Genomic DNA, 111,500 nt, shown 5'->3' on the forward strand with positions numbered 1-111,500 from the left:
ATAGGAGACTTGGGCAATTTCCATTCCCTGATGGCATCAGCAATCACATACATTGGTGAAGTGTGCCAGATTGTATCTATGGATACAAGAGGGGAAAACTACCTTTAAACTAACAGCTATGGATGACTCTAAGCTGCCTCAGATGTGGGCTGAGGATGAATCAAAGTAAAGTCATGCAGACATGGCAGAAAAAAGCAGTGACTAGGGCACATTAGAGGAAGAGTTCTAAGAGGGGAGATGATAGGGCGTAAGAGCAGAAGGTTAAGCAGAAGGAGGAAGGGATATTTTATGGTGGCTGAAGAAATGAGGGAAGACACTTTTGGGGTTCAGGCCCATTTTTGCAATTGCATTAAAGAACCAGTTATGTGACTCACCTATTTCCTTTTTCCTTGCCATCCTCACCTGCTGCAGCCAGGGGTGGGACTCAGTGTTTGCACCCTCTCACCACTGGAGGGCTCCATCTGAGAGGTTTATCTTTGGGCCCAGAAAGCTCTATTGATACCCCTATGCACAAGTTGCTAACAGCAATTAAAATAAGGTTCTGGGAGCTGGAATTGAATATTTCAAGTATTTTCCCACCTTTCCAGAACTTTTACATCTGTAGTGCTAATTTCATATAAGAGCTGACCATGACAAGCTCCCCAAACTTCACTCCTTTTTATTTTTTCTATTCTTTAAATATGACCTAAGCAAAAGAAAGCGAGATGAGATGCACAATAGCCAGCTTCTTTATTATTAGTGGAAAGAATCTCTATTTGGATTGTTAATTAAACTTTCCCTGTTACCAGCTCTTTATCAAATAAGTTTTAAATACTATATATGGGTGTGTTAATGTAATTTATTTAATGGGGAAAAACATAGAGATTTTAAATTAAATTTTGTCAGAATTAGGATAAATAGCAGTGAGAGTGCCACTTGAAATCAATAGGCAGATGGAATATTTACATTCCTGTATCCACCTCTAAAGCATTACACTGGAAGAAAACAAGCTTGAAGGATACCATAAAGTTACATCACTCTCCTTAAGATTTAACTCATTTTTTTTCAATCACTTTTTTCCAAGTAATACTGGTGGCAAGGAGCAATAAAGTCATAGTGTGGTAGTTTTCACAAACTGACAATATATTTTGATCTCTTTTTCCATAATCTGACCTTCCCCATCTTCTAGACTTTGACTGCACCTGCTCCATTTGCAGGTGAAACAAGCTGTCAGTGCAAAGCTCCTCATGAGAAGCTAACTATTGCTCAGGCCCGTCATGGAACACCAGGTGAGTCTGGGGTTATGCATTATAAATTAATTTCAGAATGAAATTCAACTACCTTAGTCTAGTGTCTCTAGAATTCCCAGCCAGACTAGCCTTTATAGTCTCAACATATCTAAAGAGCACCAATTTGGGAAGCTGAAATAAAACATTCATACTTGCTATTGAAGTTAGAGGAAGGGTTTTTATAAGAAAGACTTATTATATAAATAGTGCAATTAGAACAGATCAGATAAATTTTTTTCTAAAAGTGTCCAACTTCTTGATTGATAGTTTTGATTTTATTGATTTATAGTAAAGTATTGAATACCTGAATTTTGATATCTCATATGGAAATGCTGGTACTCCCAAACATGATTTACAAATGTTAGGCTTCACCCAAACCAGTGTTGGAAGTAGAAGTCTTGCAGACACATTCAACAACAAAACTTTTTGATATAGTAGTTTATTATAGATATTAGAAAAGCCATAGTACAAAAAAACCCAGTAATTTCAATTGTAAGACTCAGTGCATAGGAACATCAGATCCAAAGTTCAAATCTTATTTTTCTTTCTCTCACTCATGTGTCATACCAAGCTGAGAGCCACACATTTTTTCACAGAAAGAGCAATTGCCAGATACAGTATTTATGAAGGGAGACAGAGGGTGGCCCATTCTCAAAGAACACTGTCTTGGTGTGTTATTCCTGATTCTACATTCCACCCTCCTGTGCTCAGCCCCAGTGCTCAGTCATTGGACTTCAGTAGCTGGGCTGCTGCTACTGAATGTCAGATTGGCATGTTATAAGGCCTCCCTTAACCATGATTTGATGGTGGATGAGAGGGCCAAGCTGGTATGTGTTGCTAAAATCTGGTGGGGCACGTGTGTATGTTCCCTTCTCAGAAATGTCCCAAGTTTTGAGTGTGGCACCATCCATGACCCTTGAAAGGAGCAATGGAGTGGCTATTGCCATCAAAGAGACCCTAGTGACATTCAGAGATACTACCCCATTAGATAACTGGATATGAGATCCTGTTGATAAGGCTGGGCTCTGGGGATCAGTTGGGATTGATGCTACTGGACTAGGCCCATTCCCTGCCTGATCTGCTTGACTTTGTGGACAAGTTGGCAGTGCAGTATCCCAGACTTATGATATCGAGGGACTTCAATCTACCTTCCTGGATACAGCATCAGATGCACCACAGGAATTCATGGCCACCATGGCAACCATGGACATTGAAGGCCTAACTCACAGCAGTGGTCACATATTAGACCTGTTTTTTCTTTGGGGCCAGTGATGAAGGAGTTGGGGGAAAGTTACTATCACTCCCTTGCTGTGGTCAGATCACTATCTAATAGACTTGGAGTTCTCTGAAGTTGCTCCTTGCCACAGAGAGGATCAGTCTGCTCCCAGTATCAGATGGATTCTGTCAGTTCCAGAAGAAACAGGAGCTATTCCTGGCTTCTGATGCATGGTTTGACTGAGGCTTTAGTCACTGCCTGGAATAAGGGAATAGTGATGGCCTTAGATTGGATCACACCTCTGTGAACTCTCTCTGTTCATGGAGCCCAAAAAGCCACCCAATTATGTAAATATCACTCATAAACATTCTTCCATCTGGTAGTTTATTTCTTTATTAGGGAAAATCTCTTCGAGCTAAGCTCACCTTCTAGTCCATGTAACAGGGCAGTGGATTGCCACTGCTTTCTTTTGGGATGCAGATCAACTTCGCAGTTTAGCCCAGGGCCCTGGAATTTCCTGGAGATCTCCCACCCAAGTAGCAACCCAGGCCTGACTCTTCTTAGCTTCTGAGCCCAGACAAGGCCAGCCAGTCACTGCTTTCTTTCATCCATGGTGAACTATTTTTCTAATATGGACTTTTACTTATTTGGACAAATGGCTTAACACTGCCTGAATTTCTGCCTTGTATTTCTGTATACATGTAGCAAATATATCATTACAATCTGACTAGATTTGAGGTAAACTTCTGGTCTGACATAGAAATTGTTTCTTATGTTCATAGTGGACAGACCTGTCAGAGTCTATGCAGATGGAATATTTGATCTCTTCCATTCTGGTCATGCAAGAGCTCTCATGCAAGCCAAAACTCTGTTTCCTAATAGCTACTTATTAGTAGGAGGTAAGCCTGACATTTGAACAAATATTACTATTAGACTGATATTCTCTTTTACACAGTCTGCAAAAGAAGCACAGATTCCAGGAGTCTGTGAGTATGCTAATTTGAATTCATTGAAAAGCAAGATTTTAATTTTAACCTGTTCCTAAGAAATGTCAGGAAAGAACTAAATCCCAAATCTTGCAAATATCACATAAGCATCTGGCTGATCAATAAGGTGGGGGTTTTTTCCTCATCCAGTAGAACATCTTTTTTTCTATTTATAAAATTGACCTGTTACCTAAAGACTTGTAGGGCCTATGAAATTGGGCGAAGAAAAGAAAGTAATATTAGATATGAACATGATCAGTTTTGGATTCTTCTTTCTCAGATATTAAAACAGAAATGTAAAATGGAGCATATTGAATGTCATTTCATCCAAGTTTATACACTGGAAAATCATTGCCTCTTTCCACATGTCTGTATTAAGGAAGGCAATTGAAGAACATGTCCCTGTGACTAATATTGTGACCTATTCCATAAGAAATCGGGACAATAGCTATATCCAGAAAAAGAAATGCCATGGAGAAAGTTGCAAAGCTGAAATAAAACAATGACCAGGCTAGCTTCCCCCAATTTTAGTGCTATTTCTATGCCTTGAGACAAATCCCAGAATTTCTAGCTAGCACAGCAAAGAAAATTGCAAGAGAAGATCCACCATTCCACAGTTTAAAAGCCTTTCTAGCTGTCACACAAAGCTGTGGGACTTTGGGTTTTTTTAGATTTTTTATCCCACCTTTATTATTTTTTACAAGTAACTCAAGGTAGCAAACATATCTAATACCTCTTCCTCCTCCTATTTTCCCCACAACAACAACCCTGTGAGGTGAGTTGGGCTGAAAGAGAGTGACTGACCCAAAGTCACCCAGCCGGCTTTCATGCCTAAGGAGGGACTAGAATTCAGTGTCTCCTGCTTTCTAGCCTGGTGCCTTAATCACTAGATCAAACTGGCTTGCTTCTGAAGGAAATTCAGCTGGCAATTTCTCTCACCAACAAATCAGAGAAATTTGTCTTCAACTTACAGCTTTCCTACATAGGATAGCTTTTAATGTAATGGCCGTCCAATATAAGCAAGTTTTCATTTGTCTAAATGTGATCAAGGGACTGAAAATTGTTTTCCGATTTTAGATTGCTATTTTTATGATTTGGTTTTACAACTACTGATTTAAACTCTGAAAATAGATTTGAATAATTTCTAGCCAAAGAGATACACTATATTTTACAGGGCCACAGTTACTCTTTTTGAATTCTTCTTGCATGTATGTCAGTTTGCAGTGATGATCTAACACATAAGTTTAAAGGTTTCACTGTAATGAATGAAGAGGAACGATATGAGGCCCTCAGACACTGCCGCTATGTAGATGAAGTAATCAGAGATGCTCCATGGACACTCACAGCAGAGTTTTTGGAAAAGCATAAGGTATTTTTCTTTTTTTTTACCCCTCCCCCTATAAACTAATTTCATACTACAGGTAGTCCTCAACTTATGACCATTTGTTCAGCGACTGTTCAAAATTATGGTGGCGCTGAATGAAGGGACTTACAGCCAATACTGGAAGTTATGGCCGTTGCAGTGCCCCTGCAGTCATGTGATAAAAATTTGGGCACTTAGCAGCCCGCCCACACTTATGACCACAGTCACTTTAACTCTCCCCATCCACCTATCTTCCCCTTCCCATCTATGCCCTTTTGGCCACCCTGCACAGTGGCATTCCTTGGCGGCAGCAGCGCTGGGGCTGAATTAGAGGCCCGGCACCTTCAGCAGTCTCAGCCAGCCACCACCGCCCCCAGACCTCTACTTCAGTCCCAGTGCAGCCGACACCACTGGTGAGGAGTGCTGCCTCAAGCCCCATGCCACAGCCAGCCATCCCAGTGCCACAGCACAAAGCCTCAGCCGCCCTGCCACCCTGAGCTCCATAGACCCTGCTACACCCTGCTGATCTTCACCATCTTTTTGTTCCTGCTGCTGACAAGGCATGCCTTGCCTGGCCCTTTGCGCCAAGAAACCCCTTTGCACTGTGCTGCTGGGCTGGGATAGGTCTAGGCTTCATGCTGTGTTGTGGCTCAGGGGCTGCTTCTTGAAGAAGCCCAAGCCACGTGGTTCTGGGGCTGCTTGCTGCCCTACAAGGCAGGGTGCAGGGTAGCCAAAAGGACAGAGATGAGGGGGAGATAGGTGGGTGGGGGGAGTTGGAAGTAGTCCCTTACCTTACTGAAGCTTGGGATTGAGAGGGATCAAGCCCAGAATGGCTGGGATTGGGGTGGGTCCTAGGCTAACATCCGGTGAAATTCGCTTAATGATGGCAATGGGGATTGCCAGGATTGCCATTGCTAAGCAATGCAGTCACATGACATCTCGCTTTACAACCACATCGCTTAGCAATGGAAATTCCAGTCCTGATTGTGGTCATAAGTCAAGAACTACCTGTAGTGATGGTGCTAAATACTGCATGTTACTTTGTCATGTTTATAATGCATAGTAGCATTCCAGACTGAGAGGTCCTTTGCCACCACCCAAGCTTACTATTTTTGTAGTTCAAGTTATAATTCAAGAGTGGCAATAATTTTAATTCTTCCTTCTTTTTGCTTATAGCTGTGACGGTGGCAACAGTATGAAAATCTTCCTTCCTTTTCTTGTTTCTGTTTAGATGCTATGCTGCCAGAATTTTAGAAAATGTAATTAGGACTTGAGGTAGGGGAAAAGAAGAACAGGGATCTCCTTTCATGCTACCATAATAAAAAGGAGAAAATACCCAAAGAGGGTATCAAGCCTCAACCCAGTTCCAGTAATAACAATGATAGTGCAAGTAGATTAAAATCCTGTATGAAATCTTCCTTCCATTCAGTTTGGTGTGGCTTTAATAAGCCTTTCTTGTAGCGTTCCCGGCCCTCAAATGTCCAAAATAACCAAATTAACAATACAATTGCAGAAAACTGGATTTTCTTCAAAAAGCTTATAAGCAATTATAAGAGCTATATGTACAGGTTATTAACATATTTTGGGATGAAATGATTAATAGTGTTATCCCTGTATAAGCATATATCTAAGAAAAATCATGCTGCTTCATTGAATGATAAGATTAGCTACTCTTCACTTCCTACTACATGTTTATGTCATCCATAGTCCATTTCTCAATAATAAACAGAGATCAAATAAATAATTAGCTGTGGCTGGTCATTCCACTTATTTGGAATAATTTGCAGCATGTTAAGAAGCAAGGTATAGTAAGAGGCAAGTGATAAAAATACTGTGAGAGAAGTTTTTTCTTTAGCAATATCACTAGTTTTAGCACAGTGACTGTTTCGTTTTACTGATGTGGTACATTAAAATAAGAGAGTCAGTTTGGTGTAGTGCTTAAGGCATCAAGCTAGAAATGGGGAGACTGTGAGTTCTAGTCCCGCCTAGGCACAAAGCCAGCTGGGTGACCTTGGGTCAGTCACTTTCTCTCAGCCCTAGGAAGGAGGCCATGGCAAACCACTTCTGAAAAACGTGCCAAGAAAACTGCAGGGACTTGTTCAGGCAGTCTCTGAGAACTGGACACGATTTAATGGATTAAAAAAAATTAAAATAATTGTAACCAGCTTTAGATCCTCCAACTGATATCATATATATAACTAAAAAGGTTTTGTACTCTCATGCACTGTTCACTGATATAAATAATCTATTACAATAGTTTAAAATATCTTTGTTTAAAACTTGTTTAGCAGGTAAGGAAGTTAGGCTTCCAAAGTAAGTAAGGGCCAACTTAATTTCCTTTCTTCTGTGTTTTCAGATTGATTTTGTAGCCCATGATGATATTCCATATTCTTCTGCTGGTTCAGACGATGTTTACAAGCATATAAAGGAGGCAGGTAGGTATGCCTCCTGTTAACCTCATTATTGCTTCACATTGCCTTTAATTAGCTAAACTCATTATTGCCTCACATAACCATCAGATTGAAGAAATGCTTACTTCAGTGGACTTTTTAAAATCTTAAGTTTTAAGACCACAATAAAGTTTAAAGTTAAAGCATCCTGACAGATGGCAATATAGCCTTCCTATGGACGCTGCCTGTGAAGGGGCAGTGGGTAATTGTTCCACTGCTGAGCAGCTCTTTATGTTAGGATATATTTGTAACATTCAGTTGGAACCTGGCTTTCTGTAACTTAGATCTATTATTCTGTATCCTGCACTCTGGAATAAAAGAGAATAATCTTGACTTTCTTCTGTGTGACATCCTTTTAAGTATTTGAAGAATGTTGTTATATCCTCCCTCATTCTCCTCAAAGCTAAACATGCCCAACTTTTTCAGAAGTCTTCATTTCCATTGCCCTGATCATGCTCATTGATCTTCTTTGAATTAGCTCTAGTTTCTCTGAATCCTTCTTGGTGTGTGATTCCCAGAACAGAATGCAACACTCATAGTGGGATCTGATCAAAGTAGAAAAAGTGGGATGATTACTTCCTGTGATTTGGAAATGGTAGTCTTATTGATGCAGACTTAATTATACTTGCTTGTTTGGCAGCCACATTACACCACTGACTCATAATCAGTTCACCTAAATATCATACTATCCAGTCTATGCTTAACTAGCTTACTAATCAGAATGTCATGGGGTACTTCAGCAAATGTTTTGCTAATGTCAAAATATGTTGGATCTATCACATTTCTACAATTTATTAAAGTTTGTGTGTGTGTGTGCCTTCAATCCAACCTTGACTCCTGGCAATTGCCTGTATGAGTCCATGCAGTTTTCTTGGCAGTATTTTCAGAAGTAGTTTGCCCTGGCCTTCTTCCTAGGGCTGAGGGAGAAGACTGAACTAAAACATTAATTGGATAGCTCTGCCTTTTCTCTGTTACCTGTTAGCATTTAGTCATCTTCACTGGGCAGCTGAAATACTGATTCATTTCTTTTCCTGTTATTCTGAAGATATTTAAAGAAGACTTAAGCATCCTTTGCTATCTTCAGCTTTTTGTGAGATTTTGTTTTTCTAACACTACCTCTGCAATGTTGGGCTTCCTGCATGTACTTTTCCCTGGTAATCTGGGCACTTTTTCAGTCACTTATATGTACCCTTTTTTGTTTTTAGAACTTCACTAAGCTTTTTGTGTAGCCACATTTGCTTCTTCTACTGTCCTAATTTCTCTCTCTCCCCCCCCTCCTCCTTTTTCCCTCTTCCGATGCTTTTAGTATCTTCTTTTTTTAAGGAATGCTGAGTTATTTTGAGGTCCTTTTCCTATTAATTTCTCCTGCCATGGAACCCCAATTATTGTTCTCCAGTTATTAAAATCTATTTTTAAAGTCCTAGATATATGTTGGATTATACTCAGCTTTAGTTTTTCTTAAAATGAAGAACTCCAGAGTTACACATTCACAACCTCCTAATGTTCTAAGTACTTCAACTTCACAACTAAGTCTTACTTATGGGATAGTATCAAATCAAGCACAATTGATCCTTTGCTGGGCAGGCAATAGTAGACACCAACAACCATATTGTTTTAATCCAGGCACTCTCTATAATAGTACCAAATGCATTCAGACCATGTTACAGTGTTTTCTTTCAGCCTGTTAGTCAACAAAAAAGTAGGCTGGCATAAATTGTGCTTCTCTCTGCCAATTTGCATTCTACCTCAATAACAAGGCCAGCAAATGGTGCTGCCTTTATTATTTAATGTGGGACAAGTTAAAGAAAGGGATTAATGGATTCCCTGGCTTTGCTTCCTCACCCACAGGAAAACCCTGTAATATCATTGGTGACAGAACCAGCACCACACAGCTCATAGAACCCAGCTATCTTTCCCAGTTTAAATTGACTTTCTATGCAGCACAAAATTAAAACCCTCTCAAGAGAATGACAGTTTGGATTTTTAAACAAAGGTTTAGGACTCTCCAAAAGAATGCTAAACCCTATATATATAAGGAGCCCATGTTAGACCTGATAAGTCCTTTGGAAAGCACTGGTCGAGGATTACATGGGCATCTACCTCATCAGAAGCCAGATACCTGTGTCTCCTGAAGTCCAAGCCAAATAGCCATGGGTATGCCCATGGCACTTTAAAGTGGCCAAAAGGAGCTTGGCAGATACTATTTTCAATAGGATCATCAACCACATTCATGCCATGGTTCATACCATGGTTACTGGGATGTGAGAATGAGCCCTCATTTGGATTTTTAGGAGTGGATAATTGCAACATACAGTGCAACTTCTCCATTTCTATTACTTCTGTTCCTTTGGAACAAATGATATCCATCATCTGCTATATTGCAATAATAGGACTCATCCATTATGTGTGTGGGGGTGTGGGGGTGTGTGTGCACATCTTCAAATCAGTGTTGACCCCTGGCAACTGTCTAGACAAGTCCCTGCTGTTTTCTTGGCAAGATTTCAGAAGTGGTTTGCCATTGCCTGGGTTCATAGGGCTGAGAGAGAGTGACTGGCTCAAGGTCACCCAGCTGGATTCATGCCTAAGGTGGGACTAGAACTCACAGTCTCCCAATTTCTAGCCTGGTGCCTTAACCACACCAAATTGGGTCTCTATCCATTATATATATTCCATACATCATTTCTACACTAAAATACTTCCTTTTTCTGTTCTTAATTAGAGGAACATTCTTGAATTTAAGATAGGGAGAGACAAAACTATCCATGAACAACAAACTGTTAGGTACTGTCAGTCCTTTGAGGTAGACCAGGTCAGGAAAAAGACACCACAAGAAACACTAGAATTCTCTTAATATAGGTTATAATAACAGAATCGGGGAAGCCTAATAAGAGTTTCTCTTTCCTTCTCTCTTATTCTAAAGAGAGTCAAGGTAGGGCAGTCCTGAGTTTCTTTCTCACACTTTTCTGTTTTTCCAGATTAAGTTGATGTTTTATCAATAGTTTCCACATATTTTCTGGAACAAAAAAAGGCCACTCTCTTTGGGACTGTGTATGCAATTACCCACAGTATTGTTTCCAGTGGCTCTGGAAAGTTCTGTCCCTTTTGATATATAGAGATATAGGTTATAAAGGAACTTACAGCTGACCATGGGGAAGGTATAAATGACCTGTTAAGGAGGGTCCTGGATAAGAGATTACACAATCCAGAGATAGAAGGAAGCATGAGAAAAAAATAATAACCTTGCCTTGATTTTGCTTAATATAAGATAGGACAGAAGAAATTTGGACAGGCTTTCAAGATTCTGATATTATATCGTATAACAGTAAAGTAGCATTGTTCAAGTCCCTGAGATGTCTGTTTCTTGACCTGACCTACCTTGAAGAGTTGATATACAGATATATACATAATGTAAATTCTTGTCTGTTCATGTCTCTCTTCCTGCTTTTGCCTGCTTCATCCCATTTTGTCAGTTAACCATTTTTTTTATGTTTGCTGATGTTTACTAAATAAACATCAAGCTGTATTTTTATTGGGGAAATGAGTTGGACTCTGTGTGCTTGCTTTGATCTGGAGACAGGGATAGACAGGAAGTGTGTTGGGTGCAAACTAAGCTGGAAATTACCTATGACAATTTTCCAACACAAACTTCCTCTATCACATCTTAAGTAAAAATCCACAAACCTTATAGCCTTTTGTGATAAAAGAGGGTCTTTCTGCCTACACATTTCTGATTGTCAAAGAATCTTTCAGGATCTGAATCTAATAGCAATCCTAAGAAGAGTATTTCTGTTTCTTAATCAGCCAATGTTATACACCCTGGTAGAATACGAAGTTGTCAGTTTTTTAAAAGTCTATTTTCAGAATTGCATTTCTCTATGCATTCATTTTAATTTAATCTGTTGTTTCTGAATCTTTCTCCACCAGTTGTTTGCTTTTAGGATGCCTTTGTATACGGTAAACTTTCAGTATATGGTCAAATCCATTTTAAGATCCATTATTTCCACTTCATGATAATGAGGCTGTTAACTTCCAGTCTAAATCAATTTTTGAAATTTGATATATTTTTAAGTTTCATTCTTTGTAAGAAAGTATGCAAATTCAGGAACCCAGATTATAGAAAAGCATGATTCTTCCAATAGTACATCTGGATATTATTAGAAGTTGTTGTCAGCTTTCCCTTTTCTTTCCTGTTCTGAGTGTGATACAATTTCAGATATTTCCCTATCCCCATTGGTGGCAGACATTAGTTACAAGCAGAATAATGCACAATGTAATTATATCACATTCTTCTTGCTTTGATGCTGGGAGAAGGGGACAAAATGATACAGAGTTTGCCAGCTTTATTTCTTGTAACGTCTAGCCATGCCTTGAAACCTGATATTTTCAGTTAATCCATACAATTATCTATTCATCTTAACTTTGATATCAGTTACTGGTATTTCCTAGGCCATTATTTCTTTCTAACAATATATTTTTTAAAAGATAAGTAGCTTCATTTTGCTTGCATTGTAGTCTCAACAATTCTCTAAATTTTGAGGTAGTGAAGATGCTCCATACTTTTTTAAAGAGAACAAAAGTTCTTTTAAAATTTATTTTATTGAATTCAAAACTGAGCCCAGGAGAAAAAACCAAATTGATGTGTAAATTTAGAAATCTTTAATATAGGTTGTTCTCAACACAATTAACAGTGTTAAAGAATGAAGTAACTTAACTTTTCTCCTGGAATTTCATAGGGAATGCCACTTTAGATTGTTTGCCCATCCTTTGCCTCATTCTACAATTCCAGAGTAGAGATAATCAGAATATCATTTGTCTGTCTGAATTCTTCTTAGGTTTTTAAGGAAAATATTTTTCCTAAAGGTTCATTTGCTCCCCACTATTGTTTTCTTCTAGTGATCCATGTCCAGATAGTCTCTGACCATTCTTGGTTACTTTATCAATTGTGGGGACAACTGAATGGTAAATGTTTGCAATGTGTCACATAATGATTTTATAATGAATCTGTTCATGGATTACTGTAAATCTGCTGAATACATATTTGCATATATGGTATAGAAAACAAGAACGGTATTCCTATTAGGCTGTACAAAATGTGAAATGACAACTACAGTCTTATGTATCCTTACTTCCAAGTATGCTTCCAGGGGATGATACAGGCCTATGCTAATATAAATGAAATGTTGAGCTGCAAAATGATTTAGGCTATCTGTAGCTATTAATGTGCTGGATGTAAATTATATTTATAGCTATATCAATTTGCTAAATAAATAAATAAATAAATAAATAAATACAATTAACTTGTAAATTATTTTCAAAAATCCCCTTGGATGTTTGGTTAACTGTTTTAGTTAAATCATTTAACCGTTACAATACATACTTAACAGCTTTTGAAGTACATCAAATTTTCTTTGACTTTAATCTCTTAAATGCACAGTATCTTCAAGTCATTCCAAAGCCAAAAGCATCTTTCTCTCTTTTTAGTAAAATGCAATTCTGTCTACATTTAAGACACTAAGAATTATACATGGCATAGCATTTACACAATCAAGTAACTGACAAATTTCTGTATCAAATCTTGTAAATAATTATGTATCAGGTTTATTTAATCATATGTACAGTAAGTAAAAAGAAACTCAGGTGTCCATCTTAGGTAGCTGAAGTGGCTTCAGTAGGAGTTTCCACTTATGGTCTTCTTAATCTGTTTACTTAATTGTTCAAATCTCATCTTTGACAGATTTTTATAAATAGATTTCCTGAGATAATATTCCTATCATAAAATATTCTTAGTGTGAAACATACATATCCCTGCATTTTTTTCGTATTTAAAGAGATAAAATTATACTCCCAATATCTAGAATATGTATGCAATTTTTCTGTCATTTTCTGAAAGTCTGCCTATGTAACAATCAAACACTGAATTTATGATACTAAGATTCCTCACTTTATGGCCCTTCCTAGCTCTGAGTTCCAATGATATGGTGTCACCAAACACCAGGGTCAGAGTTAAGTAAGACATGCAGGTTGCTTTCAATCACATTAGCTATTCATTTATTCTTCCCAGAATAATTTTCATTCCATTGGCCTCTTGCCCAAGTGCTTTTTCTTGGAGAGTAACCATATTTGATTAACTAATATTCTCATCCAAATTAAATTGTGCAAGAAGTCCTTTCTCTGTCAAAAGTCACTTCCTTAGATCCCACTAAAATCAATATGAAAATTTATTAATTATTTATTGATTTGAGCTGGAACGATGCGCAACTGATATAGTGAATTCAGCCCACTTTTTAAAATACTTGTGTCAGTATGAATTGTACAGGAAACAATTAAGAATAATCAATATGATAATGATCATTATAGACAACACTCTTTGCTGTATAGGCAATGTGCATAATTAATTGCATAATAAGCCAATTACCCATAAATGTTTACCATTAGAAATTGATTATTCTATACTATGAAATAAATTCTCCAGGGCACTGTTATCAAGAATTAAACAAAATTATTATTTTATCTTTACTTTGCAGGGCTTCTAGGATGCGTCAGTCGGAATCAACTCTGAGCAATGTACAATTCCCACTTCTACAACTCAGGTTAAAGAAGGGAAAAAAATAGAAAATCAAAGTAACTCCATAAAATCACACATAGATATATCACACAGAAATACGTATATCACACTCAATTCTAACCTAAAATTAAAACACTTTCCATTTGTAGTGGGACAAATCATACCACTTCAGCCCCAGGCCCTACCAGTATAGACTTTCTAAAGGTCAAAAGGGAAGAGTGAATGTTCTTTAAGGGCAGCGCCATGTAGAGTGTTCTTCAGTAGCCCAAGTGAGAAGGGACAAAGGCATCAAGCACTGTGAAATAGTTGATCCTTATATGAAAGCTGGAGATTTTATCACAGTTCTTTTCTTTTTCCCCTTTCAAAAGGTATGTTTGTACCAACTCAGAGAACTGAAGGCATCTCAACTTCAGATATTATCACTAGAATAGTACGTGACTATGATGTCTATGCCCGTCGTAACCTTCAAAGAGGATATACTGCTAAAGAGCTGAATGTCAGCTTTATAAATGTAAGTGCATCTGTCTTTCAAGTTACACTGTATTTGGAAAAAATGTGGCATGATTGTGGCATGATTGTGGCATGGTTAGGAAAACTGAAATTTGTTTTGCTGTATTTTTCTAAGCACATTTTAAAAGTTAAATTCTCATAATCTCTTTACCATAATTAATGTTCAAGATTTTAAAATTAAAACAAAATTCTCTGCTTTCTGTTATACTTCTAAAATCCTTCAGGTTATGATTATTTCATGATTATTGTTTGGAAGAGCATATACATATAAGCTATATGATTCTTAAGATTATATGGATGACAAAAAAAACAACACTCTAATAATTTTACATGTAAGACACACATGCAGTCTTTACTGCCGAATGTTGTTGGATAGATTTGCACATGTTTTTTTTCTTAATTTACCTTCTTTGAAGCTTTATTTAGCTGCCATTTCAGACTCACACCGCAGGACTGATGGTTTCTTAGTTTTTCCCCATTCCTTAGTGTGCAGATTTTGGGCTGGGAATATTATCTTACCACCTCTCCCCTAAACCCAAATAATTCCTTCCATAGATCCTTTCTGTGCTAATGACTTATCTGACTGCCAAGCTTTCTGAACTCTAGTCTATATCTCACTTTGTATTTTGGCCACAAAACTGGACTTTTTGACACTTTGTTGCCTCCATGAGGTGTTCTAGTGAACTTTGTGTCCTTGAAATTAATTTTTTTAATATTTAGTAGCATAAGGACAAGTCATACTAATCAAATCTACCTTTATTCCAAAAATAATGTATAGTTTTCATTTAGTCAGGATTTAGTATTTCCTGTTTGTTTGTTTGTTTTAATCCTGAGCAATGACCACATAAAATCAGGGGTATTTTCCTTCTTGATGTAAATCTGTTTATGGTAAACTCCATCCATATTTGTGAAATATTACCATCTAGATATTTATTGGCTGGTGACTTTAGCCACATTATTTTATCCATTTTTATATAATAGTATCCAACCCATACCTCCTTAAGGTAAGCTAACATCTCCCAAATGTGTGTTGCATAAAGGCTGCAAAGAATAACAGTAGGTAACTTAAAAATCAGAAGGAGTCTGGTAGCACCTTTTATGACTAATACAATTTATTAAAAGGCATAATCTTATGCCTTTTAATAAAATTTGTTAGTCAGGAACGGTGCTACCAGACGCTTTCTGATTTTTTGCCACCATAGACTAACATGGCTCTTCTCCTACAATGTCTACAAGCAGGTAACTTATTTTTTCAAATGGTCATCTGTGCATTCTCATGACCTCTTACCTTCTTTGCTACATATGCCCTCTTACCAGTGGCACTGAGAACCAAGGGATTCGGTGTGACTGGTTTTTCCAGAAAATAGGCTTCCTGCCAAAAAGCTCAACTTGAGAAGTTCTAAAACAACGGTCACACAGACCAATTAAAGAACCACAATTACTTATGTAACTTGCTGTTTCTGTTGCATGTACATTACATCTCCTTTTACATTAAATCCCAAAGTAGCAAATCTCATATTATTTTCCTATTTTGCAATCAGTTTGATCAAATCCACAAGATGAGAAAAAAGAAAAGAAATATATGCACATATATCCTTTAGTCTGCAGAAAGCACTGCATTTCTCAGACTCCTGAAAGAAGCAGGTTATGTCATGATGAAAATATCTTGGATGTCAGTATTCTTTTCAGCAATTTATTAGTACAATGCAGCCATCATTCTGTATGAGTTAATGAGCTCTCTGTCTATCATCCCAAGTTATCACATGCTATGTTAGTTTCATCTATTCAATGCTTTTCTCATGGAAACTACATTTTATTTCTATTTCTTAAGTGTGACTCTTTGCTATCTTTTATACTCGAAGATGTGTATGTGAATATTTCATATAATGTTACTCAAATGAACTTCAACATACAGTAAATCAAAATTTCTTCATGCCTCATGTTACTTTTATTTTTTATTAGGAGAAGAAATACCGTTTTCAAAACCAGGTAGACAAGATGAAAGAAAAAGTGAAGAATGTGGAAGAAAGGTCTAAAGAGTTTGTGAATCGAGTTGAAGAAAAAAGTCATGATCTCATTCAAAAATGGGAAGAAAAGTCTAGAGAGTTTATTGGCAACTTCTTAGAACTATTTGGGCCAGATGGAGCTTGGGTATGTATTTGTTTATTCATGCATACATATAATTTATGAGTTATTGATGGGTCATTTTTTTTGCCCCCAAATATCTTGAAAATAGTAGACAAATTAAAGCATGTTACAGTGGTACCTCGGTTCACAAACTTAATTTGTTCAACGATTCTGGTCGCAAACCAAATTGGTCACGAACCGAATCAAATTTCCCCCATAAGGTTCAATGTAAATAAGGTTAATCCGTTCTGAACCATATGTATTTTTTTTTTAACCACAAAAATATGAAACAAAGTACAGTACAGTACAGTATGAAGAGAGAGAACACTAACCTTGCTTGAGGTGACACCAAAAAGCTTCACAGCAAGTGTCTGTCTGCGACCGCGATCTCACCTAGAGGAAGCCAGGACTACGTGTCAGAGCAGGGAAGATGGCCGCGGGTCATGTTCATCACCTGATGCGGAGTTCACGAACAGAAGCAAAATTTTGCGAACGCTGCTGTTCACGAACCGAATTGTTCATGAACAGAAGCGTTTGTGAACCAAGGTATTACTGTATATCCACTCAAAACATTTATTATAACAAAAATATAAAAACAAAATCCTATCCTGAGCTGGATTATATTTAAAATCATTCAATCATTCAAAATCAGGCAGAACAAAGCATCTTAAAATGCCAGGGATTAAATCTGAGACCATTCAGATTTGCAAGGTACGTTATTAAGTAATAATGTAGCATTTCTTATCACAGTTTGTAATGAAAAACTTGGTGAGTGCTAAAAAAGCACTCTGCTATAAAAAGTAGTAATACTCAACTGGTTTTAAGAGATAGAGTTGCATCTCATGGATCTGATTTCACAATTTCTGTATTGGTAAACCATTTTCAATGAAAAGATCTTTTGTTTCTTCTATGATTGAGCATGGAAGTAACTACTAAGCAATAAACTAATATTACATGAAAGGCTTTGTAGTTCCCAGCCACGTAAAATAATCAATTGAAGAGTACAACTTGAGATAGCATTGTTCTAGAAAATATAAATGATATAATGCAGGGAGGGGCAATTAAGTCTATCAACGTTGTTAGTAACATTAATTTTTCTTTTCAAACATTGCTTTCAGTGCTGACATTAAATATAAAAGATTGACTCATCTCTCGGTTCATACATGCACATGTATTAATATGCTACTATGATAACTATATATGAAATAATATATTTGAATTCTCATACACTTTCAAGAAGATAGGGCTAGGAGTATATAGTCCATTTTAAAAAATGGAGAAATCAATCCATTACAGTTTAATCTTTTCCCTTTTAGGGGAAAAGTAGTAGGAATTTCAAATTGGTCTGCACAGCAGTAATTCTCAGACTTGGTGCTGGCATGAAAAGCTTTATAAAATATGTTTTTTGCTAACAAAATAGGCAATGCTCTATGTTGCATTTTATTGGCTGGGTTTATACTTTTTTATTCCTTTTTTAAAAAGTGCATCTTTTGCATGTAAACATCCAAGAAGGATGCATAAAGCAAACTTTGTGTTTATTCACAATTCAGATTCATACCTGTTTGATTAGATTTTTTTAAATTATTTTTTTTATTAAAAAGCCACTGATTTCCTGCCCACAGATCCTCCTGCCTCCTCCAAGAATTCAGGAGGTAGACTGCTAGAAATAATATAAGAATTAACCATTTGTTGAGCCTAATCACACTGTGATGAAGGGAACTCTTTGCTTTATGTTTTATTTTGTCCCTTCTCAGAATCCCTCTGTGGCACTCAAATAAGGTACCATGCTCCAGGCTCACTTGCAAGCCTTTCCTTCTCCCTGTCACTTTGCTGCCCTTTGAAATCCCTCCTACCAGTAAGACTTATAAACAACTTTGGCTACATCAATTGTTTGGGGGGAGACATTGCACTCACCTAAAGGGCCATCATAGAAACAGTCAGAAAGATCAAAAGGGTATTGAGCAAAAACAGCACTAGCAGCATGAGCTGATGATATAGCTATTACTGTATCCATACATGTCCACATTTCTTTGCTTCCAGAAGCAGATGTTTCAAGAAAGGAGTGGGCGCATGCTGCAAGCCTTATCTCCAAGGCAAAGCCCCACAAGCAGTCCAACACGGGGACGTTCCCCATCACGCTCCCCATCTCCTCCTTCCCCTTGGCTCTTCAGAAAGGCTTCACCCACTTCCTCTCCAAAAGCTGCCTCAGCATCCATTAGCAGCATGAGTGAAGGAGATGAGGATGAGAAGTAAACAAGGGGAAATTTGTAGTAGAAGAAGGAAGAAATATACCAGTGGCTCACCAGTTCAAAATAGAAAAAGGAAATGATGCATGAGATGATTCTGAAAAGGAAAGAACACCACTGAAATAACTGGAGCACTGACGGTCTCAGCTATAAAGTAGTACTTGCCAAAGGACAGCCTGTCAGAAAAGCTGCATATGATGACAGGATATATAACAACTTGCCATTATTTCCCAACATTTATGAATACTTTCTTGGGCTGTTGCAGTTTTTGCTGCTTAAGCTATTGGATTGTTGTGACGATTGTTCACCGAAAGGAAACTTCCATCTTTTCAGAAAGGCTAATTTGGCAAACAGTTTTAAGAAGGATTCCCTTTGGTTAGAGAGGAGACATCTAAATTTGAATTGCACTCTACTGAAAAGTTGGATCTCACAAGAATGAAATGAAGTACTGCCTAGAAGCAGCAGAAGCTCCTACGGTGCCCGGAAAAAAACCAAACAAATAAAATCATGCCATTAGAATTAAGCTCTATCTTTCACAATGGACACACCATACTTCTACTGAATTTGCTTAATACTGCTTATTGAGCAGGCTTTTGTACATGCCAGAGAAAGTTATTTAATGTGAACAAAATTTGGTGGGTTCAGTTTTATTATTATTTGTCCTCCAAAGCTACTTTTTTTTTCTTTTTAGAATGATTGCCCGGGCTTTCCTAAATAAGCTGTTCATTCAATATGATTTTATATCCAGTAAATTTGGTAATTTAACCCACAGAGCAAGGTCCAAGTCATTCTCTATGTAATGTTTTATATATCACACACTATATCCTTTAAAACAATTTTTGCATGTAACATATTTTTACAAAGAGAAGAGCCCAAGTGGTTAATTCATACCATTTGTTGTGAGCCACCCAGAGTCACCCGTTGGGGGAGATGGGCATCATACAAGTCTGAAAATAAATAAAAAATAAATAAATTTGTTCAGACAACAAATTTGGAAGCAATCATGGGGTTGCATGAGTGCTGACCCATTTTGGTAAAATGTTTGGTGATGTGCATGTAATTCCATGAGAATCCATGTGTAATTCTATAGAAGCAAAGCATTATATTACAACTGGCTTTTTATTGCCAAAACAATATATTGGATTTTAGTTGATTTCTCAGCAATTACATGTGCAGTCATCTTTTCTGCGTATGGATCTAATAAAACTTTTCTTTTTTGTTACTATATGCTATATAATATGCTCTAGAACAGCCTTTCCCAACTTGGTGCCTTTCAGATGTGTTGGACAAATTCCCATAACCCTTAACATATCTGAGGGAAGCTTGGGGAAAACTTGTCTAGAAACACATCACTAAACATTGTAAGTAATCTTAGATCCTTTTTTAGTAGCATCTGTCACTGGCATCACATCTACTGTTAATATTCAAAAGCAGACATGAGAAATCTATCTTGCAAAATAATATGTAGAAAATGATTGGAACTTGAATATTTCCTATTCAGATTATTATTATTATTATTATTATTATTATTATTATTATTATTATTTATTAATATATTATCAAAAAGGCTAAGGTATCCCAGGAAAGTGGATCTCTTTGATTGCCCTGTTGTATTTTACAATATCTTCTTTAAACACTGGTCACTACTCATCAACTAATAGCTGAAATGTCCCCCATCAGCCTTTCCATTTTTTTTCATGACAGTTGAGTTTACCAAGTGAATGAAATAATTTGTGGTTTTATAGTAGGCCTGCCTAATTTATACTGATGAAGCTTAATAACCCCCACTACTTGTAAGTATTAAAGTGCCCTTCAAATCAAGCTGATTCCCATGCCTGCATGGACACATCCATTTACTTTTCCTTTTGGCAACAGTACAAAGGTGGATTGTCCTCACCTCCTTCTAGAATGTTTCTTTGAGTTCCCAGTCTAGTCTAGAGCTCTATATTCCCTGGAGGGCTCTCACTGAAATATTAACCTTCCAAGCTAAGATTGGTTAAGTGCTGTCACTTGGTGAGATAGTCATGCATAGTGCCATCATAATCTCTACAAAAGTCTTTATTCTTTATCCCTTGAAACCATGGACACATCTGGCACTGTCAGATGTCAAGCCACTGTATAAGGCTGGCACACTATATTTTTGCCTCTTAATTTATAAATTGGCAGGCCTGCCCTGCAGATTGATCTGTCTCTCAGTAGGTGGCAGCTTCTACCTGATCTTGGAAGAACTTAAAAATGCTAAGTAGGGTCAGATCTGGGTGCTACTTGAATGGAGGGCCACCAGGAAATATGGGGCTGTAGGCTATTTTTGAAGGTTAAAAGAACATCCTAAAAGAAACCAGTGGCAAACTTTTTCTGTATTGCTGCCAAAAGCAAAGTAACATGGGTGTTTCCAAGTAGTTACCAGGAGGTGAGTCCAACTTAAGACAGACTTTAATTTTATACTTCTTGCAGATAGTCTTACATATAATTAGATCCTTTTATCATCTGTCCAATGCTCTGGTTATTTTTGTGTAGAGAGCCTTCTGTTAAAAAATCATAGAAGTCAATTGGAAAATTCAACTTTAAATCAAGAATATATTTTATCTCAGATTGGTCTACCGAACTATTCTAAAGAGCCAGGAAAATTTTTTAAATATTCCAACAGAAAGAAGAGACAATCATATAGCTGGTTACATGAGGTTTGTATTTTAGGAAAATACAAATCAGTTGTGATGACTGAAAATCACTGAGTAACTGTATAGTTTATATCTCTGGACACAGGCAGCAGTATCTTTCCTTTTGGATTTCTCAGCTGCCCTCTGCATAAAAAAGTGGGCCATAAATATTAGCAGCAGAAGAACAATAGCAGCAGCAGCAGCAGCAGCAGCAATTCTCTTTACCTGAGGTATAAGATGTGCCTTTCCTGTACAATATATAATATTATGCAAATCTATTTTGATCAACAGAAGTTTGGCATGCATGACATATAGTTGCAGTTTTATCAGGCTGTAAGCAACTATCCATGCTGGTCTATGTACTGTATAGGGAGCAATCCCAACAGTTTCCCCAGCATTGGAACTAAGATGACAGTTGTTTGAGAAGTTCCTCAAACTTCCAGCCAGCAGGCCAAAGAGAATTGATGGATGCCAGGTTGAAGAGGACTGCTTCAGTAATCTTTTTTTTTTCATTTATTAGCTTACAGTGCCTTATGACTTGTCAGGACTTGCATGTCTGAAGCTGAAGGAGACAAGCTTTTTACAGACAAAGTTTAGTTAACACTTGGGGAAGGCAGGTCTTCAGAACTGGAGATCTAAATTCAGGCTTAGGCAATCAAATGTTGATTTAGTCAGAGCCAGCATGGAATACATGGAACAGTTAACTCCTTGAGAAATATTGAAAAGCTATGGAATTTGATGAAATTAGGATCACAAGGAAAAAAAAATACCATAGGTTAGTTTCATGAGATATTTAAAGCCTCCAAATAGCTATTTAAGGTAGCCATACTTCTCTCTCTTGTCCCAGAAACATAAGGCTGTTTTTTCTTGACCTGTATCTTCTTTAAACAAAGTCAAATTACTTATACAGGTGGTCCTCAACTTACGGCCACAATTGGGCCTGGAACTGTCACTAAGTGAAGTGGTTGTTTAAGTGAGTCATGCCCGATTTTGCAACCTTTTTTGCCACAGTCATTAAGCAAATCATTGCAGTCATTAAGCAAATCACATGGTCATTAAATGAATCTGGCTTCTCCATTGACTTTGCTTGTTGGAAGCCCCCTGGAAAGGTTGCAAATGGTGATCATGTGACCCCGGGATGCTGCAACCGTCATAAAAACATGCTGGTTTCCAAGCACCTGAATTTTAATCACAAGACAGTGGGGATGCTGAACAGTTGTAAGTGCAAAAACCAGTCGTAAGTCTTTTTTCAGCACCATCGTAACTTCAGTCATTAAATGAATGGTCGTAAGTCAAGGACTACCTGTAATAACAAACTTAACTACATAGACATATATTCTACAGTCTCTGTGGAAAATATCTGTACTTGATGAAAAGGTTCGATTAAATCTTTCTTAGCGCTCAGGCAGTGAAAGATGCACTAATCTCACGCTATGAAGCATTATTGTTTGCATATTTCATAATTGTGTATTTTAACATGATCTTCCAGAATCCTAACTAGACTACTTCATGAGCAATCTGCTTTGATGGGTGAAGAAGGCTTGGCATTTCAGGATAGTTATTTTAGTAGTGATTTTAAGTGAAGCAGTTGGATGAAATGTGAAAATGTGTCTCTATGATACCTACATTTCAGAGATTTTTGGTGCAATTGATCAATTTAATATGATTTGCTCAGCTGGTAGACCAGATTTTCTGTTTCCAAGACAGACTAATCATAAAGAATACATTCTTATGCTGGGTTGCATAGGAAGTGTTTTTAACTTTGTTTTGCTGTTGTTGCATTTTTATATTTTTTAAAATCTGTACTGTGTGTCAAGTTCCAGTGTGCTCATACTCCATGTAAAGTAAATCCAGTACAGTGGGAGGTACATTGAGTTTATTCTTTTTATTTCTTTGTGGCTTTGGTCAGTCCTTGCATTCACATACACAAGAATTAGCTTATGATGTCCAGGGTTGAATACTTTAAAAAAGTACTTTAAAAAATATTTAATGCAAAGTGATTAAGGTAAGAGCAGCATATTTGGTACTTGGTTATGTAACTTTGACTTTTTACTAAATATCAGGACTGCTATTAGATATTACTGGTTAATCAAAATCAATTTATCCAGCCAGTCTTCCTGGTCTTTGTCCACTCTACTTTCTAGGTGACATGGATATTTGGATGAATTTCTCTGAATTAGTACAAGGCTTACTGCACTTCTGCCATTTTTCTTTTTTCTTGTGGTGGAAAAACAGATTGGGCAGAGATTATAGGAAGCTATAATTTGCCAACAGTCATATGGAAGCCAAATCCTCATTTTATCTTCCCATGAATGGATGTTTTAAATTTGGAAAACTGTGTAGCATGCATAGAATACCAAACTAAAGTGTGTGGAATTCATTCTAGTCATGCATTTGAAGTATAAACAAAAGTCAACCTGTGCTTATTTTCAGGAAATAGTAATTCCATGTAACTCCATTGGCCCCTGCACTGATTATTTAATGACAATATAGAGTAACCTCACCCTTTGATTCTGCTCTCTTCTGCCACAAATTACCTTAACCCTTTCCCTTTATCTTTCTACAGTTTGTAACTCTATTTGTAATTCAGCTCAACATCAACATATCAGAATTAAATCAGGAACAAACGTCCAGACCAAATCTTGTGTTCTCTATGGCTATGCTGTGTAAACACAGTCTATAGTTTCCCCTCTAAAACATCCAGAATGGATGCAATCCAAATTTTAATCAAATACAATTTTGTTTTGACTGAACATATGGTAAGCAATGGGGCTTCCAGCATCATTTTTATATGATGTACCACACTGATAGTAACAAAAAGGCATGGAAATACCTGTATTTTCCCATCATCTCCAATTTCTAGTAATAGTTAGGAATATTTCTAAGTATTTGAAGAGTCTTAATTTGTATCTTGGATTGCCCAGTACCATTGGCTATTTTATTCAGCATCACGCATTTTGTCCCAAAGCCATCTTTGCCTTTAAATTATAGGTACTGTTTTCAACCAGGGAGCCTCCAGTAGAATGGAAGAATTTGCTGTTTTTGCTGTCAGCATGTTTTATAAGACCATCAAGGACTATCACAGACATTATTTCTTGCATGCCCAATTTCCAATCAGGTAATGGGCTACAATGGGTGAATTACAGCACATTTTAAAAATTCTTTGTCGTACAGCTGTATGTACTTCAAAACAATTTCTGTATTGGAATTATCCTTCAAATTAACACTTCAGTGAAACAATACATACTGTGATTTGATAGTTTTAAAACAATGTTTATTGCTTATAATTTCCAGAAAGGGGGAAAAAAAATTAAACATGCTCAGCAGTGAAGAGTGAACACATTTCATCAGTCCAATATTTAAAATCAGGTGTGACAGAGTCCTTGCATCAACATGAAACAATATTTATTTAGCATGCATGATAAATCCAATCCTAAATTGTGAAGTTCCATTTTTTGGGTAAATACTTAAACATTACATAAGAATCTTTGAACCTTATTTCTCTTCCCAATACCACAGTAACATGGATATTAAATCAAAACAGGATAATAGAGCAGGCCCACACATGCATGCCATCGTCTCTCCCATTTTTCACTTCCATCATATTGACATCTACTCTTAAATCCTCTGAGGTGTCCAATATGCAGAAATGACTTTTTTTTAATTAAATGCATCAAGATCAAAGGATACATATTTAATATTTTTTTAAAACCCAAACCAAGTGATTTGTTAAAATAGGGTATTCCAATTGTTCAGCAAGCCACTAACTCCATAAAATTCATCAATATTCTATTTTAAAAAATGTGAGTTTACAATCCTTCAAAACTTTGTTGTTCTAGCTACTGCTATTGCATCCAAATTATATGGACTGATAATGCATCCAAACTGTATAGACAAAAGTGTTTTAACTGCATATACTACCATTCATCACTTTGAGATTTACTTATTTATAAAACATGCTTCTAACGCCATCTGACTCCGTAACAACTATAGGCAGCTTACCCATTTAAAAAGGCGAGAAACATCACAATATCAGAAAAGAATTTTACATCTAACCTAAAGGAGCCCAATGACCAGGCTTTGGGGAAGAGCCAGGTTTCCAAGGCTCTTTTAAAAGCATGCAGGACAGGGGCAGTTTTAATCTCTGGGGGGACGCTGTTCCATAAGGCGGGCGCTATGACAGAGAAGGCACACTTTCTGGGTCATACTAGATGACCCTGTTTATTATTCTAATTGTGCAAATGAGGATTTTTGAGAAGAATCATCTGTTTTATCAATTTCTAGGAGAAAACACGTTAACATAGGGATTCCCCCCCCCCCCCATATTCATCTTTACATCTGGAACTTTGGGAGCACATAACTGGCACTCTCACAAAATAGATATAATAGTCAATCACAAAACATCAATTTCTCAGAAAGCAAACTGATGGGGGTTGTTCTCCATGTGTTCTCCTGATTTTTTTTTTCTTGATAGGTAGCCATTCTTCCAACAAAGCACTGGACTTCAGCCATTCATCTTTTTTCATTTGTCTTCTAGAATGTCTTTGGAGTATATGTGGAAACCAGTGTACAGTATTCCTGGAAATACCAGATTATGTCTGAAGTTTGATCTTTGGAGCATGTTAGTTTTCCATTTTTTTAATTAAGAGAATTGAAACAAAATAAAATCAAATCAGGTGAAACATGAAACCTGGTGGGCACAAAGATGTTGGTGGATGTATTGGTATCACCATATACAGTATACCATTTGGGGGATTTAGATCTTAAAGGAGATGTACATGATGATGATACATTCAGATTCTTATGTTATTTGTGACAAAAACCAGCTCACTTAATAACAGCTGTTGAATTACTATTTCTTACCTAATATGGCACAATGACTCTTTCCATAATACTTCTGTAGGAGTCTTGGAAACCACATTTCCTAATTTCTTTCATTAAAAATCAATGCAACAAATTAAACTTGAGCAATGAAAGCTATCAACCACTTATGAAAAGTACATTCATTACCACATCCTTCTTACAACTAAAAGACAGTTGGTTTGGAATGCTAACATGATAATTAAGTTTAATAACCTATACCGAGTTCTTATTCACCATGTATTTGACTGAGTTTTCCTTCTACTTTAATATACAAGTTAATATAAGACCTTTTTTACAAGCATTCTGTGTTTTTAAGAATGTTTATTGTCCTTAAACTTGTAAGTCAAGGAGTTTCAGATTTTAGAGACATTTCAGCAATTAGAAATTGCAATTTATGATTGTTAGTCAAGTGCCCACAAATCCTATTTATGTAAATTGTCTACAAATGCAATTTGATACTTATTCTAAAATGAAAACCTATTCATCGTTACTTAGGTGATTTATGCTGAGTTGACTTTCCTGATTTGACTTACTGAAGGGCCTCAGGTGTGCATAATAATATTGGTAGTAAAACCAACAAAAAGTGTATTTTTAAAATATTCATACTGTATATGTAGATAAAGAATGCAAAAAATTGCACAAAGATGATGATTAGACTAATCAGGCATTTTGAAAGGCAAATAGATGCAAATCACTATAAATTTTGCCCCCAAAAGTTCACGCACAGAAATAATAGCAAGGATTTTAAAAAGACTTTTTATAGCAGAAAAACTGGCAAAATAAGATACAATAAGATCACCTACCTTAGTATTCTTTCAATGCTGTTCAGGATTACTGAACAAGTTCAGACATCATAAAAACAAATAGGAAATTGATTCCAAGTGATTTACATATACTTTTACCTAGCTGAATTGTCTAAAATAGGAAGTACAGGCTTATATTTAAAATGGATATTAACTAGATTAATACCCATTTTAATACAAATCCTACACAAGGCAATATAGAAAGTTCAAATTGCAACATCCTGCTTATGAATGCAGAGAGGCTCCATTCAGTTCTGAAACTCTTTTTCTGAGACAGAAATCAATGGTGTGCCTCTCAGAAGCAGATACCCTTTCTAGCTACACTAACAGAAAGGTACTGAAGCAAAGGAATCAGTATGATGCAGTCCAAATGGTGGCATACAAAGGCAGGAATGCCTGGGTTTGTTGTGTATCACTATCACAGTCCTGTCATGATTGTGCTGAAATCTCATTTCTCCAAGCAGTCACAACAGTAACAGGGGCATAAGCTTTGGGCCGGGAAAAGCCAGCCTTTCTGCTTTTGCAATCTGAATGTCATGCCAAGGAGAAACTGCCTTGGGGAAAGTTATCTTGATACACTGGCACATAAGTATAGGTTATCCTTAACATTTTTATTGGTCAGAAACTAAAGAATTTGAGAGGTTGAACTCATTATCTCTATTACGTCTTGCCAGAAGCACTTAAGCATCCCAGAATGTATTATCCTCCGTGTAGTTTAAGTCTTATCTGCAGTGTCTTACAAAAGGTTATGTCCAATTAAGCTTTCTTAGCCACCTGGATAATGAGTTCTATAAAAAAAAGAAGCATTTTCCGTTTTAATCTTTCCTCTACAAACCTTTAACCATTATTAGCTAGAAACTATTTAAAAAGCTAAGTTAATTTTATTAATTCTGAAGTTTTAATTTTTAGGACACAAATGTAAAAAGGCAGATACTGCTGCAAATGGTTTGAACCTGAAAAGAGTCTCTGCCCGGTCCACTGCATCATAACATAAACAAACCCATTCATCTAGGTTCAATAGGCCACCTGTGTTACATTTCATGTATATAATATAGGATGTGAGATTTACAAGCTCAGAAACGTGTTCTGGTTGAGAAGTGCAAAATCAGACATGCATTTTTTTTTTATAAGAATTGAAATTTTCTCTCCCACACACGCTCCCACACACACCTGCTCACACATAAGGCTCTATCCAGAGCATAAGTGTGTGATATTCTAACTACTGGCAAACTATTTACATTCGATACATAATCCCTTTCTATAGTATGTCCAGGAACTGGTTTGCAAGAAAGGATAATTGTACTCAAATAGGAGTGGAAGAAAAAAGAAAAACCCTTCCCATTTTGCTTTGCTTTTTCTAAAATAAAAATAAAATAAAATAAATAAATAAAATAAATAAATAAAATAAAATAAATAAAATAAAATAAAAAATAAAAATAAAAATAAAAAAAAAATAAAAAAAAATATAGTGCTAAGGATTCTTGTGCCAGAATGGAGCATATAGTGCATTTTAAAATTTGGTTCCAACCCAAGAGAATGTTGGAAAGACATTATTTAAAGGGGATCAGAACTCTCAGAAAAACAACCGGTATAAGGCCAAATGTGGTTAAGAACGGGGAGAAGCCCCCAGGGGGAAAGGCAGCCAGGCAGTGAATGAGATGAGGGACTGCTCCCTTCTAAAACTCTCCTTCGATCTCTCTCCCAGCTATATGACCCAGAATGGAGGGTATGCAGCCTGCCCTGGGCTTCCCAGGGCAGGCATACAGTAACACAGAGATGCAACACACAAAGGAGATTCCAGAAATACACACACAGGCACGACATAGTACACAGGAAAAAAATTACAGAGAAATAAAAGTGTTTAGTTCAATAGCTTAGCCAGAAAGTCCATCTAATGAACAATAGCTTCTGCCACAATTGTCCTGAAACACTGGCAATTGCTTTTCCTTCTATTTGAGAAGGCTTAAAATAATCCAGATTAGAGAATGGCTAAATGTATGGTCCACCACATGCTCTCATAAAATCGAAGTCACATCTGGGGCAGGCTCTTAGAAAGTTGTCTCAAAGAAACAGATATTCAGGGAGAGATTATAATTTGTCCATTTAAGGATATTGTTCACTTTCACCCAGGATTATCACACTGGGTTCCTGCCCAATCAATTCTCTCCATTTCATATGCTGTTACTTTTCTTTTGTAGATGGTAGCCTCCTTGTTCTTGTCTAATAAAATGGATTACAAAAACTAAACCAGCAGAATATTCACAGTACCAGCAACTGTTTATGTGGGTGTAGAGATGCATCTAAATTAAATGCTGGTGCACCAGCCTCTTTTATATTTTCTTCCAAATGTTACCATTATCTATCTGAAAGAGATTACAGGTACATTTTCCATAATGTGGAGGGGTGGGGGGCAGATGGCCTTCCATTAAGAGTGCACCAGATTTCTTTGCAGACTGATTCTGAAAAAGTTTATCCTATCCCTATGCTCAGATGCAGGATGAAGCAGAAATCACGGGTACACTGGATAATTTGGGACACTTACATTTACTAAAGCATGTAAATGGCTCTAAGCTACTCTGTCTAGACTCAGAAATCTCAGTATAATTTTGGCTCTGATTTGTTGTTCCAGAGTATCATCCTGCTGAAAATAGAAGCACTACAGCTGTCCCCCCGACACACACACACAAAAGGGAGGGGGAAACGTACATATTTGTGCTTGCTTGCTTAAAATACCTTCTGAAAAGAGAGAAATAGTCATTCACAAATCTGTCCTAAATTCAGAATGACCCCTGCAATCAAGCCACCATCAGTGACACCAACTGCAGCCTTTTGGATGGGTGCTAAGATAAGAGCTAGGACCTTTCAGATACAGTATACTGAGGACCAACAGGAGAAATCAAGAACAGGCAGGGTAGGCGTGAACCTCATCCAAATTGGGCTCTAAGGATTATGGGAGTTTTGTAAACACTGCAGAAGCAGTCTAGGCAACAGGATTCTCTACAATTAAAAGAGAACAAAAATATACCATATGTATGGTGATGGATTCAGACTAAAGGATGCAATCCAATTTGGGAAGTAAATTTAACTGACCAAACCCTAGCTACTTTAAGAATATATGGCTAAAATATAGCTCAAAAAAGTATCAATGATAAATGATCATTTTAATATTTTTATTGCACATTAAAAAGGAAAAAGGGAGAGATACAGCATTTACAGTGAAAGAACTTTATTTGTGGCAACGCCGGAATTCTAGCACAAGTTACAGGGTATTATGAAAAAGTCCACATGCTTGGATCTCCATGAGAAGGAGTTAGTATATTTTATTTAGTATATTTCTTTAGTATATTTTACCCTGTCACATTCATGTGAGCTTCTCTTACATATAACACAGAACCATCTAGCCAAGCATTCCCAACTTGGTTCACAATGGTTTTCTAAGGTCAGAGTGCAGGTCTTTTCCACCCTTATGAACCTATAAGCAGACATGCTGAATGTTGCAAGGGTGATCCTACCATGGAGTGCATTCCTACGACAAGCTAAATCTCCTCAAATATCTTTGGCCAAATAGAGGTTATGTTTTAATCCCAAATCACGTGAGAATTTGACATAGCCCAAATGGGAAAATAGCAGGTAAAGTATTTTAATGGAACACTTAAGCCAAATAAAAGATCAATACTTTGAATCGGTTGATTTCTAAAGCTGGTTTCAAAAACTTTTTAGAGATTGAATTTTGAACATGACTTGCCTACAACATTCACATGGCAATACATATAATTGAAAGATGTACTAAGCATGGTCCAAATATATTAGCAGATTCAGAATTATCTGTAATTTTAGGATCCTCAATAGATGCAGCACTCAAAAGGAAACCATTAAGCCAATTTTAGAAGGAATTATAAAGTAAAATTAAAGTTTATATCAGTTCTTTATTTGAATTGTGGAATGAAGAACTGAAATATTCAATTTTGGAGAATCACTGGATCCTGGTGTTAAGAAATATAAAATATACTTCCTATGATTTAAAAACAAAATTAATTCATCAGAAAATATTTTATATTTTTCTACCACTCAAAGAATGTTTAAAAAAGGTTAGGCATCAGATTTTCTGTGCTAGTGCTATAAAAAATTTGAAGAAACTTTAACTCATATGATCTGATCTGGTTCAGCTATAAAATCACTTTGTTTTCAAATTACTATATATGTCAATACAATTCTGAGAAAAAAACCTTTATAGTTAAGGACTCAATGTGATGTTGAACTATATTCATAAAACATGAAATCTGTCATCTCATGAAGAGCTTTGGCTCTATCAAGCCTGGGCATGGCTAAGACGATCATTTTACATAAATGGAAAGAAACTTGTCCTTCTGCTTTTAGGGACTGGATTCAGGATACGATTTTATGTATTTTTTAGAAATTTATGTGTTCTGAAAATGAAAAGGTGAAGCAGAATATTTCTATATGATAATAAGCTTATGGATTGGATTAATTTTGTATTGATACCTATGGGTATTATATGGATCTTTTTACATTTTTTTTGTTAAGTAGCCTTTTTTTCCTCTTTTTTGTTATGTTTATTTTAATCATCACAATATAGTTTGGTATTTTGTTTTGTTTTCTTCACTGTATAACCATGATTTTTTTCCTGTTGGCATTGTAATTATTTGTATTTCACTATTAAAAATAATTTTAAAAAAACATGGAGTGCATATGAAAGGAGCTATGTCCTCTTTCATATTAAACCAATGACTTAACACTGGATTATATACAATAAATGTGCATTAAAAGGTTTTTCCTTCTTTAAGCTTAGTTCTAATCAAATAAAAATACCACTATATATCATTGACATATAGGTGTTGTACAAAACAACACAAACTGCCATTTAGGTTAACAGGATTAAAGAGGTTATAAATAGAGTGATTTCTGTGGAATGAGTGAAATACCAATCAAGCACTTAGAGAACAGTTTCAGGGGAGATGGCCATGATGAAAAGAACTTTTAAGGTGCTGTTAAATCCTAGGCTTTCAAATTATTTTGGGAGAGGGAGTACAGCACGCTCTACGGGTGCAGGCATGACGTTCTCACAGCAGGAGGATCCCAAGATAGCTGAAACTTTCCCTTTGCATCAGCCAAGAATTGGCACTGCCATTATTGCTACCTGTATGAAAGAAATAAAACAACTTAGTGGCTTCCACACATTGTGCTACACTAGTGGAAGGTTTGCTTGGTTTTGCTTAGTGTGATATGTGAACTATCAATGGTTAAGCAAACTATGCCTTAGCATATACTGTACATGAACCAGGCACCTTCTTCCTAGTGTCTCTGCAAGTTAGTACCAAAACCACTGCCATCTCTTGTTTTTCCCCAAATGAAGCTTTTATTGTACAATCCTCCTTCAACACACTTAGACATTTTAAAGCAACTGAAATTTTTAATATTCCATTTGTAACCTGTGTTTTCCCACAATTTTTTCTGAGTTTTTTTTAAACACTCAGAAAAAGGAAGAGGGAAAAACTGCACAATGCTTTTTAACTGAAAGCACTTTATCTATTAGGGAGCAGCCTACATTTTTGGTGGTTTCTATTCTACATCACAAGGTATTGATTCCACTGGACATATTTCTTGCCGCCACTCTCTCCCCAGCGTGTCCTTGCTAAGACCTTAATGTATTCCAGATTTCTTTTAAAAAAAATAACTGCCTGAATTCAGACACATAACCAGTATGGGGCATCTACATCCACCAGAACATTTCCCAGAAAGATATGAGACTTTCAAATTTTTGAGAAAGTGCATTGCAGAGAAATCATATATCACATACTATACTTTCCTTCCTTTGGTAAAATCAGACAGACCCAACCAAGATGTATTTGAGAATTCAACATTTCTCTCTCTCTGATGGAATTACATTAAATCCTTGATTTAGTGGACTTTGGATGTAATTGGCTAAATTTCTGCCTTTCACCTCCTCTTCCCCCAAAATAACAGACAAGTCCATTGCATCCAAAGTACTCCAGATGAGACAGTTAAAAATTAAATTTACATTCATTTTGTATCATTTGTGTAATGACATCCTTACTCAAAGATGCAAATTGCATCATTTGCCTCAATTTGTCATTTGCACAAATGATGCAGATCACCACAAATTATTTAATTTGCATTTTGATGGATATACAAAATTAATGGGCATTCCCTCTCAACTGGTCTGTTAAACTGAGGTTTCACTGTAATTTATTTATTTTTAAAAACCCACAGAAATCTTGGAAATCCTAAGAAGAAGAAGAAAAAGAAGAAGAAGGGGAAGAAGAAGAAGAAGAAGAAATAATAATAATAATAATAATAATAATAATAATAATAATTATTATTATTATTATTATTATTATTATTAAAAAGCAGCAGCAGGAGAATCCTTATCCTATTTGCTAAAACCCAGCATCTCCAAGTATGGGAAATGATGTAGATAGAAAAGCATTTGAGGGCAATTTTAGTAGAGAAACAAGTCTAGGGTACATTTTAGGAAGCCTTTTCTCCTGATGCTATTTTACTCCAAGTCTCTGCCTTCCAATACTACTTTTCATATATAATAAAAGAGACACAGAACTGAATGTAATTTCTAATTTGGTCCCAAATTATTCTATAGATAATATTACAATTCTTCCAAACATTAAAATGCTGCATTTACACTGAAATTGCACTTCTGAACACAAAACCAGCGTGATGAAACTTTAGCACAACCACAAAATTAAGGTTGTATATATTTTAGACTACAGCTTATACATCAAAGCACAACAGTGTAACTGAAGATAAAGAGGGACACTGAATCACCTACATATAATTTGCTCTTACCTAGGCCTCATTTTCTACTTAGTGACCAATACCAAATACAACGAGTTGAGAGTTTTTAGCCAACCTTAGCTGACCCTGAAAAGCTAAGTAGGGCCACAGCTAGTTAGTACCTGGATGGGGAAATATTTCAGGAAATCCAGGGCTGCAGACTAGACTGAGAAATTAAAAAAAAAAATCCAGAAGACAGCAGTATATCTTTAAAAATAACTCTACATCAAAATGGCACAATCACATCTAAGACAGAGATACAAGATTTAATCCAATAGTTTGGGGGGAGGGGTGAATGCCTGAACTAGTCCCTGCAGTTTTCTTGGCAAGATTTTCAGAAGTGGTTTGCCCTGGCTTCCTCCCAGGGCTGAGAGTGACTGGCCCAAGGCTTCATGCCTAAGGTGGGACTAAAACTTGACATTTCTCACTTTCTAGCCTGATGCCTTAACCACTACACCAACTGGCTTTCAATTGAATAGTATTCATCCCCAAATCTTCTGGAAGAAGATCTGAATGTACCTTACAGTGACTAACCCATTTTTTTTTCATTCTTATTCTTTCCAGCAAAAGAAAAGCAAAGAATTTACTACTTCTGTCTGTATGTCTGTCTCTTTTCAGGTGCACTGAGATACTTTATCCCAGTAAGATTAGCAGTTTTACACACAAGATAGATTAGGAGTTCTAAAAGTTGATATATGATATTATTCTGTTAGTTTGTTCATCACTCTATATATTATTTTCCCTTTAAATAAATTGTGAGCCACTGGAAATATACATAGAACTAATTCTTTTTTTTTTTTTTTCCAGAGTGCAAAGGATTTCTGTTGTTCAGAAAGAAGGCAACAGCATAAAATTAATAAACATGATTAAAATGCACATATAATTAGTGACAGAAATATGTAATCCAAGTAAGTTTTAAAACAAAGTTACAGATGCCTCATTGCAACTGGGGTACTCTGTTTTAATTAGTATTAAGATTCTTGCTACATTTAAATATAGATTGGCATAGTAGTTTGAATCATCTAGGCAAAAAATCAACGTAATAACTTTCTCCTTATTTCCGTATCAGAACAAACTGTATTAAAAATTTGTTCATAGTCTCTTATTATCAAAACAACATAAACATAATACAATCTACAGATAATGAAGAATTTTTGTGTGTTCTGGAGCTCTCCTCGCTTTAGCATTGCTTCTGTGAAAAAATATTACCAGAATTCTTACTTGACTGCTTCAAAAATCAAACTCTATTTCTAGTCATAACATCAGAGGCAGTATCATTCAAATGTGTCCTCTGTTTTACCTTTATTCTTTGTTTCCATTTAAAAAAAAACTTCCTTAAACAATTTTTAGACATTTATCTCAGTGTGCTGCTGAATATTTAATCTAACAATATTTGTCCTTCCTTTTAGCATCCTTCTGTTAATTTTTTCATTTTAATATAAATGGGTCTCAAATAACTAACATATTAACATTAATACTATAAATTAATTATCTGATGTGATGAAGCCAACATTTGAAATTAATCTCTTTATGATCAGTAGAAAATACTTCAATTATAAAGCATCATTGTCTTATTTTTCAATAAGTTTGGGCCTAGTAGAAGAAGCAGTTTACACATTACAATATTGAAGTTATTGACTAAAAAAGGAAAACTTTATCAGGATAATGACTGCAAAGTGAAAGTCTCACTATTTTCCAAGAAAATTAGATCAATATTAAATAAACTGGCTTTTGAAACTGTGGAATTAGAAACATAACATTTAAAGCCCTAAGGATTTTTGATCAACTAATCATATACTGATATAGGATCTGACAATCCCCCATAATGGTGGGGATTTTTTTAGATAATGGATTACATAGTGCCATATAAAAATGCAGCAATGTGAGTTTTCTATGCACACATTCAAGTACACAAGAATTTGTCTGTTGCATTATATTGCTGTGCAAGACACTACTGTCAAATAACAAGTCAAAACCTTTTTTTCAATTCTTACACAGGACTAGAAAGTGATCTTAAAAAATAGTATCCTTTTACTATATAAGTATATAATCTAACTGCAGTCACAGTGCAATCCTCTCTGTAATTTGTGACTTACTAATCAAGCATGTTTTGGCAAAGTAATTACAACAACTCACACCAAAAATGCATAATGCCAGTCCTTCAAAGTCCTCTGTTCTTGCTATTTCAAATCATGTAACAGATCTTTCTAAAGAAATAATTGGCTGCTATAGATTTAGAGGATTTTGGAAACTGAAACAAAGCAGAGACTCATTTCTGAATGCAAGTATGTATCACTATCAAGGTGAAAATGTTGATGAATTATCTGTTAGCTTTATACTTGGAGGCATCCCTGGGTTCACTGCTAGGGTTGCTCCAGTCATCCGCTTCTGGAGTGGTTTTGTAATGTCGCCAAGCTGACTTATTAAAAACTGGTAGTCTTTCAAATGATTCACTCGAAAGAGCCTAAAGAAAGAAAGAGTGACAAAATCATGCTTCAGATCATTCCAAGTGGTTTCAAGAAAATTAAATAGAGTGAGACTGATCACCATATTAAATGAAGAAAAAGCATATATACTCAATACAGATTCAACGGAAGGTATTCTTTATTTCATCTTTTGCATTCTTTATTTTCAGTCTTTATTTCATTACCTGTACTTTTGTATGCATTGGAGCATGTGGATTTATATCTTCTTACCACAGACATATAATAATATTTTGTTACTGAAGTCCTACAATATATCCTGACTCAGACTTGGAGTTTGTTTCAATAATGAAACATTCCATTGTCTGTTAGCTGGAACTATGCTTTCTATTTAGCAACAGTTTTCGCTTCCATTTAGCAACAGTTTTCTCATATGGATTTATTGGAAAGAATAAACAGAGAAAAGTTTAGTAATGTCATAACTGAACTTAGTTACTCATCTGGTTCCAAAGGTAATTTTATTATCCATGAATAAAGAATCCAAGAAAATGTTCCAAGAATGTGAAAAAGTATTAGCTTGAGTACATCTGTATGACTTCTAATACAAATACTTAGCAATAAAACACTTGTCCTGATGCTAAAACTTAATCAGTTATGAGATTTTTATGTTCTTATAAGAGTTACTACAGTATGTTCATAGGGTTCCCCTGTAGTAGTCCATTATTACCTTCAAATAGATTACAGCATCTGTACCCACTCCTTCCATAGAGTATAGTTTGAGGTCACCTTGAAAATATCGAGCATAAAGACGAGAAATTGGCAGACCATACCCATATCCAGCCTAAGAAAAAAATCAGTGACACAAGAATTTAAAAACTGAACTCTTAGAGTTACAGACTACCTTCACACAGATTCCTCTCTCTCTTCTTAGAATTAAAATACCTTCCATTGTTTGCCATCAATTATGTGATGCAAAGGGCAGAGTATCCAAAGTTGTGTCCCCTATTTTGTGCCACAGTATTCCAAGATAGATTACAACTCTCTGTCTCTCCTTATGCTTCAATTCACCAACATCCCACCTCATTTAACAATGGAGAACTGTTCTTTCAATTTGGTAACATTTCTATGCTTGAATTCGGAGTTAGTGAATAAGCCTTACTGTATTTTGAAATGCCTAGTGGCAAAAAACAAAAAGCATTTGTTATGTTATGCCTCTCTTTCCTTTTTACACAAAAATAAAATCTACATGCATAAAATCTTATTTGCTCTTTTACCCATATGTAAAATCCCACTCACATTTCAAGGATGTTCAGGTCTAATGGACACTCCTTCCCTCCTATTCATCTGTTAAATTGAGGCTTTATTACGCACATGAAATTTACAAATAGTGACCTTCTAGTATCTTTATCTCAAAACAGTATTAACTTATTTGCTAATAATATCAACTTCTGTGTAAAGTTCTTATCCATGTTTTACCTTATCTATATTAGCATCATTCTTATTGTTGTTATTACAAACAGCGCTTTCCCACCCACCTCTCACAATCACAAAGTAGGCTACCCATCATGGTTCAGAGACATTTTGAAACTGGGTCTCTTCACTCTAAATAACACACCAATGGTTTTTCATTTTTAACACTGAAAAAGTCAGGTTTATCTCTAGAAAAAACTTATTTATTTCTCTGTATGCCATCCAATCCCTAAAAGGTAACTAACAATCTCATCTTCCCCAAATACAGTAGGAACAGCCTTTTGTTTTATTTCAAACAAAATGTTTTTCCAAGACTTTACTAGTGTTCTGAATTAAAAAATAAGTAAAAATAAAATGCAGATTTTTTTCCAAATCTCTTATTCTAGTTATTGCTGCTGCATGTTTTCTTTTATATATTATGAATCATCTTGAGTGCCATCTATAGATGCAAGAAAAAATTATTTTACATGACTGTATTATGTTTTGAACCATCTCTCCAAATGTAATAGTAATATATAAAATGGGATTCCTCACAACACAACCAAAGTCTATATTAAATTTTCAGTGATATGAAGTGAAGAACAAATCTCAGCAGCTTATTAACATAAAACTAAATTCCAGACCAGATTCTAGGTCTCCTACTGGAACTCTTTCACATAAATAACCCAATCCTTTTTCATGGCTTCTGCATTAATCAATGTGCAATGTTACATCTGCATCTAACACCAACCTGACTGCTTTTGTCTCCACAGTAGAAAAGCAATGGAGAAAGGGGAGGTTCCAAAAGTGTAATTAGGAGGCTTCAATTTATTATGGTCAGAAATATAGCAGATATGCTGCTGTATCAAGGTATTTGCACTTATTTGACAATTCAATTAGAATTATGAATAATTTAAGTTCTGTAAGTTCTTTATTACATTTATTAAGACATTACAGATATATAGACTACAAGTATGCTTCCTATTTAAAAGGGACATTCAATATGGCTTGTGCTACTTTGCTAAAGATTGAGCATATGAAGGAAATCTTACTTATTAACATAAGAGGGAGAGTAAAATAAGTATCAAAACATATTCATATCTACTTTATAGGATAGTTTTACTCTTCTGACTTCACTCTTTCCTAAATGTTTACTGAATGGTGCTCTATCACGGATTTTATTCAAACAGCTCAAGGCTATTTCTCAGTTTAAATTCTGCCACTTTTCCCATTACTGAAACAAAGACACAGAATTCATGTTCAGCACATTTGAGAATTGTAATCATATTGTTTTAATGAAATGTATGGAAATGGCAACATGGAAAGGATCCCATGCCTGTTATTGTACAAGCAGTGATTTATATAAACTTATGCATACATTTGACAGCTGATAAACAAAATACAAAATATAAACTCAGAAAGAGTCCTATATGTGAGATTTACTAGTCCATTATTGGTGTTTCTCTTCTCACCCTGATGAAGGCTGAAACGTAAGTATCTGCAGAATTGATGGCAATATTAGGCATTACATTTTGCAAACTTTTAAGGTATGTTTTCAATACATACCCCATATACTGATTTTAAGTTTAATAACACATTAATAGCCTAAACATTAATATTATATCATTTAGACTCTATTATATATGTATTATTATGATGACATCTAAAGTGAAGGGCTTGTGTTCATATGACAAACTATTATTTCTAAATGTGTGTTGTGTTGAAAAACATGAGCTGCATCAGGGGACCATTTTGGCCTGCAGAAACGAACTTACCAAAGGTACAGCTCTTGATGGTTCCAAACTAGGCCTGGGAGCAGTTGAATACATGTAATTAAAAAGGCGATCTATTTTTCTCAGAGGCACACCACCACCTTTATCACTTATCTATAAAATAAAATCAGAATTTAATATAAGCAATGTCCTCCAAGGAAATAACAGTGTATGCCATATTTGTCTACAATTTCCAATGGTTAAAGTTACAGATCTAGAGAACAGAGACTTATAGAGCCTGAACTAAACTCAGAAGCAGCAATTCCAAAACATAAAGTTGAATCCATCATTCATGAAATAAGCCCAATATGCAGCCTCCAAATATTGATAAACACCATCCTAACTACAGCATACTGAAAAATAGGTGGCCTATGTCAGAAATGCCTGCTCAGTTTATGGAGTAACTAAAAACTAAGATGAATGCATAAATATTCAGACCTAGCCATAATAATTGGAAAGAAAATTCTACCTAAGAGAAAATTAACACCAATATCATCTTGTCATAAAAAATTCTCAGGGTTGTCTACTTCTTTATATTAACTACATTATTCACAGAGTTACTAAACACATATAGTTGTTTTCTACATCGTTTTACAAATAAAACAAGATTTTTTAATCTTAGTATATTATTTACCTTTATTGATAGGTCTTCTTTTCCCAAAGTGACTAATGTTTTAATTGATGGATAGCTTTCACATTTACCTTCATGTAGCTCCACTGTAGCTCGCATTGAATTCTGCAAATTGAGATGAAACATTTAACTTCTCAGAGACCCTTAACTCATGTTAGCAACAACACAGAAGATTTTACAAACTCTGCTCATGTTTTAATTTAATAGTATGAACTTCCCTAACATTTATGCACAAGACTTTAAAAAAGATAGTAACCTGAATGTTTTCATGTTTAAAGTATTGAAGTGTATATATGACATTATGTAAACATTGGTTTTTCTAGTCATGCAAATGTCAACTGTTGATTCATGTATGAACAGAGCCAATTACAGCCATTTAACACATCTTTGTACATGGGAGCATTTTCCTTTGTACAAAAATCACTGCAATTATGATAGAAGCCCAATCTTATTAATGTAACTGTATTTTTTAATTGGAGCTCTATCTAACTGATGCATGTGTTGTGAACAGCAGGCTGCAAGTCTGGCATACACAACCAGCCAGCCTGCTTTCCAGATAATTGTAGACGTATAATCCACATCTTCAATGAGGGAGAGATGTTCTTTGTCATGTCCACAGAGAGATACCCCAGCCCCTACTCCTATTTAGAGTATATAAGATTACTCTAAATCTTTTTACTTTTAACACCAAGGAATAATTTTCTGGATCAAGGCTGAGAAGAGAGAGGACTAGTATTGCTTCTAAGAGCCTCAAATTAAATTTGAGATTTCCATGGGAAAAAAAGAATTCTAAAAAATATAACAGGCACTTTCATCAGTACTAATTCTAAAGGTTAGATAACAAATCTAGGAAGAAATTTTCACTGAAAATTTGATGTTTCTTTCTCTGTGCTATGTATGTCTCATGCCTTTTATTTCTTTGTACAAGCTCAGTAATTTTTATTATGTATTTGTTTATTTATTTGACAGGTTTTATAGACCGCTTCAGTTAGAAATAGTTAACATACTATAACAGAAACCTGGCTGAGCCTGTAGAGTACACCTCCTCAAACCTGGTCTCATCAGATGTTATTCATGAGAACAATAATTATGTATGCATGTTATGCTTAGGCCTGAAACCTGAATGAAATGGGTCTAGATAATCAGCTTCCCCAGAACCCTTGGGAGCTGAAGCTTTAACAACCTTCCCCCAAAAGGGGAGGTTGAATGGTGCATTACTGTCCAGAATGTCCATACTGAGCAATGGTTTCTTGTGGAGGGGGTGCTTGTGAGGGTTCTTTGTTTTCCAATGACTGGACACACCACAGGGTAGCAAATCTGTTCAAAATGTTTTATTGCAGCACACATCTTCCCCAACAACAGACTACCGCTCTCTGCCAATTAGGACTTGCAAGGTGATGCTGCCATGTAAATATGTCTTTAATATTCAGTCCTTTAATACTTAGTTCAAGCAAAAGTCTATAAAATGCATAAAGACTGTATAAATATACAAAGTTTGTAAAGTCTGTAAAGTGGCATACAACCTTTGCCTTTTTCCAAACATTCTTGCACTAGTTGAGATTAGGTGCTGCTTCAGTGTGGTTGTTTCTTTTCTAAGTTGCTACTGAGCTCCCAGCAAAGCTCCAAGCTCCAGGCAGGACTCCCAACCAAGATATGCTGCTCACCACAACCTGTGGTCCTGGCAGTTGAATGACAGTCCTCTTGCCTGCTTATAATAGCTGCCAATCTTCAGATGTCACTTCTGCTTCCCCGTCTGTAGGCCGTTTGCTTGTCATCTTTCCTCTTACACACACCCTCTACACACACCTCGTCCTCCACTTTGTCTTAAGGTTTGCTCTTCTAAGCTAAGAGCCAGAGTGGGGTGAGGCTGACTCTGGACATCGGCAAAGCCTTGAAAACACCAGGGTGTGGCTCAATTATCACAGGCAGCTGGAACACTGGCCTGAATGCTTGTGAGTAGTCAGGGAAATGAGGGAAATGGGGTGGGAAGTGTTTCTACCTGGCTGCAGCTTACCTTTCCCAAGCACAGAGAGCAACCCCACCTTCACTCCCTCACAGTGCCCTACCACAACCTTCAAGGAAGATGCACCACCTCCTCACCCAAGGATAAATTTACCACTGCTCTAATCCAGGCACTTCTCACCTCCTGGAGTTTTCACCAACCAGGAAGGGCAGAAATTCAGACTATGCATGGCAGAACTGATGCTGCAGAAAACCTCGTCCACTTCCTTTGTGTCACAAGATCAAACTCAATCTGGTATAATCTGGCAAAATGAAGTCTCAGTCACATCCTCCAGATTTGCCAATCTGGTATCTAATTCCAAGCATATCCAAGTGATTTTTGTCTTCCAGATGCCTAGCGAATTCCTAGCAGTTTAAGAGATTACATTCCTACCTGAAACATGCATTTCAGCCTTTTATCACATCTCAAGTTGTGCATGAGTAAATACTCTCTCTTTGGAAACTTTTGAGGTTTGGAATAAGATATTGAAATCCCACTCCAATCTCTTTATATCCAGTTCTATATTTATAACAGATCAGGGAACTTGTGATCTGGCTGGAGCAATGTATTTTCTTTTGTAATTCCCCTGAAAGCTGCTATTTCCGCATGATTTTCAGCTCCATATTTACTTCTTTTATCAGGAAATGTTGGCATTCCTATATTTAAAAATTTAAAAAGTTATCAGTTTATCTTTTCTGTTTTTAAAATTAATGTTTTTTCTCTCTCATGACATTGGTTTATCCCCCAAGGACGGGCTGAAACCTCTAACCACATACCTTGGTGCCATATGGACAGGAGATTGTACTATAGGAATTAATTTATTTTTATCTTTTAATCATCAGAAAAGCAGCACAAGGTATGAGAGCCATATGTTTCTTATATACCAGAGTTTAAGGGTGTGGATGCCAGGGTGAGGCACCCCCTGAAAGACAGGTGCGGCAGCAAGAACTACCAGGACACTACTCCAAAGCAGAAAGTAGGGCCATGATGTGAAGACCCAGATGGCTTCTGGGAGGTGAGGTTTGCAACCTTCACCCGTCCATCCTATGGGCTGTCTGCTTCAATATGTTAACTATTTCCATGAAACAACAATAAATGAAACATAGGAGAGGTGAGTGCCCAATTTCAGACAGCAAAACATTCAGCACCTAAAAGTTTTCCCATGTTGTCAAAATCTGTTGCTCAAGTCTGACTCTTAATTAGCATTCACAATTTGTCATCAAAGACAATATTGCATCCAAATGTGTACCCATGGCTATATTTAGGATGAAGCTTGATAACGCTACTTCTGGTACACTCAGCAAGAAGCCAAATAAGATCTATCTCCCTCCCATGATGTTAGTTTACTTACCTTAAACAATTCAAAAAGCATATGAAACAAATGCGAGGGTACATAGACAACTTGAATGGGCCTGCCTGGTGTTTTAGCTAGAAAACATAAATAAAACTTTTATTAATTAAAAATTAAAGTCAAGTTAACATTAACAACAGTAATTTTTCTTATTTATCTTATTTACTAGAAATAAAAATTAAATTAGCTCTCTGGAGAAGATTATAATGCTGGAAAAGATAGAAGGAAAGGGAAAAGGACAACCAGGAGCAAGATGAATGGATTCAATTACAGCAGTAATGGGTGCATCTTGGACCTGAAGGACCAAGTTGGGGACAAGATTCTCTTGGAGAAAATCTATGTGGTTTCTAAAGTCAATTTGATGACACATAATCAATCAATCAAATCAAAAAGATGGAAATGGTGGAATGGAAGGGAAATTATTTTTTGTACATGTATACTTTGCCACAGTTCTCAATTCAAAATGAATTCAGCTATTAGTTTTTATTTAAATAACAACTTCCTGCAATCCATAAATTGACAGATACTTAATGGTAAAAAGCAATCATATCTGTATTACCATTGAATTCTTCAATTTCCAATTCAGGTGCTACTAGATAATACTGCTCACACAACATTTTGGCAGTTGCAAAGGCATCTGTGAGGGAAGAATAACAATATATATCATGTGAGTAGATAACATATTTGTTTTTAATCATATTTATCTTTTAATATTGATTTTAATATTTTTTATACTGATTGTTTATGTATGTGTTGTATTTATCAGATTGTTGTAAGCCACTCAGAGTCATTTTTCTGTGAGATGGGCGGCTATACAAATTTGATACATAAATAAATAAACAAATTATAAAATTTAGAAGCTGCAAGTACTTCTCATTTTTAGACAAAATCTATAAGGACCAGATTTCAAGTAATGTGAGAGATTCCCTGACTGAATCTCCTACTATTTTTTCCTTTACTTTAAATCTGCTAAGGGAGGAACTGCTAATTTAGTGGAAAAACAGAGAACTAAGGGGAAGTTTATACCTTTCTCTGGAACTAATCCTATCCTAAGCTATTATAAGTGGGTGCAGTTATCTTTTTCAAAAAAATAAATGGGCTTCCTCTTTTGCTCCATAGTTTTCAATGCTGGTTTTAAAGCTGCACTTCACTTGTTTTCTACCTGGCATTAAAAAAAGCATGAAAGTACCTAAATGTCAGACAAGAAAGCAAGACCTCTGACATGTTCAAAAAATGTAAGATATAATACTATTCACACTTACCTGAAGAGTAAATTCTATTGAAATCCTGAATAAGCATATGTAAGACTGCACTGCCCAAATTCAGACCCAATCTTGCATACCTTATTAAAAATTGCAATTCTTATCTACACTATTAGTTTAATTTCAAAAGCTACTCCCGCAACTTTCATGAAATCTATCTTAGAAATTGTAGACAAAGTAGTTATTGGCATCTCACTCATAATCAAGAAATACAGACCAAGGGAACAGTTATTTCTATAATCTTATGCTATTATGGATTTTCCAGTGCAGTCTCATAGTCCACAAACCTATTTGAACAAGGAAATGGGTATTTATCCAAATTTATTTCCAACACAATGAATGCAATATGCACTTAAAAATGTAAATGGGTAGGTCTCTAGATCCTGCCAACATATCTCACTGGGGCATTTTTTTAAAAAAAAAAACGTTAAAGTAATTTTACGAGTACTTTTACTACTATATTTTACTAAGAAGACTATTCTCTGTTATATTAAGTATGCTATGACTCCATCTAGTGACAAAAAATGTCAGCTTGCTCCTGAATCAATTTTCTGTATAATCAAACTAAGCAATACTTTTTATTTATTTGAACTGAGGAAGCAATTGTTTCATCTCCCATATATTGGGAACACAAATAAATGCCAGCACAAATAAAATGCAACTTGCAATTATTTTATGTAATAGTCAGTGTGATGCAAAAGGTAGCATGTGGAAATAAACATATTGAGGACTACAAAGAATTCTGAAGAGACAAAATTGGAAGCAATATAATTTCATCAACTGTGAGACATTGATGGGAAAAGGTGAAAGATCAAATCCAAAGTAGTGATCATTGTAAATAGGGCAACAGTATCTATAATTCATTGCAAATCATAGTTAGCAAAGCTAAAGGCAGACATCATATTGCTTCTGAAGCCACTTTACTTGTGCCTTGTTTCAGTCATGGTGCACCTGAGTCACTGGTAACAAGGATACCAAACTTAATCTGAAGTGGATATGGAAAGTTTGGGCTGAGAGAATTTGATTAATTTTAACCATGGTTAGCATCAATAATACAGACATAAAGCTATTAAACAAGAGAAGAAGCAATTTTGCTTTGATGAAAACGAATATAGCTAATGACTCTACCATGAGAAACAGATGCAATCAACATCTGAAATCCAAAGCAATATTATTTTTATTTTTATTTTATTTTTATTTATTTTTACCTTCTACTACATCGGCCACATTACAAGTAGGATCAATGCTCCCAATGTGTTTGGGATGAGCAGGATTGGTGACCCCACCAAAAAGCAGTGCTATGAGGATAAAAAGATAGAAATCAATTGAAGCACTATTACTTTTTAAACAACAAAAATTTTCTATTACATGCAAAGGAAAAACAAATCTTGTTAAAGCCCTTTCATGAAGTAAATATTACCACTAATTAATTATTAATACTGAAAAATGTGCTTCCAATGATTGCAAAGAAATCCTTGTACAGACAAAATGTACATCTGTGACATCTGTGACATCTGCTTTGCTCCTTTCTTCAGCAGTACTACTTGTACTTTAATTCCTCAATGCAATGTAATGCAATAGAGAATATTAGCCTGATTGCAAATTCTATTGGGTGGTCCCCCTTCCTCAACCACTTTTAAACATGTCATGAACAATCACATGAAATGGTTTCTGTGCACCTCAAAAACATTCACAATATCTTGGTTTGTTCAGCTCAAAGAAAGACTTAGAGAAAGCTTCTGTGGATCTTGTTTCTAGGTAGACTGGTATAGAATTGCTCTGTAATCTATACAGAGCCCAAGACTGATAAAATTTAAAAAAATTAAATGACCATATCAATAAAACTGAATTGTATTTAATACTAAATATACAGAGTATATAGTTACAACAAACCCATACATTTTTTAAGTCCTGTATCTGTCATCTAACTATCTCTGTGATCTAATTCAAACAGGTATTCAACCTAGCATTTGGAAAAATTAGGACTGGCTTTATGCAAACTTAATGAAAAATACTGAAATCATTACTTTAGGTCAAGCAGCACAAATCTCAAATGGCCTCCCCAATGCTTTGTGCTTCATTAAATACTACTTAACCCTTATATTTCTATTTCTGATATTAAATGATTCTGCAGAACATCTTTAATAAGCAGCCTTCAGATCAAACCTACTTAAATCCTGTAAAACTGGTATGGTTATGACCTGCTTTATTTCCATTTGAAAGGGTAGGACAACCTACAATTACCTGTGTACATACATACATACCGATCATGCTATTCCCTTTGGGGGTAAGCAAGAGTACAGAAAAAAGAGCAAGAAATAGTAAGACAAAGAAATTAAAATATGGGAAAAGGAAACAGCTTTCCCCTCAGCTATACACAGCATCATGAACTGCTTTTTCATTCAACTTTTCTCTTCTCTCCACACCATTACTTCCATACCAGTCTTTCACAGTAGCAAAACAATTATGCCATCTAGCTAACATTCACTCCACATCATTCAGGTTCTTAGCCAAATAATGGCATCATCCGCATACACCTCTAATGTCACTACAAGCTTTCCTTATGCATTTATACATAAATAAATTTAAACATGGGGATACCACCAATTCTTCTCTTACTCTCTGCAGAATATTGAGCATTCTGTTTATTTTCATGTGTGGTTTACTTCCATCATATATCACTCTTATCACATTCAGCAACCAACTTTCAATTCCATATTTATGCAAATCATTCCATAAATCAAAAACAATTTACTTTATCATATACTTTCTCTAAATAAACAAATATTGAGCAAACTTTCTTACATTCATATATTTCTCAATGACTTGCTAAAAATAAAAATCTGATCTGCATGCCCCCTGTCCAGCATAAAGATGCACTTCACTTAACATATACAGCTCCGCATCACCTATTAAACTTTTTCAATCAGAATACTACAAACACCTTACCAGGCAACCTCAGCAAACTAATTCTCCTATAGATTTTGCATCCATGCTTGCTACTTTTCCCCTTGGGGAACAATAACAACATACTGTTATATATAGGCACAGATACAATTGCATAAGCACTCCATAAGGAAACTATACCTATATTTTAATAATGATTATGTACCATCAAGTCAGTGTTAACTCTTAAAGAGCACACACATCGACATTTTCCAGAAAGATCTCACCCAAACCTGGCCCTTCAGGTTTTCCAACTGTGCATCCTTCACCATTGTGAGTCCATCAACCTTGCTGCTGGTTGTCCTCTCTACTTCTCTCAGCATTATGGACTTCTCAAGAGAATGGATCTTTGCACTATGTGTCCAAAATATAATTTCAGCCTGGTGATATGTGCCTTGAATGAGAACTATGGATTGATTTGTCCTAGGATCCATTTGTTTATTTTTGAACTATTCATGGTGTCCTCAAGAGTCTTCTCCAACATCAAAGTTCAAAAGGGCCAATACTTTTTCCATCCTTTTGTTCAAAGTTCAACTTTCACATCCATAGAGTGTCACAGAGAAAACCACTGCCTTCACTGTTCTGATCTTTGTAGATAAATGGCATCTGAATATCATTTCCATAATCTTCACTGCTATCCTACCTAGTGCTAATCTGTGGTATTTCTTGACTACTGGCTACTTAGCAATAACGTCTCTTGTTCCTTGGTCTTTTCTAAAACCAACTTGAGCTATCTTCCATTCCATGTAGGGCTATAATCTGTACTGGATGATTCTAAGCATTATTTTGCTATCATGTGAATTTATTTATCCAATTTATATGGCCTCCCATCTCAACAACTGTCTCTGAACAGAATTAAAATAAAAACAGTAACAAACATTATAAAAGTTAAAATACAAGCAGCCAAGAAACAACAACCCAAATTGCTAATACAGCCAAGAAAATTAAGGATGTTGTACGATAGTTCACACATTTTAAGTCTCATTTCTTTGGTACTGATATATAGACGCAGTTCTTCCAATCTGTTGGCTATTGTACTGTTCTCAAAATTTGTTGCCATAGATTTGTTAGAACCTTTAGTGATTCTCCTTCTATTGCTTGCCATATTTCTCTGCATATTCCATCAATTCTTGTAACCTTCCAACTTGGTAATGACGGGAATGCCAATATAACTTCATCTTCTAGTACTAGAGGTAAGTAGAGACTATATTCTGTGGTAGCTTGGATGCCGACATCTCTATTGGACATCATTTTAGCATACTCTTTCCATCTTCGTTTTATCTTTTTTGGAATCAGTTGCTGTATGTCCATTGGTGTCCTTTTAGCATGCCAAATTGAAGTTGGAACTTTTTTTCTGAGTTGTGAGATCTTTTGGAAACTTTTTTTGTTTTTCTATGTCTGTTTCCATCTTTAATGACTTTATAGAGATCATTCTAATACTGCCCTTATCTCTTCTAAGAACTCTTTGAACTTCATTGTTAAGTTCCTTCTGAAATTTGTCCTTTGTCTTTCCTGGCTTTGGCTTCTTTTTCTTCTTGGCAATTTCCACTTATGATTCTGACATTCAGTTTGCCCTCTTCTGGCCACATTTTGCTGTTAAAACTGAGCTTGTCAGGTCTGCTATGTTCAAATTCCAACGAAGAAAAATCTCTTGAAACTCATGTTAAGTTCAAAAAGAAATTCATTTATTGGAACGTACATGCAACTCTAAGCAAAGCATTGCTAAAACTAAAGCCTGTGTACTTTTCCCTCTACTTTTACCCCCTTGCACTCCCCCCTCATTCTAGGCGCTAACTTTGGTTCTCACAGCGGTACAACCTTGTACATTCTTAACCCCGATAACACTTCATCTTCCTGGCCTTCGAAACTGCACCGGCTCTGTCTTCTTTCACTCCCCCCACCCCCCCGTTAAGAATGGCAGAAACAAAGCAAGCAAAACAGACATTTACTACTCTAATAAAACAGGCCTCTAGTTGATTAATATTTTGATTGCTGCAGGTTCTGACAGAGCTTTTCCACTTCGATGTAGCAATAATATACTCAATTTGATTTCTGTGTACTCCATCTGGTGATATCCATGTGTATAGGAGTCAAGAAAAATTGATGTCATTTTTATGCTTCATTTCAGTTTCCTAGGCCATATAGTCTAACTATGTTTTCCTCCTTAATATTTCCAACTTGGGCATTCCAATTCCCATCTACAAGCAGCACATACTGCTTGCATGCTCTGTCAATTTCAGAAGTGAATTTGATTATAAAATTCATCAATTTCCGTTTTTCCTGCATCATCACCGAAAATGTCTGATTCCAGTCTTAAGTTTGATAATGCCTAAGATAACAACATGCAGTCAATTCATTTCATCTTTCACTGTGTTGAGCTTTTCTATTTTCATACTTCTAACACTCCAAGTTTCCACTATGACTCTGACTCTGCAGCTTCACATTTTCTTTTCTGCATGACAACATCAGCAATTAGGTGTCTGGAAGGCTTTAATTTAGCCATGTAATAAATACAGTTAGAATTCCGAAAGATCTTCAGCTCTTCTTCATAGCATGTTGAGTGACATTCAGCACTACATTGTCAATCACTTTATATTGCCTATTCATGTGGTTTTCTTAGTAAAATACCAGAGTGGTTTACCACTGCCTTCTCCTAGGATGAAATGATGCCTTTGCCATTGTCAGGAAATGATCATCCACCTCTAGCATCTTCCTATATTACAGCTGCTAGATACAGGTGTCTGCTTGCTTTACCTGGGCAGCTGGGATGACCTTAATTCCATGGGTGAATATACTCTTGACATACACTCCAAGTGTCTTTCACTCATCCCTCCCAGGAATACATACACATATGCAGTCACAATGAGGCAGCTTAGCAAGACTTATGGGGAATATATTAATAATACAATGCATTTTTTTTAGTCTTTCACTAGCATAAAATAAAACATAGAGACTATGGTATAAACAATTCTAATGTTAAACAGTATGTCTAAAAACTGAAAGAACAATGACTTAGAAAGTTAGAAGAGAGAGTAAAAATTGTAAGTAAAACCAAAATCTATACTGTGCTATCTAAAAAACTACAAGAATAAGCAGTGGCAGCAAAAGCTGGAAAACTGAGTAACTGGAGACGATCAACAGCAGTATAGGCATGAGATACGTTGAGCCTGATTAATTCTTATTGACAGTCAATATTAGGAGGATTCTACATGTTGTTATGCAGAACTTGGCAACACTCATGAAGGGGCTGGAGTCAGTAGCATGGAGGCATAAAATTAGTCTATGATGCCTGGCAGCCACACATTGGAAGAGTAAGAGTACTGTGGATGTATATGTAAAATAAGCAGAACAGAAGAATATGCTCAGTGGTTTTAACTTCCCTATAATCACAGAGGCTCAGACATTCCAGGAAGGGGTTCTTTTTATAGCTAAACCATATTTTAACATTTTTCTCTAATTAACTGCATATACCTACAGCTTTATAATTTTTCAACATTCTGATAGTGTTTATGACTTGCTTTTCCTCATTTTTTTCTTGGCCTCTACTTGAAGCATTCGTTTCAATTCCACTCTTCAGCATACTACATCATTCCCATACAAAATTATAAAATATTCCTTCCCCCATTCTCTCACTTTTTCATTAACTGCTCCTACTTTTGTGGCACTCTGTAACATATTTTCACTCTTTTCTAAACAGCTTCTAGATTCCTTTCCTTACATCCAGTCTTCATTCATTTTCTTTGAAGATTAATCTATCTTTTAATATTTTTTCATTCAGGGTTCGTATTTTTTCTTCTTTCAATCTAGCTTAATTTTTTCCCCTTTTCTTCCATGTCCATGTTTTTTCAAGATTCACTCTTACCATTAACAAATAGTGGTCTGTTCCATATTCAGAACCTCTCATCACTCTTGTATTCACCAATCCTCTAAATCTTTCATCATAAACCATCAAGTGTTTAGAGTGTATTTAGAAATGAATATGAACAGACATATACCTAGATCTAGTACTCAAATCACAGACTTTTAAAAGCAGATAACTCACCAGTCATCATATTCATTCATTCTTTGATCTTCAAATGGCCCAGTAACTTTTATACATTCCTTTGCCTCATTCTCATCCAACTATTCATGTCACCTGGCAGAAACATTTTTCTCCTGGATTTCATTCATTCAGAATATTGCACAATTTCCCTCGAACTCACCTCTGGTTCTTCCATTATGATCATTCATTGAAGTGTAACATGCAACTAACACTAAACATATTAATTCATACATCTACAATAATCTAGATTATACCAATTCATACTTTCTGACATACATTTTAGCCCTTTCATTTTAAAACCCATATCTTCACCTCCCTGCATATATTAATCCATTCCACTAGAATTCACCATCCTCATTCAGATGGATTACATTCTTTCCCTTAATTTCACAGACATGTAACATATCTATTTTTATTTCTTATATATCTGTGCCTTCAAGTCAGTGTTGGCTCCTGGCAACTGCCTATGGACAAGTCCCTGCAATTTTCTTGGCAAGATTTCAGAAGTGGTTTGCTATTGCCTGCTTCCTAGGGCTTAGAGTGAGTGACTGGCCCAAGGTCACCCAGCTGGCTTTGTGCCTAAGGAAGGACTAGAACTCATGGTCTCCCGGTTTCTAGCCTTGACCACTATGCCAAACTGGCTTTCTTTTATTTCTTACATTTCATTTTTTTAATTCTTGCTCATTACCATTCACTGTTCTTACATTCCAAATTGTAATCTTCTACATGCCATGATTGTTACTAAATAGGCCCACAGAAACTGACCTCTGCCACCCATTAGTGCTTTGATCAACCAAGATTTTCATGTAAGACTCTCTACTTACATAGAGAAGATGTAAAATGGATCACCAGCCTTACTCATATCCACAACACATGCAGCATTTTTCTTGACAAGGGCAGCACTCAATCAGCTTTGGCACATTTTGGTCAGTATGCCACAAGTGCAAACAAAGCCCAATTTTACCCTAGACATGTTTGTGCTATTCTATGCAAGCAAGGCTCTCTAACCTAAAGACTACTTTGCAAACCAAACATACTTTGGCCTGCATCCCATCAAATAGGACACATATGCATTATACTGACACACACTAAGAATGTTCAGAAATGTTAACTGGGAATATTATTAAGCAACTTAATTTTAAAGCTAAATCTGTGAAATACCACCATGACAAATTGATCATAATATTTTTACAGCAGTTTTAAAAAAAGTTCCTTTGGTATGTTTTCGAACTGGGCTGGGAAAAAAAAAAATAGTACAATCACAATGACAAATAATGCAGATCAGATTTCCTTAACTGATAGACAGTATACAACTCAGATGAGCCTTGCTTAGATTTTTTAAAAATAAGCCTCCTGAGCACTGACTTGGCAATTACTGTGACTTGGAGAAACCCTACATGACAGTGCTTTCTGCCTAATGCACAGGCTGAGACAACTGTTCCATGCCAAACAAGTAAAGACATTCATTATGCACCCTTTTTTGAGTTTGCCTGGTCCTGAAATCAATACATCTTTTACAGTGTTTCTCTATACCCTCTTTTGCCCAGGTATTTTTTGAGGATATTTTCTAGATTCCTCACCCACTTCATTTCTCCTGAGAAGCTGGGTAAAAAAATATCTGGAAAAGCTGCTGGCATGTTTCCAATTAGTTTAGTCTGATATGCCTTTCTTTTTCTGCAAAATAAAATCCAAAATCCTCTCCCACTCCCAATGGTCTTTTATCCATTAAACATCCAGATTTTTTCATCCCTAATGGCAAGAAAGTGTGTAATACTATAGTAAGCCTAGGAAAGAGACACAATTCAGTGGTTCCAATTCCTAATTATTTTATTAGCCTGTATTAAATGAGGTCAGGGCAGGATAGCATGTAGCATGTTGGACTAGAGTGTGGGAGATCCAGGTGTAAATCCCCAATTGTTTATTATACACTCTGAATGTCCTTGAGCCAATTATCCTCTCGTTCTAGTGCTAAACTATTCCACAAATTTCATAAGAGAATAAAGGGGAAGAGGAAAGGCAACCATATACAATGGAATGAAATTCTGAGAAACAAAGGTATAAATAGTATCTTTTTAAAAATTACACTCATTTAAAATATGTCTTCACCACAGGCACATATTTCCTATTTTGCTTTAAAAAAAAGTCTTATTTTTTTTTTCTTAAGATTAAATAAATAGATACTTACTGTGCTGATTAATAAGCATGCGAAATGAGATGCGATTAGTATAGAACCTATCTAAAAAATATTGGATATTACTGCTCACAAAAGGATCAAATCCATATTTTTCCTTGTATTCAATAACTCCTTGGGCCATGGTAGGAACAACATCATTGTGTCGGTTCCTGACTTTAATTAAGATATCTAAAAAGCTGGAGAGAAAAAATAGAAGCAAAAGTATTACAGTAACTATTATTTTCCAATTTTAGAAAACAGCTTCAAAATATTTATTCACAATTCAGAACTATTTCAGAACTAGATAACATTAAAATATTCGTTCACAATTCAGAACAATCATATTTGTTGAAAGAAAAAGTTGAAAAATGTTGTCCAATATGTTAATGAAAACTGTTGTTGTGCAATAGTTCTAGAATTAAAAATTATTTTATTGTTGCACAATAGTTCTAGAATAAAAATCATATAGCTTACATGGTGACTTTGGGATGGCAGTACACTGTTTAGGTAACCACTGAATATTTTCAGAATTACACATAATTAGTATTAGATCTATTCTAGCAACTAACTACTATTAGTTCAAGCTCGTTTTGAAATTCAAATCATGTTTGAATCATTCTGAATCATGTCTACAAATTGTAGTTTGAAACTAACCATGGTTAGTGAAAATGCTAGTTCAGGTAATTTTAAAAAAGAAATGGAGAAGAGAAAGGAAAAGGAAAAAAGATCAGAGTCTGCAGTTAGCAGATCAGATCTATATTCATACTGAATGAAGCTGAATAGGCTCAGTGCTGGAAATATGATGGCTAGAGAATAATGGATGAAGGATTATATCATCTATTTATACTGTAAGAAAAAAAATGAAAGTTTCAATATACTGTATTGGGTAATGATTAGCTGTTGATATAATTCATAAATATATAGTCAAGAGTAAAAAGAGGGCTTTCAGAGGGGCATTATGGTTAGTATAAGGAACTTTATTTTATCAAATTATCTCAAATATCCAAGGAACAGTAAATTTTAACACCATACAACCCAGTATTGGATCCAGCAGCCATCATTCATGAAAATCTAAGCTTTCTTTTTTTTTAAAAAAAATTAGATACTTAAAGCTGGCTTTAAATGAGGGCGTAAGACCAGAGCTTTAGTGCTGCATAACTTTTTCTCCTTCCCATCTTCAACAGAAACAGAGCATAGCTGCACAAATTTGCATTAATTTATATACGTTTTACAGGTTACTAAAATAGTTTTTCTAAGTACAGAATTGATATTGCCCTGTCTCATGCCTAGACCTATGCACTTTCATTTTGAATATCCAACATGGCAGAAATATCCTTTTTCCCAATAAATGCACATTTTAAATGCTGAACACTAGCCATCCAATCTGAAAATGTGCTCCAGTTTTTTGTTTTATTTCTATTAACAAACCAAGTTTCCTATACAGTCTTATCAGTTTCACTTCTCATGTCAGGAATTTCTTCTTGCCCAGAGGACTGGAGAAATGTAAATATAACCTTTTCTATCAAGTAATAAAATCATATCAATTTTCCTTGCAGGTACTTTTCTAACATACATTTCTGATTGCAAGAGAGTATTGCTCTTTCTAAGGTTCCTTACTTGCCATTTTCTCATCTAATCAGCAGAGTTTAACTACAGTTGCAAATTCCTCATGCAGTTTTCAAATTATTTATTACTCTAAAAATAATAACTGAGAAATCTTAACACTGAATCCCAAAACTCTGTATTGCATAAGGAGGATTTAACCTACTCACTTGTCTTGCTGATTGGACAAGCACCCCTTCTTGAAAATAACTTAACGCTTAAACACTTTAGTTAGATTAGAACCTGCTGAATCTATGAGGATTTGATAGTTAATGCCAAGAGAAGTTCATTCTTCTACTTTGCTGCTTCAAATTAAAAAAAAAAAAAGTATGCAGGATACCTGAAGTTCAAAAGTCGTATTTTTTTTCTAAAATACAGAGATATCGCAAACAGGAATATGATACACGGCAATACAGTTGGATTACTTGATTTTTATGACATACCTTCAAAGGCAAAGTATGGAAAACCCACTCTTAGTAGATAATGTTTTTCACAAAGAAATTTGGTTTACAGCATTTTGTGTTTATGCTTAACCTTATTTATGCTCTTTGATCATAAACTTGTCCAAATTATTTAATGTTATGCTCACTGAAAGCTTTATCTCAAGAAGGGAAAACAAAGAGTTTCAAGATTCCATATTTATTTGCGCAATTTTTATTTATTAAGCTCAACCTATTTCTTACACCTTTCTAAGGTAATTTCACCAGACACTGCAATATTGATTAGTGTGGAGTCCTTGGGGTTCTCTGAGCTTGATTGTTTTCTTGCAAAAGTTTCATTACCCAGCCAGAAAATAGGTAGTGAGGCAGAGGTTGATGAGGCTTGCGTATTTTTGGTCGTCCATAGAAACATGGGAGGATGGGTCCACTGCTCTTCATCTGCCACTGTTTTTCTTTTGTGATCTGGCCTTTCTTGGTTAGGTTGTTAAGGGTTCTCTTGATTAGGTTGTCCAGTTTCTGTATTGGGTTGGTATTAACTGGAATGTAGGTTTCTATGAACGATCAAAAATACACAAGCCTGACATACCTCTCTGACTAATTGTATCTTTACCAGGGACTCCAACAGACAACATAGCGAAAGAACTGACAAAAAAGCTTGGACATCTCACAGAGAAGAGTGAATATTCTATCAACTCCTCACTACAGTGCCTCCAGAAAATCAAAGATGTACACATAGATGAAGATGAAATTATGGTCTCGTTTGATGTCAGAGCACTCTTCACATCCATAAACCCAGAATTAGCGAAAGAATCCATATCAGCATACTACACAACACACCCGACCTAACCAAATACACCCAGATCAAAATACCCAGAATCATGGACCTCATCAACCTCTGCCTCACTACCTATTTTCAGTTTGATGGACAAATATACCAACAAATCAAAGGCACACCCATGGGATCACCACTGTCAGGACTCATAGCAGAGATTGTAATGCAATGCCTAGAAACTATAGCACTTCCACACATACAACCTAAAGTACGGATCCGGTATATAGATGACACCTTTTATAATAAAAAAGGAACAACTAGAGAAGACACATGAAACCATCAACAACATCTTCAAAGGAATAAAATTCACCAGAAAGGAAGAATACAACAACACACTACCCTTCCTGGATATCCTCATCAGCAGAGGAAACAACAGCAAATTAGAAACCCAAGTCTATCGGGAGTCAACCCGCACTAATCAAGTACTCCATTACCAAAGTAACAACCCAACCTCCCACAAGAGGAGCTGTGTAAGAACATTATTCAAACGAGCACAAATGCATTGCAGCAACCCAGAACAGCAGAAAAAGGAAACAGACCACCTATACATCTTCCAGCAAAATGGATATCCACGCAACTTTATCAGAAAGTGCCTGACCACTCAACCTACTACAACACAACCAACACAAGCTATGAAAAGGATAACACTGCCATAAATCAGAAATGTCTCAGAAACTACCAACAGACTATTACTACCACATGGCATCTCCGTAGCACACAAATCAGCTAAAGCCCTCCAAAACATCTTAAGCAAACCAAAAGACCCAGTAGCCCAAGAAGAAAAAACAGGAGTCATCTACAACATACAGTGTAAGGACTGTAACAACCACTATGTAGGACAGACAGGCAGAAGGCTTGCAGAGCGCATCCATGAACACCAACAGTCAGAAGACATGATGAAAACTCCTTAATCTCACAACACATGGATAGACTTAACCATAGTTTCAATTGGGAAACTGTCAGCATCTTAGACCAAGCTAAATCCAAAAATGCGAGGGAATTCTTGGAAGCTTGGTATTCAGACAAGGTAGCAATCAACAGGCACATAGAGATAAGCAACATCTACACACTATTCAAAAGAGACAATAGAAAGGAAAACAAAAGACCAGAACATCTCCTCACCAGCAATCATCACCTAGATAAGCAGAGATTAACACCAAGATTATCACCAGGCATACAATCAAGCAGTAAACAATACCCTAATCAAGGAACTACCTGAATAAAACTAAATAAAATAAAACAAAACAAAAACCCCACCCCCACCAACACTGGCAGGGCATGCCACAGTATATAAACAGAGAGCAAACCCCATTCCATTCTAGCACTGAAGATGTTACCTAGCTGGGTAACGAAACATTTGCAAGAAAACAACCAAGCTCAGAGAACCCCAAGGACTCTACAGTTCAACCCTGAGCTATACATATTTGCTTCTATTAATATTGATTAGTAGCACAATCCAATTTAAATTAAGCAAAATCCAGAGGAAGGCAAGAGTTGTTTCTCTTGTAATATTCCTAATTGATCCAGCAAGCTACTAGCTAGTTATCCACCTTGAGACACACCATAGTATCAGAATTCATTCTTTGAAAATTAGAAATACTTTATCCTTATTTGCAACTGTTTCTCCATTTTAAACAAGATCAAACTCATAATTAGAAACACATTAGTATTTCATAATTTGTTCCAGTAAAAAAACATTTATTCTAATTACAAAAAATCAAAAGTGCTCATTGAACTATTGCAAGCTTTCTGTATTACAAGACTAAATTCAGCCCAAGTTCAACATACTGATTTCATGTTTAAACACCATTCTTGACTTACTTATCTAAAACATGTGGATCTTCAGGACTTTTATTTTCATACTCTAAAAGCTCAAGAAAGCTCTGCATATACCTGAAACATAGAAGAATAACAAATTTAACAAGACTATTCTGGGAAAAGAAATAAAAAATACAGCTCCCTCAAGAAGCTAGTAAAGCTGCAAACCTACACCCTAGTGATGGACCACCTTTTGCTGACTGAGAACAACAGTGAACATGGAGCGGGAGAGATGGAAGCCTGTGATGGATGGAGCAATTTTTCAATGCGGACAAGGCATATCACATGTATCTAGCTTGGGGTCATTATTTGTTTTTAAAAACTACGTTAAGCCTATTTTAAAACTTCAGGGTTTTTTTCTGTGTTTCCTGTTTCAACATGTAAAATCATGGCAATGATTTTTGACAACAGAGCTGCTGAAATACGAGTTACTCAATCATGGGGGCTTTGGGGTTCACAAATTTGAGAGCAAGTCTGATTTAACTCAGTTGTGTTCCTGTTTACCTAATCCAGCCTCATCCAGACTAATGTTTTTCATAAATGTTGAATCAACTCCCATACTTCCCAGTCAGCATGGCAAAAGCCATGCTACCTAAGGATTGTAGGAGCTGACGTCTACTATGTGCAAGTATCACTAATCATGGAAAGGCTGCTCTGAACAAAAAAATTGTAGTTAGTACTTTTTAGAGTACTAGTTAGTACTTTTGTGATGGAATGGAATTATGAAGGCCAGGCTCAGGGGAAAAAACATTTTCTTAGCTCGCCAGAGGAGCGTGGGAGATACAAGAGGATGAGACTGGCACCTCCCTGAGGAATTCACAATGTTGTGGCTGGCTGACTTGGGAACTGGGGTTTCAGTCTGGGAAGATTCTTGCTAGAGGTTGTAGCTAATAAACATAGCTGAACTGAAACTGCATTGTCTCTTGGAGTTCCTTGGGCTAGGCCTGACATCAATCTTCCCAAGGGTTAGTTACAACCTGTAGCAAGAATCTTCCCAGACTGAAACCCCAGTTCCCAAGTCAGCCAGCCACAACATTGTGAATTCCTCAGGGAGGTGCCAGTCTCATCCTCTTGTATCTCCCACGCTCCTCCGGCGAGCTAAGAAAATGTTTTTTCCCTGAGCCTGGCCTTCATAATTCCATTCCATCACAACTTTTTAAGAGTAGAACTAATGAAAAGTAGTAGTTAGTACTTTTCATTAGTTGAGGAACAATTTATTGTCTATTCAATAAATTTGTTCCTCAACTAATGAAAAGTACTAACTACTACTAATTACTAAAAAAGTTACCAGCTGAAAAATATTGGCTTACATCATGGTATACAAATTGTAAGTATTTAACATTATTCATTATTATTCTTTAATACTGAGTAAAATAAGTAGTATACTCTATGGGCAAATTAATACTCCAAAATGCACAAGACTTAAACTTCCTCTTTTTCTTTTTTGGGTGGCCCTTAACTTTTGTTTTAATTAACTTATTTGGACTGTTTTTATTCTCAATTATTATACCAATAAGACTTTTGATCTCTGAGTTTCCATACTGTTATTTATGGTTTTGGTAATTTCTAACAGGAAAAATACAAATGTATACTGTAAATTATTTTCTAAGCTTTCTCATTTTTCTCTCTTCCACTCATTAATTGTAAAAGGTAATTTTGAAAATATTTATATTCACCACACCCTGAAAAGTTCAGGCAACATATGACAAATGGAAAATTCCTAGCACAAAATCTACCCCTAATGCTATAAGGTTTTAATGTATCCTACAATAAACTAAAAAGCAGCCTATACCTGAAAATACATTTGACCCCACTAATCTTAGTTACTGCTGCTTACCTCTCTTAATCTTCCCTTATATTTATAGCCTCCCCCTATTAATGCTGTGTACTGTAAAATCACATTTTCAAGTAGGATCTCTTCCATTTCTGAAAAAGAGTATGCATTTATTGATGCTCGTGGTGTATATGAAGTTTACTACCCATAATTTCCTCTGATGAAGAAAGAGATGTAAATAGGTAAAACTTTATTTCTAATGCGCGCCACTCATCAGACAGCCATAGGAAGAGCCACATCCAAAACAAAGAAGATTGTGGTTATTGATTAAAAGAACTTTCATATGCAAAGAGCTACTGAATTAGGGCATAATGATCTCTTTGATTATGCTTCATCGCAATTCTCACCATCCTTCTGATAAAATATAGGACAAGCAAATTAACCTGCTAAAACAATCAGCTATAGCCACAGAAAAATTAAAGTTCCAGGGGAGTATTTTCCTTCTTGCTTTGAAAGTCCAGTGATTTTATAAAGAATATGTATATGCATGAATGTGCTTCTATAATATAGAAAAACAGTCAGATCATACCACCACTGAAGATAAACAGGATGACAATCATAGCTGTCATTATTTTGCAATACTGGGGAGCAATATTTCCTCTTTATTTCTATAGGCTTCTGTAAGAGGGAGAGCTATAAAGTTAGGGCAAGGTGAATGATTATTTTTTTCTGTCCTTCCTGCCAATAAGGATGAATCAGGGAAAATGCCATTTGTTAAGAAATTATAAAAGATAGGCTAAAGTCAATTCTGCACACTCAAAGCTGTTTGGGTCTTTCTTGCTTTCTTTCTGTTATCATGTGTCTGTCTTGATGTTATAATTAGGCAGAGACATATAGCCACAATAGGTCTATTGGGTATAAAGAGAAATAGTGGAAATCTGATACTGTGGGGTGATGGTATAGAGAATCAGGCAGAGGGCCTTGAAGTAAATAGGCAAGAACCATTATGTAAGCTAAGAGGACTGAAATATTCCTTAAGTCATGAAATAGTATTCAGAAGAGAGGCAGAGTCTCTTCTGAATACTATTTGGGATAGCATGAGAATGTAAGATACAAAAGGGAGGAAAGGGGAAGCACAATCAGGCTTGAAAGATTCTGTTATTATAGCCTATCTCAATAAGGCACAGTTCTAGTCTTCCTGGAGAGTTTATTTCCTGAAGGGCTGATGGGTGAAGAGGATCTACTTTGTTCTCCAAAGTCCTGAGGTTTTGGTGGCAATACTCTAATTAAATTTGATAATGTGAATGGGAAAAACATGCCCATTCAGAACTTGATTCTAGATAAGGAAGCTGGCTTGGAATGTATTGTCTAATTAGTCAAAAAGGATGGGTAAGATGGATCTCTCCATCAGGATTTTCTGTAAAGTATCAGCTAAGGTAATGGTGGGGGAAAAGGCTTGATGTGATCTACCACTGTTCCATTAATTTGATGAACACACTATTCAGCAATTTTGAGTTTTATTTCCTTGAGGTTGGATGGACAGCACAGAATGGGTGTTCTGCTGGTGTATTAACACTTTGTTGCCCAAGAGCTTGCTTTGATTATAGTACCACAGCATCCCAATCCAGTAGTTCTGAATAACATCCATGGGGAAGATATTTGATATGACAGGGCAGAATTTCCTGATTCTCATGGCAAATATGTGACTGTTCAAAGTGATAATGCAGGACATACTCTAACTTTTGTTCTTGACACGTTTGGGTACAGAGGAACAGTACATGGTCTCTAATCATACACAGTATTATTTGCTGTGATTTAGGCTCACAGGAATTTCTAATCTTCAGGAGTTGAAAACCTTTGAGGTTTTCCTATTTCCTATCATTTAAAGTGGTGATCTCTCAAAGTACTGGTTAATCTTCAGGACGAGGAAATAACCAAAGCAGCTGAAATAATTGTTCTTGACTATTCTCTCCTGACTATCCTTATTAGTCACCTGAAATTAAAATTGCTATATTTACTTTACATCTATCACAAATCCTTATGATGTATCATTAGCACCTTCATATCCATCTGAGCAGATATACTTCAATTTCTATAATTAAATAATTAAGGTGATCAGGGGAGGTTTGGACAAACCAATAACACTGAATGCTAAATGCACCGTTTGAAAGAGATATTAAACTATCCACACTTGAAGTGGTGTTGTGAAACCTCAGTTATAGAAGCCTTTTCTAGCTCTCTCCATATCAAATAATTTCCAATTGGTCTGCAGCCTTTATCTCAGTTCCAGAGGTTTTTGGATGGAATAGATTATCTAGGGTCATTATAAACTGATTTCAAGCCTAGATTTAGGATTGAGACAGTTGCAGTTATACTGATAGATTAACTACACCAAGAACTAGACAGGGAGAACATTCTCTATTGGTTCTGCTGGACCTTTCAACAGAATTCTGTTTCACCAAATATGATATTTTCTAGCAGGGATGGGCTTTAGTAGCTCCAATGCTTCCTTGAAGGTTGATTGCAGATGATGCTGGGGGCCATGTATTGCATACTGTGACAACTAGAGCATGGGTTTAATATTGTAATCATGATATTTAACACCTACATAAAACAACCTGGAAACACAGTTGAGGTATTAGGTTTAAAAAGGAAGAGGCAAAATGAAAGCTGATACGGGAAAATAATTTTGTAAAGAAGTCTCAACTTACTTTAAAACATAAATTATCTTCAGTGGCAAAGGATAAACTTAGTCTAATACTGCAAGAATTACATAATAAATAAATATATCCATGCATGCATGCTTATAAATATGCATATTCACAGAACTTTATCTTAAATATGTTGTACCAGAACTTTATTCAAAAAAGAGAGTTGGAAAATATTAGGGGAATAGTAAGGACAGGGAAGAATTTCTAGCAGTGAGGCCAAGGAAAAAAAGGGAATTGGAGTTTTCTAATAAGAAAGAAGCTAAAATGCACATGGGTAAGGAGTAGTCAAGGCAAGTACAGAATGGAGCAGAAGCACAGCTATTAGATTAATTATATGCAAATATGTTATAATGTAACTAATTTTTGTTGTGCAACTCATGTTTATTTGGTTGCCCTCTTTTTACTTAGCACTTACCAACTTTGTACTAGCTTAACAGAAGGTCTATTCAACAAGTTGTCAGGCAACAAATTTACTTCTCTCATAGTATTAGCAAGTCGCACAGGAAGCTCTTTTCTCAGAAACATGTATGATGTTTTCTCGCATGCATTATCACGCCCTGTGGAAAGAAAAGAGTTTTATGTTTTTCTGTTCTTGAAACATTCTTAGAAAATACAAATAAGATATTAAAACATGCTTTATTTATCAAGACTGCACTTTATGACTAAGTTTTTTTCTTGGTTACTAAATACGATTTTAATCTGATTATTAAAATTCCATATCCAGCTTGTAATATGTATTAACACCAATTAATTGCATTAATCAAAGATGTTAGCTTCAAACTTATGTCCTTTGCCTTAATGCGCCCTTCATTTTTAACTGAATAACTCCAAATATAAAATATCTAGCTGTATCTTGGGTGTCACTTGGGAACAAACAACTTTATCTTTGCAATTTAAAATGTAAATAATAACTGGGGTCCCCTACAATTTTAAAGCCCACTGACCATGGCATGCTGCTATTCTTAAGAGAGTTCTTGTCAGGTTCAGCCCAAAGAACTCCCCGAGACAGCGCAAATACAGTTCTGTTGTGTTTATTAGCTTCCACCTCAAGACAGAATCTCTCCAGACTGAATCTAACTTCCCAAGCCAGCAAGCCACAACACCGTGAATTCCTTAGGGTGGTGCAAGTCTCATCTTCTTAAACTTTCCACGCTCCTGTTGAGGGCTAAGGGAATGCTTATCTCTTCGAGCGCGGCCTTCATCCAACCATTCCTTCACAGTTCTGTACCTTAACATCATCCCTGGCTATGGCTGCTTTATTGTAGCTTCTTTTGTTATACAGACTATGCCATTTTGTAAAGAATGAAGATCTGGGAAATATCATGAAATTCAAGGATTAAAACCTGATACGTACTACATAAATATACCTTGCAAGTCCATCCAGAATCATTAACTACAACAAAATCATCAACTACAAGAATTTCTTACTATATTTCAGATACTATATCTATTATCAATGCAATTATTAAGGCAACTGAGTGCAGTAGCATGGCCCCAATGCTCTGAACGTCTAGTACTGTATATCAAAGTTTTTAATAGACTAATTCCTATTTAATGTACTAGTGGGACCTGAAGTTCTCAAAACCTGGATAAATTAGGAGTCTTTAATTTGCTTCTATTTGCTTCTGATGAAGACTGGATGGTGTGAATGCATTCAGCATCATATATTAATTATATATTTTCAACTGTGCTAATTCAGATGCAGCACATAACTATAATGATTAATAAAATAAATCTGACTGATTCAAATTACTTATTTTGAAAATGAATATTAAAGGGTTTTAATGGTATTATACATGTCTAATAGATGCCATTTGGTTTTGTCTCTATGTGGATGATTTTGTGTGTGGATGTTTTTAGGAATGGACAGATAAGTCTTGCTCAATTTCTCTACAGTGATAGTTAGACAGTACATACATTACATACACCAACAGACTGTATGCACTTTTTCATGTTTGCTGGAGAATAGACCAATGGTTCTGGGTTGGAAAAGTGAGTGTGATAAAAGAAAAACTATTCTCTGAAGAAAAGTCCGGTCTTAAAATGCTGGGGACACTTGAGAAAATTAGATAAAACATTTCCATTTAAATTAATGAAAATTAAGGGTTGCACTATGTGCCTCATCCTCATGAAATTTAATAGGCCTTTAGCTTTAACTTTGTTATGACTTTAAAACATAATTTTATGCACTCAGCTAAGAAGTAAGCTTAATAGGGTCTGTTCTCAATCAAGTGGGTGCTGGATTGCAACTCTATCTTCAAATTACCAAAAATCCGTTAACATTTATTCACCGTTCCTATAAGGGAATTTGACCATTCTATGCAGTATAGCACCCAACAGTCAGACATTTAGATTTCAGATTAGAGACTATACACATTTTCATTCCTCTCACCCCCTCCTTAACAGCAGACACCTCCATAGTAATATTCAAAAAGGCCAGGTGAACTCAGACCTGTGTTTTACCTTAATGAGCTGTCAGTATTCCACTTTATGGAAAAGAAAGATTGCAAATGCATTAGTCATAGTCACAAAAGACAACTGCCTGAAAAATGAACAAGTGCTGCAAGGTACTGATTAAGTTATGTTCTTGCAGCCCAGGAAATAATGTTAAAAGCATTGCTATGCATATAATAACTAAGATTTGCAATTTGAAAAATCCTTAAGTGTAGTGCAACTGGCACAATCAAGGTCACACTTTTTACAGCAGTCCCATTATAATCAGTCCAACAGCACATCATTCAGCATCTGTTCACAGATAAATGTACATTGGCAGGATAGAACCCAATCAGTTATTTCTTATGTATACATTTTCTCGTGCTCCTTTAAGGTATGGCTAATAATAGCTTGTTATAATTTAGCAATGTTTTGTTTCAGATATGAACCTACAAGTATTAATATATTTTTTCATGCTTATCCGCAATTGAGGATTTTTTTCCCTTTTAACTAGAAAATCTTTCAGTTAAGATTAAAACGTAATATATAAAATGCAAATCAGGTTCTGCTGTGAAATTAATAATATTAAGATTGGGAAAACCTGCAGAGCATGGATTCTAGAATTCTTTCCAATCCCTTACCAGCAATGGCCCTACTTCTTCTGCATAATGAAGTCACATGTTGTGTTTATGTGTGCATGTGCATTTCCTCCCCAAAGATTAATCAGGGTGGGTGCATATGTGTTGCTTCTGTGAGCGGTAGTGGAGGCAGGATTTCATCAGGGTGGGTACTTATGTATTGCTTGTGTGCATGTATGTTTCTACTCTCCCCTCAGGTTGTGTCTTTCTGTTTGGGGGTATACATGTGCAATGGAAGCACAGAGCTGGCTGTGTATGCTCTGCTCTAGGTCAAATGACCAGGAGGGAGGAAGGAGGGAGACTGAGAATGAAAGAGTCAGCAGCATACCAAATCACTGCCCAACTGCCTCTCCCACAGGGATGTACTCTCTTGAATTTTTTTCTCCACAGCCCTTATTGGATCTGGATCATTTTTGAACTTAAACTTTCTTTCACCAGTTTCTCTTACCATACCAAATTTGGCCCCATTCGCTTCTGCTTTGGGAAAGTTATCCTGCTGACAGAGTCCTGAGCCCTTTTACATAATTTCTTTCTAACATTCAGTTGGGTTGGAAAGAATAAAAAAGATTTAAAGCCATCAGATCTGTCTGAAATTAATAGGTCTGCTGAAAAGAGTAAGGATCTCAACCAGCTATTCTTCCAGTTAGGCATGTCAGTCCTGACGTCACAAGAAATCAAACTTTATAATTAAAATTCTCTGAATTATTACCTCTTCCATAAAACCTCAAGCTTTTCATATTACAGGAAGCGTTGTGCTTTAGCCAGAATACAGTGTTAAGAACCCCTTATACATAAATTGATTATATATACATACACACACACCTATTTTGGTAACTATCACTTTCTACGCCAGCCAGGAAAAAAGTTTATGAAATTTATGTAATCACATTTAGGAGTCAACTAAGTGCAATTAAGCATAATTCCAGCATCAGTGTTACTAATGTTAACCATGATTGCCTTAAAACAAGGATTTGAAAATAGGGTTTAAAAACTGGTTGGTACATCCCACTTAAAAATGACCCCTAGTCAATGCCAAATACAAATATAACAGTCTAGTATGATAATGAACAACAGTGTAGAGGACTGTCATGTATGATGACCTGTACATGGCATAAGCATGAGAAAAGGCACAGAAAGGATCAGGCAAACCAGAGCCACCTGATAACACTGGAGAGAAAAGGGACAGATAATGGAAACCAAACTGTTGTCTTTTCTTTGTTATGAAGGGAGGCAGTAAATGGGCATGGCATATGACACTGCTTATGGTACACAGTGTTAGTATTTGCAATTGGAGCAGGTTACAGTCCCATTAGTAGAAAAGAATGTAGAGGTGCTAGGATAGCCACAGGAAGGTCATCCCGCAGGATTATCAAATATTACATTTCTGTTACAAAGGTCACAATTTGATTTACACTGCTTTCTTTATCATTCCTATGTAACATTTCTTGGTGTATATAACCATAACCCTAGCTAGTTTGTGGCTCTTTTTCATTCTTAGCCAGAAGTCCAGTGATCACTGCAATTGTGTGTGCCAATAAAAGATACTTTGTTGCATCTATCTCCAAATGCTTTGGTTCCTTATTCAAGTGGGCATTTTTCCCACAACAATAGACAAATATAAGGGAAATTTGCTCTTCAAAGGAAGAATGTACTTCAGGAATAAGGAAGTTCTGGGGTGACTAGATCTCTCATCTTCCTTTGATACCATAACCATAGTATCCTTCTGGGCTGTCTGTAGGGATTGGGGACACTGTTCAGTGGTTCCATTCCTTCAGTGGGTAATTCAAGGTAGAGGCTATGGCTAAGACAGCATTTGCCCAGCACTGCAACAGAAGTGGCCCTACCTGGAGTGGGAGAACCAGTTATTTATTTATTTATCTCCCCCAACCAGTGACTCTGGGCAGCTCACAATTAAAATAAAAAACCCATAAACAATTAAAAATACCCCATAAATAATTAAAATTAATCAATCCATTAAAAATCAACTGTAAAAACAAACCCTATACATAAATACTAAAAACATTGAAGATGACCAATTAGCTTAAGATTAACTACAAGCTTAAGAACTTAAAAATTTCTGAAATAAACAGCAAGAAGATAAATAAGACTTTGATTTTAGAAAGTTATAAATGGATTAAGGGCCCAGATAAATTTGAAATAAGATTTTGGAATTAATTATAAAGCATCCTTCCCATGGGAAAATGGACTTGTTTTGAATTTTCTCTAAGACATAATAGAGATGAGCAGTTTTAAAATTGGACACTAGAGGGAAATAAAGATTTTAACTAAAGGAGAAGAATACAAAAACCTGATTAACAGCTACAGAATGAAGCAACATATTATAACATTGGAAATACTGAAGGAAACTTTTGAAAAATGCAATCAGAAGTTAATATCAACAATGTGAATAGAGATGCTTGCTTCTGTAGATAGACTATGTCCAAAAGATGTTATGAAAGAAATGGCAGAACAAGTTTTATCTGACAAGACAGAGTTGACACTGCAAGTGGATCTACAAATGATAGGCTAGAAGAATGACATGGAAAAAGATGACTTATTGGATACACAAAAGAAATTGGTTGATGATTTAAAAAATCAAAAGGGAATTACAAATAATAACCAAGAGAGTTTATTATGGATAATTCTTTTACATTGAGTTTATAAAAGAGGTTTGTTAAGGCTTGGATGAATCTTGTGAGAAGGGGCAAAAAAGAAATAAAAACAAATCAAATTCTACGACATTACTCGAATAGACTAAAGATTAAGATTGTTAGAAGTAAAAGGAAGGAATATAAAGTGGATTTTTGATCAAGGTTAAAATAAGTATGTCGTTATTTCTGGCAACCCTTAATGGACTTTTGCTGACACCAGGATTGAAATGATGGTGCTTTATGGATTTGTTTACAGATAAGAGATGGAATATGGGATGAAGAGATCATTGGTTATAAATTAAGAGGAGGTGAAAAGTTACTAAAATTGCTTATACAGTGGTACCTCGGTTCACGAACTTAATTTGTTCTGCGACTCTGGTCGCGACCCAAATTGGTCGCGACCTGAATCAAATTTTCCCATAAGGTTCAATGTAAATACGGTTAATCCATTCTGACCTCTACGAATTTGGTCGCCAACCAATATTGGTCGCGACCCGAATCAAATTTTCCCATAAGGTTCAATGTAATTATGGTTAATCTATTCTGAACCATATGTATTTTTTTTTTTAAAACCACAAAAATATGACACAAAGTACAGTACAAAGAGAGAGAACGCTAACCTTGCTCGACGCGACTTCTGGCTTGGAGGACAGGAAGGCGGGTGGGGAGGCGGTTATTGCTTGGAGGGAGAGTCCCCCTCCCTACAGGAAGCCATAACCATGTGTCATGTCACGTCACGGCAGGGAAAATGGCCGCGGATCCTGTTCGTCACCCGATCCGGCGTTCGCAAACGGAAGCAAAATTTTGCAAACGGTGCTGTTCGTGACCCGAATTGGTCGTGAACAGAAACATTCGTGACCCGAGGTACCACTGTACTTGTGATGAAGGTTGGAAGTCATTTCTTTACATATTTCTTTGTCTTCACTATATTCTTACTTTTCTTCTTTCTATTCTCTATTTTTTTCCTTTTCCTTTTCCTTTGCCCTTTTTACTCTTTCTACTCTTCTTTCTTTTAGTTTGTGTTAGTTTTTACTTTTGCAATGATAATCTCCAATAAAATTATTTAAAAAAAAGAAACCTAATTGTACAGTCTAGCCCAAAGTTAGCCATACCGAAGGTTTGGACAGGATCACGAACCAAATATTTAGCTTAGTACCTTTCAATTATCAGTCTTAGTAGGCTATTAAATCTGGTACAAAAGTTATTAAAGGGTTTCCATCTTTTCACTTCCATTAGTAAGTAGAAAATTCAAGGAAAAAATCAGCAAAGACTGATAGCATCCAGCTTCTAGGATGTGGAGATATCAATTTAAATTGTCATATTTTAAAATGTTTCAATTTTTTGTTATAAATTACCTTGCCTATCAATGTGTAAAAAAGTAGTGTGTGTAAATATTGATACTCTATATTTGCTTCTCTGTGAGCTGTAATATCAAGCATTAACTAACCAGTTAATAAGGGTCCCTTCATATATTATTTTATAAGTATGTTTGTTTTTAAAATGCATGTATTCATGTGAAGGACATGTTTACAAATGTATTCATGTCACAATGTACTGATGGCACAATATATAGCTTTGTCTTAAGGTGCCAACATGCTGACCATAGTGCACCTAATCTTAACCTATAATGTTGGACTATAACTCTCATTACTCCTAGCCAAGTTGAAGTTGATGAAGGCTGCAGTCCAACATTTGGGTCCCTGCATCTGAGAAGGCTTCCTGGGAGATTAAGACCTTGACATTGTCCAAGGGTTCAGTAACTCCAAGGATCCTGGGAATAACACTCAAAGGAGCAGGGATTCCCTTGTTAGTAAGTCTTAAGGAGTGAAATTTAAAGTAATCCACAATGAGGATAAGGACAGGTGGGGCTCTACAGATGTGAGGAAAGCTTAGGAGAAGGAACTCCAAGCTAAAAATCGAGAAGGCAAAGCCAATCACTTCTGTATTATTGCCAAGAAAACTGTATGGACATGATCATAACATTTAGGTAAATTTGAATGCCAGATCTCTTTCCTTATAGAGAAAGATTTGTGTTGAAGCAGTTGCAGATTTAATGCTCTAATTACAACTAGTTATGATATACTCTGATAATTTGTTATCCAAAATTGTTGCTCAAAGATTAATAAACTTGAATCAAACCTTTGTAAATATAGTTACTTCAGGATGGATTTCACTATTCTTCATTGTAAGATCCAAAGTGCTATGAAAGGAAGTAAAACAGCCACCATTACTCTTTCAGGAATAGATATGAAAGAATTTGAGGACACATTCATAAAGGAAAAGAAAACCTTTCTTGATATAAGCTTACTGAGTTTTGCTTCCATGTGTCTTTGAAGAGTTTCAAATGAATATGTGAAACAAATAGTATGCAAACTTTATTAAAATAAATTTAACTGTGAAGAAGTAAACTGCAGTTGTACAAAAAAGTATTTATATATTACTGTACAATAGGCCACCATTTGATTGACTTCAATAAGTTATTTAATTCATTTATTGAAGTAGACCCACAGCATTCCAAAATCTGAGTATGATTCTGTAAGAATATAAAAAGTAGTTCGTAGAATTGCTGCCAGATCCAATGTAAAATTGTTTTGTAATTGGCCTTTACACTGACTGAAAATTTGTTGCAATGCAGATTTTAATAAAAATATAAAACAACTCTCCAAAAGCAAGAAGTTGCATTAGAACTTATAACTCAACTTATAGGCTCTGCATTGTAGTCCAGAAAAAAAGCCAAATTCCAGCCAGCTAGCCACAGAGTATTTCATTCAGGTCTCAAGAATGGACTGAATCAAATTGCATGAGAACCATCACATATAATGTGTTATTTGGATAAAAGATTTAAAAATTAGTAGTAATTTAGTATGAATATACATTACTGTGCAAAAGTTTTAGTCAGGTGTGAAAAAATGCTATAAAGTAAGAATGCTTTCAAAAATATATATTGTAATTGGCTGGTGTGGGTCTTCCGGGCTCTGTGGCCATGGTCTTGAAGTCTTGTTTCCTAACGTTTCGCCAGCACCTATGACCGGCATCTTCAGAGTGCAGGAGCACAGACAGGAGCAGTTCTCTCTGTGCCCAGGGTGAAGTGACCCTTCTGTGGGTATTTATAGAGATCTGGGGGGGGTTGGGTTACTGAGTGGCTGCTTGTTTTGGAGTCAGCATCTGTGTGTATTTTCCTGGGGATTAGGCAGGGTTTTTTCTTCTACTGAATTGTTAACGAGGGGCTGCTGGAGGTGATTAGCAACTTCATTGTGTGAACTGTTCACATGTCCTGGTGGTTGAGCTGAGTTCGTTGACCTTTTGCAGGCTGTATTTTTCAGGATTGGTAGCCAGGTTTTGTTGATTTTTAGACTCTCCTCTTTTTTATTGAAACTGTGCTGGTGTTTGTGAATCTCAATGGCTTCCCGGTATAGCCTGGTATAGTGGCTGTTGGTGTTGTCCAGTATCTCTGTGTTTTCAAATAGGATTTTGTGTCCAGTGTGCTTGAGAGCATGTTCAGCTACTGCAGATTTTTCTGGTTGCTGTAGTCTGCAGTGTCTTTCGTGTTCTTTTATCCTGGTATGGATGCTGCGTTTTGTGGTCCCGATGTATACTTGTCTGCAACTGCATGGTATGCGGTATACTCCTGCAGCGGTGAGGGGACCCCTTTTGTCTTTTGCTGATTTTAGCACTTCTTGCACTTTTCTGGTGGGTCTGAAGATTGTTTGGAAATTGTGTTTTTCCATCAGTTTTCCCATGCAGTCTGTGACCCCTTTGATATAGGGCAGAAATACTTTATTGGTGGGTGGCTGTTTTTCTTCTTCAGTCGCATGTTGCTTTCTTGGTTTGATGGCTCTTTTTATTTCATTCTTGGAGTAGCCATTCGCTTGTAGGACCCAATTAAGGTGGTTAAGTTCAGAGTTTAGGAATTGGGTTTCGCAGATCTGATTGGCACGGTCCATGAGGGTTTTGATAATGCCTCTTTTCTGAAGTGGGTGGTGGTTGGAGTTTTTGTGTAGGTACCGGTCTGTGTGGGTGGGTTTTCTGTAGACTTTGTGTCCTAATTTGAGGTCTGGTTTGCATATGACCAACATGTCTAGAAATGGAATTTCTTTCTGTTTTCATAATGCCATAGAAACCCTCAATTCGGACCCCGATATCATCATCCTGCCGGCTGACAAGGGCAACACCACGGAAATTATGAAAACAGATGAATACAAAGACAAAGTTAGAGAACTACTAGACCCCACCACATACAGAAAACTAAAACGGGATCCGACCAGCAAAATCATGAAACAAACCAACACCCTGACGAGGAGCTCCTCCCTTCACCCCAACGCACTTCAACGCATATGCAAGACAGAAGCCCTTACACCCAGACTATACAGACTCCCCAAAATCCACAAAGACTCGATCCCACTCAGACCCATCGTAAGCGCCATTGGCTCCCCGACATATGAATTATCCAAACATCTGGCCACCCTTCTACAGATCCACGTGGGACAGACTCCAGCCCATATCAAAGACTCAGGACATTTCATCGAGAAAATCAGCACCCTGAAACTCAACCCCACAGACAAACTGGTCAGCTTTGACGTGGTCTCCCTGTTCACTAAGGTACCAGTGAGGGACACCCTGGCACTCATCAAACAGATCTTTCCAGAAGACATCACAGCCTTATTTCAGCACTGCCTAACACCCAGTTACTTCCTATGGGACAATGAGTACTATGAACAGATGGACAGCGTCGCCATGGGAAGCCCCCTGAGCCCAGTCGTAGCAAATTTCTACATGGAACATTTTGAAAAACGGGCTTTAAAAACCACACCCGTTACCCCAACAGTCTGGTTCCGATTTGTGGATGACACCTTCGCAATTTGGAGTCAGGATGAAGAAGACCTACAGAAGTCCCTGAACCACCTAAACAGCATCCACCCCAATATACAATTCACCATGGAAAAAGAAGTGGATGGCCAAATTCCATTTCTAGACACGTTGGTCATACGCAAACCAGACCTCAAATTAGGACACAAAGTCTACAGAAAACCCACCCACACAGACCGGTACCTACACAAAAACTCCAACCACCACCCACGTCAGAAAAGAGGCATTATCAAAACCCTCATGGACCGTGCCAATCAGATCTGCGAAACCCAATTCCTAAACTCTGAACTTAACCACCTTAATTGGGTCCTACAAGCGAATGGCTATTCCAAGAATGAAATAAAAAGAGCCATCAAACCAAGAAAGCAACATGCGACTGAAGAAGAAAAACAGCCACCCACCAATAAAGTATTTCTGCCCTATATCAAAGGGGTCACAGACCGCATGGGAAAACTGATGGAAAAACACAATTTCCAAACAATCTTCAGACCCACCAGAAAAGTGCAAGAAGTGCTAAAATCAGCAAAAGACAAAAGGGATCCCCTCACCGCTGCAGGAGTATACCGCATACCATGCAGTTGCGGACAAGTATACATCGGGACCACAAAACGCAGCATCCATACCAGGATAAAAGAACACGAAAGACACTGCAGACTACAGCAACCAGAAAAATCTGCAGTAGCTGAACATGCTCTCAAGCACACTGGACACAAAATCCTATTTGAAAACACAGAGGTACTGGACAACACCAACAGCCACTATACCAGGCTATACCGGGAAGCCATTGAGATTCACAAACACCAGCACAGTTTCAATAAAAAAGAGGAGAGTCTAAAAATCAACAAAACCTGGCTACCAATCCTGAAAAATACAGCCTGCAAAAGGTCAACGAACTCAGCTCAACCACCAGGACATGTGAACAGTTCACACAATGAACTTGCTAATCACCCCCAGCAGCCCCTCGTTAACAATTCAGTAGAAGAAAAAACCCTGCCTAATCCCCAGGAAAATACACACAGATGCTGACTCCAAAACAAGCAGCCACTCAATAACCCAATCCCACCCACACACACACACACACACCCAGATCTCTATAAATACCCACAGAAGGGTCACTTCACCCTGGGCACAGAGAGAACTGCTCCTGTCTGTGCTCCTGCACTCTGAAGATGCCGGTCACAGGTGCTGGTGAAATGTTAGGAAACAAGACTTCAAGACCACGGCCATACAGCCCGGAAGACCCACACCAGCCATCGTATGCCGGCCGTGAAAGCCTTCGACAATACATATATTGTAATTGTTTATGTTTATCAATTTACAAAATGCAAAGTGAGCGAACAGAAGATAAATCTAAATCAAATCAATATTTGGTGTGACTACCCTTTGGCTTCAAACCAGCATCAATTCTTACACTTGCACACTTTATATACTTGCACAAAGTCAGGGATCTTGTAGGATTAGAGTCAGGTGTATGATTAACCAGTTATACCAAGCAGGTGCTAACCATCAATTTCATATGCAGGTTGAAACACAGTCATTAACTGAAACAAACAGCTGTGTAGGAGGCTTAAAACTGGGTGAGGAACAGCCAAACTCTGCTACTAAGGTGAGGTTGGGGAAGACAGTTTCATGTCACAGGTCATATGCCATGCCAAGACTGAGCACAGCAACAAGACACAAGGTAGTTAGACTGCATCAGCAAGGTCTCTCCCAGGCAAAAATTTCAAAGCAGACTGGGATTTAAAGATGTGTTCAAGCTCTTTTGAAGAAGCACAAAGAAACAGGCAACACTGAGGACCACAGATGCAGTGGTTGGCCAAGGAAACTTAATGCAGCAGATGAAAGACACATCATGCTTACTTCCCTTTGACATCGGAATATGTCCAGCAGTGCCATCAGCACATAACTGGCGGAAACCAGTGGGACCCAGGTACACCCATCTACTGTCCAGAGAAGTCTGGCCAGAAGTGGTCTTCATGGAAGTATTGCGGCCAAAAGGCCATACCTCTGACATGGAAACAAGGCTAACTGGGTCAACTATGCACAAAAACATAGGAACTGGGGTGCAGAAAAATGGCAGCAGGTGCTCTGGACTGGTGAGTCAAAATTTGAAATATTTGGCTATAGCAGGAAGCACTTTGTTCACTGAAGGGCTGGAGAGCAGTACAATAATGAGTGTCTGCAGGCAACAGTGAAGCATGGTGGAGGTTCCTTGCAAGTTTGGGGCTGCATTTCTGCAAATGGAGTTGGAGATTTGGTCATGCTGAGAAATACAGGCAGATACTTATCCATCATGCCATACCATCAAGGAGGTGTGTGATTGGCCCCAAATTTATTATGCAGCAGGACAATGACCCCAAACATACAGCCAATGCCATTAAGAACTATCTTCAGCATAAAAAAAGATCAAGGAGTCCTGGAGGTGATGGTTTGGCCCCCAAAGAGCCCTGATCTCAACATCATTGAGTCTGTTTGGGATTACATGAAGAGACAAAAGGATTTGAGGCAGCCTACATCCACAGGCACTGAAGCAATGAGCATGAAACTGAGCAAACTCAGGGAGGCAGTGAAGAACAGGAAGGCCTGGCGCGATATGGTTCATGGGGTCACAAAGAGTCAGACACGACTTAACGACTGAACAACAACAACACATCCACAGGAGATCTGTGGTTAGTTCTCCAAGATGTTTGGAACAACCTACCTGCTGAGTTCCTTCAAAAACCATGTGCAAGTGTACCTAGAAGAATTGATGCTGTTTTGAAGGCAAAGGGTGGTCACACCAAATATTGATTTGATTTGGGTTTTTCTTCTGTTCGCTCACTTTGCACTTTGTAAATTGATAAATGTAAACAATTACAATATATATTTTTGAAAGCATTCTTACTTTACAGCATTTTTTCACACCTGCCTAAAACTTTTGCACAGTACTGTACATGTAAGTTTTAAAAAAAATATTAAAGGTTATTAATATAGTTTGAAAGTATGTCAGTTCTATCAGAAACCAGCAGCTAAACATAAGCTGCCCAATTTATACTTTTATTTATTTGGCATAATTTTTATCCTGCCTTTTCTCTAGGAGCTTAAAGTGGTTTACAGGGGACCTCCATTTTATATTTACAGCAAAAACTTTTATCAGGCACACTGAACCAATTACTCTCTCTTATCCCCCGAACATCTAAACTCAATGTTAGGCTGGAACATTCTAATAAACCATCTGAAAATATTCAATACATCACAGGGTATCAGAAGACCAAATTTTCAAATACACCTTCAACGCTACCATACCATTCCACAAACTTGTGGAAACAGCAAAATTTAGTTTTATTTATTATTTAATACTATTAAAGTATTAAAAATTACAAGCAAAATTTAGATTTAGAGGAATGGGAAACCACCACAAATAACAGTGAAGATGTCCCAACCCTTAGTTATAAACCCTTATAAAATGGGTAGGGCTGAAATGAAAGTCATTGTTGTGTATATCAATCATTGGCACTTCATGAATACAAATATAAAAGAAAGACACCCCTGTCTTTTGACAGAGTTTCTTTTATGTCTAACACAGAGGGAACACAGGCAAGGTAGAGCAAAAAGCAATATAATTTTGGAAGACTACCCTGATCCTGCAACCCTGCCCCCTCCCACTTTATCAGCCAACAGTCACAGAGGGTGATTGTCAGAGAAGGATACAAAATTATATTTTTTTCCAAGACTGTTTTAAAAAGCCTGAGCTGAAGCCAGGTCTTGTGTTTCTGCTTTCCTTCCATCCAATTCTCCTTCCTTCCTTCCTTGGTTTATATTACCCATTTCTAAATTTATACAGGTAGTCCTTGGGTTACAACGGCAATTCTGGCAGTCCCGGTTGCCATCATTAAGAGAGGATTGTGTGGGTCATTAAGCAGGGAACATCGGAAATCATGATCATGTGGTTGTGGGGATGCTGCAATGGCCAGAACACCAAGGACTGGTCATAAGTCCCCCTCGTTCAGCATCATCACAAGTTTGAACAGTTGCAGAACAAACGGTCATAACCCAAGGATCACTTGTAATGCACTGTCAATAAGCAAGATAATAAAAAGCATAACATTACTACTCCTTTCAAAAATACAACTACAGCCCAAGTCCACCATCCATACCAAAGGCTGAAAGGAACAGAACATTCTTCATTACCTTATGAAATGTGGGTCAGATGGATACTCCCCATATCTGGAGAATGTTTCCATAAAATGGGGGCTGTTACTGAAAAGGCATACTTCCAGCCCTCCAATTCCTTTCACATTATGGGGAGGTACTCTCAGTAGTCCTTTAAGGATGAGTACACAAAACAGGCAAAAACTGGATAGGACAGATTAGCCTGTAAGTACAAAGCTGCTGTCCTGTGTGTTAGCCACCAGAAAACCGAAAGCCGGACAAATATCAGGTTTGAAAGGCTTTATTACTGTGTTGTAAACTTTCTAATAATAGCTGGGCTTTCAATGAATAGTTAGCCAGAGAATCCTTAAGTCTTAGAGAGTTCAAAGAGTCTGTAACTTGTCCTTATAACATGTATTGTACACCTGCTGAGTTGGGTCGAGTTTTATACAGTAACACCAGTATCTTCAGTTTGACCTGGAAGTCTACCAGCAACCAATACATCAAAGCATAAGTGTAATATAGCTAGATTGACTCTCTGTTAATAATCAGGCTGATATACTTTGCGCTAATTGGAACTTCTGGGTCATATTAAAGGACAGTCCTGTTAAGCATTTTGCAATAGCCTAGATATGAGCTGGTAAGTTACTATCATGAGAGCATCCTAATCCAAGAATGTTCACAACTGGCACATATGCCAGAAATGGGCAAATGTGCTCTTGGTCATAGCTGGGCTGTTTAAGCAGGAGCCATGAATTCAGGACGATCCCTAAGACATGGACCTACTCCTTTAGGAGAAGTATAACCCCCACCCAGTGCTAACCTCAGAACTGGAATCAAATCATATTGATTACCTACAAACAGAAACTGCATTTCTGGGATTTAATTTTAGCTTGTTTAGCCTCTAACAAGCCTCACAGCCTCTATTAACTGCTGTATCAAATTTATTTAAACATTTACACAAAACTGTATTGTTCACCTGCCAGATAACTATGAATTTATATTCTCTAACAAATGAGAGAGCTGGGAATTTTGCTAAGTCCCTCATTTGGCAACCAAGAACATTTGTTACTAGTTGTGACCCTAAAACCAATAGTATGACATCAGAAGGTTAAGCCTCTCAGTTATTTGTTACAAAATGACAGGCTTGGCCTTTTAATGTCATACTATTGATTTTATAGTCAGCCAGTTTGGATACTTAGGTGATAGGCAAGGGCAATATTAAACAGACATACAGAGTTTGTTCATTTATCTACCACTCAGCAGGAGTTGTGGCACTTTGGATTCCAAGGCAAAAAGGTAGTTTGGAACATGCAAGGGTGCTTATGTAGCAACTACCTGCAACTCCTTAAAACAGCAGCTTTTTTTCCAAGGATCACGACACTGTCCTCTGCACTGTCAGGATATCCCAGGGAAACTCATGTCTGGCTTAAGAAGTTGCAGACAAGTACCACACACATTTTTTGACTTTGAATCTGAAATCCTGCACAGCCCTACCACTAAGAGCTATTCCCTTAAGAAGTAATGAGAATTAGGCTTCAGTTCTGGTGGTAACATGATATTTGTACACATAAAGTATAGTGAGTAGTTGCAGGAATTCACTAATCATCCATGCCATTTGTTACTTTCAGCTACTTCTGTTCCCCAGATTATCTCAGCAGGTGAAGTTCCTACTAGTGAAAGCCATTAAGTTTTCAGAATTTCCTATTCTCTTCCTTTATATTGTAATAATTGCAAATCAAATTGGGATCTGTTCTACAACTGAAGATCATTTCCCAATCCAAGCCCATAGAATTCAATATGGGCACAACCTTTGCCCATATTGTAAAACAAAATCTGATCTTGAAAAAATTATGAATATGGTAACTAAACTAATGTCTCTTTTGTCACGCCTGTTTTGCAAATCAGAGAAGTCACAAGTACTTTAACATGTTTTATTTTAATTTATAAAATTAAAGGTGTCAACTGTTTTTCATTATGAGGTGAATATTTTTCAGTATGAGCTGAATACTTTTCAGAAATTTTCAGTAGTTAGGTTAGTACTTTTTGCTTATATACAAGGGTTTCATTGTTGATGGAGCTACTGAAAACCATTATTTATTGCTATTTTTAAGATAAATTTATTTTTCAAATTTGTCACCACCAATCTCACTAAGGAGTGACTCTGGGCAGTTTACAGTAAAAACAGAATAAACATTAATTAAAATAGATAAATATTAATTAATAAAAATATGCTAAAAAACAAACTTCCTACATGATACTTCCAAGAGGCTGATGTTAATTAGTGTTAATAAACTCAGGGAGCGTCGTCAAGGTGCCAGTCATCCCCAGGGTCAGTTGTATCTTTCCTCGCCCCACACAAGTTGGCAGAGCCAAGTCTTCAATTCCCTCCGAAAAATTGGGAGGGTAGGGGCCCACCTCACCTCTGGGGGGAGAATATTCTATAAGGCAGGGGCAACAGCAGCGAAGGCTCGCCTCCTAGGACCCGCCAGTCGACATTCTCTCACCGACGGGATCTGCAACATGCCTTCTCTGCTGGACTGGATGGGATGGATCAATGTAATGGGGGTGAGATGGTCCCTCAGGTAACCTGGACCCATGCCATGTAGGGCTTCAAAGGTGATAACCAACACCTTGAATTGGACCGGAAACAAACTGGAACCCAATGCAGCTCCCACAACAAAGGTGTTACATGTGCCATCCTTGGGGCACCCAAGATTGCCCATGCAGCCACATTTTGAAGCAGCTGTAGCTTCCAGATACTCTTCAAAGGTAGCCCCATGTAGAGTGCATTGCAATAGTCTAAACAAGAGATAGGGCGTGAGTGACAGACCAGAGGGACTCCTGATCCAGGAAGGGGTGTAACTGGCACACAACATAAAGTTGAGCAAAGGCCCTCCTGGCCATGACTGCCACCTGCTCCTCGAGCAAGAGTTGTGAGTCCAGGAGGACCCCCAGATTACGTACCAGGTCTGTCTGGAACAGTGCAACTCCATCGAGAACAAAAGATGGTAAACCCCCAGATACAGAGGAGCCTCCAATCCACAGCCAGTACGTCTCAAACCACCTGGGATGGAGATGTATAATTGGATGACACTTCATCCCATGGTGGTGGATGATCTCATCCAGTGGATTCATGTAGATGTTAAAAATGAGCGGAGAGAGTACCGAACCGTGCGGTACCCCACAACAGAGGGGCCATGGGCCAGACCTCTTGCTCCCAATCCACCCCGATTGGGACTGGCCTTGGAGAAAGGAAGTGAACCAGCACAAAACTGTGCCACCCACTTCCCTAAGTCGGCCCAAAAAGATACCATGGTCGATGCTAACAGAAGCAGCTGAGAGGTCAAGAAGAGCAAGGATGGATGCACAACCTCCATCCTGCTCCCGCCAGAGATCATCCATGAGTGCTACCAATGCTGTTTCTGTCCCATGTCCAGGTCTAAAACCTGACTGAAAAGAGTCCAGATAATCTGTTTCATCCAGTATCCCCTCGAGCTACAATGCCACCACCTTCTCAACCACCTTCCCTAAAAAGGGAAGGTGGGAGACTGGATGAAAATACAGTGGGATCTAGGGATGGTTTCTTGAGGAGGGGATGCACCAGCGCTTCCTTAAAGATGACTGGAAACACCCCCTCCTTCAAGGATGAATTCACCATCGCCTGGACCACCCACATGTCACCTCCCAAGTGGTTTTGACCAGGCAGGAGGGGCATGGGTCTAGTGGTGGCATTAACAGTCTGGAGGACCCTGTCTACTTCCTCGGGTCCAATAGGATCAAACTGTTGCCAGATAACAGGGTAAGTCCATACCCTGGGCATCTCCATAGGCCATGCCCCGTCCTTAGAATCCAACTGGGAACGGATCCGAGCAATTTTATCCTCCAGATGCCCAAAAAACTCGTCTGTGTGGCCCTGTAAATGGGCCACTGGGCCCTCCTTTCCCAAGAGGGATCGGGTGATCTTAAACAGGGCCACTGGGTGACATTCTGCAGATGCAGTAAGAATGGAGAAATATTGACGTTTTGCCACTCTTACCACCACAAGGTAGGCCTTAATAGCAGCTCTAGCTTGTGTTTGGTCAGGTTTGGTGCTTGTTTTCCTCCAGTGGCACTCTAGACATCTCTTAATCCTTTTCAAGACCCTCAACAACTCCATAAGCCATGGGATGTGTTGGGCTCGATGGGTCAAGAGAGGTCGCATGGGCGTGATCTTGTCCAAGGCCTTAGCCTTCCTATTCCAGGCAGCAGCCAAGGCCTCCACTGGACCATGCAGCAGATCCCCGGGTATAACTCCCAGCTCCTTTTGAAACCCAATTGGGTCCATCAGTCGCCGGGGGTGGACCAGTTGAATAGGTCTTGCCTCCCTGTGGAGGAGGGTAGCATGAGAGAATCTCAAGGTCACCAGGGCATGATCTGACCATGACAATGGGGACAGATGTAACTCCCCCTTCAGATCATCTTGCCACTGCTCTGACAAGAAAACTAAGTCCGGTGTGAGACCACTGTTCCAAGTCAGGTCGCGAATAATCTGGGACAGGCCCACAGCCACCATGGTGGCCATGAACTCCTAGGCCACCTCTGAGGTACGTCCCAGGGCCGGCAAATTGAAGTCCCCCAGAACCACGAGTCTGGGGAACTTTACCGCCAGCCCGAGATGGCCTCCAGCAGCTCAGGCAGGGAGGTTGCTACACGGCAGGGTGGCTGGTACAGCAGCAACAATCCCAACTGTTCTCGTGAGCCCAACTTCAGGAACAGGATCTTACAACCGGCTACTTGTGGAGCAGCGCCCCTGAAGGCTGATAGAAATTAACAGATGACAACTGCTATCCTTCCTCCCCTGCCCTAGGGTCTCAGCTGGTGCCAAACCGTAAACCTGGCTGGGCACATTTCTGAAAGGGGTACTCCCCCTTTAGGGCCCAGCCAGGTCTCAGTGATACATACCAGGTCAGCCTGTTCCTCAGTGATCAAATCACATATAAGGGGGGGGGGGCTTGTTATTAACTGACCTGACGTTAAGAAGCAGTAGCCAAAGCCAGGGCCTCCACAGGTCTGCTGTCCAGGGTCTAGGTCTGAATCCAGAGGGCCAGAACATACCACTGGTAGTACACACTGGGGGCATTTTCCCTGAGAGTGGCCTGCCCTCTGACTCCCATTGTAACACCCCCTCCCTGTCACCTGAATAGTATGACCTGGCCTAAACCCTAAATCATGTTAAATATACTATGATTGATAGAATTATTTTTAGCCACTAAAGTACCTCTTCATTCTTTACAATTAAAAAAAAGCCCTTAGAAGTGGAATGTGGCTGGTTAATATTTAGATAATCTAATCTTTACATATGGATTAAGTCAGCGCTAGATGTTTGGAGTTTGAAGCCTTTCCAAATAGTTCTCACTACTCTTGCTTATAAGCACTCAATTTAGATAATAAAGGTAAGTGTTCATTTTAGTTTCAGGTTTCCAAGAATTCTGAATGCAGAAATGAGTATTAATGTCTTACATTATTTGATTTACCTATTCCTTATACACATTTATATCACAAAAGTATTGTAACCTCTTAAAGATTAATTTCTTATTGCCTAAAATTTTGCATAAAATATAACCCCGAGAAAGGACTATGGAACAAAATAAGAGAAAAGGATGTAAGAAGTATATTTAGACCAAGGGTTCTCAAAATTTTTATGCAATGGATCCCTTTGAGAATTTGGTGAAATCTACAGACCCCTTCTCAGAAAAAATGTATTTAAATGCATAAAATAAAATAGTGAAAATAAAGTTCTAATTTTTTCCCCATCTAAATTCATGGCCCCCCAATGGGTCCATGGAACCCAAGTTAAGAATGCTTGCTTAAGACAGTGACTATGGGGCATGAACATTCTTAAATCAACATATGAGAAACATCAATACAGACATAAACTAGGATTCCTTAAAAATTATTAACATAGAGAGCCACTGTAAATGATAGAGAAACAGATAAATGTTGTAAATTCATACTGCATATTTTTAAGGCAAAACCAATTTTTTCCATTTTTGCTCTGTCCAAAACATCTGAATGGTAATAAATACTCTACAAGTAATTCTTCAGTTGTACTTCACAGATACAGATCAATGTAATGCTCTGCTTTAAATACCCAGTGCAAATTATTATCCTTGATCACCTCAGTCACACTTCAATAAGGGTATTTCAATTCTAAAGCTGCAAAGGTGAATGGAAGTTATTTCTAGAATTGTGCAGAACTCCTATCAGCTCTTCAGCTTCAAAGTTAGTAAAAGACCGAGGACTGTTTGGCAGTTGTATGACCAAGACACCTAAGGAAACTTCCCAAAAAAGATAACTGGCCAGTGTCTCCTACTTTAAAACAGAAACAATAAGCAGAGAAGGGCAGGACCTTTCCCATTCGTTTCAAGCTAGAATTCAAAACCACAGCTAGTTATTAGTTTCAAATTCCAGTTAATGGTAACCAGAAATGGCAGCCACTTTAAGTTCAGATACCATGCTTTATCTTAGTTTAGTCACTGAACCTTGATTAAACATTGTAGGATGTGAGCTGGCAGATGCTATAACTGCCATAATGAAATAATATCCAATATCTCTTAAGATTATAATTAAAAAGGCACCTTAAGTAAACACTGAATTATGTATTAAGAATGCTGTGTATATTACCTAAACTGTTAAGAGATTTCTAGTTTTTCAGATTCAGAAATGCTACATTATAGGCTACATGCTTTAGTAAGTGTTAGGAGCAATATATACAAGCTTCAGCTTGAAAGAGTTGAACTTGAGCAAAACTAAAAGAACACCAAAAAAGTTTTTAAAACAAAGTATGTCAGTAATTAAAAACAATGAAATGAGAACTGTGAAAAGAAAGAAAAGCAACATTAAGAACCCAGAATGGCAGAGGAATTAGTTTTTGAAAAAAGACATAATAATGGAATGAATTGATTTCCCCAGATCAAACAGCATTACACAAAACACAAATTCATTTCTACACATTAAATCAAAATACTAGAAACAATGTAACATTCATGTAAGTTTAAATGTAAACTGTATTTAAATTGGTTTTGATCAGGCTACCCACTATGTTAAAACCACAGAGTAAAGGATTCAAATGTTCTTTCAAATCAGAATTGTTCTGAGGGCCAATCCATTTTTGTTTTTCCTGAATTCTTTTCTCCCTGTACTACAATTTCCTTTGATTTGCAGATTTCCTCTAATGCACTATTATCCTGCAACCCAAGTACTTATAGGGTCAGAACACAACTATAAAATTGTACACATTAAATCACAAAATTCATATTTAAGATTCATGGTTAAAGACTGTTGCATAACCAGCACAATATTGAAAACACCAGTAGCACTAACTTTAATCTAAGGTTTGCGGCCTGAGTAAAAGTATGGTTGATTGCCTAGTTTGGGCAGTGTAGCAATTTCTGATTAGAGGAAGCACTGAACTTGAAAGAGCTGTTGCATAGTGGAAGGAAATAGGATTTAGGAAACTGAAATTCAATAAAAAACAGGCCCACGAAATGGTTTGAGGATGCACAGTGCTGAGGAAGTAAAACAATATTTGCTTTCACTACCAGTTCACTATCTGGACAAGAGACCTACAGAGAACTCTGAAGCAGCTATGTGACATAGAAAATAAAGAGCTTTCCTCACTTTCTGTAGAGAGAAAAATAACATGTTAAGTTTGTTCCTTTTGCAGCAGGTTCCAAACTGCCTTCTAAGTTCCCAAACTCTAATACACTCCTCACTCAATTGTGACCGCTCAGAGAAACTCCTTAGATTGCCCCCCCCACGCGCCGCTGCTCCACTGCCGTCTCCAGCCCCTACCCTACATTGATGACGTCATACACAGCGGAGGGGGAGTATCCTACAGATCTTCCTCTCCAGCCGGACTGAAACAAAAATTCTCGGCTGGGCGGAGGGAAAGAAGAGGATAGAACGTACGCGCACGTTGCTTGTGACATCGCGCCTGCACAGGTGCCGTTTGATCACTCACCGAAGTCCAGGAACTGCTTGATCGAGAGCGGCGACGGGGAAAAGCGAGAGTAGTACTCGATTTGTTTGGGAATGGGGCTCTTTAGAAGCGCCCCACATAGCCGCATGGTTCCTTGCAGGAGTTGAGGAAGCGCGTAGGTGCGCGGATACGGCAGGCCGCCGCCACCACCACGGACGTCAACAGGGCCCCGGTCGAACCGGCCAAGCAACCGTCTGCCGACGCGCGGAGGCTCACGCACATAAACAGCGCGAGGGGGGGCGGGAAGACGCTCGCAACTGTCACAACGGCTTAGCAGCTCCTCGCGGCCAGTCGAGCGCGCGGGAGAAGCGCGAGCATCAGCAACAGTTGCGGCTGTCTCCTCATCCGCCACACTGCTCTCCGTCCCTCATCTTAACCTACAGAGAAAACGAGAGGACACGTTATACCTCCCCCCTCCCATAACTGCTCAGCCCTCCCCGGCTACTTAAGAAATGCCCGCCTTCCATGCGCACCCAGCCTTCTGACTGGGCAACAAAAAGCCAACATCCTCCGGCCTCACTCTTGCTTTCCTGAATGCCCACCCACCTACCCAAGCACCGCCTACTATCACCATGACACCCAAAAGAAAGCGCAAGCGCACAGGGTTTCCGATGTAGTTCTGGGCCTCGAGCAGGACTTGAAGGTGAAGATGAGATATTCCTGTATGTGTTACCTGTAATTTTCAGCTTTGTTAAAAAGTGATATTAGCATTTTAGCATGACATCCATGCCTCCCTTTGAAGTTCAGGAAACCATGTTTTCCTTTTAGCCAAAGCCACTTCTTTCTTTTACTTGCAAAAACTAGCTTTTTCAGCAACTAAACAATAGGGAGCATATTCTGAAAGTCGTTGAATACACTTCCTAGTTTTTAAAAAGATACAAACCCAGCTGGGAAAGGGAGCGACATAATCCATAAATTTGCCACTAGTGGAATGTTAATCAGTAATCAGTGTTTTCTATTGTTTAAATCTCATCTGTAATTAAAGTCTTATTGTTTGATTAGTTGCTTTCTGACATCTATACTGAATGTATGTATCATTTGTTTTTGTACCCTATAAAAAGACTCAACACCCCTTCATAAATGCTTTTTGCTTTGCCTGAATTACTTGGTGATTTGTATTTTGGGGTGGGTGAAAAAGCCACCCTTGCAAAGGTAAAAGTATTTCTCAGATTCAGGGAATAGGGCTTCAGCTCCACACCACTCAGGGTGCCTGCATTTTAAAGTCAACATATGTTCGGAATTGACACCTACATGAACCCATATTCCTATGGTCGTTAACTGAAGCTGTCCTCCCTGTTTTCTCTGTCTCTTTTCATTTAGTCTTCAGAAGCCTGTCCTTCTGAAGCAAGGGATACTGAGTAAGTTCAACGATATCCTTAGAAGAAAAATACTGTAGACATTAATTGCAAAGTGCAGTGTAATATCTTTGGAACCCAAATCTGTTCAGTAATTTTTACTATCCAAATGACCAGTGATTATGACTGGAATTATATATCTCAATTATATATGTGAGTTCATGTGCACACACTAGAAGAGATGACATGAATATAAAAACTTTAAAAAGAGAAAATATTTCCCATAGAGTAAGAAAGTGATTTTTGTATAATTCACTGACACTGTATTGGACATAGAAATAGAAAAAAGAACTGTCCTTCAACAGTAAAAAATGGACTTCTACAACAACAATGTAGATATTAAAGGAAAAAAGAAGCATTTGCTTGGCAATATATACTATTAAAACACTATTGTTAAAACAATATGCTCTTTATGATTTAACAGCTTTAGAGGCACCTGAAATACCTGGATGTTAAATAGGTTTCTTATGACATAAGGATGAAGGTAATTGTGGAAATCTTTTTACATATCTATTGGACTCCCTAAAGAATATTTTAAGATACTGTATACAATATCAGATTTTTTGTGTTGGTGCCATAAGAAATTTGAAGGCTCTCAAGATCTGGTCCTGTTCTGATTCTGTTTTGGTTTAAAGTCATCATATATGTTATTACAATCTTGGAGAAAAAACATAGTAGTTAAAGATGTAAATGTGATGCTGAATTACATTGCAGACGTATTGAATTTGACATTTCATGAAGAACTCTGGGATTTGGCTGGATTTATTATTATGCATAATAGAAAGAAAACAACACTATGTGTCAAAGAATCAGTTTAAGAGATGTGTTCTTTCTCAATTTTTGAAATGTCTTTTTATTGAAAAAATGAGAAGATGGAGAAATATGTTTCTGTATGATCTGGACTGAATAATATGCTACAGGCTGGGCTAGTTGTATACCAATAATATATTAATATTACATGGATCTTTCATGTTTTAATTTATTTAAATCACTATGTTTATTTTTCATTGTATTATCACTATTAATTATAGTTTGTTAAATGTCACAACTCATTTTGGTAACTTGCATGACATTTTTAGAGCCTTTACAGTAGTTTTTAATTACTTTAAATCACAAGCAAGGGCTTTAACTATTACAAGCAATTCAAGTTTAGATATCATTTCTTGGATCTAGAATTTCAAATTGATCAGGAGTTAATATAACTCTTTGAAGTTCCTCAGACCTGGAAGATGCAGGTTCAGTCTTAACTCTGTAGAAATAAATTGTAACAAATGAAGGCCCTCTACCACTATCTCCAGATGAGCAAGTCCCATATAAGGAAGCAACTACCAATATTCTGTATGCCTTGCAAGTGGGTTTCAAAATGGGAAAATAACAATTCAATATTTTTAAAATGACAAAACAGCTTCTTAATGATTATTTAGGGAATATATATTTGCAATAGTGTAATGCTTTGCCTTACAGGGTAGATGCATTATGTTATGCTTGTCTTTGAACCTATAAAGACAGTAACCTTTTTAATATGTATATAAATTTTATTAAGTTTTCCACAAAAGTTAAAATACAGAAAAATCAAGAAAAAAAGAAGGGAAAAAAGAGAAAAAGAAGGGGAAAGGGGGGGGGGAGAAAAAGGGACAGAAAGAGTAGCTTTTGACTTTCCTTGGTACAGATATAGATAGAAAATATATTTGCCTCTAATACCTAACAATGTACATAGTAAGAAATAGTTTTTAATCTAACATTCAGAAAGAGTCCTAAAAATTAATCTATTTGAATAATACATATAATTTATACAAGATATTTCTATAACATCCATCAGCAAATCCCAAAGTCAAGGTTGCATTTTTTTGAGTATCAAGCAAAAAGTCTAAGAGTGGTTTCCAATTAGAGACAAAGTTAGATAGTGCCCTATTTTTGAGCAAAGCAGTAAGTTTTGCCATCTCAGCCAATTCCATTAATTTCAATACCATTCTTCAGCAGTAGGTATTTGTATATCTTTCCATTTTTGCGCATATAGAAGTCTCACCACAGTTGTCATATAAAGAAGTAAATTTTTGTATTGTCTTTCCATTTGTTTATCCATCGTACCTAAAAGAAAAGTCTCTGGTTTCAATTGCAAATCTGTTTTCAAAATCTTTTGAATCAAAGTACATATCATATTCCAATATTTCTTAGCCTTTTCACAAGTCCACCATAAATGATAGAATGTACCTTCACATTGATTACATTTCCAACAGACATTTGAGATACCTTTATACATCTTTGACAATTTATCTGGTGTCAAATACCAACAGTACATCATTTTATAAAAATTTTCTTTTAACGTTTAATTAAGAGTAAACATTAACCCTTTGTTCCACATATTTCCCACTGGTCCAACATTATATCCAAAGCTTTTTGCCCATTTAACCATACAATCTTTAACATATTCATCTTCCAAATGTATCTTTAACAAAAGTTTATACATTTTAGCAATAAGGCATTCATCATTAGTACACAAAGTATATTCAAACTCAGTTTTAAGACAGCAAGCTTTTTAACCCTGTCATCCATCTTGCACTACAAATCCTACAATATTGTGGGTAAAACATTTTTTGCCATTATGGTTATCCTTCACTATTCATTGGGCGTGGAAACATTATTCCACGACTCTTTTTTGTTCTACTGTATGTAACTCACTAAGAAGGAAGACTAAAGCATGAGACTTAGATTCTTTTTCTGATGATGCACTTTAGGATTCTTTTCTCGCTCAAGAGAAAGCAAGTAACATAAACCAAAATAAGGAAAAATGTTCAAAAGTGAGGGGAAAACTGAGAGAAAACTCAAGCATGAGAGACTAGAAGTTGGTAGTTTCAGTTACCCTGCTCTATAAGAGCTGGCTAGTTGCAACTTACCTGCTCTTATGTTATCTATTTGTTTCTTTATATCATTATCTAAATTTGGGTAATACCTAATATGCTATGGGAGGAGAAATCCAAGCAGAAGTCATATTATCAGTCAATTAAAATTAACATGTTGTGGAAATTTCCAACATTTATTCTGTTTATATGTGACTATGTGCTATTTTAAAAAAAAAACTTTCACAAAAACTGCTAATTTACATATATGCTAGCTATGCATGATGTTTCTTACAGAATTCAGTAAGGGTTATTTAATTTTGTTCTGAACAAACATTTCAGCTTATTGATAACCTTTTTTTTAAAAAAGCATTCCATATTAAAAGCTGGCAGTGAACATTATATATAATAAATTTCAAATAGTAAAATTCAGGAATGTATCTATGGGGATAAAATTATACAGTAAACTACAATATAAGGGAAAATGCTGAACATTCAGCTCTTTCAAATCTTTTAATCTGAACATCGAGAGGGGAAAGAGATGTTCTTAAACTATTGTAATACACTTTGAACACTATTAAATTCAATTTTGAAGATAGAAAATATATTTGAAAAGTTAACCATATGTAACAATAATGGGGAGGGGGAAAAGACAGAAAGAGAGAGAGATGGAGAAAAGAAGGAAGTTCTCTGCATAGGCAGCCTGGCTCACCAGTACCCAGCATGTCTGAAAAGAAACCGTGGTGGCATCTGAAGAAAATCACTTCTTTCTAATAGAAAATTAGGAAAAAAGAGCTTTTGGAGACTTCCTCCTCTGAAGCACCAATAATTCCAGCTTCTGGAGGAAGAATGGCAGACTGATGACAGCTCCACAAAAAGCGAAGCCGACGACTGTGGCGAAGAATGAAGGGCTGGCGAGTAGACCGGCTCTTCATATCTCTCTGGATAAAGGAGAGGACTAGAGATTGCCCACAAGTGCTCCAGATAGTTGCTTCTCATGAGGAGGGTGGAAGACAAGAGGATAGCCATCTTGCTCAAACCGCAGTTGACGCCTTTAAGAGGACACTAAGTTTGCATACTTCCTTTTCTAATCACATTTGGAAATTGCTTATTAACTACTTTTCAGCTATTAGATACCTTTGAAGCAAGAAGTCTGAAAATATTGGGTGAGCCTACCGTCATTTTTCAATGAAAAAAAAAATCTAACTACAAGCTTAAGAACTTAATTTTTTTTTAAATAAACAACAAAAGGTTGATTAAAATTTTGATTTTAGAAATCTACAAATGGACTAAGATAAATTTAAAATAAGATTTTGGAATTAATTATAAAAAATCCTTCCCATGGGAAAATGCCTTTGTTTTTATTTTTTTAAAAAAACAAACAAACTTAGATAAGATTTTAAAACTTGGACACTAGAGGGGACTAAAGATTTCAATTAAAGGAGAACACGTACTTGACTAACAGTTACAGAATGGTGCAAAATATTATAACACTGGAAATTTTGAAGGACATTTTCAAAAAATGGACTCAGAAATTAATAGTAATAAGGCCTGCCTCTATGGATAGACTGTGTCTAAAAGATGTTATGGAAGAACAAGTTTTGCCTGACAAGACAGAGGCTGAGTTGAAAGTGGATTTACAAATGACAGGCTACAAGAATGACATGGAAAAAGATGTTACACTGGACATACAAAAGAAGCTGGCTATTAGCCTTACTAGGTAGATCAGGCAGAAAATACAACCAGATGAGCTAATTCTACTTTATTGTAAAGCTGTGATGGACTGGAATGGAGGAAGGGGGGTGAAAACGGTGCTCTCGTCTCCAGAGCAACGCTCTGGAGATAAGTGGAGAAAGCTGGCGCATCTCTAAACATTTTAGAAGATAGTAGAGACTTGTCCCTGGGAACTATTGGTCAGTCTGAGAAGATTCTGTAAATAAGCGCTAGCTAATAAACCTTGCTGATTGAACCTGCATGGTCTCCAGGAGTTCCTTGGGCTAGGCCTGACAAAAGCTACATTAACAGAATTTTGCAAGTCTGAAAGTACAATCCTCCTACCATCTCCTTTACAGGTTGAGAAACTAGGGAGGGTCTCTGAGCCTCTTGTCCCACCCACTATCCAGCTGTGGGCTATGCTGTCTGTTATCTGATCATTCCCTAGGCAATGTTTCTTGGCCCATTCTCCCAAGGTCTTTCCCAAATACCATTACACTGGCTGATGTTTTAATAATTAAAAGGAATATACAAACAATAAACCAACAGAGTGACCTGGATAATTTTTCTATATTGGATTTACAAAAGAGACTTGTTAGAGCTTTGAAGAGTGTCATGAGAAGGGACAAAGAAAAAATGAAAAGAAATCAAGTTCTACAACACTATTTGAATGGACTAAAAGATTAAGATTGTTAGAAGTAAAAGGAAGGAAAATAAAGTGGATTTATTTGATCAAGGTTAAAATAGATATGTTGTTATTTCTGGTAACCTTTGATGGATTTTTGCTGACACCATGACTGAAATGATGATGCTTTATGGATGTGTTTATAGATAAGAGATGGGCTATGAGATGAAGAGATCATTGGTTGTAAATTAAGAGGAGGTGAAAAGTTACTAAAATTGTTTATACTTGTGAAGAAGGTTGGGAGTAACTTCTTTATATATTTCTTTTCTTTTTCTTTACTATATTCTTCTTTTTCTTTTTTCTTTTTTATATTTTTCCTATTTTTTCCATTTGCACTTTTTACTCCTTTCTATTTTTCTACTTTTCTTTTAGTTTATATTAGTTTTTACTATTGCAATTATAATCTTTAATAAAGTTACTTGAAAAAAAATGAAGCACCAACAATCCCATTTTAACAGAACACAAAGACATCAAAGAAGGTTGTTTTCTCCTCAGGGAAACAGGTACACTATATGATTATCCCATCAGAGAAGAGGAAGCTGAGGGATCCTATTGCCTTTTTCACTCCCTGCATTTACGGGAATGTTAGAATGCATTTCTAGGTTTCAATAAAACATTGTTATAACAAATATTAAATAGTAGGACACCTGATTTTGAATCAAATCCATTAAGGAAGTAGCTGTTTCCTGGAGCTACCACTATTCCTCAAATGAGAGTGAAGGGAGATATAGTTATGAACTCCAGGCCAGGTTTGGCCAGCTTGGGTAATTCAGAGGTCCAGGCAATTCCAAAAAGAGGTGAAAGCATGATGTATTGGACCTATCAGGGTTGGGAGGCTTTGGTGAGAGATTAAGGGTCTTTGTCCAGGGAGTTATAATCTGGGTTTTGAAAACTCGGGACTTAATTTAAGATTGTTAGATACTTAGGGATTATTTTTATTTTTTACTGCACACACTTATTATAAACTATATTATGGATTATATTGTGTTTAAATTATCTGGTTTTAATGTTATAAGATAATATATAGCATATTCTTTAAATCCTTATTTTTATAACTCGGTTTATAGAGTTTTATACTACTGTGGGATACAAACAGATCTGACCACATCTGGTAAACAAGGACATTGTACCTTATGTTAAATCAAATAATCAATCTAAGATAACTGATTTCATTTTCTTTATACATGAGGAATTGTTAAATCTAGCTGACAAAACAGTGGTTTCTTCTAAGGAGTTGCTGGAATGGGCTGGGCCCCAGTATATTATGAAAGTAATAGATTCTGATAATGGTGAGTATGATCTGGAAATAGATCAGCCATCAAAGTATATCATAGTTCAACAGCAGAGTCCCTGCTAGATAAAACTCAAGGGCCATCTCCTCCTCCACCTCTTAATTCAATGGATACTAGGAATTTTTCTTGACATCAAATTATGTTCTGACTTGCTTAACAATGAACACAACTGATTACTGTGTTATTCAATCTCTGGTGTGATAATACAGTTGCGTGCAAATGTTTAAGCACTGTCAAATTATATGTTTCAACAAGTCCCTAAGTGAACAGAAACTGACACAACCTATACATGGCACAAAGTTAAATATGACATCTTTCTGCAAATTAGAATGCATATTTACCATTCATGTGCAGCTACTACAGTTTCAAACAAACAAACAAACGACAGGGAATATGGCAGGTGCAGAAGTTTGGATAACCCTTTCAGTTAGTATTCCTTTGGAAGAAATGAAACTTCTTCCATACATATGTTTCCTGAAGCCAGCTAAGAGCCTTTCTAGTCCTTTTGGATTTTTCTTTTTTTCACTTTTCCTTGCAGACTCCTTGCTCTGAAATATTTTTAGATCTCCTTGCTTGTACAGCATGTCTGAGATCTTCCTATAGATCAAACCTGCACAACTCATAGAGGGGAAGGAACCACACTGATATCTTAAAAATAATTGCAGGCCACAAAGGAATAGCTGGTGCGCCAATCAGCTGTTTGGTGGCTAGTCGTGCAGCACTGCAGCAGTGAGGATTGGTGGTGTTGGAGGTGCTTCACAGCATGTCTTTCAGAGTGGAGGTGGCTGTGAAAAACTAGGCAGAGGTGTATCCTTTTTGACAGCAGTGTTTGGTGGTGATGGATTTAAGTTTTAAAAAAACGCTGGCAGGTTGCACAAGGATGCTTGGGGGGCTGCATGTTGTGCAGGCCTGCTACAGATGTTCAATAATATTCCAGACTGGGGAAGGTAAAGGCCATTCCAAAACCTTTATCTTTCTTTCCCACATTTCATGTGTATGTTGCAGATCATTATCTTGCTGAAATAACCAACCTCTTTTCAGCTTCAGTTTCTTCACTAACTATGGGACATTAGCTTCTAGTTTATGTGTTATTTAATTTAACTCATTCTTCCCTTTCCCTACATAATATTTCCTGTGCCACACAACTTTGAAGCATAACAGGGCTGTCCCTGTGCTTAACAGTTGGCAAGTTCTTTTCTTCAAATGCTTCACTCCTTTTTCTCCCCCCCATGTTAGCAGGAAGTCAAAGCTTCCTATTTGTCTCATTCTACCATTGCTTATCTTAAACAGCAATCAAAGCATATGATTAAATTATAGTAAGAATGGGCTCACCTGACAAGATTAAAACGTAATAGGAAGAATCAAGAGTCCTCCACCCTAGCCCAAAATTAAATAACTAAAGACCTAGGAGGAATGGCCAACATTCCTTAAAAACCAAAATCGAATCATACAAAGATTTCTTCCCCAAAGAGATCTACATTCCAATTAGACAATACCAGATAAGGCAAACATCCCAGCTCAATAGGATGCCTGACTTTAGAATGCTCCCTTCTAAAGATCTAGTCAGCTACACCTTCACCGGAATGCCCCCTCTCCTGGAATCCCAACTAAATACCTTTTCTAAGAATCCCTAGAGGGCGGGTATCCCTTCACACCTTTTAAGGACCTTCCCTATAAAAGGGACTCCTGAGGAAATCTGGAGTGTGGCCCTCCCCACAGCTGATCATTTTGTGTATAGGGCTCTGGGAAAATAAAGTCTCTCTCCTTCAAGCAACCACCTACATGTTTATTCCCAGCTCAGAGATTAACCTCACAAGCTTTCTTTCTAACAGTATCTTGTGTGGTAATGGCTGAATGGTTCTATTTTTGTTTCATAGATCAAAAGCACTTTATTCCAAAACATCTCAGTCTTATCATTATTAAGTCAGAGAAAATGTTTCCTTCTGATGTCTCTCCCAGGCAGTTCATTTTTATATAAGCACACTGTACTGGGGACAGTTGCTGTTTTCAGCAGGTTATGGGCAGTGACTTGCAGGTTCTCTTTTATAAATATGAACAGCTTTCGGGCAGTTCCAGCAGAGATTTTTTTTGATCTTCCAGATCTTGCCTTAACTTCAACAGTGCCATTTAACCTCAATTTTAAAAATGTTTCTCAGTGTTGAAATTGCTAGCTGGAAGCATTTAGATATTTTGTATGCTTTTCTCTTGCTTTGTAAGAGTGAATTATCTTCGTTTTCACGTGCTCATACAGGTGCTTAGAGAAGCTTATGGTTGATGAAAGTAGACAGAACAACAATCACAACCTGAGAAGTTAAAAAGGTCAGAGTATTATTCACCTGCAGAATTGTCTTCATCTGGTTAATTGTAAGTCACCTTTTGGGGGGCTTTTTAACAACTTTACAGTAAAAAAAAAAAAAAAAGGAAAAAGGAAAAAATAGCACTGAATCAACAGGAAGGGTGTCCAAACTTCTGCATTTGCAATATTCATTGTTTTCCTATTCTGAATCCGTGAACAACTGTACATAAATAATTATCCAAGTTTGCAGAAAGTTGTCGATTCCTCAGCAGAAGAGAACCTTGTCATCTAGATAAAGAACATTATACAAACCTTGAGTAACTTTATCAGATACTAAATGCCACCGACTTAAGATGCTTAAATGATCATGAGCATATGAATCCTATACTTGATATTTACAATTAATTCACAACAGTAGAAATTGAACGAAAGGCTCTTTCTTTGATTAAAATATTGCAGAGTAGATATGATGGTGGTGATTTTCAAGCTTCCTGCAACGTTATGATACCATCTATTTGAAAGAAACTTGAATACAGCAACTGATAAAATCTTTCTAGTTCTCTGTTAGTCTTCGACCTTGCCAGCAATGAACCTGTCCTGTTGGGGTTGTCTCATAGATCATTGTGCCTTCTGGTAAATTAAAAAATGGAGGCTTGATGTGGAGCAGATTATTTTGGAAGCAGCCCCATCACTTTTAATTGCAAAGATATAGCTTGTAAACAAGTCTTAATCATCATAAATTTATATTTTCATTGTAGGGAACCAAATCCTCTTATATATCTCCTTGCCATGAACATGAAGAGGCTCTTGACCAACTTGAGAATGATTCTGCTTCCTCTCTTATAATTTTATTTTTTAATCATTTTATTTAACAGATATTTAAAAGCACAATCAAGAAAAAGAGGACAAAAGAAAATGGAGAAACCAAAGGCTGTTGCTGAGTATGGATTTCATCAAATAGGGAAGGAATCTCCCTTCTCCCCCCAAAGATCTTATAGGTTGTACCAGGTACTAGAGGGTAGAGCAATGTTTTTCAGGAGCAGGTGGAAAGTGGGATGAGGGGCAAAGGGTCAGAAATAACAGGACGTACACGATAAAGCATCTGCCTGCTTGTACTGTGAGCTTGGAATGTAAGAGATATTCAGGTTAAATTTGATGTATGCCCACCTAACCTGGTACTGTGTGAGTCTGAAAAAATCTGTAAATGTTCCAAATTCTTGTGGCCAGTTTGGAAATCAGTGTGAGAAGATGGTGCCATTGCTGAAAGACATCTTCAATCCTGTAGGTAAAAGCTCTATGTTAAAAACGTCATAGTTCTGATGGCTGGAATGAGTTGCCTGGGAAAGAATGCATAGAGAAGGAAGCTGTCCTCAGACTCTTTTAAAAGTACTGTCCCCAAGGCTAAATCAGAAGCATTAGCCTATGCAACACAGGGGTGAGTGTATCTGGATGATGGAGGATAATGGCCTTAAGTAGAAGTTTGAGTAGAAGAAATGTGTTCTAAGCACTGAAATCCCAACTAAAGGAAAAGCCATTCTTAGTAAGACAGGGGAAGGGACCTCTGTGTGGATGGTGGTGGAAGTTAAAAAATATGTATGTATGTTTGTAGATATGTTTAAATCACAATTATAAGTGAATAAAAAGATATTAAAATAAAAATAAAATGTCCCACACTGTTTTGGGATGCAGTTCAAGCTGATAGAAGTTATTGTACATATTTTGGATCTGTGCTAACAGTAGATGTGTCTTTGTCTTGTAAGTTAACCAGTCTTTTTAAGATCATGCATCTTTACATGTTTTGCCATTAAAAATAAAAGTCAATGGAAAAGTTTTCAGTGTCGTGTTACTGCAGCACTATCTACTATTTTAAATGTGTAAACTGAATTGGAAGGTGTTTATGCCACATGTTTCTGTTGGTGTGTATTTTTTGTTCAGCTGCTTGTCATCTTAAGGATGCCATAATTGTTTATAGTTATTAGTAACTTAGAGAAATTATTAAGCTGTTACAACTGTAAAATCTCCAAAAGCAACTTGTTTTTTTTCTTAAGGTGCTTACCATATTTTTTTTATCTCATGCACTTTCATATTCATTATTCTCAATTAAACAAGTTAATTAATGAATTCTAAAAGTCTACATTCAAATTACCTTTTTTCTGTGTGTAAATTAACAGTATTAAACAGAAAGCTTATAAATCCTCTAATGTGGCACATAGTGATAAAAGCAAATTACTATTATTTTTCTTTTAGGTTCTGCATGAATATATGGTGTTTTTCCTCAGTCCATCATGCTGAGTTAGATTTTGTTTGATATTTTCTCACAACTTGCATCTTAAAAGATAACAAAGAAGGTATTCAATTTTTTTAAAAAATAAAAAAATATCTGAGGTATTATTTGTATCACACCCCATCTTTTCTAAAGCAGGTAGAAATATCCTAAACTGCAGCACGAAAGAACAAACTGGACGTACCACATGTTCAGAGAGGCTTCAATCCACAGTTCTAATAAGAAGCACCAACATGAATTACTTAAAAGTCGTGAATGCACATTTCCCATATCCAGAATTAACGTCTTGGTCAGAAGCTATCAAATGATCTATTAAAGCACAAAATTAATCAGAAACACATAAGTCTATAACAAAGCTCTTTATTCTTTCCCATTTCACCTTTAAGAATATTTGCAAGGTGAGATGCAGAGGGCAGATGGGAATAGAAGAAAATCTACATGAGTGAATTTAGTATGCCATCTAGTGACCATTTGGAGAGTATATAAATAATTCATGTCATTAAGAGATGTGATACAGAAATAAGGGTTAGGGTTATGGATTTCATTTTCTGTGTGTTCTCTATCTGGTCAAAATATGGGTACTTCATACAGTCTCAGAATAGTGAATATTGATACCAGAACTATAAATTCAAGTTGATTTTCTAGGAAAATCTACGGATAATAAATAGCAGAAATCTAGTATGACAAATTAACTTTGAATTAGTTGGTTGGTTGGTTGGTTTTTTAAACCTGTTGGTGCATTTTGTTCTGTGGAAAAATAAATTGCATCAAAATCTGAAGGATTGATTTCAAATACATAATTTCAAGAACCAAGTGAAAATAATTTTCTTTTAAAGTTATTAAGTTAGAAAATAATTCATGTTCTCTAAGATCATCACTTAAAGCATCTTCTAGAGTCAGCCAACCATCATTGTTCTGAAATACCAGTAATGAGAATTGGCTTTATATTACTTCAACAATTGCTGGATGTGGTGCAAAGATGCTTTAAGTCACTACCAAGGAAATGGCCTTAAATACCTTTGATTTTTAAAAGAATTAAAGGATTCTTCTCCCCAAACAATGACAGCTGATGGTCTATGCATTTTTAACTGGGACTTAGCTCTCCTGAACACAGAGTGGCTTGCTTCTGGATAAATCTTTATTGCATTAGATTGTATACGTGCAAACTAACATTATATATACAGTATATATGTGTAACATCTATTTCAAGGGAAGTTCCATTCATACCAAATGGAAGTTAGTTCTGTATAGAGATAAATTTGATTATACTGTAGATCAGAGGTGCTCAACCTTTTTTGACTGACAGCCTATCTTGACCTTGGAATTTAGTGGGGATTACAATCTAAAATATAGGGCAATGTGGAACCAGAACAAAAACTAAATTTGATTTAATTAAAAGGTAATTGAATACTATTAATATTATTACTTCATACAACATTCACACTATAACAATAATTACAATATTGTGATAACTTTGGGAAAAACACAGGCCATATCAAGGGGCTTCAGGAATTGCATGCAGTTCTGTGATTTCTGGCTGTTCACTCATGCTCTAAATTCCTCTGCCATTTTTCACATTAACTAAGATACAGAATATTCAACTGTATAAGATCTAAAAGCAAACTCTTAGCAAGATGCTTCTCTCTCCATTGTCATGAAGTGCAGCTCTTTTCAATCATGATTCTGGCTTGAGAAGACAGGATTGCAACTTAGGCTGCCATGGAATAACAAGAGTAGTTTAAGAACAAATAGGTTCAGTTAATCATGGAACAGTAAATGATCACTTGAAGATTTTTTTTTCTTATCTGCTAAAATCAAATTTCTCTAAATGAAAAAAATGAAATACAGTATAAGAAAAGAATGAAAGAAAATTGAGTTACAGCTCATTTATCTCCAAAACTGACACATGGTAGTACTCTGACCTATATAACCAAGACAAGGGGTTTATAAAAGCTGGATGCTACATTTAAACCAGAGAAAAAGCACTTTAATTTATGACTTTAAGGGAGCCGTACAATTAAATTGCCTGTATCCAGAACAAACAAATTGTACATGGTACATACCACATTGGTTGTGGCTGCTATAGTCTTGGGCCATAGAAGGTAGGCTCATGGTAAACATGGTAAATAGACCAAAGACAATGGAACAGGAATGCTGAATCCAAGAACAATAAACTATACAAAGATAATGAGTCAGGGAAGCTGAGAGTTGCAAGAAATGTCAAGAGAATTGCTATCTTAGTTTAAGTTAGCTCAACATTGCCATTGGCATAGTAAGGTGTCTGCTTGAAAAAATTGTGAAGATAAACTTGATTATCATATTTCAAAATTGTTCTTCCATTTACATACATAATAAAATTACCACACCTAAAGTTTCACACATCCTTAAATAAAAATGTAGAGCACCATGTTTATAACTTCAGAGAGGTTAACAGTAACTTTATAAACTAGTTTATTGTCCCTCACTGGACTAAATATTTAAGCAAGGTATCAATCTGTTTTGAAAGGCTCCAATGCTACTGTAAGCCGTGCCCATCTTTTACTGGTGTTCCAGTTTACAGAAGTCACATGGAATAGCATCACAGAGAGGTGGCTGTTGTAGATGGTGTGCAAAGTATGCCTTAGTCTTCTTTTCTTATATAACAGTCATCTGCACACATCACTGATTTCCAAATCTCCTTTCAGAGACAATGTGAAATTATAAGATCAAGTTAAAGATACTGTAGATATGCTCAGAGTACAGAGCAATTTTGCACACTTATAGACACATAGTCACCCACACACAGTTAAGATGTACTATCATAAGAAGTATGTCCCCACATATCTGATTATGCTTTGTGATATTTATGTTTCACTTCTGATTGTTATTTATGTCTCACTTCTGATTGTTATCATATTGCAAATGATCAAGAATGGTATCTTTTAATTGATGATAAAAGCCCAAGATGCAATGGAAAGCAATCTGGAATTAAGAACAGGATGAAGATCTAGCTGTGGCTACATAACATAAAAAAGCTTGTTCAGATAGAAAACAGAAAACAATGGAGAAGAGTTAAAAAACGAATCTGTGGAGAATTATGGGCTAATACCCTACACAGTCTGATCTCTAAGACAAACCTTATGGGGACAAAATCTCCCATTTCTAGAAGCAAGAATTCCAACAATGAAAAACAGATTGACCACATAGACTGTAGAACTGCACTGATTCAAAGGAAAATGTCAGTTTTGCTATTTCCAATAAACCAGACAAGATGGAGAAATACATCAACATTTGCCAAAAATAGATGAGGCCATGAGATCAATGTTATGTGGAATCAGTCTCAAAATGGCGCAAAACAGGGTTGCAGATGGATCTTCTTGGAATAATTATTTTTACTATAATCCATATAATAGATTATAAAATATCTTTCTTGTAATATTTTATTATTTATTAAAACAAGTATTACATCTAAATTTTCCATTTCCATTATAAAAATGGTTTTGTATTAGTCCCATTTTGACTATTCTTGCTTGTGACAATTGGCAAGACTAGACAAATGGCTGAACTTTGATTAAATATGCTCTTTTTTCTATACTGTCACCTCCCTACATCTTTTTCAGCTTTGTAACATTTGCATAAGTGCTATATTTAAACATTTCTGTGCCCATTGTACCATTAACTGTAACATTCTTGAGTAGAGCAAACCTTTGGAAAGAAAATCAGAACTTATCTCTGGCATCATTATTATACATCCAATAGTCCATCAAGTACAGTAAAAAAATTGCTATGATTAAATGTCTTAAAATTCTCAGAAATCAGGGACAATAATACTCAAAACCTTGTTGAAGACTCATTCTTGCTTAAGACAATAGAGTGGTAATAAAATTCACTGCTACAGCTATTAGTTCTACCTAAACAAATTTCTTGCTCCCTCACCTCTTTGTTTTTTGGTACAATTTCTCAAGATAGCATGCTGGCATTGGTCTTCTGTATTGCTGTATTGTATCAAATGGCTGCAAGCCTGCAACAGGAAGAAGCAGGAAGGAAATGGCTAAAACCAGTAAATTCCTTTGTGTTTGGAAAAGGACATAATGAAATACATCCTTAGAGAAGAACTAAGGAGGCAAATCTTTTTTCCCAGATAAAAATTGTTGACCTTTAACAGCTAAATACATTGAATGGCCACAAATCCTATTTTGGAGAGGAAAGTAAATAATTTGAAGATTTTCGTATTTGGACACTATCAATTCCATTCCCAAACTGAAGAACTGGAATCACAAGAAGGAAGAGCTGAGACCCTGATGTCCCCAACAAGAGCAACAGTGATGTAAAACAATTGGCCACAGTCTTCTCCACTATAGTGAGATAGTGGAGTACATTCCAGATATTTCCAAATTTAGGATTTCTATTTTTTTTTTTTTTTTTTGGTAGGGTAATACATTTTCTCTTTAACAATGAATTTCTTTGCTGCTTTCACTGAAAGCAAGAAAAGCCCTGCTGGATAAATGCAAAGGTATATTTGGACCAAAACCTGTTTCTACAGTGGCCAAAGATGCTTCCAGGAAGTCCACAAGCAGCAGGTCCAACAGATGGGGCTATGGCAGCTGATAGACTTTCCTCCCCAAGTGGGAATGTCTTTAAAGTTATCTATTTCAGGTTATCTCACTACTCCTCAAAATTGCACATATCTCATTCTTAGCATTATATTAAAAACAGTGCAGCCTAAATTAAAAACATCTACTAAAAACAGTAAAATCCCAGCAGAAAGTTCAATTTTACAGCAATTAATATAACTCTATACCAGTGGAAAAATCTGAACAAATTTTCATTTCACAAATCTTTTCTTCTAGACATCTTTCCTATGAAGACATAAAAGACACACAGATGCTGATCTTTGCATTTCAGCTGTCCCCAATCTTATGCCTGCTAAGTATGTTAGACAGTGATTGGCCCTGGGCCATAGTTGCTGGAGAATAGAAGAGATGTAGGTTTACGTCTCTGAAAAGCACAAATTGAGGAAGGCTGACATACAGACTGAGGCCATAATGACATACAGACTGAGCTATGGCTTGTTTAACTATGGGTAGGCTACAATTGACTGAGCTCACAACATACTAAGCCATAAACCATGACTCCAGAAAGGCTGGGTTTATACATCATGTTTAACCATACTGTGGTCTGGATTTGGCTTTTTGTGTTGTCTAAACCTAGTTATGGTGTCAGCTATATTGATAATATAATACAATTTATCTCTTCCAGATTTAAAATGACTGCTTAGCATCAAGACAGACATAATTCTTACATAAATTAACATTACAACACTCTCTTTCTCCATGGAATCAGAATGATATACAAAACCGACTTGAAAGAACAATTAGAACTGTCTGTAAAAGTTATCAGATGTACAAATGACATAATATTTAGCTAATAAAAATCCATAGGGCATCACAGATTATTTCAGCTTTTTTCTCATCCCACAGAAATGAATTCTTCTCTCATTAGCTTCTACATAGGTTGAGATGTTATACATTGTGCTAATTATTTCCAAATCACAAGTGCAAACACTTACCCTGATTGGAAAATTAGCAGATTTCAAACTCAAGTAATTTGTTCTTAATGAGGAACTTGTTGAACTGAATTTAACAATTAGCTCATTCCCTTTGCTGGATAAGTGTGGTAGAGTTATGTGTGAGTGATCAAATATTCATCTAAGTATTTTCAGCCAAAATAAAAAGAAATCAAAACTATAATTCAATATATATTTACCTTGAATTAATTTCCACTGGGTATATGTGAACATGTGTGTATGAATCACATAGCACAAAACCTGTAGGTCATTTTCCATGGCATCAACCATGGAATTATGTAATTCCAAGTAATTTTCTGAAGCAGCCAAATCCAAGTACGGCTACCAGATCTAGATGACCATGAGATAGCAGCAAAGAGACATAGAAAACATTAACTCTCTCCTGTCAACTAGCGATTGTCTGCATTTTTGCAGTCTGTATTTGGAAGCCCTAAGCTTTTATGAAGTTGATTATACCCTTCATTGAACACAATATAATAGAGCTACAGCACTATGTGAGTACAGATATTCCTTTTTTTCTCTCTATAACAGCATAATTACTATCATATCTAGTGAAATAGTTGTTGCAAGTATGTATTTCCTTATTGCAAAATCTAAATAACGAGAGACCATCATTACAAAAGCAAACATATGACAGGCTATCAATTAACAGTAATGGCTGTACCAAAGTTTGTGAAAAAATAGCTGTACCCAGCTAAAATTAGTTGACTCTCCAACAGTCTAAACCTACATCTGTTTGCGGATGTAGGATGCTTGTGCTGCTACCAAGTAGGAATCTATATACCTGCCCAATAAGATGGATGCAAAGGTTCAGTCAGGACTGTATTATCTATTTAAAGAGCCAATGACATGTGACAAACTTTGGTATTATTTATTTATTTATTTATTTATTTATTAAATTTGTCCCCCGCTCATCTCCCCCAATGGGGGACTCTGAGCGGCTCACAACACATTAAAACAATAAATAAATATACAATTATGTAATTGCTGTAACAATTTTGGTCTAAAAACAACATCATTTATTATAACTGAAAAAAAGCACTGAGCCCACATATTCCCTTTTCCTGTTTCCACATTAATTATATTAGAAAGCTAATGCATGACTGCCTTAAACCACTGTTTAACTACAAATGCTCATTTGATATCGCAATGTGCAATGTTCTGGACTGGAAAAAAACCTATACAAAGTACATGCCTGGATCAGACATTAACTTTTGAACTTGTTATTCAGACAAGATAATAAAGATATTTTCCCATATTACTAGCCTATACTGGAACTAGAACAAACTAAACAGCATTAATTTATATAATACTTGAAAGCTTCTGTATGATACCAATACAGTTCAATAGACTAGATATTTATTTTAAGGGTGACCCAGTAAGAGGGATGCATGTCTTTGGCTCCTGCTTTTCCTTATTCTTCAGTGACACCTAGGAAATGAATTCTTACTTTCTTCTCCATTTTGAACACCTGTACATCATCACTATTTTTACTTTCCAATCTTTCAAAACCATTTTTAAGTCAGTAAATGTCTCCATTGGACTTGAAATGCTGACAATGTACAGGAACTAATAATAATGGCATTCATTCACAACCCCACACTACTGGTCTTGGAGGGATCTATTTATTTGTATCTGTATTTATATCTATCTGTCTGTCTGTCTGTTAGAATTATAACTTGCCTTTCCTTCAGGAGCTCAAGATAGCATAAATAGCATTCCCTTTTCCAATTTTACCCCATAAGTATAACTGTGAAGTAAGTTGGCCTGAACAAGAGTGAGTGGTCCACAGTTACTCAATGAAACACAGGTACAGCAGTGATGCAAACAAGAAGTTCACTTTTACTACAGTTTCAAATACATTGTGGCTGAACTAAAAATTAATCAGCTCAGCTACTAAGTGCAGTTGATGCTATGAGATCAGAAAGACATAGTTCTGAACTGGTACAGAACTCTGGTGTACTGTAGAAGTGTCTGTGCTTTTCTCATTCACAAATGCTAGATAAAATTCTGCACTCCAAATTAATCACAGATGACAACCTAGGTCAGCCCAGGATATCTGTTGTTTGAGCTAAAGGACAAGTGGTCTCCCTTCCTGGTGATGGAATAGCATCTAGAACAGCTGGTTATCCCAAAACATATAGGCCAGATTACCTATAAAAATGCAATTCTGTCCTCCAAACAAGAGACTGTCACTCTTGCCACTTCTGCACCCAGTCTGTGCTGCACAAAGTAATTGCTTTATTTGATTTAAGGTAAGACATGTCCTTATGCCACTATATTTATGTATATCTGTAGAATCTTTATGAAAAATATTGTTTGATTTTATTTTGTTCTAAAAGGAAACTGTAAAACCTGAGGTCACATAAAGTGCACAGTTAAGAAAAATAAAATTAAAATTAGATAGTTTTATGGCATATATTTAAAAAGTAAATCATAACATTCTTTTCCATTCTACTTTCTGTTTAGGACTCTACATTTTAAGACTCAAATAGTTTTAGTCACCATGTGTCAATATCTGCACTGGGTATAATTTTATATTATAAAATATATATAAAATTTATATATACAGTATATATAAAAAAGAGCAGCTGGATAGTGTAGTAGTTAGAGCACCGCCTCTGACGCAGGAGACTGGGGTTCAAATCCTGGCTGGTACCTACCTTATAAGTAGGGGTTCTTGGGCAAAGACCCCCTAACGCTTCACCTGCCTACCTCAAATATGAGAGTGACACGAACTAAGAGAGTCATGCTGGCTTGGACGTCACCTGGATTAACAAGGTCCATGTCAGATGTTGGGGAACCAGGACAATCTGATGATAAGTGGACTACTGGAACAAATCATACATGGACAAGACAAGAGAACCTGGAATTGATGGAATGCTACTACAACAGTAGACTTAATGAGAGGGGATATCTGAAACATATGAGGAAATGATGGATAGACAAAAGACCTACATCCACACTGACTGAGAAACAACTAGTTACCCAGCACTTCAACATAATGAAGAGGAAGCTGCTCTCACAACTTGAGATAGACCAACTCCACGTTACAACTTGGACTCAAGCAGACCTGGAAGAACAACTGGATGTGCAGCCAACACCTGAAGCTGGAACATCACTGCCACCCGCACCCCCACCCCCCATTACAGAGCACAGCAGCTGATATGAGGCATAAGATCATGGATAAACTAGCTACAGTCAACCCTCAAGACTGATTACCAAGGCTCAGTGGAGAAGTACCATCAGATAGTATACTAGAAGATGCCAATAGAACCCTCCAGACAATCCCTACTATCACCATAACTCAAACCAATGAACTGGTATATGTTACAGCCGCTGTAATCCTGGAAATGCTTGGCTACACAATCAAGACAAAGAGCAGTACGTACCCTCCCTGGAAAATGAGGTTGGAAGCTAAGATCAAGGCAACTCAAAGAGAAGTCAGTTGGCTGGTCAAACTAAAGAAGGGTGCGGAGATTAACGACAGGACTCGGCTACTGAAAAAATACAAGGGCCTGACTCCATCTGAAGCCCTAGAGACTGCTAAACAAAGGCTTACAGCACTGGCTGCTAGGCTAAGGAGATACATTAGAGAAGCAGAGGCCAAGAAGATAAATGCCCTGTTCTCCAAAGAACCATCCAAAATGTACTCCCAACTGCAGTGCAACAACAGAATAACAGCAGAGCCACCAGCAGCAGAAACTGAACAGTACTGGAAAAACATATGGGAGAAAGAGAAGACATATAACACCAGTGCAAAGTGGCTGCAGGACCTGAAAGCAGACCACAGCAATCTCTCAGAAGAGGAACCAGTCACCATCACAGTAGCAGACATCCAACAGCAGGTTAAGAACATGAAGAGCTGGACAGCAACTGGCCTGGACATGATCCACTGGCTAAAGAAACTAACAGCAGTGGATGAATACCTAGCAGCACAAATGAACCAGCTGCTAGCAGCAGGTTGCCACCCAGACTGGCTAACACAAGGAAGGACAGTGCTTATCATGAAAGACCCTCACAAGGGAACAGCACCATCCAACTACTGGCCAATAACCTGCCTCCCCACAACATGGAAAGTCCTATCAGGCATCATAGCCGCCAAGCTACAAGACCATATGGGCCAGTACATGAGCACAGCTCAGAAGGGCATTGGGAACAACACCAGAGGCTCAAAACACCAGTTGCTCATAGATAGAGTAGTCACCGGAGACTCAAGGTCTAGGCAGACCAATCTGAGCACAGCCTGGATTGACTACAGGAAAGCCTATGACTTAATGCCACACACATGGATCTGTGAATGCCTGGCACTATACAAAGTCAACAGGACACTAAGGACCTTCCTCAAGAATTCAATGGGACTGTGGAAGACAACACTGGAAGTCAACTCAAGACAGCTTACACAAGTGGCCATCAAATGTGGCATATACCAAAGTGATGCCACTGTCCCCGTTACTGTTCTGCATAGGCTTAAACCTCCTCAGCCAGATAATCACAAGGACTGGATATGGGTACATGTTCAAGAGTGGAATCACCATCAGCCACTTCCTCTGCATGGATGACATCAAGCTGTATGCTAAGAGTGAACGAGACATCGACTCAGTGATCCACCTGACAGGGATTTACAGTGAGGACATTGGGATGTCCTTTGGACTGGAAAAGTGTGGCCAAATGATAGTAAAGAGAGGGAAGGTATTAAGACTGATGGGGTGGAACTACCAGTGGGCCACATAGCAGACATAAAGACCAGCTACAAATACCTTGGTATCCCACAGTCACATGGGAACCACAATGAGGATGCAAGGAAGACAGCAACATCCAAGTACCACTGAAGGATAAGACAGGTCCTGAAGAACCAGCTCAAAGGGAAGAACAAGATCCATGCCATCAACTTGTACACCTTGCCAGTCATCAGATACCCTGCTGGTATAGTGAGCTGGCCAAAGGAAGACATGGAGGCTGCTGATGTGAAGACCCAGAAGCTTCTCACAATGTATGGAGGTTTCCATCCCAAGTCCAACATCCAGAGACTGTACACCAGCCAGAAGGAGAGCGGGCGGGGTCTGATGAGTGTCAAAGCCACTGTCCTGGATGAAACCTGGAGCATCCAGGAGTACATCACTAAGATGGCACCCAAGATGAGCTGCTGAGAGAATGCCTCAGGCAGCAGCAGACAGGGGAGGAAGTTAAAGTGGAGGAAGTACCATGGCAAGACAAGCCCCTGCATGGGATGTACCATCAACAGATACAGTAGCTAAGGTGGCTGACATTGGGAAATCCTATCAGTGGCTGGAAAGGGCTGGACTAAAAGACAGCACTGAGGTACTGATCACAGCAGCACAAGAACAGGCACTAAGCACCAGATCCATAGAAGCAGGGGTCTACCACACTAGACAGGACCCAAGGTGCAGATTGTGCAAAGAGGCCTCAGAGACAGTCCAACACATAGTGGCAGGGTGTAAGATACAGGCAGGAACAGCATACACTGAACGGTACAACCATGTAGCTGGCATTGTGTACAGGAACATCTGCACAATGTTTGGGCTTGAGCCCTCCAAGTCCAGATGGGAGATTCCACAGAAGGTCATGGAGAATAACAGGGCTAAGATCCTGTGGGACTTCCAGATCCAGACAGACAGGCAGGTACTGGCCAATCAACCAGACATCATGGTAGTAGACAAGGACCAGAAGACAGCAGTGGTGATAGATGTATCAGTGCCAAGTGACAGCCACATCAGGAAGAAGGAGTATGAGAAGCTGGAGAAGTACCAGGGCCTGAAGGAAGAACTAGAGAGGATGTGGAAAGTAAAGGCCAAAGTGGTCCCAGTGGTGGTAGGAACACTTGGGGCTGTGACTCCTAAGCTGTGAGAGTGGCTCCAACAGATCCCAGGAACAACATCAGAGCTCTCTGTTCAGAACAGTGCAGTGCTAGGAACAACTAAGATGTTGCGCAGAACCCTCAAACTCCCAGGCCTCTGATAGAGGACCCGAGACTGAGGAAGACACATACCACCCACAGAGGTGAGAGGGAATTTTTAGTTTATACATACACAATTAACAAGACAATATTTAATCTTAAAAATAAAATTAAGAAAATTAAAAGTACAAACTAAAAATACAAACTAAGAAAGAAAAGGAAAAAGAAAAAAAATCTACCTTATATTTTATACTTTTCAATAGTCACCGGTTTACTAATGAATTCACTACTATCATATGAACAATACAAGATATTATTGTAAGATATCACAAAATCTCTGCCATAGTAACACATACTGCAGCATCCTTTTTGATTAATAGAAAATATTACCTTTTCCAAAACAGATAAATCACACATTTACAACAACCATTCCTTGACATCTGGAATAATATACTTTTCCAATTTCTTAATATAATTCTTTTAGCCACCCTCCAGGCTTGATACAACTATAATTCATGATAAATAGTCAAATTCCAAAGCTTTGGTATATAATTCAGCATTACATTAACATCTTTAACAGTTAAGATTTTCCCATGAATCTACTTATATACCATATCATATGACCATATCATATGGGTCAGTGAGCCCAGCCACAAATGGACCATTCTATGACCACCAGATAAATATTAAAAACAACTTTGAAGAATGGCTAAATCTACTAGTGGTGAATTTTTCTTCCCAAAAATTCTATCAGTTATAGTTACATCTATAAGATTACATTTAATCATCCATTTCTCAGCAGAAACCCCCAATGTCCATTTTTTAGGTATGAATGCCCAGTTTGTGTGAATTTACTCCATTTTTCTTAATGTTATTCTTTGTATTGTCATATTATAAAATGCAGTGTGACCTTGCTACAATACAACAAAGACATTGGTCAGCATTTTCACAGAAACAGAAGCAACATCTACATGGTTGGTGCTTCCTTCTCAAAAATGTCATCTCCCATGCTCTTCTTGATGTTCTGTTTATTGGCCTTTGCTTTCTGGACTGAAGCTCCAGATCATCATAACTTTTCCTATAGACAACTCATGAGAAACATCTCCACAATGAGTATCTGTTGATTCATATCTGATAAATTAAAGAAAGGAACACGTTCCAGGAATGAAATATAATGAATAAATTTGTTGAAATGGGCAATGTTTATAGTATTAGGAAAAGTTAGATTAAAAAAAAAAGAATTGGAATAAATTATTTGCTCTCTGTACTTTATTCACATTATCTAGGAAACTGTCTTAATTGAGCACTGTATACATTGAGTTTACATCTGGGAAGAGTCCCCATTAAGAAGATACTAAGAACCTCTTCTGGATATTTCGGTTTCATTGGAAAACTGATGGTTGCTACAGGTGTAGTGGGAGAAGCATCAGAAATATATACCCAGCATAAAAATATTGGCAAAAATATTTTTTTCAAGCTGCATGTCTAGCTACATAGGTTACCATTAACTTATATAGTTGAAGCCCTTTGACAACCTTTCAAGAAAACAAATATAAAATAAAATAACAATTAGGAAATCAAAGTCCTGCACACTTACCTGATAGTAAATTCTAGTTGGTTCATCATTACATCCACTTGCATCCAAATTAGTGCCCTTGAGATTGCAGACTAAGAGCGTTTTTATATATGAAAGTTAAAAT

General features: G+C 36.9%; 2 protein-coding genes across 9 annotated transcripts in view; one reads left to right on the top strand and one right to left on the bottom strand.

The window, feature by feature from the left end:
- PCYT1B (phosphate cytidylyltransferase 1B, choline) overlaps positions 1 to 19,502 on the top strand; it is a 41,438-nt gene extending 21,936 nt beyond the window's left edge. For 4 of the 7 annotated variants that reach the window (XM_088144815.1, XM_088144816.1, XM_088144817.1 and 1 more), the window contains 7 exons: positions 1,197 to 1,268; positions 3,267 to 3,383; positions 4,688 to 4,839; positions 7,190 to 7,268; positions 14,217 to 14,359; positions 16,321 to 16,509; positions 18,526 to 19,502. In XM_088144815.1, coding sequence (XP_088000941.1) covers positions 1,197 to 1,268; positions 3,267 to 3,383; positions 4,688 to 4,839; positions 7,190 to 7,268; positions 14,217 to 14,359; positions 16,321 to 16,509; positions 18,526 to 18,738 — 965 coding nt within the window. In that variant the 3' untranslated portion in view covers positions 18,739 to 19,502. Of the gene's footprint in view, positions 1 to 1,168; positions 1,269 to 3,266; positions 3,384 to 4,687; positions 4,840 to 7,189; positions 7,269 to 14,216; positions 14,360 to 16,320; positions 16,510 to 18,525 lie in introns of all 7 variants that reach the window. The other 3 variants (XM_015889049.3, XM_088144818.1, XM_025170393.2) reach the window with 2 other exon arrangements.
- A 5,138-nt stretch (positions 19,503 to 24,640) lies between these two features.
- PDK3 (pyruvate dehydrogenase kinase 3) lies at positions 24,641 to 86,368 on the bottom strand. Of its 2 annotated transcripts, none has more exons than XM_088144814.1 (12): positions 85,838 to 86,311; positions 63,529 to 63,670; positions 58,632 to 58,703; positions 53,949 to 54,133; positions 45,984 to 46,073; positions 44,073 to 44,150; positions 43,514 to 43,590; positions 40,164 to 40,265; positions 39,533 to 39,643; positions 37,036 to 37,149; positions 36,225 to 36,349; positions 24,641 to 32,212 (listed from the first exon to the last, which is right to left on the bottom strand). In XM_088144814.1, exons 1-12 carry the CDS (start codon positions 85,941 to 85,943, stop codon positions 32,209 to 32,211), a joined length of 1,206 nt encoding a protein of 401 aa, XP_088000940.1. In that variant the 5' UTR covers positions 85,944 to 86,311; the 3' UTR covers positions 24,641 to 32,208. The 2 variants fall into 2 exon arrangements, with proteins under 2 accessions (XP_088000940.1, XP_088000939.1); XM_088144813.1 differs by lacking the exon at positions 24,641 to 32,212 and adding an exon at positions 86,329 to 86,368 and having other exon boundaries at positions 35,173 to 36,349; positions 85,838 to 86,232.
- Between the last annotated feature and the right edge of the window lie 25,132 nt (positions 86,369 to 111,500).

The sequence above is a fragment of the Python bivittatus genome, unplaced genomic scaffold (genome assembly GCF_059951505.1).
Source record: "Python bivittatus isolate LINGU-HERP-01145 unplaced genomic scaffold, Pbiv_v1 ctg000350_np1212, whole genome shotgun sequence".
NCBI classification, from domain to species: Eukaryota; Metazoa; Chordata; class Lepidosauria; order Squamata; family Pythonidae; genus Python; species Python bivittatus.

Excerpts from the sequence above, each read along its gene's own strand:
- PDK3 (XM_088144813.1), bottom strand. The coding sequence starts at position 85,943 with ATGCGGCTATGTGGGGCGCTTCTAAAGAGCCCCATTCCCAAACAAATC. Across the intron at positions 54,134-58,631 it reads GATCCACATGTTTTAGATAA|CTTTTTAGATATCTTAATTA; the intron begins GTAAGTCAAGAA and ends TTTTCTCTCCAG. Across the intron at positions 43,591-44,072 it reads GGAAATTGAAGAATTCAATG|CTAAAACACCAGGCAGGCCC; the intron begins GTAATACAGATA and ends TATGTTTTCTAG.